We start from the raw sequence: 101,223 nt of genomic DNA on the forward strand, positions 1-101,223 counted from the left end.
TCGTGACAGGACTGAATAGCTGAAATACCTTTGATCCCTACAATGTGTCACATTACTTCAAAATAAAGCTGGTGCTTCAAGGTGAGAAAAGCAAAGAAAAATGTTTTGTGCTTTGAACAAAAGAAGAAAATGTCACACAAAACCAATTCACAGGTACTGTTTTATTTCTAACCCTTGTGCTATCCTAGGCACTTTAACGTTGGGAGTTGGGTCATGTAGACCCACTAGACAGTGCTCTGAACCTTTTTTCTTCAATGATTTGAGAACCTCACTGGTGTCCATGGATTACATGAAATCTTTCCACCTTTATCCACCTTTGTCCTGTTACGGATAACACGTCAATATAAGGGTGGCGTCATAGAATGGCACAAGGGATAAAGGGACATCCGTATAAACTAAAGGCTTCCTCTTTGTCATCAAGACAATTTGTAACAACGTCCTGCGGATAATAAAAGTGGGAAGTTTAGATCCGAAAAGAGATCACAAATTGGATGTAGAAACAGTAAAGGTGTTTGGAAACAAAAGAAATTCTACCGGTATTTTACAAAGGAATTATTCAGATTAGTTCATGTTCACACATGTAGATTTAAGTCTGTTTTTATTGTTACTTGGATTACAAAGAACTGAAAGACAGCAGAATGTCTTTGTTGTAGTCCTGCACCCGTGGGTCCTCGGCAGGAGCTGAAGGACCATCTGGTCCCTGCAGAATCAGCGCTGCATCCTCCTCCTCCAGTAAGGCCAGCACCGATCTGGCACTCCACTCCTACACCCCACATGTGTGTGTGGTCCAGATTGGATGATGGCAGCGATGACACAGTCGATTCCAGTGTTGTTTTTCCAAGGTCGCAGCACGCCCACCCCACCCGTGGACGGATCTGAAGGAGATGCTGAGTGGGCCTGGAGTAAAGATGCTTATCTCTTCAGAGTAGCAAAGTTCATCACTGAGGTGCACAGAGCTCAAGTTGTCGGTTTTTTAGCCTCTTTGAAGCAGAAAGCAACGAGGTGAAGCGATAGCATCAAAATCTGAAAGGTTTATTTTCTTTCGTGGTGTTGCTGAATGCCTCTTATGTCCAATTATACAGGGGAAAAAAGCCATTATGCCAATAATTCTTTAAAACTTAGATATTTTGTTTATAGAATGTTATATCTAAAATGTATTTTTATTAAGGGCTAATAATAATTTTGGTTGAACTGGGAAGACTTTAAAATAATCCAAATGACTTCTTCAAAAGATTCCTCAGATACCTGATGTTTCTCCCCAGAGCAAATATTCATTAGAGCAAAAATGACACCGTCAATCCACGTCGGATCCCAAATTCCTTATAATTCAAAGCTGTGGCGGCGTGTCTGAGGGCAGGTGAGGAGCGTCAGACATGAGTCAAAGTGATTCTACATCGGCGCTGCAGCTGTGATCCCCATCAGGAGCCGGCTGATTTTCCACCAGCTCAGATTTACGGCTTTGGGGCTTCGGCAGCCTGAAGAATGATTTATTTGCAGCCTGGCTCAAATGTGAGCTTTGACACCAGATGGATGAGATCCAGCATGCTGTGGGTACCTCTGCTGCTTACAGAATGCACAAGTCAGGAGAGGATGAAAAGCACTTGAATCTGGAACTATTAGAACTCAACACCTATTGGTTGTTCACAATCGTTTATTAACAGGTTATATATAAAGTGATTTATTGTTATATGAGCATACATGCCAGAGGGTGGAACGGTGTCCTTAAATGAACTATCATACCAAGTGTGAACTTCTGTCGAAATGTTCTGGGACTCGTCTTGAAAGCTGGGCTTGCTCTCCTTCGTCAGCCTCTGAGATGCTGGGGTCTCCACTCAAGAATGCAGCCCCTGCATGGCTTCATCGACCCAGACTGCTAGCCAATCAAAGCTCATTACCCATTCTGGTCCCCACCCCTGTCAGGAGCACTGTGATTGGCTGTTCGACTGTGTTACACAGCAACTAAGGGAAGATTTTAGGGGTTAACTCAGAAAGAAAAGCAGTGCGTTCCCCGACCTGAGAAGCTCTTGACTGTGTGGACACACCCAGATTTTATATACACTATATATATATATACATATATTTTTTAAATGATGAAAAGTTTTAACTTTGGTGTGTTTAGGAGCAGCAAACACAGCTCGTGAGTAGCAGATTTATAGCAGGACACCTCTGTGGGCAGCGGGAGCCACGTCACTCCTCTGCTCATAGCAACAGCACTGCTGACCTACATCATGCTTAGTTTCTACACAGCCCACCCGCGTGGCCGAGCAGCCCCCATACTCATCGGCCACGTTTTAACCCATTCGTTTAAGAACAAATACGCTTTTTTGGTTCAAAATCTCGCGTGAAAATAAAACTACACATTACACAGGAGGGTTAGTCCGCAGACTGTTTATTAGGCACGTGACACAAGACAACATATAGTTCGAGGCAACTTCGGCTGTCAAAGGACACTTCCAGTCCAAATTTCGGTTTCATTTACAAATAGTCAAATATCCTATGCGGTTCCACCCGTTTTTTTTACCTGGAGAACCGGCTAGCAGCGCCGGAAGTGGGACTTTGGTGGTTCTTTTTCTTCTCTGAAGTGCAGCACCAGCACTAGCAAGGCAGTAGCTTGCGCAGTCATCTCCATAGCGGGCAGTGTCTCAACCCAACCAACAGCACAAACTACTACCTCAGCCAGTACGTGGCTCGAAAAGAACAAGAAAAGGTACAGATAAAAAAGATGGAGGGGAAAAAAGCTCCTCTTGGGTTAAAGAAAGATTCCGACAAGGGCGACAACGTCCACCCTCTCCCGCGCCTGTGCTCTTGTGAGCGGACTTGAAATGAGAGGAAACCCCGCCCAAGGAGACCGGCCCCTCTCCCCTCTTCCTCCTCGTGCTCAGCACTGCACGGTGTGCTCACGTGACACCCCCCCCCCCCCCCCCCAACCAGGGCTCGAGAAGCTGCATGAGGACGATGGAAGGAGGGGTAAAGAGGCGCTAGTCCTGCAGCTTGACGGCCTCCTCACTTTGAAAGATGACGTTTAACTTAACCATATGATTATAATATTTGAGAGATTTTGTAAAACCAAATAACAAAATGTTTACTGTTTACTATGGTGTGGGAAATACGTAAGAGGAAATGACTATACAAACCTCCACCTGTAGGGGGCAGTAGCGATCAAGTCGCTACTACAAATACCAAAGAAGAACGAGAGTGACCAGCACGAGAACATTATTTGCCCCAAATCCAATTACACCACCGATAAATGATTTTTAAACCAACGTTTTTTCTCCATGATTATACATAATCTGAGAATGCATTTTTCTTCTTTCCTATTCAGTGTATGTAAGCATTAATTATGTGTTTGATTGACTATGATTTGTTAAAGACTCACTCTGATGAAATTTGTGTTTTTAACATGTTCTTGTGACATTTCTTTTTCGATGGAGGACATATTTAACCCTTGGTCTATCTTAGATGACCCCACCCTTACATTAACGTGTTATTCCTATGATGATAATAAAGGTGGAAAGATTTCATGTAATCCATGGACACCAGTGAAAATCACAAATCATTGAAGAAAAAAGGTTCAGCGCACTGTCTAGTGGGTCTAGATGACCCAACGATAAAGTGCCTAGGATAGCACAAGGGTTACACTGCATTTTTTATTTTATTTTTATTTCTAACTGTGAATCAGAAGCAGACAGAAAAATGCAGTTTGGAAAAGCTTTTTGTTGACGTAGAAGCTACTAACTACAGCAGGCCACAAGCTCCGTGCTCTGCTCCATTCTGATGCATTCACTTGTAGACGACTAAAACCATGTACGTCTTTGTTTTTCTCATCTGTTCTGGCTTCTAACTACAAGCTGTTTGGCTGTACCAGTAATGTTAGGCTGGGCTTGTGAGGGCCTGTAAGATAGTGAAAGCGTGTAAACGGGTGGATAATAGGAAGTTTGGGTGGGGTTACTCCACGCCAAACTATGTCCTAAGAAACAACACAGGGTTTTGGATTTAGCTTAAAAATGGCATAATAATAATTAAAAGACCACTGGGAACACTTAAAAAATAGATCAAAAGATGATCAGCGTGGGTTTTCAAACTACATTTGAATGAAGGGATAAAAATTTGAGAGCTGTTATGTGTGCATCTGTGGGTTTATGTTTAGTGTACTCTATTTGTATCATAATTAGTATTTTCTAATGTCTGTTTTGGTTTGTTTGTTACTTAAATCTTCTTTTTCAGCGTTTATTTTGTTATAAACCTAACAGAAGGAACCCCTAGAAAATGAGATGTGGCATCTCAGGGTATCCATTGGTTATCAAATGCTTATATAAATAGTTAATATGCGGCAAACATTTCTCAAAGCAGCTCTGACACTCACACACAAACAAACAAGTAAACAATACCAAAAAAGCCATAATCCAATAAAACATACATATGTATGTATATATATATATATACATATATATTTATATTTTTTTAAAGATTATAAAGTGACTTACTAAGTGATATTCAGCTTTGGCTTGAACCAACTCTTTTTATAGTATAATGGACTCAAACAGGCAAAAGTTGCCTGTTGCATAAACTTATTGAACTGCTGCCAAACACCTTGTACTTTGTTTTATTTACATTTAATATCAACCCACTCCTGAATACATTTTTATAGTGTCACAATCAGACATAAATGTGTTCAAAAGGTGAAGGTTCCAAATTGTGTTCATCAGTGAACTGATACATTTCAGTTTTTTTGTTATTGTACAAATTACTGCAGATAAATTAAAGTTCGGGGCCTAGCACTGACCCACGTGGAACGCCACAAATAGTTTTCAGAAACGTATTCCTTTTTGGTAAGTATCTTTTTGTATAGCCTGAACACCAGTACCCTTATTTTGTTATGTTCCAATTTTTATGACAGTAATATATGTTATGATAACAATGCCTTTTTTAAATGCAAAAAACAAGCAGTGAAAATTCAATGATTCTTCATTGAGGTCCATTATGGTTTGAGCCATTGATCAGTTAAACCTGTATTGACTTTCTAATAGTAGTTCATGTTTATCTATGCATTTTTTTAGCCCTTCATAAAAAGGTTTTTGGTAAAAGTGAGACAGTCTGTATTTATAAAAATGATAGGAAAGGGGGTTCCTTCTATGTCATATCTCCTGTACAGTAGAGTAACTGTGGTAATTTTTTGCTGCTGTTGGGAGATAATCTAGTTTTAAAGGAAAGATTAGAGATGAAAGCTAAAGGTTTAGAAAATCTGAACAGTCTTTATCTTCACTAGTTCTGTGTAGAATAAAATATTGTGTTAATTTTTGTTATTGCATCTTTTAACATGTGTATGGTAATTCTTCTTTTTCTTTTTAATCAATCAAAATGTAACTCGTATATCAACAATTTTAATAATCTTATTGCCAAGCAGGGTGCAACATTTGCAAAAAAGCCTTTTTATATTTATCAATTTAATTCAATCCTTTTGGACTCCAGGAAGGCAGTCAGCCGATGCTCCACAGAGCTCACATCCAGCTCCCAAGGCTGTCCGCCATCACAGCATTGGCATCAGTCCAAGGCTTGATTTGGATCCAGGCGATGATGTCATTTACTCTGGAATTTTGTCCAAGATCCTTCACCCTTTTTTTTTCCAGATCAGGCATTTTGGATCTTTAGCAACTTTTTTTCCTCCAGTTGCCTGAGGAATTCTTTTTGTTCACTTTGGACACATTCAACAAATATTCAAGATACATTTTATGTCTCCAACTACTTTCAACATTAATTTTCTCCAGTTGATTGCAAAAATATTATTTTACATTTGCTAAGAATATTCATATTTGCCCCCACATGCCTTTTTTTGTGCTCCGGTATTGAATAATTACACAACATTTTTCATTCAAAGTTTTTGAATTTTCAAAAAAAAAAAAAAGATGCATCATATGCTATAAAACTGTTTTCTTTTATGGATATCGATCCAATCTTGTGCAAGTAAATCTTTCTGAATGAATTCTGTTCTCACTCACCTATACAAAAATATAAGTTGGATTTTCAGAGCTGCAGTTGTAGATTGCAAAGACTGGGATATGGTCGCTAATTTTATTTTTAAGTTAACCAAACTTTTCTGTAAACAATATTATTAGTAAATAGATTTTCAATCAGTGCATCACTGACAGTGGGAGGTAAATCAAGCTGGCGTTGTGATCACAGGACATAAAAAAACAGCCGTACTTTAAACAGATTCGTGAATCCCCTCTTTCTGTGATTCCTCTAATTTTGCACATCAGAAATAAACACCCCACATTTGTGCAACCGTGACAATGTGACTTTCATTCATCCAGCCTTTAGATCTTTCTATATTAGATCAGGCTCTCTAAATTAAGCAAGATTACATGGCAAGAAGGCGTGCCTCTGTTAAAGTTAATGATGGAAGGACATCTTGAAATGCATCGTCACACTGATCATTAATATAAAAGTCAGTCTCTGTTAATATTGATAGTGAAGTTCACTCAGAATCAATGTAGTATTGAAGATCATGTGATTTCTAGATGTTGCACTGAGAAAAATATACACTTAGCCACTTTATTAGGTACACTTTGCTAGTACCAGGTTGGACCTCCTTTTGTCTTCAGAACTGCCTTAATCCTTGGTGGCATAGATTCAACAAGGTAATGGGAACATTCCTCAGAGAGTTTGGTCCATATTGACATGACAGCATCACACAGTTGCTGCAGATTTGTCGGTTCCCCATCCATGATTCCAATCTTCCATTCCACCACATCCCAAAGGTGATCTATTGGGTTGAGGTCTGGTGACTGTGGAGGCCATTAGAGTCCAGTGAACTCATTATGTTCAAGAAACCAGTCTGAGATTATTCCAGCTTTATGACATGGCGCCTTATCCTGCTGGAAGTAGCATCAGAAGATGGTACACTGTGGTCATGAAGGGATGGACATGGTCAGCAGCAATAGGCTGTGGCGTTGGAACCATGCTCAACTGGTACTAATCAAGTGACCGATGAGTGCAAGTCAAGGTGATCTCACTGAGTACTTTGTGTTTTCAACTGGATCATTTCTGTGTGAATCAATGATGTTAGAAGACATGACATTGTCATCAAATCATACCGCAAGGCTGTGTTCTACTGGTCTTCATAACCAGATCAGCTTTTTCCCCTTGTTTTTATGGTCCACGAGAACAAATTGTACGATGATGGCCGAGTTGTAATTTCTCCGGTCAGAGGGCACCATGCTTCAATCCAGTCACCTCAAGCTCCTTGAGACTCAAAAAAGGCAACCGCCTACTGCTCCAAAGAACTGACTTCAGCATTTGTCCGACGTTCAAAGCCAACCTCCTCTATGCCTGAGTTCAGAGGAGTATTAAAGAGTCAAGAACTCAAATGTTTACAGTTTTTGTAAAAATTCACAAGAACAATATAATTAGAATCAGGGCTGGTCAAATGCATGAATATTTGATTAGTTAAATATTTCAAGCTGCCATAAGATTGTTTAAGCACAATTAAAGTAACCATTTATTGCAATTTTTTTTAATCATCTTTTGCGATATGACTATTTCACAGCTTGATATTGCGATAACATTAAATTTGAGGATTTTTTGTACAGGCCTAGTTGGAATTATACAAATATACTTCAGGTCTTTTAACTTCATATAATAAACTATTGAAAAACTAAAAAACAAAAACTAATAAATGTATGTTTTCAAGTGAAATAAAAAAAAACTCACTTCCTTTAAGTACTAAAACATGTTTTTATTTAAAGTTTTTCTTTTTTTTATAAACTCTTCATTTTGCAAATATTGGGTTTGTTAAAACTATTTTTTACCATTTTTATCCAAAACCTGCAAATCTGAAATTCAATTTTTTTTTTATTATTATTTTTTTTTAAGATAATGAAACATAATAGTTTAGTGGTAATCTAGTCAAAGGAATTGAAAGGATAGTTGTTAGTGTGAAAAAAAAGGCAGCTTAATCCTTTGTGCAACGTTTGGCTAATATTGAACTGACCTGACTTTAAAACAACAATTAAACTGCAGAAATAACCGCTCACAGAAATAAAGGTCTGCATACATTTCTAATTCCACTTAATTAGATATTTAAAGGCTCAAAATGTCTGTGCTTAAGGGAGTAAAAAGCTATTTACTGTAGATGTGAAATTTCATTCATTCGAGGCTAATTGCCTTCAGAATGAGGTTATTTTTATAATCCATTATTTTAGAGTCCACCACTGCAGGTGAATGTAAAAAACATCTCAGTTATGGTTTTTACAAATTCACGAGTTTTATGTGAATTTTTCTCTCTTTTGTACATGGCTTTAAACATATCAGATTCCTCGTGGATTCAACTTTTGTCCAGTTAAATAAAAAACAAACATTGCAATTAATAATTTCACATAAATAAATACTAAAAGAACATTTGTTTAGAGAAGGCTGGAATTAGGTTTGGGCTGATTTTTCTCTTTACCAAAATGCAGTGGTAAAGTTGCTTCAACAGGTGGTGATGTTGAGTTGTTTTGACGCTTATACAATGTGGTCTTATGAATTTATTAGTAACATTTGAACCGTAATTTTGATCATAAGACCACTAATTATGTGTATATTACATCAATATAGGCAGACAGGTTTAGGTTTCACCCTCCTGTTTCAAAAACAAAAGCTTCTGATTAAAAACTACATTTTTTGTGATAATTGTGTTAAATACCCAAAAGACTCTCCGCTTTTTTGTAGAATTAATAAAATAAAAAATGTAATTTTAATGAACAAAGTTCCACCAAAAAATGTTCCATGGCACAAAGCAGAGTTTTGAATCATCCCATTTATTTTACACTGAAAGGTACATCCATTCTCAGATGACCAGCTAAAGATGACATGGAATGTTACAGTAAGACCTTTCGTTTTTTTTGTTGTTTTTTTTTGCATAAAATCCTCACTGCTGAAAATGATGCAAAAGTCTGAGTGTTCATCTTTGAGATCAAAAAAGCTCCAGATTTTTTTTTGTTTGTTTGTTCCTGAATTACATTATCAGCACGATCACCACATCAACCAGCCTTTTCATGAAAATTAACCACAAAAAAAAGGCAACACTTCAATTTTTCTTTTAATCTCTGTAGTGAACATATGATTGCAGTCTGTATGAAAATGGAGGGAGCTCATGAGTCATTCGCCCCCGTGAGAAGCACACAATGGATTTCAGGGTCATCGCTGTCGTTGCTTCACGTCACGGAGTTCAAACCTGAGCACTTAACAAGCACCCGGGATAAGAATACATATTCTAGACGTCTTCATTATAAAAGCAAAGAGCAGGACGGGGGGCCTGGTCAGGACTCTCCGTTCTGGACTTTGGAGACCGGTGGCTGCATAAAGTCTTTAAAGGGCCCCAGAGCCTCCTTTAGGGCCGAGCTCACCTCAGAAGAGGAGCAAGTAATGCACTCCACCAACGTGGGATACAGGGCAATCACCTGGGCCCACGTGTTCCCGTCCACTGCAGGCAGAATGCAAAAAGAAACACTGTGTTTGATTTGCAAGCATCAATTACAAAGAAAAAAAAAACACTTTGACATATCAGCAGGAAAGACATGAAGGTGACATTTAACACTCACCGTTTTCGGGTTGTGTCTTTTTAAGTGAGTCCATCAAAGTGCTGATTGCCTTCAAGACAAAGATGATCTCTGTCACCTGTTGCCTAAAATGAGAATGGCCAAAGGACTTCATTAGTGACAAAAACACAGATGAGGTCGAATCCAAAAACATGAGCAGACCAGATGAGCATAACCATCATTAGACACAAGTTATTAGCATTTAGAGCAAACAAAGATGGAAAAAAAAGAAAAACTCGTCTGATCACCATCTGGGAAGTATGTTATCAACATAACAATTGATATTTCATGGTGGGATTAAGAATAAGAAATATGAATGTCTCAGGTCAGAGGAGAATAGGCAGATTGAACCAAAATTACAAATGGAATGACCAAGTAAGCCATAAAGAACTTAAAGTACCGCTCCCATCATCTTTTGATATGTTTTAAAAGCGTATGTACAATTTTCAAAAAAGCAATTTGCATTAATCTCAATAAAAACACAATTTTTAAGCTAAATAATTGTACTTTTGCTTTAAATCCCGTTCTTGCTGGGTTGTACCTTGGAAGAGGGCAGCGTCCACTCAACCTCTCATCTTCCACATAGCGTCTTAGAACATCCTGGGATCTCTTAAGGAGCACAGAGAGCGCCATCCGAGAGATGTACCCCTCCTGGGGAGTGGACACCTTGTTGCTGAAGGAAAACTGCAGCAGGGTCTCAAAACACACCTTTGAAAACTCCTCCCGCATCCGCACGTCAATCTCTGCTTCTGTTGAGGAAAAAACCTTTCTGTGTTAGATCTGACGCAGCTATGTTGTATTGGACATTTGAATGGAACCAATGGATTAAAGCTGGGGGTTGATTGTTTCATCTGGGACTTTCAAATAGTACCTGTGAATGAAGGGGCCTGGGAGTGAATGGATCCCTTATTCAGCATAGCCATGATCTGAGCAACAAAATCCTTGGGGATGAAATTAGCGAAGGGTAAAATCTCTGTGCTGATCAGCTGTACCACCTTAAACGTAGAAAGCATCCTTAGTGTCAGACAACCCAAATTCCTCTCATGAATATCCCCAAAGGATTGAAGACGATACTAACCTCTACATCGACTGCTTCATTCTTTTGAAATTCCTGAATGGACAGGTTATCCGGGGGAATGCTGAGAAAGACAAACACCTGCTATGAAGGAATGGATCAAAAAACCTCAGAGGAGCAAAATAAAATGCCTCAAATTTCAGAAAAGGCACCTTTTTGTGAAAAGAAAGTCCTCAAAGGCATTGGCCAGCTCTGGCCACATAGTGTCAAACTTTCCAGACGAGGAGTGTTGGCGCGCGACCGGCAGTCCGATGGACAAAACCTTTAGCAGCGAGGAGACGGCGAGCTTCCACGTGCTCTCCGATGGACAGGCATACTTCAGACCTAAAGGCATTCTCAATGTCTTTAAGTAAAAAGAAAAGACGGAGTGAAACATACACACAAAAAGACGGTCTGCCCATAGCTGTTACAATAAGAGACCAAACACCTACTGTCTGTAATATGGATATACGAAAAGACTTCTTTAAAGTCTTTATCGGTTTTTTTTTAGACGACGAGCATAAATTAAAGTCTTTGCTCTCTGATCCGAGTCGCAGATAATTGTTATTTTATTTACATCATGGATACGGAATCAAATTTCATCCGCCTCAAAAACCTGTTGCCCTTCCGAGGGGAACACAGCAGTCTGGTCAGCTCATCAACCTGCATTTCTACCATTTGTATTAAGATGGAGACAACAGGACAGAATCTTAAAGATTCTCTGATAGTTATTTTAGAACAAAATATGTTATAACAGGCTCCTTTTAATTGTTCTATTTAAAAAGATGGACATATGTTTAAAATGTATTGTTGTGTTCCATATATAGAGGCAACCATAACGTAATTCTATGCATTGTTACTTGGTTTGGGGAGAGTTCACCTATTGCAGATTTTTTTATTGCAATTTTGATTTTTGATTTTTTTTAAATGCTTATTGTGTTCTGCATCCTGATTGGCTGTAGACTTTGTCAATCCAGCAATATGTCTCCTGTACAAAATGTGTTCAGTTTGCCAAATCAACATAAATCTTCGATCACAATCAGATCTTTGTTTTCATTCTACAATACTGGACTTCTTTTTCTGTGAAGGTTTGAACTTTGGAAGTTTCAACAAAACAGAGAGAAAAGTGGGAAAATGTTCATGTCTGTCTGAGAAAAGAGGGGTTTAGGGCCTTAAAACATCTGTAACCTACCTCACAGATTTCATCGATCACGGGTTATTTTTAGAACGTAACTCCCGCGATAAACAAGGGAACACGGTTCTGGGTTAAGATTTGGAAATATCATTCTAACAGCCCCCCCCCCTCAGTGCAGTATTATAACTGTTTTCATGGAAATCAGAACCAATGCAACAAGGTGAAGCGACAGAGAAATAAACTGTCATTTAAATCTGAGACAGAAATAAAAAATCAGTTTGAGTTTGACATCACAGGACGAGCGTGAATGATTAAAACAATCCTCAGGATATAAACTCATAGTCTGTTGTTATTAAACCATCATGTTCACTGCATGTTATTAAACCAACGAGGGAATGGCACTGATGTGTTTTTAAAGGCTTTCTTCTAACGAGAATTACAATCATACTTGTTTTATTTATTTCGTTTTTGTTCATTAGCAGAGTTTTTGGAAACACTAAGCATGAAGCCTGACTGGGACCAAAGTACCTTGATGATATTCTGCAGAACCTTCTCGCTGATGACAGCTTTGTGGCACGCCGTCTTCTGGTACAGGTCCACCACCACCTCCAGGGAGCGCTCAGCGAAGGGCACGTAGTTTAAGGCAACCCATTCCGCCTGCGGAGACCAACACATTTCAAAAGGGCGCGTTAGTCCGACCCGTTTTCAGAACCCGCTGGCAGAACCACAACGAAAGCAGCTCTGAAAGGCACACTTTGTCAAAGCAGTAATGCTCTACATCAGAGGGCCGGTTTGCTTTTAAACGCCAACAACATCACCAGGTTCTTCAAAATGTGCCTTTAGAAGTTAGAAGAAGTGCTAGGACGGTGCATATTAACATCACAGAGTACAGTCAAACGAAAACTGACTCCACGAGAACGGTGCACACAGAGGCATAACCACCAGTTAGTGGCAGGCAGAGAGGGGGAGGAGCATGGAGTGAGTGAGAGACGCCGGTGAGGGCCTACCATGCACACCGATCTCTCCTCTGCTGCTGCAGAGGGTAGGTCATCACCTTTCAGCACAGCTTAGAACAACCAAGGTTGGGCTTAAGGAGATGACAACACTCACCGGTGCAAACAGCTGGATCTAACATGGCATTCCAGAGAATAGGTCCAAGAAACAGAACGAGAAAAGACGGGAATTAAACTATGGCATCGGAGGTGTGTCAAATTTTAGTGGCATGTACGGATGAATTGATTGATTAGGCCTACCTCTAGAGAGAAACAGGAAAACAAGATTCCTACAATAGCTGAGATTAGAGACATTCTGACAGCAGGGGAAGAAGTCCAAAAAGGCTTAGAGACCACCCATAGCATTTGTTTAGCTGGGCGGGAACCCTGCTCGCACGTCTCTCCTCCACAGTTTAAACAGATTCACATAAACAAAAGGAAAGTCAGGCTCAGGCTGCTCACAGGAGGAAGGGGGTTTAGGAGGTGAAACTGCAGCCCCCAAACGTCTCCTCCAAACTACTTTAAGGATTAGAACCTAATGTTAAAAAAAACTGCAGATTTTCTGCTGGCCTGAGTTTGAAACTTAGTAGTACTTTGATTATACCGAAAACAACAAAAAGATGTAATATGAAGATCATTTTGAAAGCTTTTGATCTTTAAAGTTTTGATCAGCTTTACTCGTCCCTGAACTCACCGGTGAGTTTGACAATCACATCCCTATCAATAAAGTTTTCATGAAGGTTTGAAAAAGATTTTGAAATGTTTACTTTAAAACATAAGAGTTATGACACCTAATTTTGGATTAAATCCTTGGAACTTTGGATAATAGTTTAGTGGAGCTTCGTCTACTTTTTCATTTTTTTTTTACCTTGTTTGCTTGAATTTATACAATTTTATTTTATCTCTACATTTTCAATCTTTTGTTAAAAAACGCAAAAACATTCTGAAATCAATGTTTGTGAATTTTACAATAAAAAAATTACCACTGGGAATTGAGTCTTTTGGATAGTTCCAAGTACATTTTAGAATTCTTGTGTAATGTAATCAAAACTATATTAGTAAAAAAAGAATCAGGGGTTTTAGTAAAAATATGGATATTGCCACGAAAAAACAGATAAAGATGAGTTTTTAGAGCAAATTTTAAAGTAAAAAAAGCCCCCGACTACAGAGGAGTCAGTCTTTGCTTCCAACTATTCCATTATCTCTCACTAACTCTTTCAACAATAGTAAAAACAGCCTAAAAAAACCCAAAATCTTTTCATCATTTAACACCTGAGTGGTCTATATTGCTGCAACCTGAGAAAAAGAAAATCCAGTAAAAAACAGCGACTAGCTTCAAAATAAAAAAAACACAAACATATTTTACTGTCACAATGCCAGCAAAATAATATAGAAGAAAGAAAAGCTTTGGTGGAAAAAAATAAAAGATTCATCATGGAGTTTGTAAAAGAACGGACACGTTTCAAACAAAAAAAGGAAAGAGGATGGAATCTGGCCGAAACCGAATCTCGACAAAACTAACTTTAGTGGGAAATCAACTGTTGGCTGTCCGTTTGCGTGCCCCACCTGGTTGTATTTGGCATTGGCCACCAGTTTGGTTTCCATCCGGCCGTACTGGGGAGGCTTACAGGAAAACTCCACAAAAAGCAGCAGCTGCTGGAAGATGGCCGGGTACATGACCTGCAGGTTCTCTGGGCCCACGCAGATGGCCTGCAGCGGGGAGGGAAGGGAGGGACAAACACTGATTCATCCACCGCAGGACTGTTTTTCCCTGAGCTGAGTCGATGCAGAAGGAAGAAATCCTTCAACAATAACACAGAATCAAACATTTAATATATGGCATTAATTAATCTGGGAAGTCTGATTAATTAATCAGAGTTTGATAAAATTAGATAAACATGAGCCACGCGATAGTTGGTGTTTCAGTGTGTGCAATCAGATGAATCAGACTCATTTATGTGTTTTTCATTCAAATGAAAATGATGACAGCACAGCTTCCTGTCTGGCAAAAAAACAGGGAGAGGAGCTTGGGTTGGAGTTCCAGGGTTTCCACTAAAGACCCACTCCCTTTATCATTTGATCAATTGTAAAAGCTTTACCAGTGCTCTTTTAATTATGATTATGCTGTTTTTGGCCAAAATCAAAAATAAACTTTCATTTTCTAGATCATAGGTTCTGCAAAGCAGCAGTAGTTCATTAGAAATTTGCCTCCGAGTTTTGGGCGAGGCTGTTGCCATCGAGCAACCCCGCCCCCTCTCCCTAGTCGTTGCTGAGAGCTTGGAGCAGGGGCGCTTTTTTGTCTGCTTCTGATCTACAAAGATTAAAAAAAAAATAATAATAAAACACTCAGAAATGCATTTTGAAGCTTAATTTTCATAATACATGTCCTCAAATTTGAGAAAAGTGCCACCAGAACATGTTAAAAACACAATTTTCATCAGAGTGGGTCTGTGAAAAGTGTCAGTCCAGCCGTAAGTGTTTAGAACAAGAGCACCAGGAACTAACAATAGGGACACATTTAACTTCTGAAAACTAACTTGATTAAAGGGACGCATAGGCTAATAAAAAGAAGGGGAAATAAAAAAATATTTTTTTATTTGTTTTTGAATTATGCCACCTGTCAGCATCTCCTCTGAAACCAGTGCTGGCTTTTGAAACGCGATATTTCATTAATCTTCATGCTACATTTAAAAAATCCTTTTTGTGTTTTTTTTATTTCACCTTTTGTAGAACATCCAGAGCGGTGAGAACGGCTTCCTGCAGACTCGTGAGCACAGCCTCGGTGAAGGATGGGAGAATGAAGGGGGAGGCGTCGCTGCTGATGGGTACAGACACGGCCCCGTGGAGAATGACCCCCAGCTTTTTCAGATCCTCCATGCTAAAGTTGGCTTTGATGTGCAGGTAGAGTGCTGGGAAAATCTGGATTAGTGCTGTGAGGAACGGCTGGCTGGGGATGAAAGAGAACTTCTCATTCGGGCCACTAGGGGGCTTTGTGCTCTCTGTTCCTATCCGGTACCACGTGTTCCACGCAGACCACCACAGCACCAAGTCATCCAAGGCAGACTCCTCTACTGGAAGGGGAGCCTGCATCTCAGCCCCGCTGTACCTCGTCAATCTCTCAACCAGTGAATCCGAATGCACCAGGGGTCTGCCGGGACCAGACGCCGACAGAGGATCCATGAGGACTGCCGGGACGCCCATGGCGGCAAGAGCGTCCGCTGCTTTGTCAGAGTCTTTAACTGGCGTCACAATCTGTAGGATTTCTTGAAAGCTCTTGAGGGCAGCGAGTGAGACTTCGTTGTTTTTACTGAGAGCCGCGGATTGAATGTGGTTCAGCAGCACCTCCCAGGCTTCAAAGAAGTCCCCTGCAGAAACAGGGCAGCATGAGGGCGGCGAGTGTCAGGACACTGGAAGGAAGATCGTCATTTGCAGCATAGATGGAACAACAAAAAACATTTTATGCTTACTGGAGGACAATGATGCTATACTTAGCCTCCTGTAAGGAGTAAGCTCATACTTTATGATCTCAAATCACCACAGAAACCACATTTTTCCAAAGCAGAATTATGTTACCAACTCTAATGCTATCTTTGTCCCGGCTGAATGAGGGATTTGTGACACACGCTTACCTAATTTCTGGAGAAGATACCGCCTGGTGTTGAAAATGCGAGCCACCCCGGCTAAGGTCATCACCCACGTCTCCGCCCACTGTTTTTCCGCAGTGTCGCGCGAGTGGTGGATCAGAATGTTTCCGCCCCCAGACTCTATCTTCTCCTTATCTGCTGTGGTGGACGATGTTCTCACACAATCCAACAGCTGGAACAACACCTGTGTGTTCCAACCAGATTGATCAATTACCTTCTGCCACATCAACAGGAAAGTCGATGTTTTCTTTGTAGACGCCGTTACCTTCCAGACCACAATATGCCACGTTGGCTGCTGCAGCAGGGTCCCGTGAGCAGCTATAGTGGAGAACAACGTCTGTCCGCCGCTTTTGCGCACTGCAGGCCGCGAGTCGACGCACAGCTCACCCAGTTTGGCGTACAGGCACAGCCACAGGCAGTCAAAAGGAGGAGCGGGGTGGAAAGGCCTGTTGAGAGTCTCCCCTTTCTCCTGGGCCTGCTTCTGCTGAAGCTCCTCCTCCCTCTCCAGCTCGTGTGTGATGGCTTCACCTCTTTGGAAGAAGTAGTCAGAGATATTCCACTTCATGCAAAAAGAGAAAAAAAAAAAACAGGAAAGCTGTAACACAGGAGCTGTTGTCGACGACAGAAACGTACACACCCTCTGTGAACTGCCTCAACCGTTGTGCTATTAATGTCATTCCAACCGATTCTGAAAGCTGAGAAAAGTACAATTTTACGATAGTCGCAGCAGTTCCCGCTGTGTTTTGACAACAGTGACTCACAGGGTCAGCAAGAACGCAACAAAGAGTCGAAGGCAGAAATATAGATGGTCTTTAGCCGTGTTTTGTCAGGTTTGTGTAGTAAAAAAATGAATTAATGTTGTGAAAACATATGTTGAGGTTTTCTATCAGAAGAGGAGAGCTCCGATCAGATATACGGGGGAGGAAGAGGAGTTTAAAAAACAGGAGTAGACAGAGGGTGGGTCGCCATCCCAGGTACTGTAAGTTAAATGTTTGTGTATTAAAAGGTAAATAAGATTAGACTTAGCAATCTAATTTTTTTCATTTCATTTTCCTTTTTCCACTTTTTTGTATTGTTGCATGTCTGTTCCTACAAATACAAGGACTCGTTTAAACAAAAATGCTACTTTATTCTCTTTGTGTTATACATAAACCATCCAGATTTGTCTTTGCATTCAGAGTTCTAACATGGGGAAAGTGTGTTTGGATGTGGAAAGAATGTGAGAATGTGCCTTTAACCGGACAGAAACTACTTCAAAATCTACCATAGGATCAAAAAACGTCCCTTTTTTTTAAAAAATTGCACTTCAAGAAGCTGCAGGGCAAAAATAAAATCATCCAAACAAATGAAATTTATTGTGCTGTTTATTATAGTTAAAAGTCAGTTTTTGTCATCTCAAAAGCTTCAGATCAGTTCACCTAGAGTTTTTATAGGGCAAAACATGGTTAAAGTACAAACCTGTTTTGTTTTTGTGTTGTTATTTCGCATTACTTAATCATCTAGAACATAACAAAAATATGGTTTCTTGAGTGATGTTATAGGTTAAATTTATTCTGGAAAAAGGGGCAAAAGCTTTAGTTCATTAAACATATTTTGAGAGATTAAAGAGAAAAAAAGGTCCAGGCAGACTGTCATAGTGGTTAAAAGGATAAGATATTAATTAAATGTAGGCTTCTGATGTTGAATGCAACCAAAGGAATTTACAAAAATGCTACAAATTTAGGAAAAAAGTAGCAGAAGAGGACATTTTCCAGGACAGCCTTTACCTTGGAATTACTCCATGATTTGGAAGAAGCATCGTCTCTGTAAGTAATTTTTTCCCTTCAGGCTTTAACACTAACTAATCTGATCATTAAAAAATCTGCAAATACAATCAAAGAACGAAAAAAATCTGATTTAGAAACATTAAATTCTGGCCTATTAACATTATTTGAGCTACTAATTTGGTTCGTAACCATGACTGCAGCTTCACCACATCCATTTCTGTTTGCTTGACAAGAAATCTCACCAGCAACCCTATAGATGTGAGGCTGATATTAAGCTCTTGGTTCTGAAGGCCAAAGCTGCCGGCCACATCCACGACAATTTGGAGGCACGTGCAAGGCATTGTGGGAAGGAAGTCTGTCACCACCAACTGCAGGCACTGGAAGGCTGTTCGGATCAGCGACTCTCTGAGGAGAAAACGGCAGTTTGGTTCAGCAAAAGTAAAATGCTGGAGGGTTGGGGCTCCATAAAAAAAAGTAATGCCATCTCACCCTTGGTCGTTCCGGATGGCGCCTATGACACCCAAAACAAGAGGCCAGCCGGGCCCGAGGCCGTCCCCATGGCTCTGCAGGATCTGAAGGACACACTCCAGCTGTTTTTGACGGATGTCTGCATGGAGAACGTTGGACAGTTCCCTCAGCGGGTTCAGCAGCAAAAGCTGTAAACGCTTTGGGTTGAGAAGAGGAAACAAGGTTTAGTGTGAAAAATATAAAGTTTAGAAAAAGAATCTTTTAAATTTGTTTTTTAAATATATTTATGTCTTCAAATGTTATCCCACTATGGTCAGTCAGCATTTTACTCTAGATGATTAAAAAAACTCATTTGTTTCTACTCCTAATTTAAAAGACCCTTTCAGAATTTTTTTAACATGTTCTTGTAGCCTTTTTCTAATGATGGAGAACAGAAATTGCATTCTGAGTTTTTCTTTATTCAAATTGTTGTGAATCAGGAGCAGACGGGGAAAAAAACTTTGGAAAAAGCTCGTATTTGTGACGTAGAAAACAAGCTGGGCAGGCCATCAGCTCCCTGCTCCACTCCACAGCTGGAGGAGAAGAGAGGAAGGGGGCGGGGTTGCTCTGTGCCAACAGTCTCACCCTTAACTCAGAGGTGAATTTCTAATGAACTTCTTCTGCTCTGCAGATATTATGTCCTAAAAAACGACATGACCCTAAAAACAGCATAATAATCATTAACATACCACTGGGAACGCTTTGAAAATGGATCAAAAGATGATCAGATAGGGATTTAAAAAACGCTACTGATATAGTGATGTTTCTAATTAATTGACTACTGTACATGTTGGCTTCAAATACAAGAAATTTTACAAAATGACTTGCATAACATGTCAGTTTCATAAAACACTCCAGTCTTGTGCTTTCAGAAATAAATAGGGCTTAAGAAGGGGGGAAACGGTCGCCATCTTTGATAGCAGCAGATTCTGCATTTTTAGGTTTTACCCACCTGGTTCTGAGCCAGAGGAGGGTCGTGTTTGTATGCAAGTCCAGCTTTGATGAGCGCCGTCAGAGCCTCAGCTCCCCACTCTCTCATTCTGGAGTTTGGATGCTGACACACCTGAAGAACACAACAATGCATGTAGACGTTCTTGCAGTGACAGATCTGACAGGTTCCTTTCATATTTACAAGCAGTAAAAACAAAGAGAATGTCACAGTTTGGGGTGGGAAACATTGATTCCTTTTAGACAGTATTGTGTAATCATGGAAGCAAAAGTACAAGTGAAAAGGCAAAGCTATGCACAGTAGAATAGCAAGACTATACAGACTTCATTTTAGACATTACTTCTTCGATTATATAGATGATAAACCTTTTTTGTTTCTAAAACATAGCTATAAAGTAAATCTTAAAGAGCAAGTCTCATGCTTTAAGTTTTGAGGGAGAAGCCCCCGGCAGAAATTTCTCATATTTGAGGTCATCAGCTGATGCCACACAAGAAATAAACCTGCTGCACACATAGATCATTTGTTTTTCTGAGCGAACTTTAAACTCGCAGTAATCTACTAGCTGTGTAATTACAGAGCTTTATTCATTCAGCTTAATAAATTCAAACAGCTTAATAAACACTTGATGATCTTTTTCTTTTTTACGATCTAAAGACTTTGTGAAGTCACGACTTTTTTAGTGTATTTGTGCCATTATTGACGTGCTTCTTCAACTACAAATGTGTTTGAAATCAAAATGTGATGAATTCAACCACTAAAAAAAGAACATAAAATCATGACTATCGTGAAGGAGATGTAACCTCACAGCTTTAGGACCCAGATGATACTGAAAGCGTCACATTTTCGATCCCAAACTTCTTTCCAATCAAAAAAAACAAAAACCTACAACAGCAGCTTCACACGTTTAACAGTAAAGCTTTGAATTTGAACAAGAGATGAACTGCACGTCATCAGAGCATATTTTGCAGGGGCAGCTTCCGATTTCGCTTCTGTGACAGATCAGGCTCGACATAAAAAAACAAAAAAGAATGGAGAATCAAACAGTGACAGCAGAGCAATGGACACATTCAACACAGCGGTGCCTCATTTGAAACGAACGAGTGCCAGGCTGCAAGGGAACAGAGAATAACCAGAAGCAAGGATGAAGACATGAGATAGCTGGTGTTTACGGCTGTCGGAGTCTGAGCTTACCTTCTGCAAAAACAAGCAGGTGTGCAAAAGAGAAGGAAATAAAGACAGTGTGAAGAAAAACTTCAATCGATCTCTATTACAGGCGTTGACTGTATAGGAGAACTGGACTGAGGGAGTCTGACGTCACTCATAGAAAACAACAAAAATGAAGTCAATTCAGTCGCAGTTGGATCACTGGTTCGAGTCAGACTGAGTTAACATTTTTATGGAAACCATTTGAAAGTGGTCTCTGGAGAATCTGTCAATCAAATACTTGGAATGTTCGACGTGAGACCACATAATTTTACTGAGGCATCTGATTGGCCAGATTTTAACTTGAATAACTTTCACTACCGAAAAACAATCAAGAACATGTTAATAAAAGGGATCAGAGCAAGTATAGTTACTCTGACAAAAAGAATGAGTAATTGCAGATTATTTTTCTATAAAAGGTCCTGTTTGGAACGTTAGGGGGAGGAGCAACTCAGTCCAGTTCTCATATACAGTCAATGATTACAGGTAATTAAGAGAAAAAATATTTTATATACTTATGCTACAGGTGTTTTACGTGTTTCATATTTATGCAGGCACCTAGAAGTTTACCTTACCTTTATTCAGCAACGTTACTTTGATGTTTTTTACAACATTTAATGAGCAAAGTTGCTTTGTTTTTTGTTGCTTTGTTTTAAATGCCCACAATTTGTTGTTTTGAATCCCTTTGATAAGCTTTATTTTTGTAAAGAAAAGAATGGAATTCCAGACTGCTTCTAAAATGTACACATTTTGGTCAAATAGAACTTAGCTGTAAAACTTTTTGTCCTGAAAACATTATTAATATAATATAGCTGGAACTGTTGTACCATCAGTGTCTTCAACGGCTGATAAAATAAAAGTGAACCGCAGGTTCGCTTTTAGTTTTTTTTTTAATGACATAACTTTATAAGGTATCATAGGAGTGTTAGATGAAGGTTACCTCTAACAGATGGCCCGTGAGGGGTCTCCACAAAATCTCTATGCGATCCATGTTGACCAGGCCTGTTTCCAGCAGCTTAGCAACCGCAAACAGAGATGGTTCCTGAGAAATACCCAGAAAACAACAGCTGTAGGAGAAAACTTTATCTAGACTGCACCAAAATGACCCTTTTAAATGGATTAAATCAAAACAAAGAATTTCTGTTGGAAGTAGAAAGTATTTACCTTGTTGTTTCCATAAGCCATCTCCATGGCCTCCAGTGAAAGGGAGCAGAGTGCGTTGATCAAATGATGCAGGGACACATCATCCAGATATCTGAAAGAAAAGAAGAAAAAAATCAACTTCAAAGGAACATTATTAAAAACTTAACACTCAAAACTATAGGAATTGAATGATTCACAGGAATCATTCAATTCCTGTGAATCATCCCTTCCCAAAAAAACAAAAAAAGGACATGAAGGACAGATCCTCACTGTGAGCTCTCAAACAGTCTTGACAGGATGTTGGAGATGACCGGCAGGTCTGTCATCACTGCTGTGGTCAGCACCTGATCAAGCCGAGAACAAACAAGTCATCTCCTTCCAGAGTTACCTTTGAGGCAAAAAGCGCAAAGCAGTTTTTTTTGGAAAACAAACAAAAAAGAATAACTGACTGTGCTGGGTCCTTCCACAGCTCGACCCGGTTTCAGAGCACCACCCACAGCGGGCTTAAGCCCCAGAATCCAAACCAAATGCTGCAACAGAAACATCATAATGTCAGATTGTATTCTATTATATAGGTTCCGATTTAAACTGACGATTGTTATTGTAATGTGTGTTGCTGTCATTTTGATTTTTGATAGTCACTCATTCCAAGTGCTCCTCTAAGCTCTGGAGTAGTATACATGGCAAGAAAATGCATTGATCGTCTGACTATGTAAAGCAGAGCTCACACTTGGTGTGCTGGTTGGTGAATGAAGTACCTGGAGTGTAGCCAGAACCAGCTGCCAGGAGGTGCCCAGCACGGCGCCATGGCAATGGGCCAGGTTCAGCAGGGTTCTCATGCACTGGATGTTCTTAGCAGTCAGCTGAAAAAGGGAGGCGTTTTACAATAAACCCACATTTATAGAAATTCAAGTTTTTCCAGCTGAATAATTCAGTTAGGATAAAGAAACTAAACCCACTCACTATAAAAAGATGCTTAAGGAATAAAACAAGTAAACTGAGACCCACATGCTTTTTAGAAAAAGCTCATTACAAATCACTCTGAAACTATTTAATCTACATTATCTGAATTAATGAACAAAATGTATATTTAATTTTGGTTAATTTTTTTAAACATAACTAGGATTAACTGCTGTTTAACCTTATTATGGATCTATTTGTTGATTTCATGACGCTATTTTGACACACTTATATTCTTCCCTTAACCCTTATGCTATCCTAGGCACTTTAACATTGGGAGTTGGGTCATCTAGACCCACTAGACAGTGCACTAAACCTTTTTTCTTAAATGATTTGTGATCTTCACTGGTGTCCATGGATTACATGCAACCCTCTTCACCTTTATCCACCTTTATCATGGTAGGGAGAACACGTCAATGTGAGGATTGGGTCATCTGGACCGCATAGGATACCACAAGGGTTAAGCTACCTTCACAGCGCCCCTGACGACGCCTGTTCTTCGCCAAGCGACCACTTCCAATGAAAAGTCCATGTAAACGGGCGTTCTAGGTTTCCATCTTCAAAACTCTCCCATTTAAAGCATCGCTCTCGCAAGTTTCTACGACTGTCTATGGGCGCTACGTTCAAAACACGTGGCCACTGCGTTGAAAGTTAAAACAGGTTGAACTTTGACCAATCAGGGACCTGCATTTGTTAGTGATGTTTGGATGGCGTCTCCTATAATTCACACTAGGCCTGCACAACATACCGCAAAGTTATTGTTATCGTAATATCAAGCTATGTAATATGCACATCATAAAAGACGGAGAAAATTGCAATAAATGGTAAACCTTACAGTGAGGTCAATAAGTATTTGATCACCCTGTGATTTAGCAAGTTCTCCCACTTAGAAAACATGGAGGGGTCTAAAATGTTCATCATAGGTGCATTTCCACAGTGAGAGACAGAATCTGAAGAAACATTCAGAAATCACGTTGTACGATTGTTTTTAACAAATTATTTGCATATTACTGTTACAAATAAGTATTTGATCACTTGATAATCAGACAGATTTCTGACCAGCAAAGACCTGCTGTTCTGCTTTTAAATAGTCCAACTCCACTCTGCTCATGATTCTAAATGAGTGGCACCTGTTTGAGGTCGTTAGCTTGCATAAAGGCACCTGTGCAGTAGGGTTGGGCGATGTCCCTTAAATTGGCCATTGACGATGTTTGCTGTCAACCATCGGGATGGACGATGACATCGTCGGGGGGTATTTTTACATTTTTCGTTCTTATATAACTGCTATTCGTTTTTTTGCTTTTTTCATTTTATTTCCCAACTAATGACTCATCCGCGATGATCCAGTATAAACTGACGGAAGTGACTCTAACAAAAAAAGTAACAAACAAAATAGAAAAGAAGTAGTCCGCTCCCGCACTTCACTAGTGAAGTGGACCGGCGGAGCGCGGACTTACAGCTTTGTGTTTGAGGGGAAGGGGGGGGGGTACATGAGCGGTATGTGTGGGAGATTTAAGACTGCGATCCGTCCCGCAGCTCTAGGGGTACAAGCAACCGAACTCAGAACCGGGTCTAAAAGTGTGTGTCAGAGCACAGCTCGGATCGTCAGCACACACAGCGGTTTGAGCTTCAAAGCAGAAATGTCGCTCAGTCCTTAGAAAACATTCAAACAATCACGCGGATTTGTGTTTCCAGTCGTGTCCCGACTAAATAAAGGCTGAGGTTATTCTTACATGTTTACGTGCAGCCAGCAAGCAGCACCACCCAAAGCTAATGTTGTTAGCCCGTGTTAGCATACTGCTAATCCTGGCTTCGTTCAGAAAAAGCACTGACCACACGGATTAAAATTCAAATGATGAGCGAACAGGTGTTTCATAATAACCGTAACATTTTTAAAAGCACGTTTAGAAGATCATCTCGTATTTTACCGAGCTGACATGTCACTGTATATAGCCGCTCGGCGCTGTTTAACATGGTTTTGTATTGAATTGTTACATTCAATAAAGTTTGGAAAAAAAAAAGCCGCTCGGCGGAGTTTATATCCTTCCGTTTTTCAAACCCTACTGCGCATGTGCGAATGATTTATTCCGACGGAAAGTGTGACCTTAGTGAACGGTTTTATATTTTGAAAACATTTTTCTGGGCCCATGTACACGGTTGGATTCTAATCCGACCATTGATCCCATCAAGATATTTTGTACATGTAACCGCGTCTTATGGTGTCGACGCGCAACGTGGCGGGGGCGTGGCATCACGATGGTGGTCTCTCCATCGGGATGTCAGTCACCCATCACGATGGACGATGATATCGTCCATCGGCACAACCCTACTGTGCAGCCCACAATCAGTCAGAAGTCTTACTACCAACATGGGCAAAACCAAAGAGCTCTCAAAAGACACAAGAGACAAAATTGTAGACCTTCACAAAGCTGGAAGTGGCTACGGGGCAATTGCCAAGCAGCTTGCTGAGAAAAGAACAACTGTTGGAGCAATTGTCAGAAAATGGAAGAGGCTCGTGATGACTGTCAATGTCCCTTGGACTGGGGCCCCCTCGCTAGCTCTCACCTCGTGGGGTATCGATGATGCTAAGGAAGGTGAAGAATCAGCCCAAGACTACACAGGAGGAGCTGGTCAATGACCTGAAGAGAGCTGGGACCACCGTTTGACCTCTGTAATTGTTAACAAAGGCTTCTGTACCAAATATTAAAGTTGTTTAACTCAAGTGATCAAATACTTATTTGTCACAGTAATATGCAAATAAATTGTTTTTAAAAAATCATACGTGATTTCTAATGTTTCTTCAGATTCTGTCTCTCACTGTGGAAATGCAGCTATGATGAAAATTTTAGATGTTTTCTAAGAGGGAGAACTTGCTAAATCACAGGGTGATCAAATACTTATTGACCTCACTGCATATGTGTTAAAAACGAGGGTCATTTGGAGTATATTTTTAAACTGTTGCAATGAAATGGGAATGATGTTTTTGGTTATTTTGCTAATTGTTTATTTACCGCAAATGATATTGTTATCGCAATATTAATCTCCAATATCGCGTATCGCAAGTTTTCCTCATATCGAGCAGCTTTAAATCACACAAGTGCAAACTGCTTGAAAATCGCTCATGAAGGAGAAATGATTGATTGCAGTTTCTGCAATTTAATGACACAGAGACTTTCATATATCGGAATAGAGCTGTGAAAGGAAAAGCCTGGATCAAGATTCACCAGATTTGCACTGAGAACTCTCGGGAATGGTTTGTAAGATTTGCTTCCAAAAATCAAAGTTGACCAAAGTGTGTGTGAATCCTTACCACCACAGTGCCCTGGGGCTGAGCGGTGAGCGGCTGCCCCACAGCCACCACCTGCTGATGAGAATCGCTGGAGGGGCTTATGATCTGTACGCTTTGGCCCTGGATCGAGTATGCTGAGGACAACACAAACAAATAAATATGAAGTTGGACAACGACCCAAAACATACAGCTAAGCAACTCAGGAGTTTATTCAAGCAAAGAAGTGGAATATTCTTGAATGGCCAAGTCAGTCACCTGATCTTAACCCAATTGAGCAGCATTTCACTTGTTGAAGACTAAACTTCAGACAGAAAGGCCCACAAACAAACAGCAACTGAAAGCCGCTGCAGTAAAGGACTGACAGAACATTCAGAAGAAAACCCAGCATCTGGTGATGTCCATGAGTTCAAGACTTCAGGCTGTCATCGCCAACAAAGGGTTTTCAACCAAATGACCATTTTGTTTTCAGTTATTTTTTTTTGTCCAGTTACTTATGAGCCCATGAAATAAAGGGATTGGGTTTAAAAAATGCTTTAGTTTTTCACATTTTTATGCAAATCTTTTTGTTCAACCCATGGAATAAAAGCTGAAAGTCTGCACTTCAATGGCATCTGAGTTGTTTGATTTTCAAATTCACTGTGGTAATGTACAGAAACGGAATTAGAAAAAATGTGTCTCTGTCCAAATATGTATGGTCCTGACTGTAAAACCAATTTTAGCAGCATTAAAAGCTAAATGTATGTTTTAAAGGCAGATCAACCCATGAGCAAATGTCTTTTCTTTCTCCTCCCAATAGAAGTAGGAGGATCGAACTGTTTTGGGACACACCCTAAGCAGTTTTCTGTTTTTTTCTTGTACTTTAGATTTCTGATGTGCACAGTTGTACCTTTGCTAGAGAGGTTTGCAGCGCTGCTGCTCAGAACCGTTAGTGCGTAATGTGGCGGCAGAGAGGCTTTACAGATGGCTGTGATGAAGGCGTCTCGGGGCGTCACCAGGCCGAGACGACCACAGAGCGAAGCCATCGTCAGCTCCGCCTTCAGGATGTTCTCTGTGGCTGCCTCGTCTGTGCTGAAAGGCAGAAGGAAGAAGACTAGATTTTACAAAACTGTAAATCTTAAACCTTTGCTTTTTGTGCTTGTGTAGCACAAACCTTAACCACACTCAAAGCAAACCAGGAGGAAGAAGAAACGTTTTCTGTGAAGTCAATCTCAGTCTTTCATAAGAACAGCCAGCAAATATTTGGTAAGTTCCATTTTTCCTGATTTTGAAAAGATAACTTTGACACGTATGAGAAACTGTCTGTCCCTCCTTCATACTGCAGTGGTTTAACTAACCACATTTGATTAACTTTAACAGTGAAATTAAATAAAGTAACTTAAAATCCAAAAGTACCAAATAGAACTTCCTGTAAGCTGGTCAGCAAATATTTTTGAACTGTTTTACAGCTTTATACATTATTTTTACAGTTCTGTCCCAGTTGAAGGAACACTTCAAACACGACCCGGCTTTTATTTTTGGGGGGTAGGGGGTTACCTGGCATCCAGCAGCAGAGACAGAGCAGCCAGCAGACCACACCAACAAGCACTGACCATCTCCTCCCACACCAGATGGGCTCCTAAGACAAACCATTCCTGTGAGTTCTCAGTGCTCCATGTCAAACTGCTTCAAAAACCCAAAACATGAACACATGTGTTAACATCTTCTGTCAAAATGTAAATGTCTGTTATAATCTTGGCCATCAGGGATCGCTAAAGTGTCACCACTTCGAACCCGTTACCTGGCTGCGGGTTCCACTCCTCATTTGGATGGGCCTCTCTGAATTCAGCAGCAGCAGCTTCCTCCAGGGCCAGCTCCTTTTCAATCATGGCGGTGATGCCCCTGACCAGGTCCAGAAGGGCACTGAAGGCTACGGACATGGCATACCCCTCTGGGATGGAAGGGGGCTCCACTTTGTCCAGCATCTCTAAGCTAAAGAAAGAAAAGGAAAGAGAAACAAATGTCATGAATCAAACTCCCAAAACGTAGTATTTAGAAAAGACAAAAAGCTTGTCGACCATTATTCCCTTTTTCCAGCATAATCAGCAGATTTTATTTCACTTTTGTCTCTTTAATTCCTACAATGGCAACCTAAATGTACAAAATTCACAACCTCACAACTGAAGAGGATTGGAGCATTTGTAATCCGACAAAAGTTTTGATGCAATTGTTTTTATTTACCGTAAATTCCGGACTTCAAAGCGCACCCAATTATAAGCCGCACCCACCCATTTTCACGTATTTAACTACTTTTAAACATATACAAGCCGCGTCAGAGTACAAGCCGCATGTAGTAGGCAACACGGTGAACCTGAAAAGTCACGTCCTGACTCCCAGAGTAAGTGTGATGCATTAGCACACTGTGGGAGGAGTCAGCCTTGCCTCAGGCTCATACATGTGACTAAACCCACATCTGCCAAACAGCATGGACCTCTATTCTGTTCACAAGTTCCTCAGTTATGGTTTTTTTATTTTTTTTATTTTTTTTACTTATTGACAATCTAGGTATCATACATAAAATGACAAACAGTAACCATATAATCAACACGTGTTTAAGAATGAGCAAGTAGCAGCAGTGCATGGAGGGGTGAACGGGAAAAGCTCTCCTTCCGCTTGTGTCGCGGCAGCGTTATGGGAGTAACAGGGCTGGTTAAAAAAAACACACCGGTAAAATAAAGCAGCGGCGACTGAAAAGCGCGCCTCAGCGCAATACCAGCGCCTCAGCGCGGCGCGTGCCCCGCGCGCTCCCCTTCCTATCTTCTCCGACACCTCTGGCCAGGGCGGCTCCAGGGAGGAGCAAGTCGTGTATGTGCAGAGCATTGGGACTTAATACTGTACGTTTTATGTATGAGGGGCGGATGCGTTGTAACCTGTGGGAGCCATCAGACTGCCATCGGCCCCGCAGCTCTATGTGATGAGCAGCAGGACATGTCTCCAGCTCACACGGAGGCTGTGAGCTTTTCAATGCAAAATTCCGCTCAGTTCTTAGAAACCGTTAAAACGATCACGTCGATTTGTGTTTCCAGTCGTGTCCCGACAAAATAAAGGCTGATGTTATTCCCACATATTTACGTGCAGCCAGCCGAGTCACTATGACTCTGAGGTAAATTCACTCCATGCGCTGTTCTCTCCGTCACGCAGCTGACCGGCTTTTCCAAACCCGTTGGTGATGGTGGATTTTTTCACGCTGCTTTTAACGATTGCTTTTAACTTGAAAGTTTCATCATATTGTAGCGGCGATCACGTGCACGTTGGGTCTAATGGCACCAAAGGATTCGGGGATGCGGCCGGGCATGCGTGTTTCGTTTTGTTGAACCATGACTGAAGTGTCTAAGACCTGAAGTGAGGTCCATGCTGTTTGGCTGTTTAGTGTGTTGAAAAATAAATGACTTGTGCTTGGTGTTAGAAAAAAATTCAAACCATTCACTGAGTCCGAAAGTATGTACATGGCGGCCGCCAATTAAATCCATAAATTAGCCGCGTCACTGAATAAGCCGCAGGGCTGTAAGCGCAGGAAAAAAGTAGCGGCTTGTAGTCCGGAAAGTACGGTAATCTGAAAGTGTTTTTTTTGCCACATTGTATAGGATGTCTTGCAGTTCAGAGGAAATCCTTCATTTCTGACAGCAGTTACTCTGCAAGCTTCATCACTACTAAACGTGCGGCCCAGAGACCTTGGAATCATGGGTTTTGTGCATAATGATATGATATAAATGAGGGAAACGCTGAAGCGCAACAGTTCTTACTAGGTGGCTTTGGCGCTGCCCTGGACACTAACAGTCATGAGCGGGATCCAGATCCCCCGGTACTCCAGTGCAGCTTGGGTGGTCAGGGTGCCACTGGCCCCTCCTGTCCCCGGAGCCCCTTGTGCTGAGCCCGGAGCTCCTGAACCTGACCCAGCTAAAGTGGAATAGAGTGGGAGATACAGAAAAAGTCGTTTATTTTAATTTAACATGCTCTGAGAAAATATTAAGAAATTGCAGAAGCTGAATACAAAGATCTGCTTAACTTCTATTAAATACTATAAAAATATGTTAGAACTTTAATGATGATTAATGGCAACAGATCATTCTTCCAAAAAAAGAAAAAAAAAAAAAAAAACAATAATTAAAGCCACTAGCAGCTGTTGTGTGGCCAGCAGGCGCTGCCCGCCCCGCCCTCACTGCCCCCTTTTAACCCGCTCCCCACTGGCTCAGTGGCTGCTGCATGCCCCTCACTCTACTCTCTTTCCCGTCCCCACAGATCAGAGCTGCATGCGACAAATACAAGGAAAAAAACCTCAGACCTTTTTCAGAAATCACTGATTTTCTATTGATTTTATCTCCATAGCAACCATTTTTTTTGTTTTGGTCACTTGGGGTGACAAACCGGTCTACATAATTTTTAGAAGAATCAGCAAAAGTGAAGTTTTGAATTTCCTTGGCAACAGAGGTTTGTATTAACAGCAGCCTCATTCCTAATACGTTCTTATGGTGTGTCATGTTTCGTTAAGCCACGGATTCATGTATTACATTTTCACAATAGTACAGTCAAAAATGTGCGAAAAAGACACCGTTCAAGATCTACAAACTCTAAAACCAACATTTTTTACAAGTAGCTTCCCAAGGAAAGTCAATGTGTTAGGAGGCGATATATTACAATCCCTACGAGGAGTTTACATTTGTGGAAGGTAATAAAGGTTTGTTTTTTTAGCAATTGAAGATGGCGGCCTGAGAGGTTGCAGACGTAAGCTGGCAGACGTGTGTGTGAAATTTTGTGAAGATTGCTTGAACAAACAAAAAAAAACAAAAAATGCTGCCAAAATGGCCGTCCTGTGAGCATCCCATAATAATTCTAAAACTTTCTTTGGATATCCTCGACACGTGTGTTTTTCCGTTGTTTTAGTGGATTTTGATCGTCTTTTTCACCAGACACTAGGAGCTAGAACTAGAAATGTTGCTGTGTCTTTGAGTATGAGGCAGGGGCAACATTTTGGCTCAAAGGCGCAGTAAGAAAGAAGAATTGTTAAAACAATTTGGTCCTTGCAGTCCAGTACTTAATAAAAATCTGTCAACCAACCGGCTGGCGCACCGACGGCTGCAGCATTTCCTGCATTGTGGACGATGAAGAGCGACTGAATGAAGGAACCCAGAGCGTTAACAATGTCTCTGAACACCTTGGTGGAGTGTTGCTTCATGTCATAGGATTGACAGAATGAACTGAGAAAAACAAAAACAAACTGTTATTAGGCAGAGAAAATACATTTCCAGTAAATAGCTTCTTTATTTTTGTTAGTTTTTTTTGTCATTTTGTTTAAAGCTACGTTCACACTGCCCTTTGCAACGCGCGTTCAAGTGGCCAGTTCAAATAAAAAGTCTATGTAAACACACATGGATGCGCATTTAAGCTTCTGCGTTCAGAACTCTCGCAAGTTTTTAACACTGTTTTTGGCCTTTCAGTTCAAATTGCGTGTTACAACTTAAATCAGCTGAACTTTGACCCTTCCTTTTCATTCACGGAAGTGCCAATAATATTTGTAAAATAATAATAAAAAAAAAATATATATATATATATATATATATATATATATATATATATATATATATATATATATATATATATATATATATATATATATATATATATTTGTAAAAAATCAATAAATTCATTTTAAAAAAAGAGTCAATTGTTTGAAAATTGGTCATAGAGAAGAAATTCATAACTGCGGTTTGATCCTGACCGGAATTCTATGACAAGTCTTTCATATTTCAGGATAGAGCTGTGAAAGAAAAAGCCTGGAGCAAGCTTTGCCAGATTTTCACCACGTCTGCATTTTGCACCAAGCCTCTTCCACCTGCAGGCAGATGTACTAGTATCAGTGTGAACAACATATGCTAAACGCGCGTTCACAGAGTGTTGAACGGACTTAGCGCACATTCTTAGTGTGTACGTAGCATTACATGTTTGTTTCTTTCAAAGGTTTATGTTTCCTTACCGTAACAAATGAGGCTGCACACACAACCTATGGACCGACTCGGCGGCCACTGCTCTGAGCCACTGCGGCTTCTCCCCATCCAAAAACTTCACCAGCAGAGACAAGAAGATCTCGCACTCCGTCACCTGCAAAACAAACACACGCACATATTGGAAAAGTTCAGTCCACCGAGGCAAAGAATATCAAAAACACATCTATAACATGAAAATCACACAGCCCTACTTTATTCATCAGGTACATTTGGCTAGTTGAGCATCACTGCAGGCTTACCAATAAGCTGTAGAAATGCTTAATGAGGACTGAAACCACTCGCAGTAACCTCATGCAGATGGGAAAGTACGGTTTCTCTACAGGTGCGGGTGACGCGGCGCTGTTACTGCCCTGTCGGAACTTTATGTTGGGCGAGAAAAGCTTGATGACGAGGGGGCACACCCTTTCTTTTAGCAAAAAGCTGAACTCCTGGTGCTGAAAGTGTTAACGATAGATGGGGGAAAAGGGAAAAGGGGCAGTCAATAATATTATAGAACGTATTTGCAATGGAACGACCAATGACAAGACGTTTCTACCTGCAGGAAAACTTCAGGGAAATCATTCAGAACAGACTCCAGCAGTTCCAAACCAAATGTTCGAGTCATTTCTGTCATTCCCACCAGCCAGTAGGGGGCGTCTGCATTCACCAACTGGCACAAGTCCTGCAAGAAAGCATACAGGAACCTTCAGGACAAAGGAGTGTTGTGTCTTTGCACGCAGCAAAGCCGATGAAAAAGAGCATTCACTGAGCTCTGCTGGGAGGATAAACGAGCAAAGCACAGAATCACAGCGAGGGGGAACAGTAAGATACCACGAAGATTCAATAACTTCTCACATCAGCTCAGGCTTTAGAATTTAAACTTACAATCATATTTCCTTGAATAAATTGATAAAAAAATATGTGATATAATCATGTTTAAAAATTATGTTAAATCTAAGAAAACACAGAGGCAGTTGTATCTGTGTGTGCAGGTCTACTGCCCCCTGGTGGGCATACCTGAAACAACATGTATGCATCTTTGGCGCTGGGTCTCAGAGTGCTAACGGATCTTCGGTTGGTGTTTCCCTGGACAGGAGGAGGCTGCTCCACAATGCCTAAAGGTAACAAAAACAACAACAACATGTCAATAATACAACAAACAAGACAAGCTGTGAAGCTTCATTTAAAATGAGGCAACAAAAGTGGTCATCTCGAGTGTCTCAGTTCTCATCAGCTGACCTTTGAAGCGCTCATCCTCCGCCACCATTCGCTCAAACACCACAGTGACCACTTGTCTGACTGTGGCGGCTGCTGTGTTGTTGGTGATGTTGTCTTTTGTAAAATGAAGGCGAAAACACAACACGATGGCCTGCGCAGTAACAAAACCAAAATCAGAACAGAGTGTAAAAATACATACTTGATAGATGATGAATAATGGTAAAGAGTTCTCCAGACATTAAATACATTATAAAACTTCCCAAAGTGATTGAAATAGATGGTTTTGTACCTTAGAAAGAACTTCGTCGTGAACAACAGTGTTGGTGGTTAGCAGGACCAGGACGGTCTGGAGAAGCTTCAGCTCCTCCAGACCGTTTTCCATCAGCTGCCACAACATGTTTATAATGTTCCCGGCCGCCGCCTGTTCCACACAAACATTCACAGTCAACACCTTCATATGCACACAAGCCTGGCGGCTACTGCCGTGTCACTCCACAGACTTCAACAGAGTGCTGGGCTCAGCTGGGACTGTGCTGATAAGCGATGACACCCCATGTCCAATAGCGCCAGACGAGCGGTTGCTAATACTCAGTGACTCCCCGTGTCCTTCTTTGGGGGTAAAGCTGTGAACAGACCTGTTCTCATGGATACCCTATGATCACCTTTTTATGCACTCAGGCTGAGGCTTTAGGTGAGCTTCTGACCTCTGACCTCACTCTACTGCCCTTCTTAAAAGCAGCATCAAATATTCAGAAGGCTGCTTTCTTGTTTTTTTTGTTGTTTTTTTTTATTCCATTATGGGGGGTAAGGGCATTTGTTTTGCTGGCTTATAATGCAGCTGTAGCTGATGTCTGAACGCAGTGACAGGCCACCACTTTTGAAAGAAAGCACATTGTTGTTTCAGTTGAAGCATTTGAAAAAGCAAACAGAACTTCTAAATGCCTTATGGCACACGTGTCAAACTCAAGGTCCGCGGGCCAAATGTGGCCCGCCATGTCATTTTATGTGACCCGCGAGAGCATAAATGTTTTTAATTTCTTAGAGTAAAAAATAAAAATTGGTGTGTATTTATTCATATCTTGGGGGAATCAGACTTGAAATATGGGATTGGGCAACTAGACATTAGGACTTAAACACCGTCCGTATAACCTAACCTGACAGATTAAATATAAAAGGATTTATGCTAGAGTAACAACAAAAAATATGTTTTCTATGCAACTGTAATAGTCACTTTAAAAAGTTATGATAAATAAATAATGAGTTATTTAACATTAAAGAGTAGTTACGTTTATTTTTCATTACATTTAGTTACATGTATAAGTTATATCTGGCCCTTTGAGGACAGCTTTATGCTGATGTGGCCCTCACTGAGAATGAGTTTTACACCCCTGCCTTACGGAAAAACTAATGTGGTTAGCATAGATTGAGCAGATACATTCACTAATCAAAGAAGTTATTGTTTCTGTTTTAGCCCCCCCAATAATAAACAACTTCCATTCAAAGAGTTTAGCCCCTAATGAAAGGTCTGTTACGCTTTGGTCACATCTGCACGTGCAGGTTGACCCCACTGACTGGATATGAGCACTGAGCTTAGTGAGTGTGACATCACCCATAAAAACTGGTTTACTTAATGTTCCAACAAAATGAAGTCAATTCAGGCGCCATTTTTTTTGTGGTACAGATGTCACCATGTTGGATCCAGAAGTCATCAGTAAGCAGTGATTGGTCCGAGTCGGTCTGAGTCAACCACTCCTGCCAATCAGGAGTGAGCTTATTGGAAGGCCACACCCATTGCATTTGGCGAGGGGAGGATCAATGGTCAGATTTGAATTCAACCGTGTACACGGGCACAGAAAACCTTTTTCCGATTAGAACAAACGTTCAGACTTTCGTTTGGAATAAATCATTTGCACATGCAGTTTGCACACAGTTGTGTTGAAAATACTGGAAGAGGAAATGAGTCCCTCTGTAAACAAACCGAGATGCCACATACATTTATGCAGCAGCTCGGTAATATACGAGACGATCTTCTGAACTTGCTTTTATTACTGTTATGAATATTATGAAGCGCCTGTTCGCTCATCATTTTATTTTTAATCCTTGTGCTCAGTGCTTTTTTTGTGGAAGAACGGAGCCAGAAGAAGCCAGGGCTAGGAGAAGGCTAACACGTGCTAACAACATTTAGCCTTTGATGAACATAAAATCCATGCGGGAAATGCCGCAACCTGCATCTTGGCTGCACGTAAATATGTGGGAATAACATCAGCCTTTATTTAGTCGGGACACGACTGGAAACACAAATCCACGTGTTTTTCTAAGGACTGAGCAACATTTCTGCTTTGAAAAGCTCACACACCGCCCCAAAGCCGCTATGTGAGCTGGAAGTCCGAGCTCTGCTCAGACACACGGTTCTCCTGCGTCCGGCAGCCGCTAACCCAGAGCGGCGGGTCGGAAGCCTAACAAAGAACCCGTAATAAACACATAACAAAGCACCACCCGCCTGTCCGCAAACACAAAGCTATAACTCCGGCTGCTCTGCTCACAGACACGGTTCACTCGTCCCGAGCAGCCGGTCGGTCCCGTATGCGCTCCAAAGCTTTCTCTGGAGCACCGCAACGTCTGTGCGTGACAGTAGTGACACACGATCGGAATGAACCGTTTACATGAACAACGATCGGATCAACAATCAGCATAACCCACCTATCTTGATCGGGAAAAAATTTGGATCTGAACGAGTCAGATCGGGGCAGACTATTCCGAACGACGCGTTTACATGCCGCATTTTTCTTCCGATCAGGCGTTCTTTCCGCTTACTTTTGTCCATGTAAACACGGCTACTGTAAACACCAATTTCTCCTGAGAAGTTGTTCTTGTACAGAGGGATGGATTCTGCGTTTCTCTGCATTCCTCTGGGTTGTTCAAGTCTCATTCTTCATTGCAGCTCATATAAAAAGAGGTGGACATTTTTCCAGCTAGTGGTTTTCTGAGTTACAACAGCAGTAAATCAGAGCAGGAAAATGAGATGTGGAGGTTAGGAGGCCTTATTGTTTCATATATCCAGTAAGTGTTTGACTAACTTGCAGTTAATATTAGTGATAAAGTTGTGTTTGCATTTGTGTTGCATTTGTTTGGGAAATCCTCTCTCCGCGTACAGCAGTTTTTGTTGAAGCAAACCTTTAACAGTCCCCCTTACAGGAAAATAATGTTTTTTTTTTCTTATGAAAGAGAACAAATTATTTAAAAAAAATGATTTCATTTTTGCATTTCTCCTTTCAAATCGCTATCCGGTTATCGGTTTGAATTATTGAGCTTCTGTGATGTCACAACAGCACATTGCACAATTTCCCTGATCTGCCCCGTCCAGCGTGCACATCAGCTCAGGTGCGAGAAAAGTGAAGATGGCACATTGCTGCCTTGACAGCACGTATTTTTAGTGCGTCCAAGCCTGGATTTTCTTGTTGGCTGCACGTATTTCAAATGAAAGTTCAAGTCCCAAATGTGTTTGTTCTCTGCATTTGTGTTCTCTCTCTGAGTATGAAGGCTTGCTGTCCCGCTTTAACCAGGAAGGGTGAAAATAAAAATCAGGGGACCTTTTCTATTATTGCCTTGATGAAAATAAGAAAAATCTCATTAAATTAAGGAGGCCCAAACTGGCTGACTCCCCATCCTGCAGCGGGTCTCTGTCTGGCTGTCACCTCGCCCCCCCGGGAGCCGGCATAGTGATCCGATCGCTCCAGCTCCATCGGCCCTACGACAGACTGTTCAGGGTGTACCCGCCTTGTTCAAAAAGTGTTGATGTGGATCAAAAAGGATGTCACATTTCACTGTTTCTTTATCGCTGAAGATAAACTTTTGAGAATAGAGACGGTCAGTCTGTGTGGTTAAGTAAACACGGTCTTCCAAAGAGTCAGAAAAGTACAACGTCATACAAAGTGTGCCAATCCAACAGAGCTGATTGTCCTCACCTCAGATACAACTTCATGAGACATGAGTCTCTGAATGGCAGCAAGACACAACTGCGTGATCTTTGGCTCTTTGGTGCCGCAGCCCATAAGAAAAGGCTGCACAACTTCTGAGCTGTTCTCCTTCAGTCCTGCAGGAAAAACATGAATACAGATCAATTCAACCTCTCATTCTGTAATATTTCACACAACACAAACAGAACAAAGCCCGCATGGAGCAACTTTTAGTGCAATTTTGTTTGGTTTTAAAGAGAAAACATTGTTGAAAACAGAGGCTTTTTATAAACCATCAAGCTAAAATGTTTATGAAACCTTCCACTGTGTTGGAAACATCTTGGGGAGCTACGTTCACACCGTCCTCTTCAACGTGCATTCAAGCAGCCGCTTCCAATGAAAATTTGGTGTTTCTGGCTTGGGTGGTTAGAACTCTCACATAGATATGCAAGTCTTCTAAATCGTTGGCGGACTCTAAGTACAAAACTTGTGAACGCATGATGTAAGCTAAACCGGTTTATTACTCCGGTTTATTCGGTGAACCCAAAGGTGGCAATGAGCCGGGTGACGTTCGCCTTCGTTTTTCAAATAAAAATGCACCAAGACCTCACTCCTGACACAATGGCAACCCAGATCCGTCATTGCAAGGTCACTAGCAATGAACTGAACCATCTCTGTTTAGAGCCCAATTTGTGAGATTGGTTTCGACATTTCCCACCAAACCTCTCATAAATGAGGTGGCGGACATGCACTGGTCAACAGTAAAAAACAAAAAAAGTAGAAGAAGCCCACCAGGCCTTGGTTTAAACTTGTCCACTGTAAGCACAATGAGCTAAACGCTCATTCTTGAGCGTGCCCAGTGTGTACATGGCTTTACACATTACATTGAACAACACAATAAAATACCACTATTATTAGGATGCGCAAATAGGTAGCTACCATTTATTTAGCAACTGTTCTCAACTGTTTATTGAATCCCATTAGGACTTTTTTCATTAAAAAAAAAATAATAATAAAAAAAAAAAATCGGTAAAAGTGACCCCCCCTCCCCCCAATTATCACAACATATAAAATTTTCAGCAACAGCATTTCTATTGAAAGCAAACTATAGCAGTTATCCATGTCTCAGGAAGAGACGAGTTTTTTAAGCAGCTCCTTGGTGTCTGAGGGTTTAACCAACAAGTCCTGGTTTACGGCTCACCAAGACCAGCTAATAAACTGCAGGCCAAGGAAATCCAAGCATCTAAAAATAAAATTCCCAGTGAAGCTTTTTTCTGTTAGTTTATTAGCATGCGGTTTTCTGAGGTCCGGGGAGACTTTCACACAAATGGCAGCTTATAGCTTTCCAAATAATGTCATTCAACTATTGAATTTCCTATAGATGCTACAAAATGTGTAAATGCGGTCACAGACAGTTTTTTTTTTTTATTAAAAGCCCAAACAACAGCTCCAACTAGTAAGCTTATATTTACCATCCTTTAAAAATTAGTGGACAAAACTGAAAGTGCTGGAATTGTAAATAAACTTCAGTGCTTTCTTCACAGTCTGGAAGGAATTGCTCCAATTTACGTTTTTGAGAAAATGTCACCATAATTACCTTAAAGCTTTTAGTTCCATTTAAATATGACACAAATTTTGAGTACCTGTAATTGTCTCACAAACTTTGATTTAAGAGTTGAATTTATTTATTAGTTTTTCCAGGCTTGTTTCATTATTCTATTTGTTAAATATGCAAAAAAAAGAACTCAAAAGCAATAGTTGTTTATTCAGAACTGATTTAAATCACTTTCAATTTTTGTTCATTTTAATTTTCTGCAAGGGACCGTTCTGATATATTTTGTTAACAGATTGGCCTGCTAATGAAATAAAAATAAAAATCAGATATTCCTTTGGTGTGAAGTCGATGGCCATGTCCGAACTCCCTCCCCTTTACAGATTATATATTGCAAGACTATCTAGTATCATTTAATGTAATTCAGACACGTTTTTCCTTTTTAAACGCCAAATATGACGTCACCCATTTACAGAAGTGAAAAGCTAATAAATATAAAGATTTTACAAAGACTGTTTATGAATCTAATGTGTTCTGATAATGAAAACCTGGATGATTTAAAAAAAAAAAACAACAACATTTAAATAGATTTTTTTCAAATGACAAATTATTCCAACACAATGCATTGTGGTCTATATTTGCCAATCTAGTGAGTAATGATGCACAACGGTTTTTTGCAGAGACTTCTGGGAAATTTCCAGGGTACTGGATTTTAGAATAGTAAATTCTGACACCCTGACAACATGACAAATGCTCTGTATAGTGATTAGTGAGTGAATTCGTACACAACCATTGCATCACTCCATTGTGCTACAGACTGAGGCTGTTCCCCACAAATCCCACATTTTTACCAGCCATAGACGTCTGTTTGAACATATGTTTACTTCATCCAGACGCTGCAGAAGGTTCACTTAAAGCAGGTCAGACAAAAAGTCTGATATTCAATTTAAACCTGCAGTGTGTATGGTTACAGGCTAATAGTCTGCAGCTCCTGAATAATTTTGTGTGAGAATGCAGAGAGCTGAAGCGCCTGAGGACCTACGGCACAGAAATCAACACTCTCATGGGGGCTGTTTATTTTTGCAACCACACAATCATTTGCCTGGAATAGCAAACCTGTGCGACAAACAGATAACCAAGAATGTTGCTCCACTGAACATCACTAACCAAGGGTGGAAGGAATGCTGGGAAAAAATGTACGTTTGCACATAGCACTGGGTCCTATGAGCAACATCCCCATAATGTGAAAATCTGTGCAACTCACCTGCCAGTACATCTGTATTCCTGGCTGCAATGGTCTTAATCTTTACAATCCCAGACTCTGCAGCCTGAAAACAAAGAAGAGGAGACTTAGACTTATTAAAAAGCATGGTTAAATCATACGGCAAAGTTGTCTCATTTATGGTAGATGAGGCCTAAATTAATGATGGCAACAAAAACAAAATATTTTGACAGCAACAACTGCAGCAAAACCTCACAGAACAGAGCTTAGAGACACTGAGTATAAAATAAAAAAGGAGGAAAACATTTAGAAAAGTGGATGAGCAAGAAGAAAACAGGAGTTTACAAAAATGTCACATTTTACTCCTCAAAACACTCATTACTGATCGGTTCATCTTCTAAACAAAGAATCCAAAACTCCCTGTAATCAAAAGCATTATTCCTCTTTTTTTCTGTTCTGTACTAAATTACTTTTTTTTGATGGTGCACAAGATTTTCTCAAATGAACAGCCACAAAGTCTACAATGTATCCTCAGGGATTCATGAAAGTGTTGGCATGGTCTCACAGTTTCTCTAGTGTCAATGTCTGCAGAAGACAAAAGTCCTCTTTGAAGAAGTGTGTCGCTTTTGTCCTCGTTCATTTAATACATAAACCTTTCAGAAAACAAAAGTACAACATGTGAATCAACAAACAGACCTGTTCCAAGGCCAATAGAAGCAAACAGGAAAGGTTGGAGCAAATCATTGTACAATAATTGCATTTGTTTGGAACTAACTCAACCTCACCACATCACCCAATTCTGCGAGTATGTCCACATCGGACATGTGACGCGCCTTCGAGAACTTGGGTCAAGCCCATGGTGTTCACACTAAAAAAGCAAGGAGGAGCTTCATCTTATTTTTTTTTTTTTATTATTTAGTAGCGTATGTCCATCACCTACAGTTGTTAGAGGCTTGGGGATGTCAAATCTCATGAATCTTGCTCTAGGTTTTTCCTTTCACAGCTCTCTTTCATTAAATGAAAGACTTAATGTCCAGTCGGGCACAAACTGCAATTATTAATTTCTCCTCCGTGATCAATTTTTAAATGGTTGGGACTTCTGTGAACTAAAAGTGATGCCAAGTGACTACCAAATATAAGTCCCCTGATTGGTCAAAGTTGAATCTGGTTTACCTTTAAACGCACGTTCAATGTTTTGTTCGTAGAGCCCTGAAACAGTTGTAGAAACTTGCATAGCAACGCGTGAATGCGATAGTTTTTAACACAGATGCCTGAAACGTCCATATTCGTGCGTTTACGTAGACTTTTCCTTGGAAGAGGTCGCTTAATGGTCCATTGCAGTGAGCGATGTGAACGTAGCTTCAGAAGTTTGATGACTTCTAACAATCCTTAAATATGAAAATAAGCATTGTGACATGCCTTTGTCCTCTGCTCTGGACTCCAGCTGTCCTCTAGATCAGTGTTTTTCAACCTTTTTTGAGCCACAGCATACTTTAACCTTGACAAAAATCCCGCGGCACACCAGCATTGTGATAATTGTGGCAGAAAAAGCAGGAAGTTGCAGATGTTTTTTCTAAAAGATGTAATAAAAGTTAAGTTACATACAAACTGTATGTTCGTTGTGTTTTCAAGACGTGTAACAATGACGACTCATTGTACGCTGAGGCGCTGTCCCTTACAAGCCAATGCATCATGGGAGATGTAGTGCGAAAACTGGGAAAAAATGGCAGAAAGACTAGCGTCTCTGAGCTTCATGGTTTTGTTCACTTGTTCCACGGTCTGATACCGGATTCTGTGGAAAGCTACACCGCTAAAGACGAGCTTTAGCTGGTGTTTTTGTTGGAACTGAGAGAGTTATGAGCTAAATTGGAACAAGGAAGTGAAGACTTCAAACACTTCTGATTGGTCAGACTGATGACATGTGATTAAGCCTTCAAGAATGATTGGTGGAGTCGTGGAGACAGTAAAAGCTGCGGGACTTTTCAGAAAACAGTTATAGCTGCAGCTAAATCGCGTTACCGTCATTCTTATCAAAATGTCTTTAATAGAATCAAATAAACACAAAGAAAAAAGTATTTTATGATCTTTTATATTCCTAACTACTCAGTGTTTTATCAGGACCTGTTTGGATGAACAAAGAGCGGATTTCCTGGAGATGGTAATTGTTTTGAGATCAGTGAATGAGGGCAATTTTCCACGGCACACTTGACCATCTCCCACGGCACACTGGTTGAAAAACACTGCTCTAGATAAAAGTTCATTCTTACTTATAGAAGACTAATGACACCCGACTCAGGATTTCAGCCTCATTTATGAAGCTCTAAAAAAATAATAAAAGGCACATTTTAAATTTTAAAATATCTACCGATTTCAGAGTTTAATCAGTGTGAATTAATCTGTTCTTTGTGGGTTAATTTTAAATAATCTTAAATAAGAAAGTGAGGCTCGGTTCAGTGTAAGCCCTGAAGCATCTGTGAAATTATGGATTAAACTGCTCAAACACAGCCTGAGCTATAACCTCACACAGATCCGGCAATTCTTCATCATTTATTCATGCATTCATTAACTGAAAAACTCAATTACCCCAAACAGATTAATAACAGAAAGTCGTGTCTGCATCTGATCATTTGTCCTGCTGAGCATTTGGAGCCAGGCAACTTCAGTAAGCATTGATTGGTCCAAGTCGGTCTGAGTCAACATTTCTCTGGCAACCATTGTTGCCAGTCATGAATGAACTTATTGGAAGGTCATACCCCTTCCATTGAAAGCAGGCTCAGGAGAATCTGTCAATCAAATATCTTAAACATTCAAGGTAGGGGCCAGCAAGCATCACATACTTTTATTGAGGTATCTGATTGGTCAGTTTATAACAAAGAAATAAAAAAAAGAGGATTATCCAAAATATGTTAAAAATCAGGTATCAGAGCAAGAATGTTGTTTTTTTTGACAAATAGAATGACTGAGTAATAGCTGTTTATTTCTCAATAGAAGTCTACGGGATTTTGGCTTCCTGGAAGCAGTGGATACTTCCTGTTTGGAAAGTGAGGGGGGGGGGGGGGGCACTCAGTCCAGCTCTCATAGACAGTAAATGGTCGGCTCACATTCAAACAAACAAACAAACAATACAATACTTCTTATAAAGTAATAATCTTTTACTTAAAAAAAAAATTACTAGATAAATAGCATCTAAGTTTCTTCTCATTGTAAACAATAAAGCTTCCACATTTTGTCTATTTTGACTAATAAAAAGACTTTATTGACCAAAATAAATGGGGGGAAAAAATGTAATAGATTCATTACAAACTTGAAAATTCTGAGACTAATTGTATAGTGTAAACGGAAACAGTGAAAAAAAAAAGAGACCAGTGAGTACTTTTTACTTTCGGTTCTTCTTGCTGATGTGGGGACCGTCAAAGGGGAACTGACAGACATCAAAAGCAGCAGAGAAGCTCACGAAAACTCAACTTCTGTAGAAGCCCATTGTGAATCTAACACTCAGCAGATGCCCCAAACTGACTCAGCATGATGTAAAAAAAGAGGTTGTTTATTCTGATTTCACACCAAAATTCTTCCCACAAGCTGCTTTTGGTAACCTACGTGACCCGGTCGGGGGAGTTCTATCCTTCACCTCTAATGCGTTCTTTGATTCCATGGGTTGAATCCATAATTAGCTAAGAGCTGCAGCCATCAGAGCTTAATGTAAGGTTTCTTTGGCCATGCTGGATTGACTGATTCTTTTGAGTGTTGTGCTATGACTGAATCCCAAAAAAAAAAGAAAGAAAAATAGGCAAAACAAAGGAGTCTTTCAGTGAACCATCAGAAACAACTGTGACGCAACGTCACAGCTGGGTTGTGAGGAAGCAGAATGAAAAGAGGACAGACACTCTCTCCACATTCTCTAGTTTATACAATTTGATCATAAATAATAATGAATAATATCTTTTTACAATTCAAATGGAACAACTTGGAGGAGAAATCTGTAGTCCAATAACAGCTCTATTAACAAGAGCATTGGAGACATCAAAGCTGGGCTCTGATACCTGTGGGATGGTGATGAATCAGAATTTAAGGCAGATGTTTGAGACAGATACCACCTGTGAGATCAGAGTTAGACTTTTACGGCCCGCTGTGACTGCAATGCTGCTCATTGGGAGACTGCAAATCTATGACTGAGTAAACAGCAGGAGGAACAGCCCCTTCTAGGAAGAGTCATCACTGCCAGCACCACCACCAGGCTAACACACACCCACCTACTTTCTCAGCAGATATAATATTAGCAAACTGTAGAGGGGAGACATGATAAGTGTTATACAAACATGGCACTAGATTGTAGGACATTAGTGCTCAGATTGGAAGATGTGGGGAATGGAATGCAGATCAAGGACAAAACAGGAAGTCCTGAACAAGAGTGTGAGGTGTGTTTGGGAGAGTTTGTGCAAAAAATAAAAGAAAATAAATGAAATCCTGATACTAAACCACTGACTCTTTAGTAAGGGTGTGTATTGGCAAGAGTCTAGCGATTCGATACATATCTCGATATGCGCCCCACGATACGATATGTATGCCGATATTTTACCTGAACACATTCTCTTTTTCTTATATGACTTTGAAAAAACCTCTACTTCAATTTCAATACGTCTTCAATTGTAATAAAATGGTCAAATTCAGTTTATTTAATGATTACAATGTTAAGCACTGCAACTGTGTTTCATATAAGTTGCTTTTACCCAAACAAATTATAGTGCTTTTATTTTGGTATTAATATTATATTCTATATTAAAATATAGAAAGGAAACAGTCAACATTGTCTGATTTCCACAACAAAATATTTTTCAGTATAAGAAAAAACAAAGACTGAATGTTCAGTAACCAATAAGTTCTATTGGGGAAATTCACGTTTTTATATGTAACTGGCAGCAACATGGCACAGAGTTTCTGTTTGGTACCCATTCCAAGTAAAACGCAGTAGTTCATGTCTCATAACAACAAAACAAGCGTCCTCTAGCTGCAGTCTTCCTGTTGTCTTGTGTGGTGTAGAGCTGCTCAAAGAGGCTCTGTGTGCTCTGATGTCAACTAGCGGTCGGAGGTTGAAGTGGAAAACAAGAGTCAGACGCAGAAGGACGCTTAGAAATATTTAAATAAATATTGTTTCTAACACCCCTACTCTGTCGCAGATGGTACACACAGTATAGTAATATCTAATGAGTCTGTTGATAGATACAATTATGTACAAGCTTAAGGCATGACAATAAATCCCCACTTTATGGTCATTGCAATATCACCCTGTGCAACATGATAATTGCAAAAGCCAGCCTTATTTGCAATCAATGGTTGCCTTAAATGTTTACATACATGCTAAATCAATCTTATAGGAGCTTGAAGTATTTAAGTAGTTAACAAATATGCAACTGACCAATCAAATGAACACATTTTATGTTAGGTGCCCACCTCCTATGTGGAAGAGGGTCACTTGGAGTATAATTTAAATTATGCTGACTTATTTAAATAAAACTGTTGCAGTGAAATGGAAATGTTTTTGGTTGTGCTTTGCTTTTTGTTCATGTATCGCAAGTCATATAGTCATCGCAATATTAATCATTAATATTGCACATCACGGGTTTCATTAAATCGGCAGCCCTAGCAAGCTTTTACTTATGATTATTCGGGGATTTACTGAAGATGACGAGATTTACAGCAGTTTACAGAAAAATTTCAAGCATACTTTTAGAAATGAAGGTTGTATCATAACTAATATTTAGCATAGACATCAAACGAAGAGATTTTCAAAGCTTATTAAAGAAAAACAGCAATAATCCTGAGAGATCAGCCCCAAATTTACTGCACCAAGATTCTTCTGCTAAGAGATATTGGTGTAGACTTTTGAGACAGGAAAGTCAGCAAACTAATTACCTGTGGAACTACAATGCCTAAACGGCCATCACAGAACAGAACAGCTGTTTAATAAGCAAACAGGAAGGAGCTGTTACCAAACGCTGATGGATAACAGGCCAGACTTCTCTAAAATGCAGAAATATGGGTCTCTGTGTCACAGGTTTAAACAGGATATGGGTAACCTCGATTCCAAATGTGACCAAGGATTTTTTTCTGTTGGTTATGATCAACAGCGCCACCTATTTGAGTTATCATCCTAACATAGGGCAAGGTAAGAAGTATAGAAATGATCAATTTCTATGCATGTCAAATAAGGGACAACCAAACGATGGATGAGACAAAGCAATGCAGCTTAAAGCAAGGGGAGTGCTACAGAAAAAGTCGATAACAAGAGACAAAAATCCATGAAGTGACACATATGGTGTGAAAAGCCAAAAAGAGACGAGTATTGAATCTGCCAGCAGGATGCATCTTACCAGGGGAGGAGAAAACCTACTTATTTAAGAAATGTTGCAACTGCCAGCACTGACACAGATGAGATTCACACGACCATGGATAACTGCTAAAGAGCATTATGTGGCGCCCCACATAAATTTAGGGAAGCTATGGAGTAAGTTAAGTCAAAGAGTTGGATTAAAGCCAAGGATGAGGAAATCCAGTCATTAAAAGAAGACATTACTGTCAAAGAGCAGAGGAACAGTTCTGAAACCAAAATGTGAATAGATTTGATATTCATTCTTGTTTATAACCATATTTAATTTACACTTGATTATCTTGCATGAAACACAGAGATACTGAACAACTTCACCTGCACTGTTCAGTACCCAGGTATTTCTTTCTGAGTCACTCTGGTTGAAGTTTTGGCTAAAGATGATCTGAATTGACTTTAGGTCAGTGAATCAGATCCAATCGGGTCATTTGAAATGAACCAAAATCGTCAACCAAAAAAACATGATATGAATGGAATCTTCAAAATTCATCGTTACAATGCTAATACGATCAGGCTAGACAACTGTTGCTCAATGCCATTAACTAAAAGTGAAAAAATAAAAAAATGCAAACTACATTCGGCTCTTGATTTGGTTTTATTTTATTTCAATTTTCCTGGTTGCACTTCTACATTAGTATTATTCCTACATGTTTGGTGTCATCTACAGATCATCATTATTTTGTAGCTATAAACTAGGTTAAAACATTTAATGTTTACTTTTTTTTAATGACTGTTTTTGCTCCCTCATAATAAACACCAGTTGGTCTAACTTTGAGTTTGTGCGGAGGGATACCACAGGACTCGGCACCCACAACAGACCATGGCCCAGCGGTCGTACAGGGAACGAGGTCACCCACAAAATACCAGCATGGTGACCACTAAAGTAAAAAATACTACACAGGTATATGTAAGCGCGAGCGGGACACCTGCACAAGCTTACTAGCTTCGCTCACCTCTTTGACAGGAGGGAATTTCTTCTTACACTCCATGGAGAGAGACCGCAGGTCCGTCTGCACGTTCTCCAGCAATTTCTTCACCGCTTCTGGGCTGCTGGTCGACATCTTTGAGGTGTCTTGGACTGAAAAATCGTAGACTTTTAGACGTCGAGGAATGCGGGAGCGCACACGCTGCCCCCCTCGCGCATTAACCACGGGGTAAATAATCCGTTTCTACTCTATTCGCCTCCTTTGGAGAAGAAAATAAAAACGCCGCCGTCCATCGAAACAGTATCCTCCTCCTCTGCTCCGAACGCAGGACAGCAGCGGTGACGCCGGCATATGTTTACCCGCTTCAGAGCCTGCTGACATAAGCTTTGCCTGGCAGCATTGTCACCCACTGTTTTTAAAAGTAAAACAGGACAAAAGTCGGAGGTATAAGCTAGAATTTAGCCGTATGCTTCTCAGCGACCGTGTCAGGGCTTTCCTTCCCACAATGCATCGGTGGACAGTGACACGTCACTAGGACTTCCGTAAACAGTGACGGATTAAGAAAGGTGATTGCAGCGGCCCCTGCTGGTAGGTTCTGGTATTTAACGCAGGGATGTCCAAACGTTTTGCAAAGAGGGACATATTTGGATTCTGTGCATTCCTTAAACCCTTATATTAACATGAAATGAACCATTTATTGTTTTTTTCAATGAGATACTTTTCATTTCTTTGCATAGAACAGAAATATATCTCAACCAAAATTACTGTGAGTTTCTGATTTGAAGACCACTAAGAAATGGAACTCTTGGTTCATATGTAATATTTCCCATTACTGTATTCACTATTAATCGCTCACTGTAAAAATCTGATTTTAAATCATATGGTCAGGAAAATAAAACAAGTGGTTATCTTATATCGATCACAGAAACAAATAAATTTGTTCTTCTTGTTTGGCCCTTGAGGCTCTGAAGGTCAGGCAGCCACAGGTTTACATCGCCTTTTAATGTAATTTAACCAATCACAAAAAATAAATTGTACACACAGTTCTTAGAAAGTGATGGGGACCCCATATTATTGGCCCATGGGCCAGACTTTGGACATGCTTGGCCTTATGTAAACAAAAGAGAAATTTGTGATGTGACTTCTGGTTTTTCTTGGCAGGTGGTGAACAACATAGCCAATTAAATGTTTAGTAAAGTTGCCCAAGATTACTTTAAAAATACACAGTTTGAATAGAATATATTAATATATATATTTAATACATTAGTATTTCTATTCACATATTTAACCCCTTGAAGCCTAATTTATTTCCAGCTATAAAAAATGAATCTATGTTTGTGCTTTCATGTAGTTAAATTAAGGTAATTTTAGAGCAGAAGTGTTTTGATATTTCCAACAGTAGGCATTGAGGAGTTAGAGCTATGGAATGTAACTGTCATTATAACTGTGCCTTCCCAGCACTATGACTAGAAATTATCATGTACGGTAAAAGGGTGGACATTTTATCTCGTCTTGTGCTAGCACTGCGCTTTTCTGGACTGAGAGGTCTGAGGTCTTTCCAGGTATCTGTTGTAGCCACTCCTCCAGCTTGGGGGTTACTGCCCCGAGTGCTCCAATTACCACAGGCACCACTGTCACCTTCACTTTCCATGCTTTCTCCAGTTTTTCTCTGAGTCCCTGGTATTTCTCCAGTTTCTCATGTTCCTTCTTCCTGATGTTCCCATCGCTTGGCACTGCCACATCCACCACAACGGCTTTCCTCTCTCCTTTATCCACCACTACAATGTCTGGTTGGTTCGCCATTACCATCATATCAGTCTGGATCTGGAAGTCCCACAGGATCTTTGCCCTCTCATTCTCTACCACCTTTAAAGGTGTTTCCCATTTTGACTTTGGGGTTTGCAGGGACTCAGAGAAGAACTGGAGAAAGCATGGAAAGTGAAGGTGACAGTGGTGCCTGTGGTAATTGGAGCACTTGGGGCAGTAACCCCCAAGCTGGAGGAGTGGCTACAACAGATACCTGGAAAGACCTCAGACCTCTCAGTCCAGAAAAGCGCAGTGCTAGGAACAGCTAAGATACTGCGTAAGACCCTCAAGCTCCCAGGCCTCTGGTAGAGGACCCGAGCTTGGAGGAGAAACCACCCGCGGAGGGTGAGAGGGGCGTTTTTTATGCATGTATTGTTATGTTTTGAAGTTACAAAGCTGAAATGGCACAGAATACTAGAAATGGCCCAGATATGTCCACGACATGATACAGCAAAAATAATAAAATCATTAAACATTAAAGAAAAGGTTTTATTTGTGTATTTGTATGCCTTGGACAATGATTGAACAAGTTTAATCAACATTTAATTATCTTCTCACTCAGAAATTTGCAACAAAAAATTAAATGTTGTTTATACCTTATAATATCCAAACGAAAATAAAAATCACACAAAAGATAAAGACATTTCTCAAATTAGAATATATTTATTTGGTCATAATAAAAGGTTTCAGCTTATAAAAGTTATATTTCTAGAAGTGTTCAGTATCAGTAATCACTGATCATACATTCATCCCGTGTGTACAGCAGAAAGAGATGACATAACATGGTGATATACGTATTTTTTTGGACTGAAACCCTTCAACAAATCTTCCCAGCTTTTATCCTCAGAATGGCACAGCAGTGTCTCTCAGATGCTTCAGTTTGATACAGTTTAGTGCATTAGACATGAGGCCAACCCAGCTACATTAAAACCACATAAAGATCAAAATACTGATATGAAAAACAAAACAACACAAAGTTCAGAAAGGCAGACAAAAAAGATGAATCATCATTCCCAGTATTATTAATATAAAATAAAAAAAATACAGTTCAACTGGCTGTAATCTTTTTAGGTAGCCGTAAATGTAAAACTAAAGTCATGCGTCCTCAAATATTTGTAAAAAAAAAAAAAAAAAAGGATTTCATTAGGAAAGTTCTTCACAGTACAGTTAAGACAAAGCCATCACCATGGTAAACTTGTATACAAAGTAAATTCATGTGGTGCATGTACTCAAAAACTTCAACTAATGACAAATGATTACTTAGATTAGCTCTTTCTAAGCAGTGGAAGGACACTTCATGTGTTCCGTCAGCTGCAGAACTTTGCAGTTAGAAACAAGGTAAATGTCAGTATAACTGAGCATGAGAGACGTCCATAGCAAGTGAAAATGCTTCCTTAGAAAGCAAACATGAGCAAACATGAACTCTTTGCTGCTAAATACTTATAGTGGTCACACTGTCAAATGTTCTGCACTACTCTGAGCCTGACATATGAGATGTAAAACAGCTCCCGAAAACAAGCAAACAAAACTCTTATTTTGAAGGCACCGTATGATGGAGAAGGCTGCAGCAGCAAGTTTGCACATGGAAGTGAAGGGACTGCAATTTTGCACCTGTTGCGCCACCCTTTCAGGCGACAGAGATGGTTTTGGAGTGATCTTTAATCCTGACTTGAGTTTGACCATCGAGGCTTCAGCAATGAGATTCTTTTTCTTTAACCGGTAAGTAGCCTTCCTTTGTAGCTGTTTTCTGACTGAGCCTGTCTCCATCCGCTGCAACGACCCCCAGCAACCTCTCCTGCTCCCTCTTTATCACCGGCAAGTCATTGGACGGTGTGGTTAACAGAGCAAGGCGCTGCAGACGGAAGAGTTTATTCAAATTATTACACAATTTTTTTTTTCCTTCGTTGACATTAAAAAAAAGAAATAAGAAATACACTTTTTGTTTTTTAAATAAGAGGCTTTTTTTTGTTAAAGCATTTTATTTTTACTATTTTATTTACTTCTCTTGGTGTAAGTTTGCACCTTTGCCCGCTGATTGTGCTATTTGGTTTACCTGACCCCTCATTTCCTCTACGTCACACACAAAAGTTTCCACGACGCCAATAGCAAACATCTCTTACTGTTACACTGGAAATCTTCCAAATATTTCCCAGTAGTTTAGAGGTATGATGTTCTTTCTAAAGTTACAGAAAATAGGTATGCTTTAAGAGGATCTACAGCCAAACTTTACAATAAATGGAATCATTTTATTGATTATCATTTCTAAAATCTGGACTGTTTTAGTCTGTGCCCACTGATAATGATTTTATCTTTTACAATGTTATTTTCCTTTTCCTTTTTTTTCCCCTCCTGAAGGTTTTGCTGAAGTGGGGTGGGTGTTATATTCTTTGTTTTTCACCTGGTGTTTTTGTTGCTTCAGTTGGAGCCAATTGGATTTTTTTATCAACAAAAACGTGCATCTATGTATGTATCTATATGAATATCTATATGTATATGTACATTTCTAATTATAAGTGTGACATACATGTGAAATGTATTTATCATATCACTTAACAATACATATCAATAAAAATATGTGGAAACAACGCTTCATGTGTCATTTTATCTTTTTCTTTTATTTTAGGGAAAAACTAATCTATTGCTTCATTAAGCCACAAATTAAGGCATAGTTCAAATAGTTACTTTGCTTTGAGCAGACGGACTGGAATATGTTTCAACACCAGGAGCTGGAAACACACACCAGCACGGTGCTGGATTACATCAAGGTCTGCATCGGAAATGTGACTGTGGACAAAAGCATCCGGGTTTTCCCCAACCAGAAACCCTGGATGACCACCCAAGTCCGCAAACTCCTCAAAGCCTGTGACGCTGCCTTCCGGTCAGGCGACAGAGCTCTGTACAGCGCTGCCCGTGCTGACCTGAGGAAGGGGGTCACAAAGGCTAAGTTGGACCACAGGAGGACCATCGAGTCTCATCTGTCCAGCAACAACACGCGGGAGGTGTGGAAGGGCATACATGACATCACCAACTACAGGGGATGTCAAGTAACCACAGACCATCTGAGTGCAGCGCTAGCAGAGGAGCTGAACAACTACTTCGCACGCTTTGAAGTTCCACATAGGGTTGTGCCGATGGACGATATCATCGTCCATCGTGATGGGTGACTGACATCCCGATGGAGAGACCACCATCGTGATGCCACGCCCCCGCCACGTTGCGCGTCGACACCATAAGCCGCGGTTACATGTACAAAATATCTTGATGGGATCAATGGTCAGATTAGAATCCAACCGTGTACATGGGCCCAGAAAAATGTTTTCAGAATATAAAAACGTTCACTAAGGTCACACTTTCCGTCGGAATAAATCATTCGCACATGCGCAGTAGGGTTTGAAAAACGGAAGGATATAAACTCCGCCGAGCGGCTTTTTTTTTTTTTCAAACTTTATTGTATGTAACAATTCAATACAAAACATTGTTAAACAGCGCCGAGCGGCTATATATATTGACATGTCAGCTCGGTAAAATACGAGATGATCTTCTAAACGTGCTTTTAATAATGTTACGGTTATTATGAAACACCTGTTCGCTCATCATTTAAATTTTAATCCGTGTGGTCAGTGCTTTTTCTGAACGAAGCCAGGATTAGCAGTATGCTAACACGGGCTAACAACATTAGCTTTGGGTGGCGCTGCACGTAAACGTGTAAGAATAACCTCAGCCTTTATTTAGTCGGGACACGACTGGAAACACAAATCCGCGTGATTGTTTGAATGTTTTCTAAGGACTGAGCGACATTTCTGCTTTGAAGCTCAAACTGCTGTGTGTGCTGACGATACGAGCTGTGCTCAGACACACGTTTAGACCCGGTTCTGAGTTCGGTAGGTAGTACCCCTAGAGCTGCGGGACGGATCGCAGTCTTAAATCTCCCACACATAGCGCTCATGTAGCAAAGCACCCCCCCCCCCCTTCCCCTCAAACACAAAGCTGTAAGTCCGCGCTCCGCCGGTCCACTTCACTAGTGAAGTGCGGGAGCGGACTACTTCTTTTCTATTTTGTTTGTTACTTTTTTTGTTAAAGTCACTTCCCTCAGTTTATACTGGATCATCGTGGATTAGTCATTAGTTGGGAAATAAAATGAAAAAAGCAAAAAAACGAATAGCAGTTATATAAGAACGAAAAATGTAAAAATAACCCCCCCCCCCCCCCCGACGATGTCATCGTCCATCCCGATGGTTGACAGCAAACATCGTCAACGGCCAATTTAAGGGACATTGCCCAACCCTAGTTCCACATCAACAGAACTCTGCCGCCCCACCCCCACCCCCAATCCCATCCAGCTCCCCGACTACAACCACGCCACTGTGACTGAGGACGACGTCAGGAAGGCACTCCTAGCAGTGAACCCCAGAAAGGCAGCTGGCCCAGATGGGGTTCCTGGCAAAGTGCTTAGAGCTTGCGCTCCTCAGCTCGCACCCATCTTTAAAGAAATCTTCAACCTCTCCCTGGCCCAGGCAGTGATACCCTCCTGTCTCAAATCTGCAACCATCATCCCAGTGCCGAAGAAATCCCCCATCTCCAGCCTCAACGACTACCGTCCGGTGGCACTCACTCCTGTTATCATGAAGTGCTTTGAGAGACTGGTCCTCTGCCACATCAACGATCACTTCCCCCCAGACCTCGACCCCCACCAGTTTGCATACCGCACAAACCGGTCTACAGAGGATACCATCGCCTTAGCCCTGCATGCTGCGCTGAGCCACCTGGAGGGCCAGCAGAGCTATGTCCGGATGCTCTTTGTGGACTATAGCTCGGCTTTCAACACAATCATCCCTGACATACTGATCAGAAAACTGGACACTATAGGCCTGCCCCCCCTCACACGTGCCTGGATAAAGGACTTCCTCACTGACCGGCCCCAGGCCGTGAGGCTGGGCGCCCACCTCTCCCCCACACGCCCACTGAGCACTGGCTCCCCACAAGGCTGTGTGCTGAGCCCACTCCTGTACTGCCTCTACACCTATGACTGCAGTCCGCAGCACGACAGCAACCTCATCGTGAAGTTCGCTGATGACACCACAGTCGTCTGACTCATCTCAAAGGGAGACGAGGCAGCCTACAGGGAGGAGGTCCTGAAGCTGGTAACTTGGTGCTCAGACAACAACTTGGCTCTGAACACCAAGAAAACCAAGGAAATCATCGTGGACTTCAGGAGGCACAGCACCGACCCAGCTCCCCTCTACATCAATGGAGAGCGTGTGGAGAGGGTCCACACCTTCCGGTTTTTGGGAGTTGAATTTTCCAACAACATCTCCTGGACAGAAAACATCTCAGAGGTCATCAAGAAGGCCCAGCAGAGACTCCAATTTCTGCGGGTCCTCAGGAAGCACAATCTGGACCCCAGCCTGCTGACAACCTTCTACCGCACGTCCATTGAAAGCCTTCTGACGTACTGTATTACAACGTGGTAAGGCAGCTGCACCATGGCGGACAGGGAGGGACTGCAGAGGGTAGTCAAAGCAGCTCAGAGGATCATCGGCTCCCCTCTCCCCTCCCTGTCAGACATCTACTCTCCCCGCTGCCTTAGCAGAGCTGGGAAGATCATAAAAGACAGTTTATGACCACCCTGGCTCTGAACTGTTTGACCTGTTGCCCTCAGGAAGAAGCTACAGGTGCATCAGATCAAGGACAAACTGCCTTAAAAACAGTTTTTTCCCCAAAGCCATAACCATCCTGAACTCACACATGCACTGACACCGACGGCTCCACCCCCATGTCTCCCTCTTTCACCATGACCATCTCATTATGTGCAATATAATCTCATCGTGTGCAATATATCAAGTGCAATATATCTCTGCCATCATGGACATAGCAGGTTGTTTTTTTTTGGTTTTTTTTTTTTTAATAACTACCTCTCTGCAGAAATTTCTATTGTACATTTTGTACTTTTGTAGATCGTACTTTGTAAATTTTACTCTTAATTTTGTGAAATTATTTTATTTTATTATATTATTTTGCGAGATTACTTCTCTCTTGCATGTTTGCACTGAAGAGTGAGCGGCTTTAATTTCACTGCATGCGCGTGTGATGCGAATTGTACATGTGTACAGTGACAATACAGGCATTCTATTCTATTCTAATTTATTCTAAAAGTCCTTCAGGTTAATGGAAAGTTTTCAAGTGTTTACAATTAAGGCTAGCAGAGAGCATTCTCAGAAATCCATCGATTAACAGTTTTAATTAAGCCTGAAGATAATAAAAAAATTGTTTTACATTAAATCAAATAAATTACAAAAGAATTTGAAAATATATACTTAAATGTTGAATAAATAAAAGAAAAAGTAAGGAAAACTCAGCTAAAATATTAAAATCACATAAATATCTTTAGATTTATATATAAATAAATTACAAACTCACATAAAAAACATACATTTGTACCCATTTTACCTCCTGTTTTTCCTTTTCTTTAATATAACTTACTTCTTTTAGAGTTCCTGGAGTGTAGTAGAGTTTTGCTGCCATCCACAGAGGTATACACAGCATGGAGGACAGAGCTAAAATCCATCCAATCCCATTCCCCCACCAAGGGTACACATATGTATTGTTGTACTTCAGAGGTGAGTACTTAATGAGCGCAAAAGCAAAAGTTCCCTGGAAATAAAAGAGAAAAAAGAATCAAATTTGAACAGTTTTAATGACTGTCTTAAATTGAAAAATAAAATCTGGATCAGAACACCAAAACTGGACTATAGACCACTAGAGGCTGCTGTTGTAAAAGGAGCACGAAAAAATTAGTTCATAGTAAAACTCACCAAGCATGTGGCAGGAGTGAAGAAATACCAGCAGTATTTGATAATAGGATTTGGGCGATAACCAATCATATCCTCAATGTTGTCATAGAAACGGTTTGCCCCTATGTGGAAGAGAAGAAGAAAAAGCGGAGACAAGTTGGCAACAAGGGGGTTCATTTAATTTGAAAAGCTTTTTTTCTCAATTAAATTGCACTAAAAATGTATAAAAATAAAAAGAGATCTTCTATTGTTATACTGGGAACTGAACAACTTTCAGTCACTTAATCTTAGCTGACACATTAGCTCTGTGAGCTGGTAAAACAAAGTCATACAAAAAAATTCAAAAACTTCAGCTGCACACTCACCATAGACCCAAGCAATACAGGTTGTCTCAAAAAGAGCCACAAAGAGTAGACACATCCCACTGGCCGCGTAGTAGTCAAAGAGCTGAAAAATGTACATGCCGCCCTGAAGACACAAACAGTTAGAAACTCACAGACATGAAGGGTTAAACAAATGAAAGAGCACATGCACATCAGACTTTTACAGTTTCCTCATCTTTGTGAGATCTGTGCAATCAGACTGCATGGCATAATAAGAAAACATAGCTACTACTAATTTGAGGATGAGTATCTTCTGATCTAAAGTTACAACAGGTCGGCAACTGTGCCTCCAATGCTTTTCATGAAATTAAATTTAATGTATTTAGCCACAAACTACTAAACAATTCTTGTTTAAACTGTTTCAAATCAGTTTTTTCTAGATGATGGAATTTGCAGAATGTGGCAGGCTTACTGAAGGATAATTAGAAGAAGAGCTGGATCAGTTCTGCTAAGACATTTAAAGCATTATAAACATTCTTAATGCAACACCACAGATGTTGTAGAAAGAAAAACAGCAGAGAATTAACACTTAAAATCTGCAGACTGAGCCTAAAAGTGACAATCTGGTCTCGCTGTTGAGACGTTTCTGACGAGGCAGTTTCTCCATGTAGTTAGAATAAAAATTCATTACATGGATTTATTTCTGTCTAAGATTTTATTAAGGTTGGTTCAAACATTCAAAACCATTTATTCAAACTTAAGGTTTGAATAAACGATTTAGCAGTTTGTTAAACTTTTCGTTTAATGAATTTATATATAACATTTTAGAATGTTTGTCTATTTTTTAAGTTGACAGCTTGACAGTTTGAAAAAAAAATTTTTTTTCTTTAAGCTTCGTTTGCGCTGCCCTCGGCAACACGCGTTCAAGCGAGTACTTCCAATGAAAAATCGCTTATGTGTTTAAAACTCATTAATGTGAAGCTATGAACTGTTTTAGGCATCTACATTAAAAAAAAAAAACCTTGCATTAAACCAAACCGTTTCGTGCCCAAATCATGAGATCACTACGGCATTTGGCACAAAGTCTCTTTCAACTGTAGATGACGGGCATGCGTTAGTAAATAGTAGAAAAAGAAAAAGAAGCCCCTCCCTGCTTTTCCAGTGTGAACAAAAACTCCTGGTGTGTACATAGCTTTACAGCACATTGCTCATTCAGAAAGGTGTTTCCTTTAGATTTAGAACATTTTAGAGCCTCTGCTTCACACAGTTTACTGTTTCATTGTCCTTAAATTGTCTGTTTGTCAGATGTGAAGAAGACATTTTTTAGTAACCAGGACAACATTATTCTCTGGGAACGTTAAATGAAATATCTCACCTCTGTCAGCATTACAAGTCCAACGAGGAACGAAACCACAGCTACTGCCAGGATGAAGAGCTCCCGGCGGTGTTTACGTCGGAAGATGGAGGGATACATGTCTACCATGGCTGTCACCAGGCTCTCCACGCAGACAAACTGAACAACAGAAGCATAACACATTTAGTGACACCTGTTGCTTTTATGAAATGATAAGTTTACCTGGAAAATGTGTCTTTAGCTTTTTCATCTCTCCAGAAAAAGACTACAGTATTCTTGTATGTTTGATTTGTGTACATTAACATGCTAATATTACCTGACTGTCCAATCCCAAAAACACAATCATAATGAAGAAGCAGCAGGCCCAAAGAGGAGAAAAGGGCATCATGGAAACCGCACGAGGATAAGCAATGAAGGCCAAACCTGGACCTGGAACAGACGCAGGTAACAATAATAGTTAAAATCCATCCATCCATCCATCCATCCATCCATCCATCCATCCATCCATCCATCCATCCATCCATCCATCCATCCATCCATCCATCCATCCATCTTCAGAACCTGTTTAATCCCTTGCGGGGTCTCTGGGTTGGCGCCCTGAACCATTCACTGTGAATGAGATCTGGACCAAGTTAGTGGGACGTCACCCATAGAAAATTACTTTCTTCCAATGCCAACCAACCAAAGTCAATTCAGTCGCCATTTTTCCGTGATATGTTCATTGTCATGTTGGAACCAGATGTCCTCAGTAAGCTGTGATTGGTCCGTGTTGGTCTGAGTCAACCAGTCCCGCCAGCAGGAGTGAGCTTATTGGAAGGCCACACCCATTCCATTTGGTCCGGGGAAGGTTTGTAGACAGACCTTGCAGTTCCCTTGTGGCTTGTACAGAAACCACAAGGGTCATCATAAAAGTCTACATTTGTATGGCAATTTCTCTCTCCAATATGGAGTTAGAATGTTGGAAGGCCACACCGCTTCCACTGAAAGCAGGCTTGGGAGATGTCAATCAAACACTTTGAACTTTTGACGTGAGGCCACATACTTTTATTGGGGCATCTTATTGGTCACTTTATAACTTGAATAACGTGTACTGAAGAAAAAGTATCATAAAAGAGGAGAGGAATATTGAGAGGGAAAACCCCCCAAAAAACCAGGTACTTCCTTTTTAGAATGCAGGGGGCAGGGGTGCTCAGTCCAGTTCCCATATACAGTCAATGGTCTGAATAGGTCAATTTGAAACAGATTTTAAAATATTCATATTATTTATTCATAAAAAGATATATCTTTGCAATGTTGATACTGCTTTTGATACTATATAGATCTGTTGTATTAGAAAACAAAGATGCAAACCTGATTCAGCAACTTCAGAGATGTGTATGTTTTGTTCGTAAGACATGAAGCCCAGGATGGAGAAGATGGCAAATCCTGCAACAAAACTGGTACCGCTGTTCAGGAAGCAGAGGCACACACAATCCCTGGAAACACCAGGACCCAAAGGACAATATAAATAACAGGAAATTGGAAGAGGCAAATGCATGAAAACTCTGGTTCTAAACACCAGAACTGAGTGTGTCATCCAATCCCTCACCTGTAGCAGTTGTTGTTGTATTTGTTGTAGCTTCCCAGTGCTGTGAGGCAGCCCAGACAGATGGCATATGAGAAGAAAATTTGAGTGCCAGCATCCATCCAAACCTGGGATAGATGAACAAAACAACAGAAAAGGAAATGCAATGCATTGATTTCTATCCCATCCTCTTCACGTGGTCAACTGGCACTGAAAAGTCACTTATGAATGTTACTAAATAGATGCAATGCTACATTTTCACGTGGCTAACATTCCTGTAATCCTTTTCACATTTTCACTTCAGGATCTCCATGTTTCAGTTTGCATAACAGAATTTTTATTTTATTTTCTATAGCCAGAAGTAATTGAACCGACTTTTGTAAACCTTGATGGCACTTAAGTTGACTTTACCATACCCCTAATGAGATAGAAGGAAAAGGGTGTTTTTCATTTATTTTTTTAAATGTGTATTGGACCCCAATCCTCATGTGAGAATTCAGTATCATTTCTGCAATATTGTTGGTGGGGAAATTAAATCGATATCAGTAAAACTTGGCTAAGCATATCTAAATTATTTTATTTTAGTAAATGAATAAACTGCATCATGAATTAAGAAGCAAGGCTCTAAATTTGTCTTTTAGTTATTCTGTTTAATAGTGAGTATTCTTCCTTTAATTTTTACTGTAATATTTATTAAGTAAATCTTTTCTTTAAGAAGTCATAATATAGAATTATAAATTTGACAAATGTTTCAACATTTTCTTTATTGTTTTTGCATGAAAAAGTGTATCAGTATGTCTTCACTCACTTGTGGGTCAGACAGCCGTCCCAAGTCAGGGTAAAGGTAGAAATGGATTCCCACGGAAGCTCCTGGCAGGGTGATTCCTCTGATCAGTAGGACCACAAGCATGATGTAAGGGAAGGTGGCTGTGAAGTAAACTACCTAAATGGGGGGGAAAGCCCTGTTTTAGACACTCAAAATCCTTCAGGATTCCACATTCTGACTTGCAAAGCAGATGTGATTATGTTGTATTGGTAAGATTTTCTGTTGGTTTTATCATTCATATCCATTATGACCTCATCCAAAACACAAAGGGCGCATTACCTTTCCAGTGGATTTGACTCCCTTCCAGATACAAAAATAGCAGAGGACCCATGCTAGGGCCAGACACAGAACCAGATCCCAATTCAAGGTTCCAATCTCTTCAATACCTGAGGAAAGTCGCAGCACCCTGCGTCTGAAATACAAAAAAATGAGAAAAATGATGACATCTTTGTTTTTTGTGTGTCCTTAGAATTATGCGGTGGCGCATTTGGGATTTTCTTCCCAAGAAAAATTAGGAAATTAAATTTAAAAAAACGTGAAAAAAATGCAATATGACTCAGGATTAAGTATGGGTCTGGTGAATTCCCTGACATATTCTGCCTCTTGAAGACACAAAAAGTACTTACTCCCAGAACTCAATGACAGGAGATGTGGCGTTCTCATGGTGATTGATGGAGCTATTCCCCCTCTGAAATGCCATACAGGAATCTTGAATGAAGGATAGACAAAAGGACATTCAATCCCGTGGAGAAATCCAAGCCTTCTCCAAGGTTTCCAAGTTACACTCAGGCGAGAGAAGAAATGCTACGACTGAAACAGAAGAGTTAAGTGGTCCAGGAACATTTGTTCCTTTGAAATAAGATGGAGCTATGAATAAATGAAAGGAGGACGGGAACACCGGAACACATCACACAGGGACTGTTTTGACAGTCAGTTTTGACGAACAACCATAAAAGTGTTGCTTTAACTATAAGGTTGAATTTCTTTTGATCTTTAGGCTTCCTTCCAGGAGGCTACAAGCTAGCATACTTAGAGACGTTCAGTGTCTAAGTATGCTGTGTCTGTTCAGTGTTCAGTTGATGTTCTGCTCTTTCACAGTCTTCATCAAAATAAAATGAGGTCTATGATACAAATTCCCACTCAGAGGAAGAAAGCAATAATTGAACTTGTTCCTGTGTTTTTTTTCTGATGATGGAGGACATTTATGAAGGAAATTAGCTTAAAATTGCATTTCTGAGTATTTCTTTATTCAAATCGTTGTGAATTAGATGTCAACAAAAAAATGCAGTTTGAAAAAAAGGGTTGAAAATGCCCAGGGTGGTTCCCCTTTTTGATGCATCCAATTGCAGATAAATAGATCCATCTACGCCTTTGTTTCCTCGTCTGCTGAATAGCACTAATTTTGCTCGCCATTTTTTTGCACCGCTTATGTTAGGTCGGGGGTGTGAGGGGCTGTAAGCTAGCGGGAGTGTAAACAGATGGATGATGGGAAGTAGACTTAAGTCTTATAACCCGGCCTTTTTTGCTGAACTCCTGTCGCTATACAGAAATTGTACTCTAGAAATGACACAGGTTCTTTCATTTTGCCTAAAAACAGCATAACTGTTAATAAAAGACCACTGGGAACGCTTTAGAATAGATCAAAAGATGATTAAAGTGAGTCTTTAAACGAACTAAAGTTTTACGTGTTTTGAAGAAATTTTAGCAATCACCAATGGGTTACTATACATGGCCAGTGATTAAAAAAGAATTCCCAAATTAAGGTAATTCCTCCTTGTCTGAGGTACAAATAGGCTGATGATAAATTGTGAAGTCTTACCTGTGTTCCAAGTGTTGTTGCAGGATGCCCAGGGTAGATTTGATGTGAATGAGTTGAACAAATAGAAGATAGCCCAGGCTAACACCACAATGTAGTAGACGTTCAACAGAGCTACAATCACCTGGGTGGCGTATCCCACACCTGATACAGAAGACAAAAGAACAGAAATATTTAAGTATAAATGTAAATGAAGGTTTTTGTCTTTGTGTCCTTTTGACATTGCACTTTTAAAGTTTTTTTATTGTGAGTCATAGTCATTCACATTTAGTTTGGTTTTGAAGATATCCCTATGGGGTCTGCATGGTGGCGCGGAGGTTAATGCTCTTATCTCACAGCATGCTTTCCCTGTCCATGTGTGAGTTTTCTCTGGGGATTCCGGCTTCCTCCCACAGTCTAAAAACATGTTTCATAGGTCAATTGATTACCACTACTCTTAATTGTACCTAGGTGTGAATGTGTGTGTAATTGTGGCCACGTGGCAGACTGGCAACCTATCCAGGGTGTGTCCCGCCTTTGGATAAAGGATAAAACTGGTTCAAATGGATGGATGGATGTTTGCGACGCTGAAACAAGCTTGTATTGATGATTTCTTAATCTTTGTCAATGATGATACTACTATTCACTCCAAATTTGGGGGAAACGTTTTTGCGGAGGGGAAACTACCTCCCTTGCCCCCCTGTAGCTCCGCCCTGGAGTCTATGATATCTCCATAGACTGTAAAAACAATGCTCGAATCGAGGTGTGATGTCACCCATAGAAAATGCCTTACTTCTAGCTCTCATAAAATGAGGCCAAATCCTCACCATTGCTTCCTGACACGGGCACTCCCATGTTAAAACCAGTCAACAGTGATTGTTCCGAGTCGCTCTCAGTCATCGTTTCTACAGCAACTATTGTTGCCAAACAGGAGTGAGGTTATTGTGAGTCCCTACCTCTTTCCACGCCTCTACCTCTGCGTTTCCATTTACTATAAAATTGCGCATATTGGGTTTGCAATAATTGCCTAATGGAAACAAGTCGATTTCGACAAAAACTCGCATTTATAACACAAAAAAAATTGTTTGGAGGGGGTGGTTTTTGAGGAGTAGGAAAATGGACATGACTCACTAAACTGCAATGAAAACACTTTTTTTGAATTAAATGAGTCATGTGACAACTCCGCACAGATAGACAGTTTGCATCAATTTTCTTAACCCGCTGGGGCCGCAGAGTTGCCGGTCCCGGTTACTGTTGGGTGAAGGAGGGGTCCAGCTTGGATAGGTCACCAGCCTGTGGCCGCCGGATCTCAGCACTGCAGCTCGCTCTGGGACCAGGGCAGCTGGCTGGCCGCAGACAAAGCGCCACTGCAGGATGGAAAGAGAGCGAGCTCGGGCCTCCTAAAGCTCATTATATTGTTCTTTTCATCAAGACAATAAAAAAGATCCTCTAGTTAGATTCCTGTTTTTATTTTTTCCCCTACTGAACTAATGTGGGTCACAGAGACACGGAAGTATCAGCAAAAAGATGTTTTTGCAGCGAAAGACTGAATGATCTCATGAACCCAGACATGGAGACGTGATTACTATTACTTTTGTCGAACTTTTTAAAATTAATAAATCTGATCTATAACCATCCTCCATGTCATCCATGCATTGTAATGAGAATAAAGAGTACACAAACAGAAATTTCAATGTATCTGCTGTAAATCAAGGTATTGTTCACATCCCTGTTTTTGAATGACTTTTCGCGTGGGTTGGTTTGTATTTAATCGCATAATTAGGATTTAATGGACACAGTGTAATTGCGAAATTGTGTTTTTAACATTTCTAGAATTTCAATAAAGTTTTGCGCATTTGAGCAATGGAAACACAGACTGCTTTCATCTTTCCCTTCATAAAGTCAGTAACACGGGCTCAGGAGAATTGTACAAGCCGTTGAGAGAGATCCATTCAAACATTTGAATCTGCGAACGGTAATTTTGTATTTGTTAACCTTTGTTCCTATTTTTATAATTTTGCACTCCTGGTCCACCCACATTGAGCTGGAGAGATACAGGAAAACCATTGTTTTATTTTTAACGCTTTTTAAATATTTTATTTTCGTTTTCAAATACACAAAATCACAGACAAGCAAAACAAACAGTTCTGGTGCTCTTTTGACCATTACAAAACAGAATGAAAAAATACAAGTAAATAAATAATTACCAGTTACACTCTATTCAATAATATTTACAGGCCGTCCAAGTAGGACATAAAGAGAATATTTTAGAAAATGACGTTAAACAGTCTGCAACAATGTACATGTTTAAAAGGAAACTGAAATTGTTATTATTGTCAACATACTGTGAAAATGCTGCTCCAACCGAAACCATCTATTAACGTGTTTGTGATTTCTTTCTGTCTGTTGACACTTATATGGCCACACGCCAGAGTTTATGTTGTTCAAATTCATTGTCCCTATTGTCTAACACTTTCCACTATATCACCATCATTTCTCGCATTCTATTAGTATATTTTATTTATGAAATTATTTTCTTTTCTTTTCTTTTCCTTCCGCCACTTATCTTTTGTATTTTTATGCTTGTCTAAAATGCTGGACCCCTAATAATAAGCAGCTGCTTCTGGGATGTCCATTTTTTCCACATTCTGTATTGTGAGATTTGTTGCTTTCGATGCATTGTGGAAAAATAAAAATAAAATAAAAAAAATAAAATAAGAATAAAGAAAAATGCAGTCTCAATATAGAGATAAATAAATTTAACTGTCTAAAAGTGATTTAGTATTGGTGTCCAGAGTTTATTGTGAACATTAACTGAGACGGTCCTGACATGGCAAATCTTTTCCATGTGAATGAGAGATAGCATGTCAGTGAGCCACACTGTAAAGTAGGAAGAAGCCGTAGATTTCCACTCTCGCAAAATTTGTCTTTTTGCAGTCATCAACCCAAGTTCTAGTGGCTGCTGCATTACAGTCGGGATAGTTCTGGTACGTATGCAACCAAAACTTATTTTCAACTTGTCATGGTGCCTCTGTCAGCTTTCCTCCCCCTCACCTCTCTGCCTGGCTCCTGATGATTCCCAGCTGTGTCCACTCACCTCAACACCGACCAAACCTACTTAAGGAGATCCAGAACCAGCATTCATCGCCAGTTCGTTGCCCCTGATGGTGCAAAACCTGGTCTCATGTCAAGTTTAGTCCTAGTGTTCTTATACTTGTCTAACGTTTGTATTGCCTCGCCTTCAGGACATTCTGACCACAATTGGACACCTGAGTCATCTGATTACCTGAGACACAGAACCTCTCGGAATACCAAGAACCTCCAGGCTCGCCTCAAGCCATCACTGACCTGCAGCCTTGCCACGAGCCAACTCCGACCACCACCCTCGCCTCAAGCCATAACTACCTCAAGCTACTTCCAGCAACTTCACCCGCTGCTCTCCAGCCACATCAAGATCTCAAGCAACTCCGAATATCATTAAACTTGACTTACCAACTTACTCACCTTGTGTTTTCCTTCTAGATTCCAGCGCCTGGGTCTGCCTCGCCTAGCTTGCCATGACACAACGCTTTAAGAAGAATTTCAAAATAAGAAGGAACAGGCCTTCACATGCGGCATAGATGAAGTCTGCTGCCATTGGCTACCTAAAATCTGTCAAACACCTTCCTATTTGGGAACCCGGGAAGGGAAGTGTTGAGGTTGAGCTGTCCACTGTGTTTACAGTCCATGGTTATCACTTGTCAGTAAAAATGGGTGGAACAAAATAAGGATGTGGGCTCTAGTACATTCTCCTTAATGATAGTTGTATAATTGAGCTGCACATCCAGAAGGCATGCTCCAAATCGGCATCATCATTGAGCAATCCATCTTTAGATTTGCTGAACTGCTTTAAAAAAAAATAAAAAAGGTGATTTACGACACTGACTGTCATGGTGCCTCTGGCAGATCTCCTCCCCCTCCCCTCTCTCCTCTGCTCTGATGATTGGAACCAGCTGTGGACACTCACCTCATCTGCTCACCGCCTTCTTAAGGAGATCCAGCCCGGCATTCATCGCCAGTTCATTGCCCTTCACGATGCTTAGTTTGGTCACCAAGTCTTTTCATGCCTGTAACGTTTTCTCGTGACTTACCTCGCCTTGTTGTCTCGCTCTCAGGTCCATCTCCACGAGTGTCCACCTGGAATAATCCTCTCCAAGATCTGTCTCTGCCTTACCTCGTCTCCTGCAACGCTCCGCTCCAGCCACGCAACGACTCTCGCCAGAGCCATGAAGAGAACTCCTACTACGGCAAGACCACTGCCTATTCTGATCACCAGCCGAAAGGAAATGAACTCCAGAGACTATTGATATTTGCAGCCGGAAAAAACAAAAACATTGCCATTCATTTTTCTTTTGAGTTTTCGTCCGGGTTCCAGCATCTGGCTCTGCTACGTCATACAAATCATGAATCTGACGACACATCTACACTCATAAAAATTAGTGTTATTGTGGGGAGCAACAATAATCTCTTTATCTTAAGAGATATCAAACAAAAAAACGATGAAAAAAAGTTGGCATAAAGTATACTTTCCTTGAAGCCCCAAAGCCCTTAACAGTCACAGTCCTATTGATCCATGCACGCACACATTCATACACTGATGGCAACTCTGCTGCGGAACACTGGCGCCAACCTTTAACCACCAGGAGCAATGTGGTGTTCAGTTTGTCCCCCAAGGACACTTTGATTTATGTTCGGGCAAGGTGGGAACCAAGGCTGTGATCTTTTGATCAGAGGTCAACCTTTGGACTACAGCCGCCCACGTTCACAAATGTAAATTGCCACAATTTTAACATGAAATATTACAGTAATATATATATATATATATATATATATATATATATATATATATATATATATATATATATATATATATATATATATATATATATATATATATATATATATATGAATCATAATTTTATGTTCACTGTTTGGAGCAATGGGCATGAGAACTACAAAACACTAGAACTTTTATTGGAAAAGGATGATTTGTCACATGAAAACCTTTGGTAAAAAGTTTCAGTATGTTGACAGCAAACATGAATGGGATTAAAACTATATATTTACCACTTTTACACGAGGGATGTTACCTTCAAACAATGGACAGATTTTCCTCCAGCAAGTGATGCCTCCCTCAGTGGTGTACTGTCCCAGAGCAGTCTCAAGGAGGAAAACAGGAATGCCACAAGCAAACAGAAAAATGAGGTATGGTATAAAAAAAGCTCCTGTGGGGCAAAAAAAAGTTCAAGTTAACAACAGTGCAAAATTTTTGTAAGTACATAACAACAACAAATGTTTTTCAGACATTAGAATTAGCTTTGTGAAATTGTACCAGATTTCAGATTTGAAATTAAAAAAGGTAATTTCACAAATGACAAGTATCCAGACAGTTCTTAACCCTTGTGCTATCTTAGATGACCTCACCCTTGCATTGACGTGTTCTCCCTACCATGACAAAGGTGGATAAAGGTGGAAAGATTTCATGTAATCCATGGACACCAGTGAGGTCCACAAATTATTGAAGAAAGAAGGTTCAGCTCACTGTCTAGTGGGTCTAGATGACCCAACTCTCAAATATAAAGTGCCTAGGATAGCACAAGGGTTACAGGGGCCTATATTGCATAAAATCAACTTTTTGAGCTTTTAAGTGTTTTATCATATTATTTCCTCACAAAAAACCCCCAAAGCAATCAAGCATCTCTGAGCATCCAAAACGAGTGGGTCCTCACACTGTGAGGTCACAAAGTGGGGAACAGCCCCTTCCGGAAGAGTTTGCACTGCCAGCTCCGCCCCCTGGCTAACACACACACCCACTTTCTTTCTAACGGTGATCAGCTTAAACTCTTGACGTTTTTATGAACAATATGCACATCCATCTTTGCAAAAGTTTGGATGTTTGTTTTCTTGGGCGAGACGCAGATATGCTGTCGAGGCCGACTGAAATAACGAATATTTCATTTAAAAAAAGTTTTTTAGTGTGCTAAAGGTTACTGTGTATACTATCTTAATATATGGATATAGTTTATTCTGAAAGGCTTAAGAAAAGTATGATATAGGCCCTTTAAAGTATTCTTAATTCTATTTCTATGATATGAACTTTTATTGCTTTACTTCGTAAAAAAATGTGTTACCACCCTTGTGTTGAGTGGGGAGTAGGGACACTCACCTCCTCCATTCTTGTAACAAAGGTAAGGGAACCGCCACACATTTCCAAGCCCAATAATTTCTCCTGCCACCGACAGAATGAACTCAATCTTGTTGCCCCACTGACCCCTGTCTGTCATCTTCTCCTCTGTGCTGGGTACAATGTCCAGAGGCCTGTTAAGGCCATTTGACTTCTCCACCTTCGACATGCTGTCCACATCTGCTGGGTGACCTGAAAGTTGATTGAAAACCACACACGTGTAAAGAAAATAATCAGAGGTTACTAAAAAAAAGTGGGAGAAGATGTTGGTGGCACTTCTATAGACTTCACAATTTTAACCGGACACAAACACATTTAAGCCTAAAAACGAAATTTATATTTTTAAACCAGGCAAGTGTAAGGCAAGTGTAAGGTATTTCGGATGTAGCTTTAAGGCCCGTACACACCGGGACGAATATTCGCCAGGCGTTATTCGCCAGCGTTTTTCGCCACGTTTTTTGTGTTCACACCCAGGCGATTTTCGCTGACGATGAGTGGAGTGAACATGCAATTTCATTCCCTGACATTAGATGGCGCTTAATGTAAAACAGAAATACTCCTGTACACAAGGTGGCGCTGCGCAACTTTACGCTTCTGAAAGTCGCTTTTCACTCAGAAGAAGAGAGCAAGTATTTACACGCTTGTCAGAATAAAACAAAGAAAACATGAATATTTCAAGCACCAGTAGCTCCAACTGGTGCTTGGTTCGGGGATGTTTTAGAATGTCCGTCATTATTGCTTCGCGGCTGTGTAGACGCTACTTGGCGTCTATCTTCTTCGCTGGTATGTGTGTTCAGCAAGGCAGTTTTGTGTTTGAGCGCCCCCAAGATGTGTTTTACTGTAACTTCAGAAGCTCCAGACACGTGAGCAAAAGCGCCATTCTCATTGGTCGAGTAGATTTCGACGCGACGCGTCGAAAAAAAAAAACGAACCCGAGGCGTTTTTTTTTTTGACGCTTTAACGCCTGGCGTTTTTTCGCGTCGGTGTGCACACTCTCGTTGGTGCCCTTTGTTTAGTCACGAGGCGTTAAACCCGGCGAAATTCGTCCCGGTGTGAACAGGCCTTTACACCCAAAAAAGCTACATTTATCCAGCATACCACAAACACAATGCGATTTTATCACGTGTTAGATTCCACTTTAAGTACATTATATTTCTTGTAAAAATGTCAGAAATAAATATTTTGTTTTACAGGGTTTTAGACTGGGACCAGTTTTGCTTTGGTTTATAACTTTAAATCAGATTCTGAGTTTTTTTCCATTTAGACCTGAATCATTTTAAATTTAAAGAGCATTTTTGAATTTACAGCTGGTTTCACTTGAAATTATTTTTAAAGGCCTGAATACATAATTTAAATTTAAACTGTGGGCTATCTGTGACATACAGTATTTGTATTTTTTTGTCTTTTTTTGGCATTTCTTTTTTGGATTGTTTGAAATAAATTAATTACAAAAGCCAGTTCCACTGTCTGCATAGGCTATATAAAAAAAGTTGTGCTTTTATTTCAAAAGCTCAGAGCCCTGGACATTACATTAAAAGAAAAAGGCTATTAATAAACTGTTCCCTCAAATTTTTAAATTGAGGCATCAAATAAGTATTTTTTGTGCAAAAAATAAGCTGTATGCATGCACAAATTATCATGTCTAACCAAAATGCTAATTTTTGTGCTAAAAATTAGATTTGGATGCATCACATAAAATGTCTGGGCACAAAAACTTAACTGGTACAAACAAGATGCTAATCTGTGCACACAAAAATCCTAATTTGACATGCAAATAAGGATTTTTTGTGTGCACAATTATCATTTTGTGCACACAAAATGATAAATAGTGCATGCAAAATGCTACTCTGTGCATGCAAAGTGCTAATTGGTGTGCGCAAAATGCTCATTTGTGCCCACGAAATTCTTACCACAAAATGTAAATTTGTGTGCACAAAATGATGGTTTTAGCCTTCAAAAATACCAATTAGAACTTTGGGTGACAAAGCACAACATGCTAATTTGTGGGCACAAATTGTTAAGGAATTTGATTTTGACATGTCCTTTTTTGCACCAGCCTATTTTCTTGTGTTCTGTTGGGCCATTTTGCCATTTGCAGGTGTCTGCACACAAAAGCAACAATGCCTACCAGAGATCAGGTTACGACTATTTCTTAAGTTACAACATTTTTTTACTTTACTTCTTTGTCTTCAAAAACTCTTTGGGTCTTTCCACAATTCCTTTGTTTGACTTTTCGTATTTTATGTAACCAACCAGTTAAATCTGAGCAAACAATGTATATCTGCTATTTTTTTTTTTGCAGAGCATGTTTTACCTTAAAGCAAGCAATTCTATTGCCATTATGGATGAGGAAACTTTTTTTTTGCTTGCTTGCTGTATTTGCTCATCTAAGATTCGTTACGTGGAAACCGTCATTTGTCTACCAAGAAGTGTCCTTTCTTGGAAATCTTCCAGTGTTTACATAACCACAGAAAGCGATCTGTGATCATCCTCAGCTTTTGCAACAATCTGTTTAAGTTGCAAAACTTCTCAATATGTAACATCATTTAGGACTTAAATAAACAAAAAAACGAATTTGCAAAAAATTAGGAAAAAAAGGTAGTTCAGTACCTTGTCTTCACCTCAGATGTGCTTTTTCTGTATTTGATGTGCCATATCTCATCTATATGTATCTACGTGAGCCTTTCGTCTTCAGTGTATTGGGTCAGTTGAGGCTTGAGGTTATGTGACCATGTTTGAAGTTGAATTAACCATCAGCCACGCATTGTTTTTGAGGCCCACGTTGCTAAAGAATTACCCTCTGTGGAGGAAACAGACAGCTCACTGACTGTGCTCACTCCTGTCAGCTTGTATTAGCAGGCTTCTCACCAGCCCCTCTCTTACCCCTGTGCCCTCTTTTCCTCCCTTTGGGACACAGCACTCTGCCTAATCAATGTTTTTGAACAACCTACAAGCACGATGTTATAAAAAAAATCCATTTCTAAGACAATACCTGGGATAGAAATTCCATTTATCCCTGTATCTTGTGTGAAGCCACCTTTAGAAGTTTGCTCCTGAGAGTAATGGAGCAGGGGTTAGGCACAAGGGTAACTTTTATGTGATGTGTGCAAAGGGTTGGACTTGGACCTGCTTTAGGGGCCAATATGTTCAAGGGCTGAGGTAAAAATAGAGCTCCTTGTTTTTCAGAGGGCACTTGGTGGGAATGAAGGCTTAGCGCAACAAAAGCAGAGTAGCCCTTTCTTTCATGCTGGCAAAATGTAGTCCTCATTGGCCAGATCTCAGTTTCCCTCAGTTCCTCCCCAGTTTTTCTGTGCATCAAGTACTTGTGTTTTTTGAAAGATTGACGTTTGTTAATGAGAGGGATATTCTTCATCCAAAACGATCAGTTTGCTTTTATTAAACTGTGTGAAAATGTACTCAGAATGACCTCATCCAAGCACTGCGGGTCTTCATGCCATTGAACAGTGCCAAGTTTGCCCACTTTTTTGAAACCGCACGGACTGACAGAGCAACTGTTTGAATGACTGACAGTGACCTGCTCAATGACTGGGTGACTTTTCTGTTTCATTCATTTCTGTTCTCGTCACCTAATGTTCTTGACAATCAGCCAAGAATGGACCAAAAAGTAAGAAAACAAGATATACCTGGTAATCAGATCAATTTCTTCTAAGTGCAGACTACTAGTAAGTCATTTAGGGTCATCAAATGTGTAGGACACTGACTCATAAGCCAATATTTTAAACACTATCTGCCTGCTATGTGCTACAGGCTAGTGTTCTGCAAGTAGCAGCATGCAGCAGATGGAATTGTCTTTGAATGGAGGGTGGGAACCAAGTTGTCCACAGTCAGCTAAATTACAATGGAAAATTTAGAGAAGGAAGTAGCCCCCCCCCTACACACACACACACATTTTAAAGATGTTATTACTCACGTGTTTTCAACAACTAAAGGGAGAATCTTGAGTAATAACCCCAGTCTGCATTTTTGTATAAGCTTGGCCCCCACACATTTTGACTCAATATTAATATTATTATTGACAAAGATTAAGAAACAATTAATAAAGCTGATTCAAACATTTGTAATAGCAACTCAGCTTAATGACATTTTAATATTACTAAGAATAAATATAGTAAAACAGATTTTTGATCATTTCAATTGTAATGACCCTCCACTCTGCTTTTCAGCCCTTCCAAAGTCTACTACCCCTCCACGTCATATAAAATGCTCTAGCTCTAGTCTCCCACTCCATTGGGTTTTTGAACCATTTCATGTGCAGAGGCAGTAAATGAGGCTCCCTTTACACGTGCTGCACACACTTATATATTCAAAATGCGCTGCACCCATAGGCTCTTACAGCTGGAAGATGCACAAGTTACACAATGTACAGTGAGGAGCATTCCACAAAATGCCTCACATGTTCATGTAATGGCAGAAATGGTATCAAACTTGAAAAACATAATTGACAACAAAAGCAAAACCAGAAGGAAGCCAATAATGTTTATGTTTTTATTTCAGCAAATTCAATTGATATGTTTCTGATCCTAAACTGCTTATCAAAATAATTTAAAATACTGATATTTTTTTCCAAAGACAACTTTTAAGTCAAAACGTCAATGATGGAGCAATAGTGCACCAAAAAGAAATGTTCAAAAGTAACTTTTTTACTGCTTATTTTTTTTATGAATGATTGACATTTTAAATGGAGTTTTGGTCAAAAATAAAAAGCAGCAATCCTGGAGACATTAGGACAAAAGCAAGAGTAGTAGGAACAGATTACAAGAAGCTTGAACTTTCAGAAAAGACAAAGCTGCAGCCTTAAAGTTATATTTTTATGTATCAGAAAAAACTTTTTTTGATAATATTACTTTCAGGCTGCAGCTTTGACTGAGCAACCAAATTCAATTTAATGGCTGCATGTCTTTACTACTTCTGACAAGCAGTGATTCACTTTTTTTTAAATTAATCAATGAAGGTACTTTTTTGAAGAGACAATCAAGTAAAGCACTCACCTTTCATAATGGTGTGAAGAGGCACTTTCCAGAGGAGAGTGGGGAGTCATATGCAGACCTGCTACAGTTTCAGGTTTCACTATATAACACGCACGGAGGGGCGGAGAACAGAGAAACTCAAAACTGTGCAGCAGCCTATACAGAGATTTTCTCTCAGCTCTCTCTTTGGAAACATCCCACTTTTTCCCCACATCATCCACTCATCATGACCCCACCCCCCTCCCCCCATCCCACTCACACTCACACAAACACAGACTCCCTGCAGCTCTCTGAAGGTTCTGTGCTGCCTCAATGTGGTGGGCTGATTGCGTAACCTTTTGACACGTTCATTTGCACACCACCCTCCAAGAAGACTACCAGAAATTAAAGAGAAAAGTCACGCTGGATTAGGCGAGCCTTTGCATTGTGCACGTGTGTGCGCTGTGCGCTTCATCCTGAATGTGGAGGGTTTCGGCGACCACATCCATTGCAAACTTCAGTTCTCAGTTTGCATCAGATAACTTTGTCTTTTCTTCTTGTTTAAATAACGCCCCATCTTCCTAAAGACACGCTCAGTGCAGACTCTGGAAAAGAGTCCTTTTTCCCTTGGACAAGATTTTCTCCTCACAGACCCAGCTGCCCATTCAGAACATTTTCCCACCACAGGAGTCCAGAAAAGTCTGCTTTGAATTTTCTTCTTTTTTTTATATATATATATTCAGGCCCAAATCTATGGGGCTTTTCAGATTGGGATTAGAAGAAGTGGCATGCTGATTTCCTTTTTTCCATGAAGATGTTATTCTTTCCTAATGATGCTACTAACTTATTTTGGATATATAGATAAATATTTTAGTATTATTACATCAAAATATTTTTCCACTTGCCCTTTAACACTATAAGAACTCAAATTTCAGTGTTTTTAGTTTAATCTAAACATACCTTAAGAATGCTGTCAAAAATCCTACGAACATTATCTATTTTACTCTCCTGTTTACAGTTTGACATGCCTTTTTAAAAATAATCTATTATGGTTTTTTCTAGTGTACACAAAATGTGGTACAAATCCAGATGCTCAAATAACATGGTAATCAAAATATTTGAATTTTGGACAGTCATAAACAATTGAAGTGGAAAAGAAGGAGAAAAGAGCAAATAAAAGCAAGAAAAGAAGACAAAAAGGGCAGGCAATGGAGGGGAATATATAAATTAAGGTTTAATTTATATCAGAGGACAGGTTTTTGCCTGCTATTTTTCAAGCTTCAGAACATAGTGTACCCTGTTACTCTTTAACACAAGACTGACTGCTGGGATTACCTCACAAATCTGAAAAGGGGCTGTGCAGCATGCAAATGGTTGCATTGACTAATGGGCTTCATTCAAACGACTGCTTGCCATCTACATGTTGAAAGGAAGATTTGACATGTGGGCTTGCTGAGACTTGCCTGATGTGCTCCAGCCAAAAACAGTCAAGATGAGCTGAGCATTTGTGGAACCAGTTAACAGTTTACACTTTTAATCATGCATGTTGCATGCTTTTGGGAGGTTTAAATTAAAGTCCCATTAGTTGTCACACACCTATTGAAATTTGCTGTCTGCATTTGACCTCTTCCTTGGGGGAGCGCTGAGCTGCAGACACAGCTGCACTTCAACCATTTGGTGGTTTAACCCTCCAATCCAACCCCTTAATGCTGAGCGTCAAACAGGGAGGCATTGGGTCCCATTTTTTGGTACAAATCGGCCCCAGATTTGAACTCACGACCCTCCAGTCTCAGGGCTACGACGGAGTTTTAGGGCCACCAAAAAAAAAGGAAAATTACGAGATTTTATCTCGTAAATTTAGGAGATAAAAACTCGTACATTTGCAAGATAAAAGTGGAAGTGAGCATGCAGAGCAGGAGGTGAACGCCGCGCAGCAGCAGAGCAGACCGACTAAACTTAGTTGAACAGATGAGCTAAATGTTTATTGATAACGTTCCAGATGTTTGGAAGCTCATTTGTTTGATTTACAGTTTATTAAAGTTTTATTTATTGATGGTTGGTTTGCAGGATCTCTGCAGCCCGATGAAGACATCGGTGTCCCTGCAGCTGTCCACTTCAATCCTTTCTTCCTCCACCAAAGACCAGATCTCTATGTTTGTGTGATGCTTCCGTCTGAGGAGCAGCACTTTTTGGCATTTTCAACGTTCTAATGCTAATACAACAGACTATTTTCATTGCTATTTATTGTTTTATGTTGAAACAGGACACTTCATCTGCAGGAGGGGGCGTATGTAACACTGTTTACTTCCGCATTGGTGTTCGGATGACAGGTTCATGACGTAAGGAGACAAATGAACTTGTGAATGAAAAGGAAAATGAAGGCTGCAGCGGTCCTCTACACCCAAACGTGTCTCTGAGCTCCTTATTTTACATATGAAACTCCGCTTCACCGACACCGAATCCCGGAAAGCCGGCTCCACTGAAAATAATCTGATTTTGAGTCGCCAAAAGGTTTAAAATCTCTTTGTTTTTTAAACCTATAATCCGGAAATAAAGCTTCACAAAAGGCTCCACATCTTTCATCTTCAAGCTTGGCTCCGATAAATGGAAAACTTAACTCGTAAATTTACGAGTTTTATCTCCTAAATTTACGAGATAAAATCTCGTAATTTTACTTTTTTTTCTTTTTGGTGGCCTTAAAACTCCGTCGTACAGGGCAGATACTCTGTTATAGAAAAATATCCAAATAACGTGTTTGATGTGAATCCAGGCAGGAAAAGAAGGAAGCTCATTAAGTAGCCTCACGCCATCCTGTTCCTGTGCCACTTGCTGTTCCTCTGCAGGCATGCGATCAGAGGTCACTGTTTGGATCAGTGTGTGTGCTCTGTCAGATCCATGCTGTCCCTTTAGATCAAACTCAGCTACTATAGTTAAATAAGATAGGTAAACATGACCCCTTTCAAGCTTCCTGACTCTAAAATATAACATTATGTTACCAGATTTTCTGAATTAAACTTCTTAGAATTATTTTAAGACCCACTCCGATGAAAATCATGTTTTTGTGTTTTTAACATGTTCGTGTGCCCTTTTCTCTCATGATAAAGGACATATATAAATGAAATTGGGCTTAAAATGGCCTTTCTGATTATTTCTTTATTTAAATTACTGTGAATCAGGAGCAGATGCAAACATGCTGTCGGAAAAAGCTTGTAAGTTTGACCTATAAGTTACCATGGCAAGCCACAAGCTCCATTCAGATTAATCTACTTGCAGATGAATAGATTCACCAAACGTATTCTCTCACCCATCCAACTAATCTGAAACAGGTGTACTAATCACTTGGCTGGGCACAGGTGTATAAAATCAAGCACTCGGGCATGCAGACTGTTTTTCCCAACATTTGTGAAAGAATGGGCCGCTCTCAGGAGCTTAGTGAATTTGAGCCAGGAACTGTCACAGGAGCCACCTGTGCAACAAATCCAGTTTTAAAATGTCCTTGCTTTTTAATATTGCACTGTTAACTATCCGCTCTATCATAACAAAATGGACGATTTGGGAACAACAGTAACTCAGCCATGAAATGGTAGGCCACATAAACTGACGGAGAGGGGTCAGCGGATGCTGAAGTGCAAAGAGGTCGCACACTTTCTGTACAGTCAATTGCTACAGAGCTCCAAACTTCATGTGACCTTCAGATTAGCCCAAGTACAGAGCACAAAGAGTTTTGTGGAATGGGTTTCCATGGCCGAGCAGCTGCGTCCAAGCCAGATTTCACCAAGTGTGATGCAAAGCGTCGGATACAGTGGTGTAAAGCACGCCACCACTGGATTTTAGAGCAGTGGAGACGCCTTCTCTGGAGAGATGAATCACACTTTTCCATCTGGCAGTCTGTTAGACGAGTCTGGGTTTGGAGGTTGCCAGGAGAACGGTACATTTCTGAATGCATTGTGCCGAATGTGAAATTTGGTGGAAGAAGAATTATGATGTGGGGCTGTTTTTCATGACTTGGGCTTGGTCCCTCAGTTCCAGTGAAAGGAACTCTGAATGCTTTGGGAAACCAAAACATATTGGACAATTCCATCCTCACAACCTTGTGGGAACAGTTTTGAGAGGCCACCTTCCTCTTCCAACATGTCTTTGTACCAGTGCTCAAAGCAAAGTCCATAAAGACATGGACGACAGAGTCTGGTGTCCATGAACAGATGCTGACTTGGAGCCAGGCCTTCTCCACCAACATCAGCGTGTGACCTCATTAATTTGCTTTTGGAAGAATGGTCCAAAACTCCTATAAACACACTCCTCAACCTTGTGGACACCCTTCCCAGAAGCTTCAAAAGGTGGACCGACATCATATTGAACTCTATGGGTTTTGAATGGGACTAATAACTCTTCAGTTCATATGTGAGTAAAGGCAGGTCAGCGAATACCTTTGGTAGTATAGTGGACGTCTTTGTTTTTCTCGTCTGAGCTGGCAACTGGCTCCAAACTCTACAACCATTAATAATTAAAGGAAAGAGGAAAATACAGTTAAAATGGGTGTGTGCACTGCTGTGATTGTGATGGAATTTTTTTTTGCCTTTGACATTTACCTCAGGGCAAGATTGTAAATAAGAGTCCCATAGGTAATACGTGAGCACATGGAGATTACAATCTGTGTCAATACAATCAAGGTGTGCAAAGAAAGGAATGCTCCAATTTAACTCTCACTACTTTTCTACTCTACTGACCTTGGAGGATAAAGGATGGTTTAAAGATGACAGTTCTTAACAAGCCAATTATACGTAAAAAAAAATGTAAAAAAAAGGTTCTTAATGAACCTTCACCGCACAAAAAAAGGTGTAAGAAAACAACATGTTCTGCTTTCATGCCCCTGTACTCATCAAGAAACTATAACTTGACACAAATCGGTAAACATGTCCAAGTACTGGTTCAGGGTTGGGTTTTTCAGACGTTCCAATTATTTGACTTAGTATTCTATGGGGAAGTTCATAAAAATTGAAAAACTGTGAAAACTTTGACTGGGTACTTCTGATCAGAAAGGTGTTTGTGAACATGTATACACCACTCAACCTGTGTTTGCAGGAGGACGAGGCCAAACATGGCTACGATGGTCCACAGCGCAGCCTGACCTTTGAGCTTCTGACATTTATGTAAAACAACAATAAAAAGACAGCTATATGTGTCTGCTCTTGAATTGAGAAAAGCTGAAATGTTTTCCATAATAACAAATGAAAGTCCAGTTGATGGCTTTTTCTAACCTGCATCTTTGTGTCAATGCTGATTTACAGTAAAATATTACAGTCAATGAAACTCCCAAAGCATCCATGACCCTTTAAAACAGTCTGACCCAGGATATTTCTGGATTAATCAAAGTAAACTTTGACTGATAGCTATCAGCTAATCCTCACACATTTGTTCAATGATTCCTTTTAGATGAGGTGGCACATACATGTGTTTCAGTTGATAACAAATCCAATGCCAGCAATTCAACAAGCTGCAGTTGAGGAATGTGAGGCTTCACTGAGTTTTTGGCCTAATGAATCAAGACAAAAATATGTTTTAAAGGAGTTTGAAAAACAAAAACTCTTAAAAAAAACAAACAAAAACAAATTAGCAACACTTTAAGATAACACTCAATTTTTCATTAACCAGAAAGTCTGACCTCATTAGTGCAGTTCTCAAGTCTTTGCATCAGCTTCCCACTCGTAGAATTAACTTCACAGCAGTACTGCTTATATTCTAGTCTCTCCATGGTTATCAGCATCCACATCTCTGACAGTCTGGGTCCTTATGAACCACCCAAGACTAAGAGAGGCTCAGGGACAGGTCTTCTGCCAGTGCCCAGAGTCCAAATTAAAGCTTTGTCCAGAAAACTGCTGTACTCCAAACAAAAACCGTTACTTTATAGATCAGTGTCCGACAACTGAAAGTCTTTTACCTGCACTTTTGTCTATTGTTCTTGTTTTAAAGTTGTTACTCACCTTTCGGAATATCCCTTCAGAGGTCATAGTGAATACTACTATACTGGCAGGAATTTTTTTGCTAGATGCCCATCCACAATAATGTAGTTTATCTTGGCTAAGGGACCAACACAGGGGGACCCAGACTTAGGGACTCATTTTGTTGTTGTTGTTGTTGTACTTGTTATTTTACTGTTTTAATTGGGAGAGGATGATGGTTAACAAACCTCTTGTGCGGTATATTGCTAATGTCCCAATACTAAAGAAAGAGTTCATGGCACGTGAGCTCCTGCCTTATAATGCGAGACATTGCTGGGTCATTCATGTCTTTGATATGTTAATTACAAGCCCCATTGGTTGAAACTTTAGAAAAATGTGTCAATTTCAGTTGTGTAAACAAAATTGGAAAAAAAAGTAAGTTAGATCAACATAAAAAATTAAGTTGAATAAACGTAATTCAATTACGTGTTACCAATTGAAGTTATTCATTTAAATTGGATCAACTTTTTTCTTTTTAGAGTGAGCAACAATATTAAGTTAAAGTTGAGTCCAACTGTATTTAAATTGAATAACCTTAAATTTATATAATAAATACATTAAGTTGATACAACCTAGGTATATTAAGTATGACCAATATGATTCATTTTTGTTCAAGTAAAGCTATCTAATCAGGTGGAAATCCTTTTTACAATTTTTCTATGTTCATTCAATGTGAACGTTTTTTCAGTGTAATTTGTGCCTCTTTCCTTTTTTATTTTTCAATAAAGCATTTTTAATTCCTTTGTGTGTGATAATAAATAAACCTGCAATGTCTTTGCTTGACCTCATATGGAACCAAATCCGAGAAATAAACATCAACTACAAACATTTCTGTTTTACTTATACTGTTTAACTAATTAGGAAGATGTCACTTCTTATAATAATAATAATAATAATAATAATAATAATAATAATAATAATAATATTATTATTATTAATAATAATAATAGTAATAATAATAAAAACGTTTCCAGGCTCTTGGACAAGATTTAACTTAATTTCATCAGAAAAGAATAACCATATGAATATCCTCATGAATATCTGCTGTCTGTTTTTCGTGTTACATTTGCAGTAAAATTTGCAAAAAAGTGAAAGAGAAATTCAGCAAACTTGATCTTGATCTGTACTGAGTAAAAAGGTAGAAAAAAAACAAAATAAAAATGTTATCCATTGATCAATTAAGCCTCTGAGTTTTCTAATGGATCATAGCAAAAAAAAACATTATATCTTCTAAACATACAACGAACTGTTGGTCCAGACACTGCATACAGTCCCAGCATGCATCATTGGTTCCTCTATCTCTGCAAGTCCCATCAGGCCAGTTTCCAGATAATGACAGATTCAAACACCATTTCTTGTGGAGGACTTATGCAAGCACAAGTTAACCAACAGGTTAGTTGTAGAACCTACTACACATGTGACTGTTTATTAGGCAAGAAAACAAACAGGTTCTGTCATCTTCGATCTTCTTTCCCAGCCCCTTTGTCCCGCAAAGATTTTGTCACTTCCAGATCTGTTGTGGCTTCCCAATTGATACTCGCATGTACAAAATGCGTCTAAAACTTTTTTCAGCACTTACCAGTCAGAGTATCTCTTGAGATATTATTAACAATAACAACCTCTTAAAAAGTTTCCTATGAAGAAAAGGTTTGTTTTAATGTTGACACAGAAAAAAAAACGAATGAAAAAATAAAGTTACGAATCAGGACTGCACGATCCTACTGTGCATATGCAATGTCAAACCGTAAAGCTGGTTATACCAAACCTGTATTGGACAAGTGAAAATATTTCTTTTTTATTCTGTTTCTTTTGACTGCAATTTACTCCCAAGTGTACGAGGGTACCAACACTTTACACAAACATGTTTTAAACGTGTTTAAAGAGTAAAATGCACTCAGTTCTCCTTTTTTCCTGTTGGTAACATAAAAAAACAAAAGCAATCAAACAGAGAGACTGACTTCAAACCATGAGGCTGTCATTTTATAATGCATCATTGAGATCATCATTGTCTGTAATGACAACAACATAAAATTTTACAATGTTGCAGTTAGGCGACGCTTTTTTAAGTACAGTGCTGTAATTCAGTTGGTAAACCCTCCAATTTTAAGGAAAACATACATTTAAATACTGGAAGCTAATTTTTTTATTTTTTATTAATGAATTACAAGTTGGGACAACAAACAATATAAAACTGTGTGTATTACAGGAGCTAGTCTAATTCACGTTTCTTAACTGTCGCAATGTTGGTGAGGAAGTGGCGTTGCATTTGCGAATGATGGAGCCGATCGGGTAGCCGTTACAGATTGGGTAGCGACAGATTTCGCTGTCCTCCTTAGTGTTACCGAGCCGCCTCACAAATTTAAATGTATAACCACACACTTTACACAAAATGACTGGAATTTACAGAATATGCTATGTTTAGTTCATTGTGTTCACACTGGACAAGCAAGGAGGGGCTTCTTCCTCTTTTTCTTTTTCTAGTGTTTACTAGCTACCATCCACTGCTTGGTGCAAAATATCAAAGTGGTGCAAATCTCCCTTTTCTTCACAGTGCTATTAATCAAAATGCAATTCTTAATTTCTCCTCCATGATCAATTTTCGAATGGTTTAGACTTCTGTGAGTTAAAAGAGACTCCATGCATATGTCACTACCAAATCCGATTCCCTGATTGGTCAAAGTTCAACCTGGTTTAACTTTGGTTTAACAGGTGTTCAATGGCCACTCATAGAATCCAAAAACGGTTATAGAAACTTGTGTAACTGCAAGTGAACATGATTTCAATGCGAAAGATCGACCCATAGGCTTTTCATTGGAAGTGGTCACTTGAATGCGCTTTGCTGAGGGCAGTGTGAACGTAGCTCGACACTCGACACTTTCTTGTAAACCAGAAAAAAAAATGTTTTAACCTCATTTTAATTATATTCATCATTGCTGCTGTTGCGTGATTTTTACTCATTCTTGGAAATTCTAAAAACAAAATTATTACAATCCTCGTTTTGTTACGTCACATAATTCAAAACTTTTCTGGTTGTTCTTTTCATTCATTGTGGGAAACAACCCTTTCCGTTCAATAGAGAAACTTTTATTTCTAGTTAGAAATTCAAACTAATAATCATCATGGAAGGGATACTCTGGATGGTCACTCCACCTGTTTAAAACAAAAAATCAGATTTAGTTTAATGTTTCAAAACTGGTAAAGTATTTGTCTATTAAAGTGTACTTGCATCTTCAGCTCCACAAAGCGGATATTTTTGTTGAGTGCTTCAATGGCTTTCATTTCCTCCTCCGTGAGAGCAAAGTCAAATATCTGCCAGAAAACATAATTTGTTGATACTAATAACATCAGTGTGGATGTAGGATAAAACATAAATAATATCATCAAATGAAAATGTGAAAACCACCTGGAAGTTGTGTTTGATCCTCTCTGGGTTGAAGCTCTTTGGAATCACCACAACTCCTCTTTGCACATTGAAGCGTAGAGCCACCTGAGCGGTACTTTTGTTATACTTCTTACCAATATTCACCAGCAGCTCATCTTCCAGCAGAGGGGGGGACTTCAAATTGACCCTACAATAACGAAGAGCTTTTAACTATAATTTTACAGTATATGATGGAATTTGGTCCAAATTTTAAGAAAAAAGAGGCAGCTTTCATTTTACATCAGTTTACTTCTTTTGGATATTCTTTTTGTTTGGATTTCCTTGGCAACAGGCCAACACGCTAACGGCATTAAAAGTCCACAAACTTATTTTTCCAACATTTTTCCAAAGTAGTTTCGCATTGATGCTCAAGGACTTAGGGGGTGATGGACTCAAATCTGTAGCAGGGGTGTTTGTGGTACAAAAGAGGTTTTTTAAAATTCAAGATGACAGCCTCTTCCCAAGGTCAAAGGTCAACGAAAACTCGGTTGTGGTTGCAGAACTATGGCATGCGTATAAAATTTTGTGAATATCGCCTAAACAAAATTATTTTCCCCCACATTGTAAAAATCACCAAAAGTCACACTTTGCCACAAAATGGCCTCAAAGCCGTATTTCCTGTGGCCAACCCATAATAGTTTCAAAACTTCCTTTGGATATTTTATATCCAAAGTGTACATGTCTTTTCGACACGTGACATGAATGAGTCGGATGTGGTGGGAGAATTCACTTATTTTTCAAAATAAACTTTATATTAGTTGAATGGGCCATTTCACATAATAAAGTAAGCCTCAAGATGGGAGCAGAGATGTGAAAAATGAATAAAAACAATCCCACTGTGGTTTAAAAAAATATCTAGAGTGCTGGTACCATGACCCTGTGAGCTGAAACAGATGGATGGATGAAATACATCACAACATGCTGAAAAAGGAATTCAGTTAATAGAGTTTGATACTTTTAGATTCAAAGTTCTAATACACCCTGAACAGGTTGGTTAAATAATACATACATCCTAAAACTCATATGACCAACTAGTGCTTTTTCTCCAAAAATTTCCCACAAACGTTGAAAAGGGAAAACATCCAAAACTACTCACCAGGAAGAATCCCTGGAGGAGCCAAGTGGGCAGTAACCAACAACCACAATGTCATGCTGACGGCAGAACTCCAGGAGTTTGGGTTGTGTGAAATATGGATGGCATTCAACCTAACAGGCAGGGAATAGAAAAATACAGCATGAAAAGTTATTCTAAGTGACTTTTCCTTTCATCAACAGTGAGCTCATGAATTCTTGGTCTGTTTCTAAAACATCAGTCCAAAAACTATGATGAGTTGCAGCTCATTGTTACGTAAAAATTGACTCCTCGCTTTGAGAGGTTAGTAAATCCACATTTAGAAAATGAACTTCTTTAAAATGGAAACCCATGAGTGTTTATCATGTCAACACAGGCCCAATGGAAGGAACTGAGGGCCTGCTTTCAACACACCATCTGTGGGGAACAGGAGTGTAATGATTAATCAATTCAATCGATAAATTTATTTATGTTCCCACAATCCAACCAGATCGATCTGTATGAGGCAAGTTTTAAATCAAATTGAATCAGCCTAAACCATGAAAAAGTTGTTTCAAAATTAAATGAAATTGATTATATTGATATTGGAAAATACCATTTGGATTGAGGCACGGTGGGTTTACTACATTGTAAGAACATCCAAGTGCATCTCTGCGGGCAACACACGTGATCCAGCAAAATATGATCAAGCCATCAACTTTCCGAAACTAAAATATGAATGGATTTGACATTGCTTCTTGTTTACTTGTTTGTTTGTACACATATTTAATTTACACTTGATTATCTTACAAGAAATATAAGGAATCTGTAAAACTTCCCCTGCATTGTTCAGTACCAGGTATTTATCTGTGAGTCACACTGGTTGAAGTTTTGGGTGAAGATGTCCTAAAGCGATTTTAGGTCAATGAATCGGATTGTTTGAAATGAACCAATTTTGACTATGAATTGTATCGGCAACCGCTGATAATGATAAGAATAAAGTGATTGTTAAAATGAATCGTTACACCCCTAGTTCAGATGAAGATGGCCAATGATGTGCAAACATTCTCAAAGTTTGCAGCCACAACAGAAGCAGCCACAACACGAGCGTGTGCCATTGGACAGGTTCTGTTGGCCTCAGGCCCACTGACAACACACTGTGCATGCATCCTGGACAATGTTCATTTTTCAGTAACATTAACCACACCGAAAATTTTACAGACTCATATTGAGTCAGGAAATCTCTGAAGGCTTTTTGCTAGGTGAAAATTACTTTTTAAATTTTGTTTAAAAACAAAGTTAAAATTCACAGATCCTAAACTTATCACAAACATTTCTGTCCTTTATACCTCTATGGTTGCAGTGTAAAATATCTAATACAGGTTTACTGTACATTTTGCCAAATTTACTGTTAATGCTGTTCTTTATCTTTCAGCATATCCCTTAAAGGGTCGTCACAGGGGGTTTGGCAGAGATTTTTATGCTGAAAGCCCTTTCTGTCACAACCCTGTATTTTATCTGGGCTGGGAACTGGTACAGGGACACCCAGACTTGGAACCCTTTTTGGCAACATACACTGACCAAAAATATAAACGCAACACTTTTGTTATTGCTCCCATTTTTTATGGTATGAACTCAAAGATGTGAAACATTTTCCACATACACTAAATAACCAGTTCTCTGAAATATTGTTCACAAATCTGTCTAAATCTGTGATAGTGAGCACTTCTCCTTTGCCAAGACAATCCATCCCACCTCACAGGTGTGCCATATCAAGATGCTGATTAGACAGCATGATTATTGCACAGGTGTGCCTTAGACTGGCCACAAGAAAAGGCCACTCTGAAATCTTCAGTTTTGTTTTATTGAGGGGGTCAGGGAACTCAGACAACCAGTCAGTATCTGGTGTGACCACCATTTGCCTCATGAAGTGCGACACATCTCCTTCGCATAGAGTTGATCAGGTTGTCTATTGTGGCCTGTGGAATGTTGGTCCACTCTTCTTCAATGGCTGTGCAAAGTTGTTAATTCAGAGTCTAGTTTTGTTTCAATTGGATTATCACTCAGTTGTTTGGTCCAACACTTCCAACGAATGCACTACTCACAATGAGTTAGAGATGTTATTTTCATGAGTACGTGAATAAGAAAAAACATCATTTTGATTTTGGTATTTATTACCCCAAAAATTAAGACAATAATAAAGATAGCACCAAATAGCAAAACTTGACCATGTCAGCAGCTGGTAAGTCCACAATTTGCAACAACGCCTCATGCCCCTCATTAGCTTCATGAAGTTATGAAGCAATGTGTTCCACTTTTCCCCAAAAGCAGTTCTGCCATGTCACTTTGGGGTGGGGTACGATCAACCCTACTCTGCTTCAGCTGGTCCCAGACAGTCTCTATGGGGTTCAGGTCAGGGGGACATTGCTGGTCATAACATATGAGACAGGCCCAATTCCTGAAGTCCAGCTGTTAGAATTCTGGCACCATGTGGTATCATCCATGAACAGAGGGTTGGGGGTGTTTGGAAATGATGATCGGTTCTATTATCTGTCTGGGTAAAAATGAGCAGTGACTCAGCCATTCACAATAACCAAATTGGTTTTTGACTGACTGGTGATGCCTGTTCAGACTGTTGCACTTCATCCACCAAAGCAAACCCTGGGGACCATGTTGACCTCAGCATATCGGTCACCTCCCCTTCTCCAGCAACGCTGATGGCCATCAATTCTGTTCAAGGTGACCTGACACTAATTAGTGAGCAGGATGGTAGACCATTGCTGAGCCAGAGTCACCTGCAACGGCCGTCTGGCCTTCAACTCAAAGCGGTGGAGTCTGTTGGGAAAGATTTGTCTGGAAACCCTCACATCTGACAAACAGGGCTGCAGCTGTGTGACATCTGCTAGACCAGGGGTCGGGAACCTTTTTGGCCAGGAGAGCCATAAACGCCACATATTTTTAAATGTAATTTCGAAAGAGCCATACAATAATGTAGTGTCCCTTTCCCACACTAAGGCACGGAGACTTAACCTCTTTTAGGGTTCTTTATTCTGGTTACTGTAGACCGCAACAAACGCCGTACAATCAATTCAGCAACTCCTGAATCTCTCCCGCCGAGACGAGAGCGCTTCTCCCAACTTTATATTCCCCCGTCCTGCTCCAGCCCTCCCATTTCCTTATTCGGCCCATGGCTGAACCCCATTGGTCCAAACTCCCTAACAACAGGCTGAGCGACAGAACTGAGGGCCAATCAGATCTCTGCTTGAACGATGCGTTCCATGAACTCCAGAACTTTTAACGCGGCCCAACAGCCAAGTTAAACTCAGTCCGCGACAATTTGTTTAAAACTAAATATACAAATGAATGTGTGCATTTGATGTAATTTCAACATTTTTAAAGTCCAATAAGTCTGTGGATTCTTTTTAATAACATTGTTATACTGTTGCTAATAAATGATGAGTATTTCTCATGGTAGTTTTGCTGATGGTCTAGTCTGGTTGATCCGTGGTGAGTTTCTGCTTCATGCAGGCGTTGAGACTTTAAACGTGATCGTTGGTTAGTATGAATATTCTGTAGATGTGAGACAGACATGGAACCAAACACACACACCCACGCTGCAGGAGTGACGGGCAGCAGGTTTACGTTTTTACCATCTCTGCGCGATTCACCTGCTGCCTGTCCCCCCCCACCCCCCACCCCCTCTGCTTTCTTCCTCACACATCCCGTCCCCAAAACTGCGCGCTCTTCCTCAGGGAGGCAATTCAAAGGTTTCCGGGTGGTACAAACTCTGTGAAATAATAGATAACAGTAAACTGATAGTTTTTTCTCCAAGCACCGCTACTACTGCGCGCCTCTGGCATTGCATCGCGCCCGAGAAGGACTGGTCTAATGAAAAAAAAAAAGTATAATTAAGGATTTGTCTGCGAGCCACATGTGACCATCAAAAGAGCCATATATGGCTCGCGAGCCATAGGTTCCCGACCCCTGTGCTAGACCATGTATGAGTGTAGAAGTCCTTAGATGGTTACAGTCAGTCACTCTTGGGTCTGTCCCAAACTCTGCCAATAGTTTTGTGTCTTCATACAAGTCTGCTGGTGACACTTTAAGACAAGTTCACCTGCAACATCTGACTGCCTACTACCAACACAAAGGCGCGCAATGACCAGGTGGTGCTGCTCGTCCTTTAAGCAAGTTGTGTGATCATGGCTGTTTGAATGATGACTTACTGGCAAAATCAGCGTTTTATACCCTCGGAATATTGACATTGATGTCCCATCAAAAATGATTTTCTTTTAGTATATTTTGGTTTTGGCATCAATAAGTAAGACACACTGCACACAGTGAGACCATTATGTGGAAATCACTAAATTAAGTTTGTCTATCATCCCAATACAATTGTCTCCTTATTCCAAAAATCTGTGAAGTGAACAGATTTTATACGTCATCCACTGAGTTTTTCATAGCATCTCTAACTTCTTTTGAGTAGTGTAGTGTCAAAAATTACAACTGGTACCAAACAAAACTGCACAGATGGCTCATAATATAAAGTAATTCAAGACTGTAAATGCTTTGAAAAAGCAAATAAACATTTGCACAAGTATTGGTATGTTTTTCTACTGACTTTTATTTTAATTTATTCCTTATTGCAAATATTTTTTGGGAATATTTTACTTTTACCCCAGGAAGAATAGTAACCACCTTGTTGGAGGCTAACGGGTATCCCTAATAAACAGACCTTGCTTAAAACTTGTTCTCTAGGACTGCACAAACACATACCTGGCCAAGGTCTGCCAGCTATTCAATAAAATAATTTTCAAGACGCTTGACAAAGCGCATTTGTTCATTGGCAAGATGTCAACTTGTATTTTAAAAACAAGTTCAAAACAATAGGTTGATTATCAAACAATTAATCATCAACTACTTTTAAAATAAATAAATAAATAAAAAAGCTCAAGGCATTTGGAATTAACAGATGGCGTGCCAGCTCAGATCTGTAGCCAAACCCAACCCTGCTTGGCTATCAAGCTCAGACAAGGGGTGGCATGCTCAAGGAGATATGGGGATCCGGCTGGTAAACAAAATACAAGTTGTAGACAACAATTGACAAAAGTCACCAAACCAGGGACTTGGATTGCCAGAAACTCCACTCCGTCATCGATGTGTCACTGCTTTCTCTTGTCAACACACATCCTTGTCACAGTCAAAGCTTCTTCTGCTGCCTATCAATACTTTTGGGGAAATCCTAATTGGATGAAGAAATTGAGTGAAACACCGGCAACCCCCGAGGGATGCATCTTTCTTTATCACTTTGTGAAGGATTAAGCCATGGTAGGACATAAAGCTGACAGGAAATAGGTCAGAGTGCTGAAATGCAGACCTCAAATACCTGTGAATCCTCCTCCTGCTTGCAGCCAAACTATGCTGAACATGCCTGATCCCGTCTGATCTCTGAACCTTTGCTGGGTTAGATCTGGTCAGTACTTAGAATAAAGACCAAGTGTGTTCACCAGATGCATTAAGATGTTTCGGATTTTGGGGACATCCCTGAATCAATTCTTTTTGGGAGTTTTTCCTCACCGAGAAGGACGGTCTAGTGAGACAACTCTGATGTAATATTGGGCTAAACAAATAAAACGGAATAAAATTGAGTTGAATTTTGTCCAAAAGTCTCAGTGACTCAAATCTTCGTTTAACTTTTATTCTTTCAAATGTCACAGAACGACATGTGGTCGACATCTTGGCAATAAACAAACACTCAGATCAATTCAGTTTTATTTAAATGTCCCAATGTTACAACAATAGTCATCTCAATGGGCTTCATACCGCCCTGCACTCACCGTGCAACAATATATTTATGAAATATCTGGCTGGTGTTGAAGCTTTAATGGGCTTTGGACTTCAAAATATCATCATTACAAATGAAGGAAAATATACCTTTTTTTTTGTTTTTGCAGGGAACTAGTATTAGCACTTTCAGTTTAACCAGCAGTTGCAGTGGGACGCACCTGGTTGGAAACAGGTTTGTGTTTGAGACCTGGTTTAGTCAGCAGCAGCTCCAGCTGCCTGCGGTTGAAGTTGGAAACTCCCAGAGACTTAACCAGCCCTGCATCTTTGCACGCCTCCAAGGCCTTTGACAAGAGAAGGTGCATAACTTTAAGTATTTTTGGCAATGATATGCAATGGCTTTCTGAGATTTAAAATTTAGTGCACAGTACAGAAAAGGAATTCTTAAGCACCTGAGATTATTAAAAAAAACAAGCAAATTTTTTGCATGGAAAACATGATTTTTCATCTGTTCTTCTCTTTTCCTTTTGAAGTTGTACTCAAATTATCAGTCATAAGTTAAAGTGGTTTTAGTTTGATTGAATTGATCTACTTTTCCATCCTAGTTACACCACATTGTACTCACCTCCCATGTTGCACAGAGGTCTGTGGGGTGATAAATGTATTGTCCGTTCTTATCTCTGGGATAAAACTCCTTTCCAGGCTAAAAAAACAAAATAAACAAACAAAACAAGTTCCACCAAAGTTGGAAAAGATAAATGTTGTGTGATATATGGTAACTGTTGAACATCATGGAATTTATTTATAACCCCCCCAAAAAACTGTAAATGCAGAAACTTGGTTTTACTTGAAAAATCATAAAAACGCATCTTTTAAATTTTATGGTCAAAAAAATAAAAATGTTGTTTTAGAGCTTAATTTTTTTTTATATTAAATATGATTAAAGCAGATTTTTCTGTTATTGGTCATCAATCTCTTCACCAAACAGAAGATGGATTTGCTCCAGCATGACCCTGAGGGGGATTCAGCAGGGTCTGACAATAATTTGATGGATGGTCATTAATCTACTGTTCAATATTATGTGGTCTGTAAAATGTATAGAAGTACTTTAAAGGCCATGGGAAGCTCCACGATGTAAAGATCCACATAGTCCAGTTTCAGGTTTTTCAGTGTTCTCTCCAGTGCTGGTCTCACTAGCTGGGGTGGATGGAAGGTATTCCAGAGCTGAAAAAGACAGCAGAGTTTCATTGCAAGTTTCATCAAAGCTCAACAAATATTCACTTTAGAACCACAAATCCACAAAAACCAGATTTAATGTTTTGACCTTTCCACAGTAAAAGATGTCTTCTCTTCTGACGGTTCCGTCGGCAATCTTTTCTCTGATGGCTTGGCCAACTTCATGCTCATTGAAATACACCAACGCTCCATCAAAGTGCCGATAACCCACATCTATGGCCAGCTTGACACACTCACGAGCAGTGCCTTTCGGTGTCTAAATTCACATACACACAAAAATCAATTACCAGAAACATTAAAAATGATTTGTTTCCTTATATTTCAACTTGTCAGCTAAAAAGTGCTACATTAAAGTGTGTCTTTTTAGATAAACACACATTTAAGTGGCACACACCATGCGTGGGCTTAACCCTTGTGCTATCTTAGATGACCCCACCCTTACATTGACGTGTTATTCCGACCATGACAAAGGTGGATAAAGGTGGACAGATTTCATGTAATCCATGGACACCAGTGAAGATCACAAATCATCGAAGAAAAAAGGTTCAGAGCACTGTCTAGTGGGTCTAGATGACCCAACTCCCAATGTTAAAGTTCCTAGGATAGCACAAGACATCCACTTGCATTTTTCAAGGCTCTTTTCTCATTAGCCTTATGTCAGTCGTTCCCAAAGAGCATTTTATTTAGGATTACACCTGGTACTGAACGCTAATCACCCTTTGTTTAGCCTTGACGATTGATCAGCTCAGCAGGGCTGCACCGTTCCACATGAACACAAACTATCTCACATATTTGTCAGCCAACGTGTGCACGATCACTCATGCACAAGTTGCATTCTCAGGTCACGATTTCACACAGGAGCGTTCTTCTACCCACCGTGCGAGGGTCTCCGTAGGTGCCCAATCCCAGAAGTGGAATTTGATTACCATCACTGAGAGGAATGCTGTGGTTTTTCACAGTGAGATTCATTTGTGTGTAAATCTGTGCACAGCAGCTGAACTGCTCTCTAGCCTCTCTTGAAGATAAAAGTGGCTGGCCTTGAACATTGACCCCTGGTTACTTTATCTACCATCTGTGTATGTGGAAGGTCTCTGACTGGAGACAAATAGTCAAACCTAGCAATACTTTTATGCAGCAATAGTACAACATTGTGCACCCTATTTCATATATTTTATTTTTAAGAGAGCACAATGTAGGACAGAAACGTCCATCACCACCATAGGTCCGTTTAGCAAGATACTTCTTCTTGAATAAACAAAGTTTATTCATGTAGCACTTTTCCCACAAACTACTTTACAATGCAGATCAAAGCTACCTGAAAACAAGATAAAACAAGAAGTAAAACACATTTAACAACCCAAACAATACAAAATCATTAAAAAAGGTGTTTATTCATCTGCTTATGGCCTTGGAGAAGTAATACACAAAATCAGTCTTTTTAACAGTATGTTTTCTAAATGTGCTCCACCGTTTGTTTGAGCAGGGAATCAAAGTTAGAACCATCAAATTACAAAACCACAGCAACATAAAAACGCACTTAAATTAAGCCCACTAAAATAAAAGCCCAGTTAAAAAAAGATCTTCAGGTGTTGTCAACGGAACAAAGAGAAAAATGCGGAGTTTTAGATTGCTTGATCCCCTCTATTTAAAATTGGTGTGTCTGTGATAACCAAAAAAAACTGAGTTTATGATCTAAGACAGGGGTCTGCAGCCTTTAATGCTGTAATTCTTTTATTTTTTTATTTTGTCGTTCTAAATAAATTTACCCCAAAAAAACAGTGTTATTCAAGTTTTTTTCTATATTGAATTATTTCTTTTATTTTTTACAGCAGCACATACTGGTCCTTTCAAAATAAAACAGACTCTTATTTTAAATAAGATCCTCTTGCTGCAGCAAAATTACCTAAATTAAAAATGCAAGAGTGTCATACATGACATTTTGTATCATTATCTAGCCGTCAAAAAAAGCATGTAGTGGTCAAATACTATAATGCTTCTAAGGTGGCCAAGTTGTAGCGTGTTACAAACAAATTCTGCCGTTACTATAAACACAGTTAATAAAATCTGACTGACTGACTGACAGAGTTATCTCTTACTCTTTTGTTGCCCTTAAACCGCCTTAAATATGACATAATTTGGAGGGAAAAAAAATATTTATTGATGGTGCGCCCATATAGTAATCTGGTGGACTGTATGGAAAATACTGTACTTTTTTGTCACTGAAGACAATGCCAAAGATTCAATTGGTTTCAAAGACTCGGCTGATAATTTAAAATTTGTTGCTTGTAGTTTTAAATCCTAACTCACACTTAAGTAGCACCACCAATATCTGACAGTTTAGATTCACAGCTACACGTAAAAAGAAAACATTTTATAAAATAAACAAGGAAACAAAACTATTGGTTGAGGGCGTTTAGTCTCCACCTATTTGACCTCAACCAGCATTCCTCTGATTCCAGCCTTTCTTCACACTGGAACAGCAGCGTTTAACATCTCTGTTAGAAAGATCATAAATCAGGAGGGTAAAACTCCTCAAAGTTCCCTCAACTCTCTGGAGCAAAGGTTTATTTTAACTTTAGTGGGTGGCAATGCACAGAAGACATGTAAAGTGTCGGGTTAGCCAACGAATCCAGCTTCTCCACCACAGATACATCAAAACTCAACAAATATTTTAGGAAAAACACAGGAAAATTTAGCTTTAATCAATTGCAATTTAGAGAACATAGAGAGGAGATCGGGGGGGGTATTCCAGAAAGCATGTTTAAACTACCCTGACTTTAAGCCTGAACTCTGGCTGAAGTCCGCCTGAACTTTCTTACTCTGGGGATGTCGGTTCCAAAAGACCGGTTATGATTTAGCGTAGTTACGCTCGACTTTGTAACCCTGGGTTAATGGGCGTGCACAGCAAGTACATAAAGACATTCTCCGGAGTCACCATGGAAACGCGTGATATATATATATATATATATATATATATATATATATATATATATATATATATATATATATATATAAAACACGCCCCTCTCACCCTCCGGGTGGTTTCTCCTCCAAGCTCGGGTCCTCTACCAGAGGCCTGGGAGCTTGAGGGTCCTGCGCAGTATCTTAGCTGTTCCTAGCACTGCGCTTTTCTGGACTGAGAGGTCTGAGGTCTTTCCAGCCACTTCAGTTATGGTCCGGTGGTACATCCCATGCAGGGGTTTATCCTCCCATGATGATCTGTCCTCCAGCACTGTATCCTCTGCTCTCCATTGCCTGAGACATTCACTGAGCACACTGTCAGTTGGGGCCTTGAGTTTGATGTACTCATGGATCTTGGATGTTTCATCCTGGATAGTGGCTTCTACGCTCTCTAGTCCTCGGCCTCCTTCCTTGCGGCTAGCATACAGTCTCAGGGTGCTGGATTTGGGATGGAACCCTCCATGCATGGTGAGGAGCTTTCGTGTTTTAACATCCGTGGTCTGTATCTCTTCCTTTGGCCATCTTATTATTCCTGCAGGGTATCTGATAACTGACAGTGCGTAGCTGTTTATTGCCTGGGTCTTATTTTTGCCATTGAGCTGGCTTCTCAGGACTTCCCTTACTCGTTGGAGGTATTTAGCTGTTGCAGCTTTCCTTGTTGCCTGCTCCAGGTTGCCATTTGCCTGCGGAATTCCAAGGTACTTGTAACTGTCCTCGATGTCTGCTATTGTTCCTTCTGGGAGTGAGACCCCTCCTGTGTGGACTACCTTGCCTCTCTTTGTCACCATCCGGCTGCATTTCTTGAGCCCAACCAGTTCATTGGTTTCTGTGATGGTTGTGGTAGGAATTGCTCTCTATGCTTCATTCACATTTTCCAGTAGACGTTCAGGTGGTACATCACTTTACCGTTGTAGCTGGTTTCGGGGTTGCCTATAGTGTTCATTGTAGACATGATCTTGTCTTTCAGGTCAGTTGCTGCCTCGCTCAGCGTAATTGTGGTTGTTGGGGCTGTTTACCCAATCTCAGGGTGGGAGTGCGGTATAACCTCCTCTCTGACCTGTTGTGGCTCTCCCGCGGCATTGTACTGTATCGCTTCAATCTCAAGTTGTGATATATATATATATTCCCGGCCACCGTACAAAGGGAATGGTATCCCACAATTCCTTGCGCTGCCGATCTAACAGCAGCACCAAAGTTACACCTACGTAATTGAATTAAGCATAACTTTTTGGAATACCCCCGATCCTTTAGCAGGGCTTATTCTGTGCATGATGTTTGCGTTTCTCAATTTAATAGTTCTATGCTTGAAATCCTGCATACAAATGTTTCATTTTTCCTTGGAGAGGCTTTAAAGTGCCTTCTAAGCCAACCAAAACCTATGATTTTTGACTATTAGATCAAAATTGAGTTTTTTGTTACTACAAACATTTGACTGTGGCTGATTTCCTGTTAATTTCTTACTTAATTTTTCAGAAATATGCCTTCTTTGTGATTCTGATTTTGTCTTTATGTGCAGGCAAAAGGGTTTGAGTGCAGATAGGATGGACATTTGCTGGAAAACTCAGCCAAAACTCCCAGCTGTCACCATCCCCAGATGGGGGCAGTCTTGTTTAGCATGGCATGTGAACAATTGTAGCAAACCTTTTAAATGCTACCAGTAAATTGGAGCAAAGTTTTTTGTTTCCTTTTTTGCATCAAATTTATTTACAGTTATTTCTCTAAAGAGAAAAAAACACTTCTCAGTTTAAACCAAAATAATTTTGTTCCAGTCAGTATATATAGGACCTGATTGCAGATAAATCTAAGGAAATGCTCACTGTTTGGTGTCACGCTGCGTTCACATCGCTCTTGCGCATTTGAGTGGCCACTTTCAATGAAACGTCAATAAACAGAAACTTAAAAATGATCAAAAAGAATTATGTCTTTTTACAGATGCATTAAAACAGGATTTTATTTCCCACTGACTCGCCAAAAAACAGCAGAAAGAATCAAACAGGTTAAAATAAAAAAATTGCATGAAATTAAAATAAAGTAAAAGCCGTCAGCAAAGAGTTTTTTTTAACATGATCAAAATATAAAATTAAGGATATTGCAAATACAAAAGTAAATACAAAAAAATGCAAATACAGACTCCACTGCATGAAAAAAAACATGACTTCATAGTTTTTGGGGCTCTGCTCATAAATCTTAAAAGACTCCCATGTTGAAAATAAATAAATACAAAAAAAAGATATTTTGTGAAATTTCTGACTGCGACCATTTTTCAGTTTTTCGTACTTCAACTAGAAAGGCTGCAGGTCACAAACATTCTTGACCAAAGTAAAAGACTAAATGAAGGTTTTATTTCCCTTAATTAAAATCATTTTTAGAGGCTGTGGTGCAGATGTAGAGCGGTTGACTTCTGATTGGAATATTGCAGGTTTGGTTGCCGCCTTGCCCGTCCATGTGTCAAAGTGTCCTTGGGCAAGAAACTGAACCCCACATTGCTCCTGGTGGTTATAGGTTGGCGCCGGAGTTTGGCAGCGGAGCCGCCATCTGTGTGTGTGTGAATGGGACTGTGACTGTAAAGCACTTTGGGTCTTCAAGGAAGGTAGTAAAGCGTTCTAAAAGTATGCAACATTTTCACAAACGTTTTGCCAAAGAGCCATCTCTCAAATCTTGAGAGATAAAAGCAGTTCAAAACTAAAATAATTAAGCATGAAGGAACATTTTCTACTGTGCAGCTATAAGTCTGTGTGAGAATGAATCCTCTTAGGAAGTTTTGGATTATCCTGAATATGGCTGACATCATGCAGATTGATTTATGCCCATTGCTATGAAATTAAGTCTCAGACGACCTTGTGAATCAAAATCACACGCACACAAAAAAATATCTGTGGAGTCGATCCTGTAAAAATAGACCTAAAACTCCTCATGTAGGAAGTGCTGAAATCGTGTCTTTAGGTTGTTTAGTCTAGTCTCAGTTTGTTTTGACACCCCCCTCCCCTCACAACCACCCCCTCGAAGAACAGGATGAGGGAAGGCATGAGAAGTGCAGACAAAACCTGCCTCACTAATGCAAACATGCTGTTACAGCTGGAAGATGAACTCAGGATGATGCAGATCTAAATGTATGTATGAACATCTGTAGCAGCTGTCTTTCAGATAACTCACTTCAAAAAGAAAGCCTTGGGATTGTTCTGTGTTTTTACAAATGCTTTATTTGTCTTTATTGTCATTCAGATTAGGAGGAACAAAACTGTTATACTGCTATAAAACTGTTTTTGGTGTTTTAACATGCTCTTGAGGCATTTTCCTGAGCATGGAAGACATATGGAAAGAAAATTAAGCTTAAAATTGCACTCGTTGAAAAAAATTGTCATATTTGTGACGTTGAAAATACGCTGGGGGGGGTCACAGGCTCCCCGCTCCACTCCATTCTGATGCATCCACTTGCAGACAAAAAGGTCATTGTTTTCCTTGTCTGAGTGGAAATGTGGCTTAAAACCGTTTGGCTGGATGGCTCCAATATTACTCGCCATTTTTGTTGCACCGGCAGTGTTAGAGTCGGGGTGTGAGGGACTGTAGCGGGACAGAGGGTAAAAACAGTGATCATGGGAAATCAGGACAGGCTTACTCAGAAGCAAATTCGAAAGAACTACTGCCGCTTTGCAGACAATATGTCCTAGAAAACGACATAGGTTTTTAGATTTTGATTTAAAACAGCATAATCATAGACATGAAAAACACTTTTACAAAAGATCAAAAGATGATCAGGGTGGGACCTTAAACCAAATCTATCTGTTCAAGCAATTCTTCTCTAAAAACAGTCAAAAGGAAGTTTTATTTTAACAGCATATTAAATTAATCTTATCCCTGTGGTGCTTAAAACTATGACCTATTACTACAACCTTCCTCTCAAAGCAGCCTAATAATCAAACCTCCACAGATGATGTGTGTTCAGTTCTACAGACAGTGGTATTTTAATTCTTGCTCCAAACTTTCTCACCTTACCTTCCATGCTTTTTTTATGTTTGTGTTCTTTCTAAATGTTTAGACTTGTGTCTGACAGTAGAAAATTCATATTTTTTTCACACTAAAGGTTTTGGTGACTCTGCTTTTTTAGCATAGACTAATCAAAGTGAAATAAATATTCTAAACTATTTGGAATACCTACTCTTTTTACAAGATATAATATATAATTCAGCTACCTGATGTTATTTTTGGTATTGCTAATAGTTTCTTGTTTGTTTATGAAAATATGAGTGTTATACTGTGATATATTTTTATTTAATTTGTGTCTGTGTTGTGTTTCAATTGACTGTCATTTAGGGTTCAACAATAATAATTTCATTTCCTCCCAAGAATCTGACAGAAAATCTGAGCAGGAGGCTTTACGATGTAGTTCGAAGTGTAGCAAACCAGGATTACAGGAATATTTAAAGAATTGTACGAATTTAATGCCACTAAAAAGGATTTAATTTTTCTTTTTATTAAATGAAGAGAATATTGAAATATAGCTGCAGAGTTTCCATGTAAAGCTATGCATCCCATTGTTAATGTTCAAGTATAGATCTGAGAGGTTCCATTGTTGCTTCATTTAATGAATAACATTTATATTAATTGCAGAGGCCAACTATAAAACTAAGAACACAGCAGTTGGCAACAATTTGAACCAATACTGTCATTCTAAGTTACTATGATTGTGTACAGTTCTAGTAAATCCATAGAGTGTTTATTTTATTCAAAGCTGAAATTTGTTGGAAAACTAAAGACGTCTGCTTTCGCACCAAATACTCCCTCAAAACTCAACTCTCAAATTTGGACTCCAAAAAGTTGATAGACTGATCCACAGGGCACAAATCCTAAACACATGTAAAAGGGACTGAAATATTAGTAGTGCATAGTTAAAGCCACTATGTATATTGCAAAAGTGAAGCATAAGATTCAATCATAAAGTGGGTTATTATGAACACACCATTACATTAAAACAAAAAAGTTACATATGTAATAAGATATGACTGCAAATAATTTATGAAGCTAAAAACAAACATACAAAAACTGTTTCAGGAAAGAGAAGGAGAATATTTGCCAGAAAAGAAGATTCAATTAGAAATTACATCAAACAATGTTGCAACGTTGTGTAAGGACAACGCAAAAAAAGGTATTTTTGTCTGTGGGGTGATGTTTAGCATGGAGGAAAGTATCAAGATTAGTAAAAATGTGGCCATAAAAAAAAATGATATGACCACATTTGGAAATAATGAACTGCTGAAATAATTTATACTCATATTTTTGCTATGTAAACCAGCATTGAACAGTTTTCTTATAGCTGTAAAACGTTCGGAAACTTTGTCTTTCACTACTTTCTTCTCCTGTGTTACTACTTAGCGTGCAAAGCATCACAGAGAAGTGAGGGTTCAGCTGCTTTCAAAGCTAAAGGATGCAGAAAAGGAGATCCACAGACACAACAGGCCTATTAAGATCAAACCCGGTAAATCTCAAACCTGCAAACACTCTGGACTCCATTTGGACATTCTTCACTCCCCAAATGGCATCTTATCTCCTCTTTCGGCAAAGATAAGATCATGGCTAGCTCTGTTGTAAAAAGACAAAATAATTGGGATTTTTGTTGATGTAGTCACTCTTTGGTGGGGACTGTCACATCCTCAAATGATAGAGGAGTTTAACAAATGGATGCATCCATTTGAAGGAGATTTTTCCAACCTTGATGTGGTTTATATGTATTTTTAAAACCATTGTTTTTTTTTTATCTGAAAAAAAAAAAATTATGGATTCATTTATTAAAATATATTTTTTCTTTTACTGCTTTAGCATGTTTTCTTTTAAAGAGCATGCTTTTCTCTACCAGAGAATAACATTTTTGCTGAAATATCATAAAATCAAAACAATTAAACATAAATAAATATGTATTTATGATCCAACCAGGATGAATGAAAGTTACAAAAAAACATATATATTTTTTTCTGTTTGGTTTTCTGCCTTATCCACAGACTGTGAAATTGAAATTTGTTTTCCAAGAAATTCTGAATCCAGGGTGCCACGATATTTCACATACATGTGAAATATATAGAGACGGATAACATCACTTATGCACTCTATTAAAAGAGAAAAAAAGCCACAATTAAAGATACCAAAAAGTGGCTATAAAAGAGCAAATACACATGCCAAACACGGCTTTCAGCAGATTTAGGAGAAGAGAGGAAAGCAATTTTTTTAAAGTGTCGTAATCAATTCTTAACTGTCGTATATTTGGGGGTTTTCTCAGTGTTTTTAGTGTCATGATACCAAGCCCTTAGTGTTATTTCTTAACGGGCTAGACTGGTGCAGACATCTGGCTTTGATTAGAGGATCATTTAACCTCTTTCTGTCTACATGCCCAGACTGAGTAGACTGATTGAATTTACAGAGGGGGCTTAGTTGGTACAAAATGTTTATAATGCAGTCTAGCAATTATTTCTGCTCCTCTCGCCAAGTCTGGGAGACGACTGCATCTGTGTGTGTGGCTTATTTACGACCATCTTAGCATCCTTGATCCTCCTGGAAGACAGCGTGCACATCTCAGTATTAGGAAAATCTGAAATGGAAGAATTTAAGACTAGATGCAGGATGCAAGAGCATGCGATTCAAGATGAAGATGCAATGGGCAAGCTGTGACTTCCAAATATTTCTGCTTTTATTCACTTTTTTATTGCAACTTTGTTGGTTTTCAAGGCTTGCAGGCTGCACTTTTCTCAAAATGCCCCCAAAGGAGCTCCAGATGTTGAGTGATCATTAGAATCATTAGTCACAGAAAAAAAGTCTATCCTGCCATTGATGGAAAGACTATTTCCATGTGTGCATCCATGAAAGCTTTTAAAAGAGAGGGAAAAAACACCTTGCAGGGTATCAGGTTTATTGTTTTCTTGAAATAAACTTAAAATAAAATTTAAAAAATCCAGAAATAGCCCCTAAAAGACAATTATTTCACTAGTCTAGGAGTCTGTAACCTCCGGAGCTGCATGTGGCGCTTCTTCTCCTCCATTGTGGCTCTCTGATTAAAGGAAAAATAAAGTTTTTAACTTTAAAAAGTTACTGTAAAGTGTAAAGTAAGTAGTGAAGTAAAAAAGAAGTAAACTAACTCGAACTGTATTCAACTCATCCACAAAAAGCTGAAGGACAGTATGAATCACAAGAATCACATTTTGACAGATTGATGGAGGACATATATAAAGAAAATTATGGTTAAAATTGCTTTTCTGATCATCTCTTTTATTAAAATGGTTGTGAATTAGGACCAGACAAAAAAAAAGCTTGTGGCAGCGCTAAAGCTGACAGGTCACAGGCGCCCAGCTGATGCATCTGATGCATCCACTGGCAGACAAATAGATCCATGTACATCTTTGTTTTTCTGATCTGAACTGGTGTCTGGATCAAAACTGTACGGCTGCATAGCTCCATGATAGGATATTAAAGAAGCTTTACTCTCACCAAAAGTCCCGTCCACAACTCAGAGGTGAATTTCTAACAAACCACTGGGACTCCACAGAAACTATATCCTAGAAAAACACACAGGTGAAAAGATGATCTGATAGGGTGTTTAATTAGCTCTGATTTAGATTTAGAAAATGTTACTCATTTCTGGCTGAG

General features: G+C 39.7%; 3 protein-coding genes and 2 long non-coding RNA genes across 9 annotated transcripts; 1 reads left to right on the top strand and 4 right to left on the bottom strand.

The window, feature by feature from the left end:
- Nucleotides 1-2,373: 2,373 nt before the first annotated feature.
- Nucleotides 2,374-2,798, bottom strand: LOC144992546 (uncharacterized). Its single transcript, XR_013656580.1, has 2 exons — nucleotides 2,684-2,798; nucleotides 2,374-2,610 (listed from the first exon to the last, which is right to left on the bottom strand). It is a non-coding gene; the product is annotated as an uncharacterized LOC144992546 (long non-coding RNA).
- Nucleotides 2,799-8,782: 5,984 nt separating this feature from the next.
- mon2 (MON2 homolog, regulator of endosome-to-Golgi trafficking) lies at nucleotides 8,783-48,028 on the bottom strand. Of its 2 annotated transcripts, XM_011475888.4 has the most exons (35): nucleotides 47,521-48,028; nucleotides 40,228-40,291; nucleotides 37,421-37,548; nucleotides 33,745-33,876; nucleotides 33,477-33,606; nucleotides 33,255-33,352; nucleotides 32,794-32,919; nucleotides 32,498-32,692; nucleotides 32,228-32,352; nucleotides 31,312-31,451; nucleotides 30,000-30,153; nucleotides 27,998-28,188; nucleotides 27,754-27,835; nucleotides 27,107-27,288; nucleotides 26,242-26,354; nucleotides 22,730-22,834; nucleotides 22,421-22,501; nucleotides 22,242-22,315; nucleotides 21,993-22,083; nucleotides 21,769-21,870; nucleotides 19,629-19,739; nucleotides 18,659-18,834; nucleotides 18,412-18,574; nucleotides 16,669-16,962; nucleotides 16,389-16,587; nucleotides 15,481-16,124; nucleotides 14,326-14,469; nucleotides 12,878-12,895; nucleotides 12,296-12,424; nucleotides 10,806-10,996; nucleotides 10,657-10,717; nucleotides 10,450-10,573; nucleotides 10,120-10,327; nucleotides 9,582-9,664; nucleotides 8,783-9,463 (listed from the first exon to the last, which is right to left on the bottom strand). In XM_011475888.4, exons 1-35 carry the CDS (start codon nucleotides 47,626-47,628, stop codon nucleotides 9,300-9,302), a joined length of 5,130 nt encoding a protein of 1,709 aa, XP_011474190.1. In that variant the 5' UTR covers nucleotides 47,629-48,028; the 3' UTR covers nucleotides 8,783-9,299. The 2 variants fall into 2 exon arrangements, with proteins under 2 accessions (XP_011474190.1, XP_011474192.1); XM_011475890.4 differs by lacking the exon at nucleotides 12,878-12,895.
- LOC110015232 (uncharacterized) lies at nucleotides 27,330-28,087 on the top strand. The gene is made up of 3 exons (XR_002290381.2): nucleotides 27,330-27,462; nucleotides 27,687-27,853; nucleotides 27,963-28,087. It is a non-coding gene; the product is annotated as an uncharacterized LOC110015232 (long non-coding RNA).
- Nucleotides 48,029-49,942: 1,914 nt separating the features above from the next.
- Nucleotides 49,943-73,364, bottom strand: slc6a13 (solute carrier family 6 member 13). Of its 3 annotated transcripts, XM_078949282.1 has the most exons (16): nucleotides 71,168-71,234; nucleotides 70,786-70,975; nucleotides 68,158-68,367; nucleotides 67,082-67,216; nucleotides 61,977-62,117; nucleotides 60,784-60,865; nucleotides 60,437-60,569; nucleotides 60,140-60,274; nucleotides 59,356-59,459; nucleotides 59,118-59,242; nucleotides 58,084-58,196; nucleotides 57,789-57,926; nucleotides 56,456-56,558; nucleotides 56,112-56,212; nucleotides 55,780-55,950; nucleotides 49,943-51,151 (listed from the first exon to the last, which is right to left on the bottom strand). In XM_078949282.1, exons 3-16 carry the CDS (start codon nucleotides 68,342-68,344, stop codon nucleotides 50,990-50,992), a joined length of 1,830 nt encoding a protein of 609 aa, XP_078805408.1. In that variant the 5' UTR covers nucleotides 68,345-68,367; nucleotides 70,786-70,975; nucleotides 71,168-71,234; the 3' UTR covers nucleotides 49,943-50,989. The 3 variants fall into 3 exon arrangements, with proteins under 3 accessions (XP_078805408.1, XP_004069933.1, XP_020559502.1); XM_004069885.5 differs by lacking the exons at nucleotides 70,786-70,975; nucleotides 71,168-71,234 and adding an exon at nucleotides 73,185-73,364; XM_020703843.3 differs by lacking the exon at nucleotides 70,786-70,975 and having other exon boundaries at nucleotides 71,168-71,268.
- A 7,735-nt stretch (nucleotides 73,365-81,099) lies between these two features.
- Nucleotides 81,100-91,675, bottom strand: LOC101175316 (aldo-keto reductase family 1 member D1). Of its 2 annotated transcripts, XM_004069495.5 has the most exons (9): nucleotides 91,510-91,673; nucleotides 90,722-90,889; nucleotides 90,505-90,621; nucleotides 90,023-90,100; nucleotides 89,619-89,741; nucleotides 83,659-83,768; nucleotides 82,545-82,710; nucleotides 82,368-82,450; nucleotides 81,100-82,291 (listed from the first exon to the last, which is right to left on the bottom strand). In XM_004069495.5, exons 1-9 carry the CDS (start codon nucleotides 91,600-91,602, stop codon nucleotides 82,249-82,251), a joined length of 981 nt encoding a protein of 326 aa, XP_004069543.1. In that variant the 5' UTR covers nucleotides 91,603-91,673; the 3' UTR covers nucleotides 81,100-82,248. The 2 variants fall into 2 exon arrangements, with proteins under 2 accessions (XP_004069543.1, XP_078805410.1); XM_078949284.1 differs by lacking the exon at nucleotides 90,722-90,889 and having other exon boundaries at nucleotides 91,510-91,675.
- Between the last annotated feature and the right edge of the window lie 9,548 nt (nucleotides 91,676-101,223).

The sequence above is a fragment of the Oryzias latipes genome, chromosome 6 (assembly GCF_053564925.1).
Source record: "Oryzias latipes strain Hd-rR chromosome 6, Olatipes_Hd-rR_3.1".
In the NCBI taxonomy this organism is placed as follows: Eukaryota; Metazoa; Chordata; class Actinopteri; order Beloniformes; family Adrianichthyidae; genus Oryzias; species Oryzias latipes.

What these genes read in the sequence shown, in the direction of transcription:
- mon2 (XM_011475888.4), bottom strand. Translation starts at nt 47,628, where the DNA reads ATGTCGACCAGCAGCCCAGAAGCGGTGAAGAAATTGCTGGAGAACGTG. An exon ending in CTGTGGAAGGACCCAGCACA is followed by an intron (nt 22,316 to 22,420) that starts GTCAGTTATTCT and finishes CGGCTTGATCAG; the next exon opens with GTGCTGACCACAGCAGTGAT. An exon ending in AAAGACACAACCCGAAAACG is followed by an intron (nt 9,464 to 9,581) that starts GTGAGTGTTAAA and finishes TTCTGCCTGCAG; the next exon opens with TGGACGGGAACACGTGGGCC.
- slc6a13 (XM_004069885.5), bottom strand. An exon ending in AATCTGTCCATTGTTTGAAG is followed by an intron (nt 62,118 to 67,081) that starts GTAACATCCCTC and finishes CTTCTGTATCAG; the next exon opens with GTGTGGGATACGCCACCCAG. An exon ending in TCACTCCTGCCACATGCTTG is followed by an intron (nt 55,951 to 56,111) that starts GTGAGTTTTACT and finishes TTTTATTTCCAG; the next exon opens with GGAACTTTTGCTTTTGCGCT.
- LOC101175316 (XM_004069495.5), bottom strand. Translation starts at nt 91,602, where the DNA reads ATGAATCTCACTGTGAAAAACCACAGCATTCCTCTCAGTGATGGTAAT. An exon ending in AGCTTCCCATGGCCTTTAAA is followed by an intron (nt 90,101 to 90,504) that starts GTACTTCTATAC and finishes TTGTTTTTTTAG; the next exon opens with CCTGGAAAGGAGTTTTATCC. An exon ending in ACAAACCTGTTTCCAACCAG is followed by an intron (nt 83,769 to 89,618) that starts GTGCGTCCCACT and finishes CCTGCCTGTTAG; the next exon opens with GTTGAATGCCATCCATATTT.